The following is a 144,179-nucleotide window of genomic DNA, read 5'->3' as shown; positions in this document are numbered from 1 at the left end:
TCACCAACATTGGACAATAGAAGATCAGAAAAACGTTTCCTGGTCTAATGAATCTGGATTTCTGCTGTGACATTCAGATGGTAGGGTCAGAATTTGGTGTAAAGAACATAAAAGCATGGATCCATTCTGCCTTGTCTCAACGGTTCAGGCTGGTGGTAGTATAATGGTGTGGGGGATATTTTCTTGGCACACTTTGTGCCCCTTAGTATCAATTGGGCATCGTTTAAACACCACAGCCTGTCTGAGTATTGTTTCTGACCATGTCCATCTCTTTATGACTTCAGTGTACCCATCTTCTAATGGCTACTTCCTGCAGGATAATGCGCCATGTCACAAAGCTCGAATCATTTCAAATTGGTTTCTTGAACATGACAATGAGTTCACTGTACTCAGATGGCCTCCACAGTCACCAGATCTCAACCCAATAGAGCAGCTCTGGGATGTGGTGGAACAGGAGATTCGGATCATGGATGTGCAGCTGACAAATCTGCTGCAACTGCGTGATGCTATCATGCTAATATGGACCAAAACCTCTGAGGAATGTGTCCAACACATTGTTGAATCTATGCCACAAAGAATTAAGGCAATTCTGAAGGCAAAAGGGTATCCAAGCCGGTACTAGCTAGGTGTACTTAATAAATTGGTCAGTGAGTATGAGTATATACAGTATACATCATATTTAAGTGTAAAGCAAGATATTGAATGGTAAATATTGTAGAAAGAGACTTGAATGGAGTGTAAAAAATGTCAATTTCTTACCAGATTGGGGCCCGAAAAACAGAAGTTATTCATGACTTTAGTTGGAAAGCAAGCTTTTACAGAAATGGAGAAAGTCAATACATGTTGGTCAAAGAAATTTTTTTTACACCGAAAACATAACATGCACTGATGAATTAGGCATGAACAAAAATCAGCAACGTACATTCAAAAATAAATTAGTTCAGTGTTGCCGCACGCTGCTTTGTATAATATCCAACTAACAGGTAATTAAATCACTGGACAAATTTTAAATCTAATCTAAAAGTCTTTACAAGATTTTTGAATCTAATTTTGGAAATTAATGTCTAGAACATAAAATCTCTTCTGACTGCTGCCATAGTGAATTAAATTGCATGATGTTTTTTACTGTATATGAATAGCTTTATTGACTTCAATAATGGGAAATAAATGAAAACAAACGGACGTTTGTTACTTTTTTATGATCTGAGAGCAAAAACAGGATTTACATTGAGAAACATTGTAGGATGAGACTTGAGTTTATTTGATTGTAATAAAAAGGGCGTTACATTACATTTCAGTTAAAGAACAAAATAACATAGGCCTACTGATGAATCATGCAGAATAAAATCAGCAACATGCATTAACTAAAAAATACATAGGATCAGTGTTAATTTCATGTTGAACGGTTTAAGAATCATTCATATTAAATGCCCTGGATAATAATATCACAGGCAGGCTGAGCCAAGTGTGCTGAAAAATGCCTAATTAACACAGATCCCTCCTGTAGTTTTTCAAACTGCCATCAGATGTAGCATCGCTGGCCCTGCTTCCCCCTCGCAGGGATCATCCCACCCCACAGCGAGGGCCTCTGCATGAGGGGAGCTCCATCCTTTTACCTCAGCGTTCCCCACTACCCCCCTCACTAACGGCTGCTGGAGCTATCCAATCAATCCTCTCTATTACAATACCAGAAAGTATTATTATTACATCAGTCAAATTACACAGAAACAATCCTTTACCATTTCCCCACAGTATGTGAAGGTGATCTTCATATGGCAGAAATGTACAGTAAAATCATGCAGTTAGTTGATGACATGTATTCAAACAAATGGTGAACACGATTAACAGCAATGATTATATGTTGTGATCAAACATTTAGCAAATTTGGTAGATTTGTATGTTGGTTCAGGGTTGTCGTCATCTGATGTCCTCTAAGGGGTTGGCATTCATGCAAGAAGGCATGATTAAAAATCACAGAGGTGAAGCAAGTGAATTGAACAGATCATTTTAAAAATGGCTCATCTAAATTCACATGATCTAATGTAACCAACACAATGTCTTAAATTGTGTAAAGTATAATTTTAAGAGTGGCTTATGTATATTTATTTGTACTTTTAATGTACAGGAAATTCAGATTCGTGCAATGAAGAGACGGACAAAGTTATCCAATGCATGCCATTTTACCGTCATGCAGATAAAGTTGTCAAAGTTAAATTGTGCAAAAACCCCTGGGTGGACTGACCTGAATTATGTTCAGTGAGTTATATTGTTACGCTACCTCCCCTTAACAATACAATTACAGTTTCTTCCAACACATTTACTCTGAGCGCGAAATATTATATTAGGGCAGATTGTTAAAAATGGCGGCCTTCATGGAGAGTGAAAAAGTGACTCTCATTCTTAAAGATGGATGGGAGGCACTTCAATGCTGCTGAGCGCTCTGTTTATTTAAAGCCGTGGGATTGTTGGTGAAGGATAATTCTGGTCAGCAGTCGGTACCCGGTTCGGAGGGAAAGGAGGACCACCGCCAGGCGCCTGACAGTGATGGAGCGCGCAAACACACACGCACACATTCATCTTGTGAGTTGCAGTGAGACTGTGCATGAGAGGAGAACAGTTTGTGACCGCGCACAAACACAGTGTTCAGGACTTACAGTAACTTATAAATGACTGTGTTTTAAATCAAATACGTACTCTATTGTTCAAACATTTTGGGTTGGTAAGATGTTTTTTAAATATATATATATTATTTTTTTTATTTATTTATTTTTGAGTAAAACCAGCTTTACTCTCCCAATCTCATCTCATGCAAAGCATACTGGGAATTTAAACATCCCTTGGCGAGTGTAATTAAATGCAATGAAAATTATATATATGCCTGCTCAATTTACTCCAAATTAACTCAGTAAACTGAGCAGGAACCAAAACAAGCATTTTTTTTTTTTGAATGATTGTTAGAGTGACACAAACCAACAAACATCACAGAATTCATTAAATCCAGTGCTAATACTCACTAATGTCTGTGCTGTTGTTTTCCCTCCAAAATGATGTCATTTCCTGTGCTATGAAGTCAGTGGGAGCTGGCTTTTTTGTTAAAGAGATTTTACGAAAGATGAAGCGTGGTATCTCTTTTACACATTTATGTAAACAGCACACAGTAAAATTGTGAACTTGTGTTCCTTTTAGCCATTTTTTTTTATATATATTTCTTAACAAATTGTTAGTTTTTCATTGTCATGCACCCGGAGACATGATGAAATTTAACATAAGTAGTGAAGTTTAAAATGCACTTCATTGACCTGATTTCCATCTACAAAAAATTGTCCAGTATGTTATTGTCACGTCTCAATCACACATAGCAAGAATGACTGTTTATGTCAATCACTGTGCCTTCATGTAAACACTGCGGTTTCTGGAAAACCATACAGGAGTGAGGCTTTGAATATATGTGTGTGTGTGTGTGTGTGTGCTCTTGTTTTTGTGACATATCAGGACACAACTCTGTATAATGACATGGGTATGACACAGGTATTACAAGGAGAGGGTGACTTATGAGGACATAACCCATGTCCCCATTTTTCAAAACGCTTATAAATCATACAGAATGAGTTTTTTTGAGAAAGTAAAAATGCACAAAGTTTCCTGTGAGGGTTAGGGTTAGGTGTAGGGTTAGTGTAGTGCCATGGAATATACAGTTTGTACAGTATAAAAACCATTACACCTATGGGATGAACCCACTTTTCACAAAAACAAACGTCTCTATGTGTGTGTGTGTGTGTGTGTGTGTGTGTGTGTATTAACCTACGGAAGTTTGTATTTATTTGTGTATTCTAGCTGCCCTCTACTGTTGATTGTCTCAATGGCAAGACAAAGTTTGATGCCAATAGATCTCAGTAGAAAAGTTAGTTGTCTCTCATTAAGCTGCGTGGAGCCAAACACAAGGAATACATTTGTGTCTGCTCACTCCTCCATTCAACTGTGTGCAGCATTCATCTTTTTGAGTAAAAATACCTGTAGAAGGGAGCCCGGAGCTAGTTGTCACAAGATCTATATTTCAGTTAAAAGCCCAATTAAATTTTTCAAATGATTTTGCATGTTGGGTTCTAGTTAATAAATGTCAGGTCAGAGCAAATTGTAAAATGAGTTTTAAATTATGTGATTTTACAATGTATTAATATCTGTCACTAAAAAGAATAGCAAAAATAATTTTTTAATAGCTATTACTGAATGCAGTGTAAGTCACATTAGACAAGGGCATATACTAAATGCATAAATGCAAATTTGCTTTAAAATATGCTTTAAAGCATAATCGCAGGTTTGTATTGTGACAACTTACCCCATTAAGACTTTTAATGGTCAAGATTTTACTCCATGCAAAAACTTAATTCTACCTTGAGAAATCTTCAATGTTGTAAAAGGCATGACAATTATCCCTGTTTTTTTATTTATTTATTTATTTTTTTTTTTGCAGAATTGATTGCAAGGATTTATATGTATATTGTTTCTAGAGTGATTTGTTATGCTGCATTTATATTATGAAAATGTTATTTCTGAGTCTTCTCCGAATGTCCAGATTTGTGTTAAATGTGTTAAAACAATTTTTTTTTTCTTGTTTAGCCTGTACAAACGTTAATGGAACATTCCATTTTATCATTTTGCACAAATTATGGATATGTTAATTTTGAATGTTCTGTGAATGTTATAAAGCAAGTAACGTTTAAAAAATGTTAGATGAACATCCAACTAAAACATTTCAGAAAACAAATTCAATGAACAGACATAAAAATCTAATTTTTGTGCTAACATTTTGTGAACATATTAGACTAGATACCTCTGAACAAATATTCTATTAAGAATGTTTGTTCATAACTGAAGTTACCCGGAATGTTAGCCAAAGTTCTAGGAACATTCCCTGTTAGCTGATGGGATACATCAGACTTCAGGCCTCCGAGTGTCTTTAACTGGCTACATGCTCATCCTTTCTCAAGGAAAATCTTCCTACGTAGCTGGGTTGTTATCATTTACCAAAATTAAAACTATATATATATATATATATATATATATATATATATATATATATATATATATATATATATATATATATATATAATTATGTGAGTTGTAAACAAAAATTGATAGAGACTGCTTCCAATGAAGACACTGTAAAGAAAGAACAAGTTAGATCGGATTACTGGTTCAGTTGGTGGAGTTGGGGTTGGAGGATGGAGTTAATTGCAAGCAGCAATGCGATGGAGAGACACTGAAGAATGAGAATTTAAATAGACCGCATGTGATAGGTGTCAAGACTGGATTGGTACACATCAGGAACAGGTGACTGTCAGCTGATGCAAGCGTGACTAACGTGGCCTGACTGAACTAACGCGATGCTTGATTTCTCATTTTCATGTAATTTAAGTAGTAATATAACACAAGCTAAATAAACTAAAATTAATCAATACTATTTAGACATATTTAAATAATAATAATTATTATTACTAAAACATGAACTTAAATTAAAGTAAAAATAGAAAATATAAGGATAAAATAAAAATAGGTTTTGGAATACATCTTTGAACCATGAGAAATGTGATTGTTGGTGTTTTTTTGTTTTTGTTTTTTTTTTGTCCTCGTCAGGAATGTAAATTTGACCTTAATAGCTGGCATACATCTTTTTCCAAACTTGACAATTACATTAGTATTTCCGTTGCGGCACAGCACAGCACACACAATGAACTTTAATCACGGCCCAGGACGACAAGGACCAGTTCCATATGCTAACTAGGCCAGTGTCTCTGATCCGCCCGCCTCTCTGCGTTTCCAAATCATCAGAATTCAGTTACCTGACATAATAACAGAGATGTGGGGCTCTGATGTGTCAGCTCCATGTATACGTCTGCAGCAAGATCCAGCCACATTCAAAGTCAAGTGGATGTTAATGCCTCCCACACTCAAAGTCAGACTGATTTACCTCACAAAGCTTTGTGGGCTTTAATATGATGTCTCCTCCACACAGAGCCCCTCTTTAAAAAGGAAATTGTGCTTTTTAACCTCAGAATATTATCTTCTTTCTTCTTCTTCTCTTCTCTGTGGGCAAACGCCCAGGAGGTATTTGTCAAGGCCGGAACAGCCCAGACTCTGATAATCCCGGCTCTTTAAGTGCTGATAAGACAAGCAATTTAATGTAATTATAAACCTGGTGGCACAAATGGAACGGCAGTATTTTCGAATGGCGTAATATGCTAAAGTACACTCCACGATTTGAATCGTGCTCAGAACCCGCTCCTCCAATTACCTCCTAGATGACAATACAGCCATAAAAGTAATTTTGCTCAAAATTTGACATTATCAACATAATTGGCTCTTACTGAAGGCTTGCGTGACACATTCATCAAATCGCCGGCTATAAATACAACAGCGCGATGCGTTAAGAGGCTGAGCAAACACAGCTCATCTCTCAAATAAACGTTGTTGACTAACACTATCATTACCTCGCCGCTTAATTACTTTTTGCTTTTTTGATTTAATTGCTTCAATAAAAAGAATCTGTAATGCATTTTTAATTACACTGTCCAAGTGACCTACGTAGAGAGAATTTTACAACAGTGGGCCAATAATTAGCCTGTCATAGCTCAGTTAGTGTGTATTGTGAAGCTGTCCTCTCGCTGCACTGCCTCCGGCGTGACGGGCACACGAGCCTCGCATGCTTTAGCTCTCATTCTTTTTTACAATAGTCTGACAATATGAGCTGTACCAGAGGATGTGGGTTGTCTAATTTGGGTTGTGTCAGCCATTCAGAGGCTCTGGTGCAGTGTAATCTCTTGGGATCAACGGGGACGGCGCAAGCATTCAGATTTAAGATGACCCTCGGTTAACCCTCGGCCTCTCGCAAGTATTACAAAAGCAGCTGCTCTTGTATCATTGGGAAATACAAGAAAAATATCTATTTGTGAATTTCGTCATTTATATCATTTTAGTCTTTTACAAAAAAGTTGAGAAGTTATTAAGCATTAGAAAATTAATGCTTTATTTACCAAATTCTTATTGCATAAGCAAACCTTTGGAAATAAAACCTCTAATTGTGAAATATAGATTAACTAAGAAATAAAGTCACAGAAGTTGTGATTTACAAATAATAATAATAATAAAAATCACTACTTTATGAAATGTAAAGTCAATTATAAAAAAAAAAGTTGCAATTATGAGAAATTAGATTAATTGAGATTGATTCTGAGATAATGTAAACAATGAGATAATGTAAAAAGTGTGTGAGATATGAAATTGCAAAAAAATCATACTGTAAGATCAAGTCATAATGATGGAAAATACATTTGCTATTACATGATAATTATGATAAATCATAATTATGAAATACAATTGCAATTGTGAGATATACAGTCACAACTGTATAAAATGAAATCGCTTAGTCAGATGCAAAGTCACCATATGAAAAACAAGTTTTCGTTACGAGAAATTAAGTTAAGATGAATTATTCTCAGAATTAATTTTGAGACTGTCATAAAAAAAGTTACATTTTAAGATAATCTATGACATAAAACATTACAAGAAAAATGCACACTGTTAGATCAAGTCTATAATATAGTCACATTATGAAAAATGTATATGTCTTAATATGTCTAATTAATATTAACTTCATAATTATGAAATATGGAATTGCAGTTTGGAGATATATTCACAAGTGTAAAAACAAAATCCCTTTGTGAGATATAAAATTACAAAAGTATGAAAAATTAAACTGCTGTTAAAGTTGAGAAATTAAGTTCAGAAAGTAATCCCAGATTTTTTTTTTCTGAGATAAATTTATGTAGAAACCTGTATGATATTGCATACATCACACCTGAAACACTGCTCGATTTTAAAGATGTTGGAGGGTTAAGTGCAAAACTACGCCGCTCGTGGCTTTCTTTCCACTCACTGGGTTTAATATACTTCTGGCCGATTGTGCCTCACAGTTATTCATATTCATGCAAAAAGCACAGAAGCGTTTCTCCAGTTCTCCACCTGCGTCAGTGAACAAACACACAGAGAAACGGCCACACTGGCCCGACCCTCCCAGCTCTTCATTGGCAGGCATTATTTCTGATACGATAAATAAAATAGGAAGGAGACCAGCAGCATCGCCGGGAAACAATATGTGCTGTTTCTCTAGGTACTGACTATTCAACACACTCCAGTCTCAGATCATTGCACACAATCTCTACTGAGCCGATCCGCTGTGTGCAGCCATGTCAGCATGAGGTCCAGGTAGTGTGTGTGTGTGTGTGTGTGTGTGTGTGAAAGTGAGCAGGAAACATGGTGATATCAGTAATATGTCCAGGACAAATGTCTCTTCATTTTAGCCCTGACTGAGGGGAGGTAGCCTCTCAGTTCACGCTTCAATCAAAATCAATCAAAATCCCTAATCAGGATGATTTCATGTGGGAAAACATCGCTGTTGAGACATTAACTGTATCCACAAACCACCTGGACGTTATTCCAAGGGCGTCTGCACCTTGGTCTCAGGATCCTTCAAGCCTCTTCAGAGACGATCATAAATGGAAGTGTAGGACTTTTAATAATGCATATTGTACAAAAATGAAGCAACTCTAAAGTAGCCCAAAAAAAAGAACTCTTCTGAAGTCAGGTTTCTGTGAGAAACGTAATCCAAGATGTAGATGAGTTTGTTTCTTCATCAGATTTGGAGAAATGTAGCATTGCATCACTTGCTCACCAATGGATCCTCTGCAGTGAATGGGTGCCGTCATAATGGGAGTCCAAACTGCTTATAAAAACAACACGATAATCCACACCACTCCAGTCCATCAACTAGTGTCTTGTGAAGTGAAAAATGGTTGTGTGTTTATAATAAACCCTTCAAGACTTATTATATTATACGTCAAACAAGACCTCTATCCATAATAATGCTTTCTCCAATTAAAAAGTCATCGCTCCTGAATCAAGAGTGATAAATGCACAGATCAAGCATCAACAGTTCTGAACAAATATACAGGTGGATTTTGATGTGAGAGGACAACAGGGGATTTACTTTATTACTGAAAGAAGCAACATTATGGATTTAGGACTCATATTTTGGCCAGAAGCAATGGTTTCAAGTTCAAATGTCTTATTGATGGATTTTACTGGAGTGATGTGGATTAGTTGTGGATTATTAGGAAGTTTTTATCTTAAAGGTTCTTCTTGGAACCATCAATCCCAGTAGAGAACCAGTGATGGCTACTGTTATGTCATATTCAGCGGTTATACTGTATTTGTGTACTCGTACTCATTAAATTGCTCCTCCAATACCAAAAACCGAAATCACATTGTGTGTGAACAGAGCTGTGTCCAGACACAGATGCACTGACAACAGAACAAACAGAGAGGAGAAAGGATTTACTAGAGATTAAGGATGTCTATAAAGTACATGTACGTTGAGGTTAAGCTGATGTACATGAACTGATAAGCAAAACATGCTGAGTGGATTGAGAGCGCGGCAACACAGATGCGCTAGCTTGTCGAGCGAATATCCCTTTCACAGACATAAAGGTGCATTCACGCCATATCATAATTACCATTATTACGAAATACCGACTTGTAAAAAGTGTTCACATCCTCGTAGAACTCATAATTACAACTTGTGAACTGGGAATTTTCTACTGACCACCTCTGATTCAATAGATGCTATGGCAATGATAGTACGATAGTCCTGAGTATAAGCAAAACATCACATGTTGTCATCTCGAAACACTAATTATTACATGCAGTGTAAGTCGCAGCACTTTTCAGATGATAAAAATGCGACTTATATTTCAGAAAATACATCAGTTACAAGACATTGGTATAATGAGGACTTGCCTGCATTATTACAGGAAAACGTCTTGTGGTTACATTACTTCTGCATTAGAGCAACTCTATTTTGCTATTAAATTAAAGATGAAATACAATAGAGCAATAAAATTAACAGTGAACGTTACTAAAGCATGTACAATAAACTTTAATGGGGATAATGAGGGAGGTGATAATAAAATTTCCTAGAAATTATTAAGTATTTTGGTTTCTGTACCCAATATTTATTCATTTATTTTAATAACAATTGTTGTGAAATTACAGGTATTGGTATCTGCTAATACCAAAAAATAAAAGTATCGATATAGGTTTCTTCTGGTATCATTGCATCCCTAGTGCATCGTATATTTCTCCTTTTCGGTCAGTGTGAAGTATGGACAACTGCATGAAGAAAAAAAAAAATAGTTTGAGAATTTTTTTAGGGGAGCTACCACTTTAAGACTTATTTTGTTTATCTGTTAGCTTAGTTTGTATCTCAGCCTGTGTATTTATCAGGGGAGGTGTCTTTTCTATTAATGCTGAGACTCAGATATGAATACAAACTGTGCTTGAGAGCGCTTGTCCTTTGGGCAGTGCACAGAGCCACAGCAGCTCTAGTGTGGAAGGGTCTGACCTTCTTATTCTGCTATGGCACTGGCAGGTAGCCATATTGATTGAAGTATTTCTGGACGTCTCTCATGAATCTCCAGGTAGACTTGTGGGCCTCAGTCCCTAAGAACCTCAAACCAAAGCTCTCCGTTTTAAATCTCTCCATCCAATGAGAGAAGGAGGGGTGGGGGGAAAGAAAGAAGGACTTGTGCTGCCTTGGGAACGGTGAAAGGAAGAAGACGAGGGGGGTTTCTGCGTTTGGTGCTGAGCTGCTCAAGCGCTGCTGAGAGCATGGACAATTAGATGAGTCCCCAGTGTCTCTTTGCTCTCTGGCTGCCTGGTGGATTGCTCCGCGGGCTGTGAGCCGAGGGATTGGCGCCTGGATGGGCCTTAGGCTGAGTGCTGGGGGAAACCCATAATCCACTCCCCCCGCCTCCCAGAGCCTCGGGAGGACGGGCGAGATTGAGCTCTATTGGACAAAGACTCTCTCTTTCCTCTAAGACTGTGGATTCTGACACTCGCACACACTGATTGGTGTCATTTCAAGCGGATTTTCCCTTGGCTGGCAGTCAGACGGCTTTTATCCGCACTTGGGAGTTGATTTGGGAAAACGTGTGACTGTTTTCTAAAGTTACTGCAGAAAAATGCACCTTTGTGCGCGTCCATTCAGGGACATTAGGATGTTAATATCAGAGCACTGATTCTCAGCTGGTAGGTTGCAAGCCAAAAATGGTTTGCGTGTCATTCAATGTAAATAACTAGAAATAAAAATTCACACACTAAAAATTAGCAATGTTGTGGTGGATAGATCTTTTGTTTTTGTATTTACATGAACAAACATGTATATCATGATAAAAATATATTTATGGAATTACATGTAGAGAGAGAAAAATTAGCCCAACGACAGTCGACGTGTTGAACACACCAAAGAAAAAGAGCCCAACAGATGCTTGCAGAATGCCGACCATCAGCTTAGTGTGTACCTGCCTTCAGATAGATAGATTAATTCAATAATAAATTGTAAATAATATATTAATTTATATATTTTATTATTATTAATTAGTGCTGCCAAACGATTAATCGCGATTAATCACATCCAAAACAAAATCCTTGTTTACATATGTGTAATTTGTATATATAAATACACACACATACAGTATATTTTTATAAAATATGTTAACATACATTGTAACTACAGTATATGAGGCATGCATGTGTTTGTATTTATATATACATAATATATATACACAGTATACACATTTATTATGTAAACATTTTTTTTTTGATGCGATTAATTGTGTGACAGTACTATTAGTAATATAGATTTACATTTACATGATTTAAACAACTATACATTAAAATGTTTATAATATTGAAAACCACTGAATTAAATGTGGATCAGTATGGAAATTCTCAATGATTTCTTAAAAGTCGTTTTTTTTTCTTTTTTGATGTTTTGCCTTTATCAGTTCTCTAATAACTCATTGCCCGTTTTGAGACTATTGCTTTAAATTGAACGTCTGGTTTTCTAGTCTGAAGAGTAGGTTCGACGTAGTCCTTATTGGCTCCAGAGCCCGTAAAGCTTAAAATGAACTGTGCCCTTATTCCTGCTGGTATTAAGGCAGCGGGTCTCCTTGAAATTCCCACAGCCCATGACATAATTTAGCAGTTCACCATCTTATACCTATAGATAGGTTGTTGTGATATAGAATCAGCGAGTTGAGGAACACAGCACAAATTGCCCCGGCTGAATATGACAACAACTGAAACTAGCGGCCTAATTAGGAGTCTACATGCCTGAGAATGCACAGGCGAACTTAGCGCAAATAGGAAAAAATCCTTTCAGCCAGGCGTAGCCAACCACCGCAGTCCCTTAATGTATTACCACCTGCAACCGCAATCATAGGAGCCAAATTTAAATGCTGATGATTCAGGAGAGATGGGGCGCAGGCCGGCGAAGAGCCATGCGAGAGGTGATTTAAAACATTGGCCCTAATGAGGCTGACCGCTGGCCGTCTGATCTGAATGTGATGGGGGAAATTAGATGAGGGACGAGGTCAGGAATGGCATCAGAAAGGCCACGGCACAAATGAAACACAGAGGACGACGCTACTGTCAGACGCTCTGTTTACTTTATATCAAGAAAACAGCATCTTAGGCCTCCAGCACCATATAGATTAAATAATCAATGTGTTCGTATTAGGGCTGGGAGCGTGGTTTGCCATGATGTGTGCCTGTTTGGGAGTTTGCACCGGCTCATTGTGTCCGGTTGCGAGGCCACAGCAGGTAAAGAATAGATTGCCTCACTTCTTCAGGAACACAGACGCCTCACACACCCACAAAGAGAAAAAACAACCTGTCATCATCAACCGAACAAACATATGCCTCCTTTTATTGACTTGACTCTCAAAAGTTGCACAGCATTGCTGAACCTATGAGCCATCTGGCTGACATCACTGGTGATGACTCGACAATAATACTAGCCATTAGTATCCTGCTAAGCTAATGTCATGATGCTCTAATAATTACCAAAATACAAAGAACACAGAAATACTGTTACAAGTACAACATATGCATTTTTAACTAGAATATTTTTTTTTTCATGAATAAACTAAAGTCCTTAAATGTTTGTATTATTATTATTATTATTATTATTATTATTATTATTATTATTATTATTATTAAAGTAATTATGCATATATACACATAAACACACACACACACACACACACAATTTTAATGCAATATATAATGTAATTTATTTATAACATATATTTACAGTAAAGTATGAAGGTTTTCATATTTATTTTTAAATGTAAATATATTATTATTTAATGTTACAATATATAAAATACTACAAATATAAATTACATAAAATTACAAATATATATAATTGTACATAATTTATATTTTATCTGTACAGTATTTACAATAAAGTACAAAACATTTAATATTTATAAAAGTAAATTTATATTATCATTAAAATGTTATATATTAATAGTTTTTGTAGTATTAAAACATTTATTTTACATATTCTTTTACAATTGTATATAAAGCATTTTACTATATATTTATAATATATTATATGCAAGGAATTTGCAGTAAAGTATAAAACTTAATATTTATCAATGTAAACATATATTATTATAAATAAGTTTTATATTTTATATATTAATAGTATTCATTGTATGAAAGCTTCTATCTACAGCAGTGGCGGCTCCAGACAATTTTGATTGGGGGGGCAATGGGGGGTCCTGGTCATTTCAAGGGGGGTCTCATGAAAACCAATAAAAAATACAGTGCACACGGCTAATAACTGCATATTACTGCTACTAAAAAACAAAAACAACACAGCATATCAACTACTTTGTTTTTAATTAATTAATCAATTGCAGTTTGCAAACAATATACTCAATACTTTAAAGGGTTGGACCTAATCAATAAGTCCACCTTAAATATTGATACAAAATATAAAAAAAACTGATACACTGGAATATAGTGATTCATATTATTATTACTGTTGTAGTTGTTGTTGCCTAAAATCGAACACCTTTGCAATGTAAACAAATGACAGGCTACATTTGTTATTCATATCCTTCACACTGCACTTTGATGTCAGGTATATTATGCATTTTTTTATTGCCATTGATATTTTTACATTTATTTCCAGAGAGATATTATTGGGTTTACAGGCTAAAGTGGTCTTGCTGTTATAAACACTGTTGCTACTGTAGAAAAAAATAATAATATTTGCGTCACATTTAAAATATAATTATATTTTAATTCATTTCTGAATAGTTTTTATTTTTATAATGATAATTCAGAGAATGAGAAAATCTGAATAAGCCTTACCAGTGTTGTGATAATTATTTTTAAGGCACTCTATGTGTTAAAAAATAAATAAGTACTGTAATATAATAATGGTTTAGTCAAATAACATAAAAAAGACCAGACCCCTCGATGTCTGTGAAACTTTTCTCCCTCAAACAGCACGCTAGTGTTACTTCTACACTACAGGCTACACACAGCAATATAAACAACATACCTGCATGTTCTCACATCACATCGTTCTTGTAAAATAATAATAAGTAAATAAACATCAAAATCACTTCGCTGAGAATGAAACACCACTTACCAGCTGCCGCGGTGTTGAAAATATCCTCTAGCAATTAAAAATGCGCGTCTGATGAGGTCCTCCTAAGGTGAAAGGTCATTATGTTGGTCATTTTATTTACGGCTAAATTATTATTAATAAATTGTACTAATATTATGATTGGGCGTGGGCAGGCATTCACAAAAGGGAATGTTATTACAAAAAAAATTTGAGGAAATTTTGCTTTGACAAAAGGGCACTTAAGGGGCAAAGGAGCAGGTGCTCAAGTGAACCGGTTCTTTCGGACAGTTCGATCAAATAAAACTAGTTGGAAAAAAAAACGGTTCACCGGTTCTTTTGCGCTCGATGTAATGTCATTCGCGACGACTGCCCTTCATTCAAGCCTTCAGTTTACCCGCGCTTATAACATTAGCACAGAATCAGTTCAGAATCAATCATCAAAAGAATCAGTTCGGTTCAGACGAGCTGTGAGTCAGTCTGCTTCACACTGAATCACACATGTATCATCGGCACCTCGGTTCTCGAATCGGACGCGTCTGACAGAAACGATTCTCGTTCAGTATACGAATAAATGTCGAAATAATTATTATTTATTATTTTTCTGCGTAGTTTGAAGATTTTTTTTATATTTATCCCGGATATATATATATATATATATATATATATATATATATATATATATATATATATATATATATGTATATAATCAGGAAGAGGGTGGGGGGTCAAATGGGGGGTCAAGGCGTTTTTTGGCAGGGTCTTTAGACCCCCCAGGACCCCCCCTGGCGCCGCCGGTGATCTACAGTATCTATTTATCTATTTACAAACACACACATATGTATGAGAGAGGAGAGCCTCGAATCTGACACAGGGCTTCAGAATGATGGCAACTACCTGATCCCTAGCATTGTGATTGACAGCTCCTGACCACCACTCAACTGGCCCCGATGTCTTCACACCGCTGAGCGCAGCGGGGGCCGCCGAGTCTCGGGGAGCCATGCAATCAACTGGGCCTCACAGAGATAAACAATGCTCACGTATGAGAGCTCCACACCAAAGGCACGTATCGCACAGTTCCATCACACGGTCCAGCAGGGTTCACTGACTCCACTGTTTCAGAAATTGCAGGATGGATTCAAACAGAGGTGTGGACTTCATTCTGCCGGCTGGTAAAAGTGGAGCTAGAAAGCCAGATTCCTGCAACCCTCAGGCCTGGGGTCTAAAAAGAAGAGAAGCTGCATTATTTACAGTGAGAATCAACTTCATATGCCTTTATTTATGAATTTGGATGGTAACTTTTACTAGCAAGCAAACAGGAACGGTCCAATTCAATCAGAATGTGATGGATGTAAATAATACTCTTCTAAAACATGGTATAAACTACCTGCCTGTAATAAGTAAATATGCATAGGTATGTTCTGTGCATACCCTTGTTTAAAAGAAGTGTGGATAATTGTATTAAATGTGCACTTGTAGTGTACTTCCATATGAAAAAAAAAAAAGCATGCTGATGATATAATATTAATTAATTAAAAGGCTACTTAGGTGTGCTTTAAAAAGAAAGAAACTAATTAATTAGACTTTTAAAAAGTGCACTTAGTAATAACGTCAAATTCCTTTTTCAATCATTGTAATAATAATTGTTTGACATGCTTTAAAGAAGTATTTTGACACTTATTTTGATGCTTTGAACTTGTCAGTGTATTCAGTCTAATATATTTTAAAGTCAATAGAGGTAATTAAGAATTTATATGATGCACTTAAATCTTGTTTATGTGGGTCAAAAAAAAATCTTAAGTTCAACTCATTGTATTTAAGATGAATGTGTGAGGACATTTTCAGCAATTTTTAATTCGGGGGTAACTGTCGTTTAAGTATATTATTTTTAAATATATTATTTCCACAATAAGGACTCTTTTTTTAAAAGCATGCTAAAGTGTGCTTCTTTTATGCATTTGCTTTATGGCAAATAAAAACAAAGTAAGTTGCATCTACACAAAAATTGTGCCAAGCACAGCCACTATCGAGTGATGACAGATACAACACACCTTTTGAAAGTTTCTTTAACATATTTTGCCACGTCCCCACATTCATTCTTATTAAAAGACATATAGGAAGATGGCAAAACTCTGTGTCATTTGTCCTTGTCCTTCATTAACATACCAAAAATAGCATTCACAAGCTCAAAACAAACAGTTAAATAAATAAAGAAGCTTGGCATAATGCAGGTTATGTAAATGTCATCTTTATCTGGTAAACATTCCCACGAGCAATGCAAAGAAGCACCCAAGAGCATTTACATCCCTAATTTACCCATCCATTAAAGAGACGGATGCTTTGATACTATTGCCGTGTTTATCGGCCGTCTCCTGGGATTCATTAGGTCTAGCGTTGCCTTCAGAACGTAATCTATTGCTTAATTAAACTTTCCAAATATGAAATTTGAACCCATGAATAAGAAGAGAAGTTATTGCTTTGTTGTTCCCTCATTTACACAATATTTTAATGAACACAAACTCAAGATATATAACCATTTGCATGTAAATAAAGCTTTTCCTCAAGCACTTAAGGCTTTGATTTGACTGTGGCAGGCCGTAAGTCATCTTTTTTATTTCTTTTTTTCTGCTTGATGAATCTCTGAAGGATACGGAGTGAAGCTCATTTACGGCGTTGGGAAATTTCACAGCTAGTGGCTCCATCGCACATCATTGCAAAGTGTGAAATTTTAATCAGAGATGTTGTGAAGAAACAAGAATCGTCTGACGACCATAATTAATGACTTCTGTCATAGAGATTACGCTGGCACATTTGAATGCGCGACTGTTTTAAAGAGCAAGAGAAAACGCATTAACTAAATTGTATAGCATGAAGCGCTGCCACTGTGCCACTCTCTGTGTACACGTCTGTATTCTCTGTTTCATTGGACACCGTTCGTTTGCGGTTCATTTGAACAGCGCTTCCTGATGCACACCTGGATTGGAAACATGAAGTTTTTCTACATACTAGCTACAGATGTGCATTTCTACAGACAAACTGTAACAATTAACATGTCACATGCTTATATTAGCCTACTCTCATTATTAACATACTGTAATGTAGTGTACTATGCTACACATCATCATCTCTTAATGTATATATGTATACATAATAACTTCACTGATAGAAAATGCATATAAAGAACATATCAAGAATCCATACAAGAATACATATCCTACTAAAAACACATATAGCCATAGGCCTATACATGCCAAATGCTGTCTACCCACCTATCCACTTACCCATCCATCCATCTATTACTAAATAATAATAAAAATAGAATAATAAAAAAAATATTTTTTTATTTTAACTACACAATATTTTTTACTGTCATAAATAAATTTTATAAATGTGATATTTATTTTGAATATTTTTTATAATTTGTATAATAATAACAATAATTATTATATTATTATTACTAATATTTTAATGCATATTTAATTTACACGGATAGTACTTTATATTTGTATTTTTTTACAGTATGCAAATTTATATTTTAAGTTTTATAAAAATAAAAAAAAAATAAGCCATACACAGATTTCAAGATATTTACTGAATGGCTGAAAAGGATTGAGATAATTTTTCTCAGCCCTTCTTACCAACATGTTCATTTAGTGCATAATTCAGACCCGAGCTGTTGTTGTTTATCGTCTGTGCATTTCGAGAGCCATTTATTTCTCAGACCTCACCAGCTCATTAACATGCAAATAGCGCATATGTTTTCATTTTCCAGCACAGTAATCTGGCGCTGTTTATCCAATCACCAACTTTTATTTTACGAGGCAGCGCCAGAGAGTGAGAGAAAGAGAGATTGTGCTTCGAAGCATGCATGCATTTTGAAGTGGCCACTAATCACAGATTGCAAACTCAAGTGTAGTCTGGAAGTGCCTGGCCCCATTATGGCTCGCCGCTGCCCTCTCCGAGCCCTGAGTTGTGTTTCTGGACCCAGCCTGACCTGTGGGCTAATTCTGGCAATCAATATTTTAAGTGCTTCCTGATTCACTTCTATCACATCCTGTGGCACAGATTTTGATATGTGATTAAATTAATAGTCAGAGAATCATAACATTTGTAAAACAGACTGATTACTGATTGTTAATTGCTAAGTGTCTTTTAATCTTAAACGGTATGTGGAAAGTGTATTCCAGAATACTTAACATTTATGAATATCATTGCTATGATAAAAAAAAGCTGAAAAATACAACAATAATAAATCGTTGCTGATTTGTGTCTAAGAGGCTCTAATCAAATGCTTGTGAGGTAAAATTAGGAAAATAATTCCTAATAGTTGTCTTTATTGTATGAGGCCTGGTGTTGTATTCAAAACCAGGGATTCTGCTTATAGGTAAATGCAAGACGTTTTAAGACCCAAGTAAAAATTTTATTCAATGCAATATGCAGAGATGTATAGTAACGAAGTAGAACTACTTCACTACTGTACTTAAGTACTAAAAGGCGGTATCTGTACTTTACTAGAGTATTATTTTTTTCTCCTACTTCCACTTTTACTTCGGTACATATTTTCGCTGAGTTTAATACTTTTACTCCGATATTTTTTTTTGTGCTGCATCGTTACTCGTTACAATTATAATAATGTTACGAATCATTCCATTACAAACCACTGCCAGAACTGTAGATGAGAGGTTTGATGACGCTGGCACATCATTGAGCGAATCAAGCGAGACTGCGCGTGTTGACTGAACTGCTGTGAAGAGAGAGATGAACACCGAGCCGAGCCAGATAATGACTCGTTCACGAGTCAACAACCGGTTGCATAGGTTTTCGGATGACCAGTAACGTTAGTTCTTTCTGACAGTTCGATTCAATAAACCAGTTGAAGAAAACAGTTCACCGATTCTTTTGCGCTCGATGCAATGGCGTCATTGGCGTTGACTGCACATTGGCTCATAACATTAACACAGAATCAGTTCAGAATCAATCACCAAAAGAATCAGTTCGGTTCAGACGCTCTGTGTTTCGGTTTGCTTCACGCTAAATCACACATGTGCAGTATCATCAGCTCCTCGGTTCACGAATCGGACGCGTCTGACAGAAACGGTTCTTGACTCGTGAACGAGTCATTATCTGGCTCGGCTCGGTGTTCATCTTCAGTTCTCTCTTCACATCAGTTCAGTCAGTGTACTGTTTGAGTCAATGAATTACTCCGGGATATTGGTTTGTTTTAACTCAGAGGGAGTGTCAGAAACATTAAACAAGTTAACAGCTTAATTCATCTGTGGATTAATGCGCATTGGAGACGCGAACTGTTTAAAACGATTCAGTTCGATTTGGTGGACTGTTTCAAAAAGATCCTGTTACATCAAACGATTCGTTCGCGAACCAGATATCACAAAACTGCTTTGTTTTTAACTGTCTTACAACAGACACGGAAGAGAAGACAATGCTGAATAAAGTCGTAGTTTTTGCTCTTTTTGGACCAAAATGTATTTTCGATGCTTCAAAAAATTCTAAATGACCCTCTGATGTCTTACGGGTTTGAAACAACATGAGGGTAAGTTATTAATGACATCATTTTGCAAATTGGGCTAACTAACCCTAGTAACCATTTTTTGTTTACAAGAAGTTACAGTCAAAGGAATTGTGATTGTCCTTTAGGTTAATCATTTGAAATAGTAAAAACAATATGTTCAAACTTTTGACTACTTTCTTTAAAGGGGGGGTGAAATGCTAGTTCATGCATACTGAGTTTTTTTACACTGCTAAAGAGTTGGATTCCCATGCTAAACATGGACAAAGTTTCAAAAATTAAGTTGTACGTTTGAAGGAGTATTTTTGTTCCAAAAAAACCTCTTCCGGTTTGTCACAAGTTTCGGAAAGTTTTTTTCGAGTATGGCTCTGTGTGACGTTAGATGGAGCGGAATTTCCTTATATGGGTCCTAAGTGCGCGCTCTTCTACCGAGTAACCGAGTTACTTCTATCAAGTAAACAACATTCGATGTTGTCATCAAACTGCAGTTTCCACATGTACAGCTTAAAAAAAAAAAAGACGACAAAGTGGAACTTAGTCATTTTCCAAAACCGCTAAGCAAATATATACAGTTTCAGTACATACCACATAGCATACCGCCTTTGCTGATGCTGCTCTTGTTAAATTTCAGCCTCTGGATCTGTGTCACAGCTTCCACATGCTCTCAACTCAAAAGCCTACTGGCGCTCGTGATTCTTTAGGTCCGCCCACACGTCACGCCTCTAGGCGCTCGTGTTTTTCCGGGAAAAATCAGTACAGACTATCTTTCTCTTATAAATATAATAAAACTAAATACTTTTTGGAGTTATGAAGGATGCAGTACTACTCTATAGGTACTCAAGATTAACAGGATATTGAGTGAAAACGAGCATTTCACCCCCCCTTTAATAGCTACATAACACAATACTTCTACTTTTACTTTCAGTACTTGAGTAGTAAATTTTCAAATAGACTACTTGCAATACTTAAGTACAAAAAATGTTGAATACTTTAGTACTTCTACTTAAGTGTGGTGCTTAAAGAGCACTTCTACTTCTACTCAAGTCACTTTTTTGATAGAGCACTTGTACTTTTACTCAAGTATGGTTCTCTAGTACTTTATACATCTCTGGCAATATGTCAATATGATCTCTAAATGTAAAAGTCTTGTATTAGCAATGCATAAGCTTAAAAATGATATTCATCAGTATTTATTTTTCTTGTTTTCCAGTGCAAACAAATATCTGACAGTGGGCTCAGAAAAACCAGGGAGAACGTTTTCATACCTCACTGACAGATGTCCGTTCTTGTTTTAAACATAAACTGGATTTTGTTCAGTTTCTCATAAAACAAGACTTTATATCTTCAATTTGCATTTTAAATAAATGTATACTGATTTCACGATGTTTAGATATTTGGTTTGGCAATCAAAGCAAAAACATGGAGGATGATATTCAAAAATTCAGTTAAAACATTAAATATTATATAACATTGTGAAATATTATTGCTATTTAAAATATCTGTTTTTAAAATGGCTTGCTTAATTGGGGACACTTCATTTACAGCGATAGCGTTGACTTGATAGCAAATGATTGCACAGATACTGTTTAAACTGAACTGAGCTGAATGATGACATCACTGAATCCAACGATGAACTTTAAACTTTAAAATGCCTTTAACTGTCATTTTGCATTATTGATGCACTGTTTCCTAATTAATATTGTTCAGTTGCTTTGACACAATCTGTTTTGTTTAAAGCGCTATATAAATAAAAGTGACGATGACTTTTCTATGCAAATATGTTTTAAAATTTAGTTTATTTCTGTGATCAAAGCTGAATTTTCAGCATCATTACCCCAGTCTTCAGTGCCACACGATCCTTCAGAAATCATTCTAATATTCTGATTAGCTGCTCAAGAAACATGATGATTATTATCATCATTATCATATGTTTCAAAACTGTTTGTGGAAACCGTGACGTAATGGCTGCTGAAAATTACATTTGAAAATATATTTAAATATAAAAGTTATTTTTTATGATATTCTATGATATTTAACTTTTTAGTGTATTCTTTAAAGAGACTAAAATATTAAATATCTTCCTAAACCAACATTTTTAAATGATAGTTTATTTTGGTTATTTTGCTCTTTATATGCATTGCCCTAACTGCTGCCATAATGTTTTATTTTTTTATTTTATTTTGTGGCCTCTGCATAAACATTTTTTATGTTTTACATTTCAATAGTTATTTTTAAAACTTGATGTTTTTATCAAATACTGTTTTTCTTTCTCAAAAGAAAAATATGAATATAAGCATGTTTTTATTTATCATTTTGATTGATTGTTTGACTACAAAATCACTCTAAATGCTCATATCCCAAACCATAAATGAAACTGCAAATCCGTGAATTCAAAGTCACTAGAGCAGCATGTCTGGCATTTACTTCGACTGCCCCAAAGACTGCAGCTTTTACCAAGAAGTGGAGTTTAAAACCTTCTCCAAGTCATTTTATTCACAGCTGTCACCGTAATGTTGGCAGAACGTTGAGTCTGGCGACGTTCCCAACGCTCACCAGTGTCACACTGTTGTTCTCTGACATGCAAGTTTGTTTCACAAGTCGTCTAATCAATTGGAAGGCAGCCTTTAGAATGGAGTCTGGCATGCAATGCATTCCCCCCATTGTGTAGCGAACACAAATAACACGCATCACTCGAGGTCTTGAAACGGGAGGGACATTAAACAAATTGTACATTATTGTGCTGGGTCTGTCATCTACAGTAGAGCGTGTGGATAAGCACATGTATTTGTGTCCATGCTTAAAACGCTGCCAGGTGGGAACCCCATTGTGTTTGGCTGACAAGTGATGTTAATGAAATCACAGACGACTGTCCGGCAAATAACAGGAAAAGTGCCAGAGATACGCTTTTATACCGAGACACAGTGTGCAGACGCTGATACTAATTTACTCCACACAGAGACGAGAGGGAGAGAGATGCCGTTTATGGGACTGTAGTCATTCATTACCTTCTGATATCGACCCAAAGGATGAAAATGACTGTTTCTTTTCTCCACAGTAAAACCGTAGATAAGCAGGGGGACTGATAGGCCATCACAGACACAACAACAGCGGCCCCGGGATGTTCACACGTTCACACAGACAAATTAAGGCCACATCGGCGCTGGGCAGCATCGTCTCAAGCGTGTCAAGAGATTCATCACTGCCGGTGTTAAAGAGGGAACAAACACATTTATTCACACATACACAAGAGAGGGGTTTTAATGTTCTGGGGGCCCAGAAGTTCAGGATTTAGGAACCTCACATAAACATAACAGGCTTCCTGCAATAATGTACTTTGCAAAATACAAAAAAAAAGTTGAAACAACAGTTAAACGCTTGGTGTAAAGTGATTTGTTTCAACAAAAGGAGCATTTACTGCTTAGTTAGCAGGACTGGTTAGATTCAATCAGAATCTGTTTGTAACTCAGTTGACGAACATGCTTAATATTTAAATGCAATGAGCAAAAATCATTTCATATCCAAAATGTATTTTAAGATCCACAAAAACTATTTTGTTCATTATAACTTCGCTTAAAGGGTTAGTTCACACAAAAATGAAAATTATGTCATTAATAACTCACCCTCATGTCGTTCCAAACCCGTAAGACCTCCGTTCATCTTCAGAACACGGTTTAAGATATTTTAGATTTAGTCCGAGAGCTCTCAGTCCCTCCATTGAAGCTGTGTGTACGGTCTACTGTCCATGTCCAGAAAAGTAATAAAAACATCTTCAAAGTAGTCCATGTGACATCAGAGGGTCAGTTAGAAGTTGTTGAAGCATCAAAAATACATTTTGGTCCAAAAATAACAAAAACTACGACTTTATTCAGCCTTGTCTTCTCTTCCGTGTCTGTTGTGAGTGCATTCAAGTGTAGTGATATCCGGTTCGCAAACGAATCATTCGATTTAACCGGTTCTTCTTGAACCAATTCACCAAATCGAACTGAATCGTTTGAAACGGTTCGCTTCTCCAATAAACATTAATCCACAAATGACTTAAGCTGTTAACTTTTTTAACGTTGACACTCCCTGCATTTCATGATCCACAAAATAGATTTAATATTTGTATGCAAATCTTTTATGCATTCCACTACAAAAAAAAAAAAAAAAAACATACAGTAGATGAAATGTGCATTTTGTAGGGGGAAATGCATTTAGTGACATTTTGTTCACAAAAGGTTTTTTTTTTTTTTTTTTTTTTTTAATACATTCACCCTTACATCCACTAAATACAAATTTATTGTACATAAAAAAAAATTTGTGCACTAAATTAAGTGCTGACTTTTCAATTAAACTGATCAAATGAAACTTTTCATTGTCTTTCTGTGTACATGCATTAAAGTACAGCTGCATTTTTGTGTCACAAAATTATTTTAGTCTACAAAATCAGTTAGACCTGACACCTCATAATTAACAACACCCCTGCACTGCCTGTTCACGTTCTTCAATCTCTGTCCATGGTGCTGATTTGGGTTACATAAACCCTGTCTTTTACTGACCGAAGTGAAGCAGGTTTGACCTTCAGCGTTAACAAACACCTTCTGCGCTGTGCAGCCGTGATCAGGTCGTGATCAGGTCCGCACCTTTGCTAATTACTGGCAGTGGACACGTTGTGCTTCTACTGGTGGGCAGCACACTTCTGCCCTTAACGAGGGGTTTGGGCCTCTGTGTCTAAAAGCAGTTGTAATTGGGATAGAAGAAACAGTATTAATTGGCCCGAGTGTTTCCTGCTTCATTTGCAGCATTAAACTCAATGGAATTGTTTCTTTAAACTTGTATAATACCTTTTATTAGCTGGGACACAATTTCTGATTAGATGACTGTGTGGATCACTTGTTCTGCCATCCAGAATCAAGCTTACCTTTACACCAATTAAAGGCAATAGAAGGCAGGTTTCGCCTCTTTGCAGTCTCACTGCCACTTCTTATCGTTTTCTCTGTAGGAACAACTGTCAGTTTCCTAGTACATGTCACAATTAATTACAACGAAACAGCAAGTAACAGTGAATTAAACATGAAAGATTCAAGTAGAAAAACTAAAATAGTGTTTTCTTTTAATATGCTCCATAAATCTTTGTTTATTACCAAGGTTTTTACAGTGTATATTAGTGAATCTCACAAAAGAACGTCAAAATTCAACCTAAAATCAAAACAAAATAAACAGCAAGAGTCTTACTTTGCCTTGTTTATGAGCATTTTATTTTCATGACAATGAACATATTTCCTTCCCTCCATTACCAAAAATAAATCTTTCTGAATTTTGAAAGTTGTAATGTAGTTTTTTTTTTTTTTAAGTAATATTGTACAAATATTATTACAATTTAAAATAACTGTTTTCTATTTTAATATATGTTAACATTTAATTATATCCCTGTGATCAAACTGAATTTCCAGGATCATTACTACATCATTCTACAGTGTCACATAATTTTTTAGAAAAATAATCTGCTGATTTGCTGCTCAAGGCACTTATTTTTCATTTTCTTTTTTTCTTTTTATTATTATCAATGCGGCTTCATATTTTTGTGGAAACTATAATATAATTTTTCAGAATTCTTCAATGAATAGAAAGTTATAAAGAACAGCGTTTATGTATAATAGAAATCTTCAGTAAGATTATAACTGTCTTTCACCTTTGATCGATTTCATGCTTCCAAACTGAATAAAACATTTATTTAAAAAAATAAAAAAATAAAAGGAACAATCTTACTGACCCCAAATATATATGTGCATTACTTGAATTGCACACACACACACACACACACACACACACACACACACACACACACACACACACACACATATATATATATATATATATATATATATATATATATATATATATATATATATAGATAGATAGATAGATATAAAATATAACCAGGACATCATCTTAGAGATTTTCCTGTAAATTGTGCATTTAGAACTCAATAATAATAATAATAATAATAATAATAATAATAATAATAATAAAGCAGCTGGTTTAAACTAAAAGATGCTCTGAAAGGCAGCAAAGAAATTCCTTCCCAGTAAAAGCGTGGATTCTCCGGTACAGAAATCAAACACTTGACAGGTGAAATGAAGTTCTTTCATCGCCTGGCTGTATATGAAATACATTTATTTGTGGCTTTCAGTGTGAAGTTAACAGACCAGACGGCAGGTCACCTTTGCAACATCTTCATTTGTCCTAAATGTCTCCCAGAATTCTTTGCAGGTCTCCTCACAGACCACTGTTACAATGCACATCCAGCAATTATTAGCACCTATGTAAGTGCACAAACATCCCAGATGTCATCAAGTAATACCAAAAGATAATGCTTCTGTGCATTTCATCAGACCAATTATCTAATGAATGTCATATTCTTGCGGTTTTGTAATGGGATCTGATCCCGGGTGAATATATATATGACGGGTGTATAGTCATGGTCAGCCGGCTCTGCTGTAAATCAACCTCAATGTTCCTACAGAGCGATTTGATTTGGCATAATATTCTCTGCTGCCTGGATTCCAGGAGTCCATCTCATCATGTGAAACAGTAATTATGGGATGTGGATCCAGCACAAACAGAAAAAGGTCTGTTCCCTCTGCCTTATTTGATAAATTTGCTCATATTGCCTTAAATAAATGAGCAAATCAATTCAGTGACTGGCTCTGGACTGGAGCACACACACACACACACACACACACACAGTTATTAGCACTTTAGAGGCTCTGAAAGTTCATGAGCACAGCCAGCTAACATTAATCAACCTACAGCAGAGACTGAGGGAGAGACAGAGGAGATCTGTGTTTGTGTGTGTTTCAGAAAGCAGATGGAAAGGCAGGAGGGCCTCAAGGTTGTGCTCCATTCAGAAAAGAATCAAAAAGTCTTTTAAATTCCTGAATTATAATTGCATTTGAATTGATTTAGCAAACTGAACTGAAGGAAGTAGAAGTAAATAAAGTAATAGAAAATGAAATGTGAAGTCGTACTGCTGTGAGTGTATGGTTTTTAAATATTTTAATTATAATTAATTAATAATGCAACTTTTTGTGTGAACTACATTATCTTATCTTAAATAAATAAATAAATAAAAATATATTTACATTTTATAAGTATGATCAGAATGTTTTTTTATTTTATTTTAATACTTCTGTGGAAACTATGATTTTTTTTTTTATTCTTTGATGAATATAAACTTCAACGAACAGCATTAAATATTATATAAATATTAAATGGAAATATGTATATACAAACACACAACTATCATACACACACACACAAATGGACAATAATATCATATTATTTACAAAATGAAATTAGAAGTAATTTCAGTGCAACTAAATAGCTAAATATGTCTGATTAGATTAGAGAAAAAAAAATAGTGAATAAATATGCGTAATTAGTCAAATTAATCATGTAATTATTTACTTTTTCTTTCAAAACTGAACAGTTCTGTTGTGTAACTTTGCTGAATTTCTTTCTTAACCGTAATTCAAATTCAACTCAAATTCGCACTCGTGAATTGACACTGAGCTGATTCTTCCAGAATGGCCATGTATGTGTGTGTGTGTGTGTGTGTGTGCGCGCAGGAAGAGGCCAGTGTGTGTTTGTGAAGCAGATGGAAAGGCAGGTGTCATGTGAATTGTGTATGTGTCAGACTGAGGAAAAAGAGAGGACTGAAATAAGGAGGAAAGGAGAGAGAATGAGGGAAGAATAGACAGATTGACGGAGCCCCAGGAGTGCGGGGTGGTCCGGCTCTCACCCTGCTCGCGGGCACACGGTTCTCACCAGACATTATTTACCAGCAGCCCCTACAGCACACAACCAATGAGAAGAGAGAGAGAGAGAGAGAGACAGAGATCCTATTTACTTGAGAGTCTTTTCCTGCTCAATCGAGAGAGAGACAGAGAGAGAGAGAGAGAGAGAGAGAGAGAGAGAGAGAGAGAGAGATGGTCAAGCATTTGAGTTTACTCACTGTTTAGAAGATGGACTTCATCTGAAAGGCTTCACGTCCAAATGTGTTCAAAGCTGCTCTCACTGTCAACTCATCTGATGACACAAGATGAGAAATAAGAGGAGCTGAGAAATGCTAGATAAAAATGAAAGGGTAAAAGAAAAACAGAGCCGAGATGAGAAGACAGCGGAGGAGAGAATGAAAGGAGGAAATGAGATGCAAAGGAGGAAAAATTAGGTAAATAGGATTAGATGTGAGAAATTAGAGTAAAGGAATGAAGAGGGTTATGAGGCGAGAAGAGAAGAAAATGCGAGCAGAAAAAAGGGAAAGAAAAAATGAGGAGTGAAGAGAAAAAGAGGAGAAAATGTGAAAAGGAGAGAAGAATTTATACAATAAAATAATAGAATAATGTCTTGATAAATGCCTATTATGTGTGTGTGTGTGTGTGTGGAGTAGTAGTTTTGAATATTGGGGCATACACACACACACACACACACACACACACACACACACACACACACATATATATACATATATAAAGATGAAAATATTATCTTATATATTCATTCTATTTTATGAATGATTTTGCACCTTATTTTAATATTATTTTATTGCTATTTAATGTATTATTGTATATTTATTTTTCTTGTCATTGTTTTGTGTGCTTCTAAACACAATCATGCCAATAAAGAACTTGAGTCAAAATTGAATAGAGAACAGATATAAAAAGGCGAGAGGAGGACAGTCATTTCTGTCTGTCTTTTTATCGCCTGACGCTCCTCGTCTTGTGACGGTCTCACCTCAGAGCGGAAGTGAGAAGCAGACAGATGGACGGAGGCTGTTGAGAGGTAAAAGATTGGAGAAAGAGAGAGTGAGCTAATGACCAGCTCTTATGCATCAGTGCTCGTACTAATGAGCTTCCAGGGAGAGAGAAAGAGCAGGAGCCCGAGGATGTGAAGGTCCGGTCGTCTCTCTCCCGTCGAGCTCGCGGTCTCCTCACTCTCAGGGAACCCCCAACTCCTGCCGCTAATGAGAGAGAGACAGAGACTGAGAGAGAGAGACCAACAGAGACTGAGAGAGAGAGAGAGAGAGAGAGACAGAGACTGGGGGAGAGAGAGAGAGAGAGACGGTGGTTGGGGGGGGGGGGGTCGGCTGCATTCTTCCATTCTTAATCATTTACACAGAATTGATTTCCTCCAGCACTTCCGTCACTCATTCTTTCATATGAAGCGGAATAATGCACATTCCCTGGGAAAAACAGAGATTATGATCCAACAAAGGGACGACTTGTTTCTACTTCGCTCTCACATCCAAACTAGTTGTGTCTAACTTATCCTAACTGAGCTCAGAATTCCCACAGTGAGTCTAAGGGTTTACCACAGATAAATGATTTTGATAGTGGAAATGATAAATGATGGTGTCAGTATGATAAAAAAAATATATATATAATAAAAAAATTGACTGCATTTGTTTGATCACTGAGATGCAAAAAGTATCACCCCCTTGTGTCAGTATTTTGTTGAAGCACCTTTTGCTTGAATTACAGCCTTTAGTCTGTTGGGATTTGTCTCTAGCTTTGCAATATTTGACCACTCTTCTTTGCAGAACTGCTCAAGTTCAGTTCATTTTTGCTGGTGGGCGTTTGTGCACTACAGTCTTCATATCATTCCACAGATTTTCAAGGGTTACTCCAACCCAAAATGAAAATTTTGCCATTAATCATTTACCCCCATGTTATTCCAAACCCGTAAAAGCTTTGTTCGTCTTTATAGGAAATTCGTCTCACAATTTATTTAAAGGGGGGGGGGGGAAATGCTATTTCATGCATACTGAGTTTTTTACACTGTTAAAGAGTTGGATTCCCATGCTAAACATTGACAAAGTTTCAAAAATTAAGTTGTACGTTTGAAGGAGTATTTCTGTTCCAAAAATACTCCTTCCGGTTTGTCACAAGTTTTGTAAAGTTTTTTTCGAGTATGGCTCTGTGTGACGTTAGATGTAGCGGAATTTCCTTATATGGGTCCTGAGGCACTTCTCCTGGAAGAGCGCCAGAGAAGAGACATTCACTGATCAGAGCGAGAGAGCGAAATGTCACCAAAGCACAGCAGACCAAAAAAAAAAAACAGCATTAAGGGACCAGTGGATGGAGTTTATTTTTACAGAGCATCAACGGAGCTGTGCAAGTGTTTTTGTTTGTTCCCCTGCATTTCGAAGATGCTTGTTTTACAAACAAGGCCCAGTTTGACGACGGATTTGCACATCGTTTATTTCTTAAGGATGATGCAATCCCAACGAAAAAGGGTCACGATCGTGTGTTTGAACCGCAGGCGGTGAGTAAAACTGCTTCAAATATCTCTGTGTTGTTAACTTAGCTATCGGCGCGTAAGCACATCAAGTAAACAACATGTGATGTTGTCATCAAACTGCACTTTCCACATTTACAGCTTTTAAAGAAAAAAAAAAGACGACATAAAGTGGAACTTAGTCATTTTCCAAAACCGCTAAGCAAATATATACAGTTTCAGTACATACCACATAGAGACGTCGTTGCTGCTGCTGCTCTTGTTAAATTTCAGCCTCTGGATCTGATTCTGGATCATAAATATACGGCTGAATCTGACTGTTAGCCATGGTTTGTTTTGGATTATGTTTTTTTCCTCACGGTAATGTCACAGCTTCCAAACGCTCTCAATCGCAAAAGCCTACTGGCGCTCGTGATTCTTTAGCTCCGCCCACACGTCACGCCTCCAGGCGCTCGCGTTTTTCCGGGAAAAAACGGTACAGACTTCTTTCTCTTATGAATATAATAAAACTAAAGACTTTTTGGAGTTATGAAGGATGCAGTACTAATCTATAGGTACTCAAGATTAACAGGATATTGAGTGAAAACGAGCATTTCACCCCCCCCTTTAAGATATTTTGGATGCAAACCTGGAGGCTTGAGACTGTCCTTTAGACTGCCAAGTAAATAACAGTGTCAAGTTCCATAAAAGGTATGAAAGTCGTTGTCAGAATACTCCATCTGCCATCAGACGTGCAATCTGGGTTATATGAAGCGACAGGAACACTTTTTGTAAGCAAAGAGAACAAAAATAATGACTTTATTCAATAAATCCTTTGTCAATGGTCTCCTCTGTGTCACTCCATATCACCGTGCTGTGTTTGCTCTTCTGTGTCCTCCTCAAGGATGAGCTGTTTCTACATGTTTTTAGCTTTGATTTGAAATAAAACAGCGCATCCTTGTGGCGCGGAGGACATTTAGCACGGTGATAAGGAGTGACACAGAGGAGATTGTTGACAAAGGAATTATTGAATAAAGTTGTTATTTTTCTTTGCCAACAAAAAGTGTTCCCGTCGCTTCATATAACCCAGATGGCATGTCTGATATCTTAAAAGTATCTTAAATTGTTTTCCGAAGATGAACAAAGCTTTTACGGGTTTGGAATGACATGGGGTAAATTATTAATGACAAAATTTTCATTTTAGGGTGAAGTATCCATTTAAGTCTGGGCTCTAACTAGGCCATGCAAGGACATTCATCTTTTTCTTCTTCACTCTCTGTGTGCTCAGTTCTGCTGTGTGCTTTGGGTCTTTGTCATGTTGGAAGGTAAACCTTCTTATAATATAAATATATATATATATATATATTTCAAATATTCAAGGCTTTAAAATTTACAAATCAACATTAAAACACCAACCATTAAAAAAATAATAAAAAAACGCATAAATAATGAAAATAGAGTTTCACCTATATCTACATATTACAAAACAAGTCCATTTTAAAATTACATTAATCTATCACTAATAAATATTGCAAACATACAGATTCATCTAAATTCCCATAAGGTTAGAACAACAAGTACCTCGAAACTACAAATCCATATTAATATAACTCACAATGGAAATATACATATACAGAAGTACTTAAAATCTACAAATTCATATTAATATCACTCATAAAGAATGTGAATACATAGATTAAAAGTCAGAACAACATTTCAGAACATCAAGTACTTCAAATCTACAAAATTGCATTAATATCACTCATAAAGAATTTCAAATTCAGATCAGCATTTCAGAATAACATCAAAGCCTCATATTTACAAATTTACATTAGCACTATTCAAGAAATATCAAAGTATTATGATTATTTATTATACGCATCCGAAAGAACCGTAGCTAGTTCTAATTACGTTTTCCAAGCGTGTAGGTGTGATATGTGAACTCATATTTTTTGTTTTAATGATGTGCATTTTAACAGTATCAAGTATAGCTATTCCAAAACTAAACAAATCGTGCCTAAAAAGTTCATGCTTCTAGGCTAATGTATAGTTTCATGATGAAGTCATACTAGTGCGCGTGTGAATTAGAGTGCGTTCTTTCACTGCATTATTCGGTGTATTCAAATGCATTTATGAATGCATGATGTGAATGATCACAAAATTCAAGACATGGGGGTTAGAAAATGTATATATTTATATCATTTTATGTAGTTAATCAATATCACACGAAGAGTGCCATTTCAGTTTTTCTCCAAAAATCAGTATGATTAAAATGTGATAATAAGTTACTACAAACAATAATTTAAAATGTTGCAGAATAATGTAATATATGAATGAATAATAGCCTAAAGAACCTTTGTGCCAAAAGGGTTCTTTCTTGTCATTATGGAACCTTTTTAGCATAAAAGGTTCCTTGGAGTTGAGTAAAGAACCCTATGGTTCTGTATAGAACCCCAATGAACCCTTTTTTCTAAGAGTCTGTCTGATCTCTCATTGACATGTCAAGAATCCGATATGTTAATATTTCAGAGGAAATTATTTTTCTCCCCCTGCTGTTTTTCAGATAAAACAGTAAAATATACAGGGGTGGGCTGACCAAAGGAAGCCTATCAAAGGTACGAAAATAACAGGAAGAAAGGAAATGAATAATTTATCCGGCGTCCAGTTTAACCCCTCATCAGATACCAGCCGCAGGAAATTAGTATTCATCCACTGTCAATGTTTCTGATCTGTAAACTCCACATTTTAAATATTCATAAACTCTTTACCTTAGACTGATTTATTATTTAAATGATACTTTGGCATTTTTCTCCCCTGCCAGTCTCTTTTTCCAGAAAAATCCAGATTTCAAATTTTTATAAAATATTACTTTCCAGATTTCCCTGTGGGGTCTGTTCAACTGTTGAGAGAAGAAATTCAACACACTTTATTAGTATATGAGTCTATGAAGAACACCTAAGAAACGCAATGTAACAGCTCCATATAGCCTAACTTTAATTTTGTTTACCAAACACTGCCCCCTTGTGGCAGAAACTAACCATATCAATCTTGTTTTAAGAGCACCAACATTTGTAACTTCGAAGTGCGAGGCTTCCGGTTATTTTACTTGTACAGCAAAGTTTAAAGTACAAATATTAACAAATGCTGTAAAATAATTGTTTGCTAGATCATGAAACCAAATCAAATAACCCAGATTGTTTCTGGAAAAACATTTGCATAAATATTTCCATATTTCCATTAATAAAATGTATTGCACATTATGTAATTGCCCTGTTTGTGGTATCTAAAAAAAAAAATAATAATGAAAAAAAAACATGAACAGTAGGCTAAATAAGCATTATTTTTTTATTTATTTTTCTGATGGATTAAATTTAAATAAATGACCTCATGTCCACAAAATTATATGATCATAAATAGACAAATGACTTCCTGAAATCTACCATCCTATTTCCTACAGAAACGTTCCTTCATACAGGGTTTATATTGAGCAAAAAGGGCATAATGCACTTTCAAGCCTTTATGAAATGCAATTAACCATAAATCATGCATAATTCAGACAGCAAAATAACACAACAGTGAAAGTTGCTTGTTCAATCAGAAACCATGAGCAAAATACTCAAGACAAACAAAAATTATGTACATTTCATGTAATAATATGAATTAAAATCTAATTTTAATGACTTTTTGGTTTAATGATAAGCAACTTGAATGAAGCAAAACCAGCTAAGGTTTGCACTGCTAGATTTTTAATTTACAGGCAGTTCAAGTACAAAATAGGCATCATGAATGAACAAAAAATAATTTGTACTGCATTATATTAATTTATAAATATATTATTTTACATATTCATTCAGGTTTGCTAATTTCTACATTTTAAAATGTTAAAATGTATGAGTACTGATCAAAAGTTTGGGAGTCAGTAGGACTTGTTTTTCTTTTTTTTTCTTTTTTTTAAAGAAATTAAATACTTTTACTCAGCAAAGATTCATATTTTTTTTACATTTTATTTCAAAAGATTTCTATTTTGAATAAACACTGTTCTTTTAAACTTTTAATTACTCAAAGGATCCTGATAAAATGAACACTTTCGTCACAAATATGAAGAAGCACAACTGTTTTTAACATTGATAACAATAGTTTCTTGAATAATGATGTTTCATAATAATGTTCATGTGACACTGAAGACTGGAGTAATGATGCTGAAAATACAGCTTTGAACATAGAAATAAATTTTACAGGAAATGTACATAGAAAACTGTTATTTTAAATTGTAATAATATTTCACAGTATTTATGTTTTACTGTATTTCTGATCAAATAAATTCATCTTTGATGACATAAAAGCCCAGTAGTGCACAAGTTAATTAACCTAGATTTAAATAATGCTTTAAAAGTGCTGTTCATTGCTATTTCATGACACTTAATGAACTGACTAATCTTAACCAATATCATTTTTTGCTTGTTTGTTTTCCTGTCTTTTAATTTAACTTAAAAAGAAAATGTATTTTCTTTCTCTTTTTCCTCTCTCTTTTATATGACCTCCTCTTCCTTTGTCAGCTCTCATATTTATTTTCTAATCTTTTCATCCAACAGCACGCCATGAAGGACTGAGATTAGCATCGTTCTGGTGCTTTTAAAAAAAATGCATATGGAGCCGGCAATAAATATTTAATATATTTATTGTTCAAGCTAATGTAGGCATCCGAAGTCCTCCACATGCTAAATCCATTTCTTGTTTACTACAGAGAACAAACCTAACGCAGACCGGTAATGTCTTGTTTATCTGTTTGCTGATAAAGATCCTGAATGGGTAAAACGAGGAGGATTACGCTGCTTTATGGCTGAAGATTCGACTGTGTTTCCCAGGCAGCTCAGCTAATGACCCTCCACTTCTGCTCCATATTAATTTCAGTTGTGCGACGTCCCTAAAACAACGGTGTAAATTGCCCGAGCAGGACTGTAATTGTTTATGAAGATGTAAATTGTTTTGCAGAGGGAGAAACTAATAGCTTCTGCGGCAGGAAAATGAACTATTCTGTGGGGGAGAATAGTTTTCTTTATGACTGGTATTTTTCTTTTTTATGAAAGGTAATACAGTCACAGGCTTGGTGTAAAACAGTGTGTTTCTGGACAGGATCGTGTTGATATTGGCCCTTCATCCATTCATCAGAAGCCTGTTTCATGACTCCATTGGGTGCAATCATACTACAGGACGGTGATTAGCCTCTCAGTTAGATATGAGCTCATTTTTACTTGTAATATGTCTAGGTAATAATGATATTATCCTGAAACACATCCTAGTTTGACTGTGCTGTGAGATGTGCGTACATTATCATGGACTGATAAGAATTATATGATGTTTTTGATCACTGCAAACATCTGACAACCAAAACCAGAGCTCCAGTTTTACATTTTATGAATTCAATTAAGTTGTATTTACCGGTTCAAAAATTGCTTATTAAATTAGCAGATGCTTTTATCCAAAGCGACTTACAGATGAGGACAGTGGAAGCAATCAAAAGCAACAAAAAGAGCAATGATATATAAGTGCTATAACAAGTCTCAGTTAGGTTAACACAGTACACGTAATAAATAAAAAGAAAACAGGTAGAATAAAAAAAGAATAGAGCAAGCTATGTTAGAGGTTTTTAGACACACACACACACACATATGCATAATAAATTAAAAGATAATAGAATAGAATACAAAAAGATTATAAAGGTATTTAGATTTTTTAAAGAATAGAATTAGAATAGTGAGTGTTAAAGTTCGAGGGTCAAATAAAGATGGAAGAAATGTGTTTTAAGCCGATTCTTGAAGATGGCTAAGGACTCAGCTGCTCGGATTGATTTGGGAAGGTCATTCCACCAGGAGGGAACATTTAATTTAAAAGTCCGTAAAAGTGACTTTGTGCTTCTTTGGGATGGCACAATCAAGCGACGTTCACTTGCAGAACGCAAGCTTCTAAAGGCACATAAGTCTGAAGTAATAAATTTAGGTAAATGGGTGCAGAGCCAGTGGTAGTTTTGTAGGCAAACATCAATGCCTTGAATTTAATGCGAGAAGCTATTGGAAGCCAGTGCAAATTGATAAACAGAGGTGTGACGTGTGTTCTTTTCGGCTCATTAAAAATTAATCTTGCTGCCGTGTTCTGGATTAATTGTAAAGGTTCGATAGAGCTGGCTAGAAGACCTGCCAAGAGGGCATTGCATTAATCCAGCCTGGACAGAACAAGAGCTTGAACAAGGAGTTGTGCAGCATGAAAGAAAGAAAGGGCTTGATCTTCTTGATGTTGAATAAAGCAAATCTGCAGGATCGGACAGTTTTAGCAATGTGGTCTGAGAAAGTCAACTGATCATCAATCATAACTCCAAGGCTTCTAGCTGTTTTTGAAGGAGTTATGGTTGATGTGCCTAACTTGATGGTGAAATTGTGATGAAACGATGGGTTTGCTGGAACCATGTGCAGTTCTGTCTTGGCAAGGTTAAGTTGAAGGTGATGGTCCATCATCCAGCAAGAAATGTCTGTTAGACAAGCTGAGATGCGAATAGCTACCGTCGGATCATCAGGATGGAATGAGAGGAAGAGTTGAGTGTCATCAGCATATTTTATCATTTTTATTTTATATATTTCAGCTAGCATGCATTATAATTAATTATTATTATAATTATGCTTTTAATTTTAGTTTAATTTAACAAACCCTGATGGGGAGTGATGACACTTCAGGGCCATCTTCAAAACACATGTTGCATTATTTTACATACTGAAAATAAAATGAAACAGCAGAGCATAATGGCAGATTGTTAGTGTCTAAATGGGACTACGGAAAATGTCAGGGGTATTAAACATCATCACGTCCAACAGGTAAACTCAGTTTTGGGCATTTTAACATGCTTCAACATGCATTTGAACAGCTATGCAGTTTTGAAACCATTTGAAATGGAGAAGGATTTACAAATGTCTAAGGTGTCTAAAGGATCAACATGATCAAACTTTACTTAAATACCTGTTGCACACAATCTGCATGCCTTCTGTTGTATGATTGATAGCTTTCTTTTTTATTTTATTTTAGCAAGTAAAAGGTCTCGCAGTATACAAACGTCCACCTTCAGCTCGTGCTTCACGTGTCTTTTTGGTGTGAAATCTTTACTGACTTTAATTTACTAAATGTAAGAATAACTTTGTCAGTATATTTTATTTTTTCCAGATGAACACTTACAGGACTGAAGCAGCTTAGCTTTATTACCCAGACATCATTATTTAGAATAATTCTGTTCAAATGTGATCATCAGGTTTTTGAGGGACGTTTATTTGTTTTGCACTGCATTATATGTTTTGATCATAAAACATTATTAAATATAATCTTAATAAGACATATTATTGGCAACATATATCTTTATCATTTATTCTGCTAATACTGTTATAAAGATCTGTATTTCATATACATGTTTGCCTTATTATAATATAAGCATCTGCGCCACATTGCATTTCTCTTTTTCTTTTCTTTTCTTTTCTTTTTTTACTTTAGGTCTGAATAAAACTGAGGTGTTTTTTTCTTCCTCAAGTAGGAGCTCTATATTCCCACTATACTGCATCTTACTGTATAAGCCATAAAAGCCTGATACATCAAATAAGATACAAAACCAGCTTTTTTACAGATCTGTTTTTCAATTTTGTCTAAAGTTTCAATAAACTGTTCCATTTGAAAGACTTTGCTTACTTTAGGTCAGGCTTTACAGGGTTAATGTTATCATGGTAATGAAATGTATTGCATCCCAAATTTCACTAGATGGCAGCAAACACTCAATAAGAGCATCAGGAATCAGTCAAACGCTGGCTGACTGAAAACTTCCTTCAAAAACATGTTGATCTTGGAGAAATCAGTTCTCTATTAATTTTGTGTACAAGACATCCAAAGTGATTTACAAATGACAAATATGCATTTTATCACAATGCTCATCCTGGAGTTAATGTTTTGCATATGAAGGATTCCTCATATAGTGTTTAATTACTGTTTTATTACTCTTTTAATGATTGCATAAACTATTTTTTTTTCTTCAAATTAGGCTCTTTAGACTATAAGTGATTTTATAACCATAATGTAAAATGTAAAATAAACTCTTATTTACTTTATAATTTTGTTCTCATAATCCATATAGCCTTGGTTTTGTTATGTTTCAGACCCATGTCAATAACAGAAACAATGTTGCATACATTCAAAACTATCAGAATACATGCATAGTACTGATTAAATGACTTTTAATCTTCTGAAAGGAGCGCTGAGCAAGTTTACTGTATCATTCTTCTCGTGAAAACAGTCTGTGCCACATTTCACTCAATGAGGTCTAATTATAATTTTCTATTTGAAAGTTGTTGTTTTTTTTAATGTCAGATGACCACTGACTCACAAACTATTAAACCCCCAAACTGAATAAATCTGTGATAAGATCTGGGGTTCCAAAAAATAAGGACAGATGACCTTAGTGAGATCTGAATCCACTTCTAATGCAGAAGACGATTTAAATATAAAGAAAACTTTTTCACTCAAGTGAAAACACCCTTGGAGATGCGTTCCTGGCTTCCTGCCAGACGGGCTGTTGTGGAGACAGACAGACTAAACACAAGCCCTAAACCCTCTGAGGACCAACTAGAGACTAGAGACAGACTGTGTGTGTGTGTGTGTGTGTGTGTGTGTGTGTGTGTGGGTGTGTGTGGGTGTGTCCTCCTTAAAACACCTTGTGATACTGGTTTCATTTTAATCAGTTCCTCTCACTTGGTTTTGCTCTATCAAGTAGCAGGTGAACACCGTACAGCTACTGTACAAACAAAACAAAACAAAAATCCCATGAAGACCTGCATAGGCACAAACAATTGCAAAATCATTAACATGACAGACAGAACAGGAAAATGGACCATTTTAGTCTGTAAACAAAATATCTCTTAAATTTAAAAGTTTTCTTGCTCTCAGCAACCAATAATTAAGTAAATAAATAAATAAATAATCCCACAATCTGGTCATATTTTCTTTGACTTGGGTTTTTTTTTTTTTTTTTTTTTTTTGCACCTGATTTTTGAGGATGAGGGCATAACATAACCTGTGCATAATGGAAAGATTTTGCTTTCGTAAACCTTTGTTTTTCATTTTTTAAATATTATTATTTAATTAGTAGGCTAATACATTTATTATTTCAATAACATTTTAAAATATAAATCAAATATTAAATAAACAAAACTATAAATTAATTAAATAATTTTTTTTAATCAAATAATATTAAATATGCGCACACACAAACAGACATTGCTCTAAGTTATAATGTGAATAATTGTAATAAAATCCATTTTTATAATATTAGTGATATTTTTTAAAAGATATCCATATGAGATACAGATTTGTTATTGCTTAAGTCTTATTGCAAGCTTTTTGGGGTATATAAGAGAGTAAAGGTTGAGAAACACAGATTTAAGGCACAGACATGCTCTCATACACACACTCTCACATCTCAGATGAATGTCAGAATCATTTCATTGTTGAAATGTGACACGTGTGTCTGGGCTGTTTAATTTGTGAGAGTGGTTTGCTGGCCATGCAGTACAGGGTTGAAGATATGGGGGACTTTAGAGGCACAAAGACAATTTGCATTGAGAAAAAGCAGCCTGTGATGGTGCAGGGTGGTTACTATGGTTACATGTGTGCTAGCAGGGGCTGGGTCAGGCACAGATGAGGGTGAGGTAATAAGCCCATTGAGTACACACACACACACACACGGCTCATTGAACTTGCTTTGTGGTTTGAAGCCACCTACTGTAAAAGGGCACTAACCAGCTCAAATACTTCAACATTAAAAGACTAGTTCACATAAAATGGACCTACTGTCTTTCTTTACTGTCTTCATGTCATTCCAAATCCATATCCTGTTAATTTTCTGTAGAACACAAAAAAGAGAAATATTGAATGCACAAACTTTTTACATATCAACAGTTCAGAAGTGTTATTTTAGTATCATTGAAATACTATTATTAATATTTTGGATTTGTTTTTATTTTTTATATTTTCTGTTTTTAATTGCAGTTAAAGTTTTAGTAATTTTGTTGTGTTTTTGAATTTTTTGTTAAATGTCTACATAGATTTTATTTATTTGTATTTATTTTCATATTAGTTTTATTAATATATCAAGTTAAATTAGAAATCTTGCCTTGGCAGCTAGCTGAAATAATAAATTGATATATTTTAGCATTTATTTTATTTAAAGCAACTGAAATGTATTTTTATGGTTTTATTTTTTGTTTCAGATTTAGATTTGATTAATCATAACCCTGGTTCATAGTTATTTTTGTTAATATTTTAAATAAGATATTATTTTTATATTATATTTTCATGTTAACTTTAGTTAACTTTTCATAATTTATTATTTTTTATTGTCTACACAATATTTTTTTATTTGAATTCTTTTATATTAAGTTATTTTAGAAATTCGTTAAACTAAACAAAACTGACAGATGTTGCTGTAGCTGAAACAAACAAACACGCAAACAAAACCTATATGTATATATATATATATATATATATATATATATATATATATATATATATATATATATATATATATATATATATATATATATATATATATATATATATATATATATATCGTAATTGACTTCCGTTAACATTTATTTTATTTTTAAGCAATAACTTTAAGCAGTAATTAAGTAATAAATTTAGTATTGACTTAATAAAATTGACTTAATGCATGTTCCTGGTCTTATTGTGAACAATTTAGTAGTCCACTTTTAATTCTCAGATAAAAATGACTTGCTCTTCTAGAACAATTTTCCTTTCTCACTGATGCCACTTAGACGGTGCAGACTATTGGATAATGTTAATCAATAGCCAAATAGCTACTTAGTCATTGTTTTAGCAAATCACACTCAGTCTGGCACCATTCTGGGAAACAACCACTTTTCCCAATCCAATCTATTCCTGTCCTTAAGCTAAATGAATTTCCTATTTCAGTTGAAAATATGGCATATTAGGTAAAACAGGTTGTGAATGTCAGTATGAAAAGGAACTGACCTGAATTCAAAGCAGGCCTAAATCAAACTCCAGTCACTCAAGAGGGACATTTAATGAGTATAAGTAACAGAGTCAGAGTTCATTGATTTTATTTAACTTTGTGTCTCTAAAACTTTCAGAGCTACCCAGAAAAGATTCAGGCTTCTTCTTCTCAGGTCTAAAAATGTGTCACTTTGTTACGTCCTGTCATGTCATTTTTACTAGGGGTGTAACGGTACGTGTATTCGTACCAGACCCTTTCGGTACAGAGCTTTCGGCGCACCGAATACAATATTTTGTGTGCGGAACATAGGTACATATTCATGTTTCCACACGAACATATTAAGTGGCGGAAGTCTCCGCATTCAGCACAAATCCCGCCCTGCAGCTGTTTCTTTTCAAAAGGCATCACGAACGTCACTACAACTAGGAAAAAAAACCCGTAATTCAAACGCAGCTCCCGTCGGCATTTAAACAGACCTTTGCTCTTAATTCCGATCGGGCCAACAAAATAACGAAATCTGAGCAGGTCTAAAAACTGAAACTGTTGTTGCTGCACTTTACACTTTGGAAAAGTATATATATATATTTATTTTTTATTTATAATTATATGTTATTATTATTAAAAGTGTTTACAAAAAATTGTAAACAAATTGTTAAAAAAAATATAGTAATAAACAACCTTCTTTCCCTTACTGTACCGAAAATGAACCGAACCGTGACTTTAAAACCGAGGTACGTACCAAACCGTGATTTTTGCGTAACGTTACACCCCTAATTTTTACTGTTCTGGGGTCAGTCAAGAGTTTTTGTGTTTTCTCATTTTTGTTTTTTTCTCTCCTGTGCTGCTGTTCTAATAGGAGCTGATTACTGGCACATGGTACTTGTTTGCTGATGACCAACTAACTCTTCATTCACTGGCTCCTCCAGAGAGGAAACCAGCTATAAGGGAGAGAGGAACAGAGAAATTTTGAGTCATCTCCCTCTCCCTCTGTAAGCTAGGTAGTTAAGGAAGCATTTTTTTTTCTGTGTTAGAAAGTTAGATTTTAAAATGGAATAAAATACTGTTTTGTTATTTTGGCTAGGCACCCTCCTGAAGCCTTTTTGCTTGGTTCCTGTTATTCCTTTTATGTAATTAAGTTTTTGTGGATTTTTTAGTGGTTGGCAGTTTTCTTTAGGGCTGGGACTGGGATGAGAGGCTCCATCTGGACTTTCCTTTCATTTAGTTACATATACCTCAATTCCCCTAGACTAATTAAAAAGCAGGAACATAACAGTTTTCATTCATATACTACAGGGATATAAGGGTGTGTATTTGACCTAATTGTGTTGTACACAATCATCAGAGCTAATCCTGCATCTTTATAATCCAGATCCATGATTCCATTCATAGCAGGTGATTCCATTCATCCATGTGTAAATTCCATTCATTTACAATAATCATTTTAAAATGGTGTTAATTAATACAAACTAATAAAAACTATATATTAAAAAGACTTCAAGACAAACTGTGATAATACAGATTGATGGCTGGATGAACAGATGCATTCAATTTATCAAAAGTGAAAATAAAGACATATGTAATAAAGGCTTCCTATTTTAAATAAATGCTGTTCTTTTGAACTTTATATTCATCAAAGAATCCTGAAAAATCTGAATCTGAAGAGCTTTATTACCAAGTATGTTTACACACACAAGGAATTTGACTTGACGACAGGAGCTTCCAGTGTAGAAGAAAGTGGAACATAGTGCAGACATACGTATGAATAACACAGTAGGGTTGTAATATAACATTAATATATAAAAGGAATCAAAAAATTTAATAATGTACTATATATACAGATTAGAAGTATAGGGAAAAAGAGAACTGTTAGATAAATGTACAGGTATGTTATTAGTGTGCAGATATGGTATTTACAAAGTGTGCAGTTTAATATAACATTTTAGATAAAATGCTAGCTGGGATGGATGTTGTAAGATTAATTGTTCAGGCTGAATAAAGCCTGCAGGAAAAAAACTGTTCTTGTGCCTGACTGTTCTCGTGGGCAACGCTCTGTAGCGCTGACCAGAAGACAACATTTGGAAGAGAGAGTGGGCTGGGTGTGAGGGGTCCAAGGTGATTTCTTTAGCCCTTTTCCTCACTCTGGAAATGTAAAGATCTTGGAGGCAGGGCAGAGGGGCACCAATGATCCTTTCAGCAGTCCTGACTCTCGGTTTTAGTCTCTTTATGTCTGATTTGGTAGCTGAATCAAACCAGACAGTTATGGATGAAGACAGGACAGACTCAATGATGGCAGAGAAGAACTGTTTCAGCAGGAACCTGAATGACTCCACTGCAGTCACAGTGCTGTTCATGATGGTGAGTGGGGGGATTGCAGGGAGGTGTCTCCTGAAGTCCACTATCATCTCCACAGGTTTAAAAGTGTTGCGCTACAGGTTTTTAAGACTGCGCCAGAGGACCAGCTTCTCCTGTCTGTAAGCAGATTTGTCTCGGTCCTTAATGAGACTGTAGTGTCATCTGTGAACTTCAGGAGCTTGTCAGAGGGGTCCTTTGAAGTGCAGTCATTTGTGTAGAGAGAGAAGAGCAGTGGGGAGAGAACACACCCCTGGGGAGCGCCAGTTCTGATGGTGATAGTCCTGGATGTGAGATTGCCTATTCTCACTAGCTGCTGCCTGTGTGTCAGGAAGCTGGTGATCCATTGACAGATGGAAGTGGGCATGAAGAGCTGTGTGAATTTGTCAGAGAGAAGTTCAGGCATGATTGTATCAAAGGCCGAACTGAAGTCCACAAATAGGATCCTTGCGTAATTGCCAGGTCTGTCGAAGTGTTGCAGAATGTAATGCAGTCCTATGTTGACTGCATTATCCACAGACCTGTTTGCTCTGTAGGCAAACTGAAGAGGATCCAGTAAGGGTCCAGTGATGTCCTTCAGGTAGGCCAGGACCAGTCTCTCAAGTGATTTCATGACCATAGACATGAGGGTGACAGGTCTGTAGTCGTTAAGATTTTAAACAAGGTAGGTGAAACACCATCTAGGCCTGAAGCTTTTCTAGATTTCTGCTTCCTGAATAACCGGTTCACGTCCTCTACACAGACCTTAAGCACAGGTTGAATGGTGGGGGAAGGAGAGGGGTTGCAGGGGTGGTAAATGAATATGTGAAATGCAGATCAGAGCGGATGGGGGTGGGAAACTATCCTTTTCAAAACTGCAGTAAAACACATTCAGATCGTCAGCCAGTTGTTGACACCGACTGTCTGGGAGGTGTTTTGTACATGGTGATGTTCCTCAGACCAGTCCATACTGATGCTGGATCGTTTGCTGACAGCTCTTTTCTCAGCCTTTCTAAATGTTTTTTTTTTTTTTTTTTTTTGCCACTCTGATCTCCTTTGTTAGTCTGTTCCTGGACTGGTTATACAATATTTTATCCCCACTTCTGAAAGCATCCTCTTTGGCGTAACAAAGCTGTTTGAGTTTCAGAGTAAACCATGGTTTATCATTATTAAATGATAAGAATGATCTAGTAGGAATGCACATATCTTCACAGAAACTGATATATGAAGTTACAGTCTCTGTAAACTCATCCAGATCGGTGGCTGCAGCTTCAAAAACACTCCAATCAGTGAGGTCAAAACAAGATTGCAAATCACTCTCTGCTTTTTTAGTCCATCTTTTAACAGTCATTAATACAGGTTTAGCCATTTTCAGTTTCTGCCTTTAGGTCGGTATACTATGAACCAAACAGTGATCAGAGAGCCCCAAACCTGCCCTTGGGAGAGAGTGATATGCATCCTGTATTGCTGTGTAACAGTGATCATATATATTACTGTCTCTCGTAGGACACCTAATGTGCTTCTTGTATTTTGGCAGGTCGTGGGAGAGATTTGATTTGTTAAAATCTATAAGAATGATTAAAATAGAGTCTGGGTACCTTTGCTCCATTTCAGTTATTTGTTCAGCCAGCTGTTGCATCGTGGCGTCTGGAGGCACGTACACATTCTCGAGAATGAAAGAGTAAAACTCCCGTGGCTAGTAGAAAGGTTTACAGTTTATGATGAGTGCCTCTAAAGTAGGACAGCAAACCTTTTTCAGCGTTGTTACATCTGAACACCAACATTCGTTGATGTAGAAACACAATCCACCACCTCTCGCTTTCCCAGTTAACTCCGCGATGTGATCCGCTCTGAACAGCTGATAGCCCGGCAGATGGAAAGCGTTGTCTGGAATGGCTTCACTCAGCCAGGTTTCAGTGAAGCACAGTGCGGCAGAATTTGAAAAGTCCTTATTGGTGTGAGTGAGGAGAGGAAGTAAATCTGTTTTGTTAGGAAGGGAACGGACATTTGCGAGATGAAATGCTTGGCAGCACAGTAGCCGAAGCTCAGCATCCTGGCTGCAATTTTGCGATGCCACCAGATGTACAAATAACCTCCTAGGCCAACACTGGAGTGAACTCTGGGGCCTGGGCCAACACTGGAGCGATCTCTGGGGCTGGAGCGGGTACTTGAGGGTGCTCTTTGTGGAAGTCGTGGCCTAGTGGTTGGAGAGTTTGACTCCTAACCCTAAGGTTAGCATGACTGAGGTGACCTTGAACAAGGCACCAAACCCCCAACTGCTCCTTGGGCGCCGCAGCATAAATGGCTGCCCACTGCTCTGGGTGTGTGTTCATGGTGTGTGTGTGTGTTCACTGCTGAATTTGTGCACTTTGGATGGGTTAAATGCAGAGCACGAATTATGTATGGGTCACCATACTTGGCTGTATGTCACGTCACATCACTCTGGAGGAGCGGGCACTGGAGGGCACTCTGGAAGATGCTTTTGAGGAGCGAGCACTGGAGGGCTAGGTGGAGCCGTGGATGGCGGCAGGTTTGGGTGAGTCGTGGATGGCTGTGGGCTTTACTTGGGGACAGCCAGCAGAGGGGTTCTGGATCTGGATCGGAGACTCTCCAGACACAGGATAACTGTCTCCTTCCATGTGAGGGCACGTGGCACAAACGCCCTCACATAGATGACCGGGTCAAACTCAGGCATGACATTTACAGCTGACATGAACTCAAAACAGTGAACACTATTTATACACTGAACAGGAAAATAGGAATATGAGACACACCTGGGATCAATAGAAACACATAGGAAACAGCTGGAATGAAATCAATACAAACGGGGAACACCTAGAAAGGACACAATGTGGACAGGAACACACACAAAACATGCAACAGAGTCTGACAATTTTACTGTATTGCTGATTTTATTTTATTTTTTGATCAAATAAATGCAGCCTTGGTGCACTTTTCAAAACCATTTTCAAAATCGTACAGACCACAAACCAGGGTTATATTAAACTTAAACTAAAACCATAAAAATATAATTTGTTTACTTGAAATAAAAAAAATGCTAAGTGAAAAAATTTAATAATTTGATTGAACAATATACTACAATAACTGAAGTGAAATAAAAATGTATAAAAAATAGAAAAATATAAACAAAACAAAAACTAATAAAAATGTCAAAATCACATCAAAATTAAACTTAATACCATTAATAATAGTATTTTAATAAAATAACTCCCCAAATTTGTCAAATTAAATGTATAAAATCTACTTTTTCTAGCTTGAAGTTCAGCTCACTTCTTTGTCAGAAAGGTAGCTGCTGTATTACTTCAGACTAAGAGAAGCTTGTAGTTGAGATGTGTTAAGCATATATGAGACAATCCCAACCTGTAAACTCACACATGATAGTACTGGTATGAAGTGCAGACATATGTTCTCACTCCAGGGGTTGGTTTCTCCAGGAGGGCGGCGCTGGGGCCCTTTCACCAACCCAGATTACTTCATCAGAGAGACCCGCCGTGCAGTGCAGGGCTCTTTCTGGGAATCACAAAGCATTAGAGCGATGGGTGACACAACACACAAAGGAAAATGGACAAGGAGGTATAGGATAAAGAGGTATGGATAAAGAGCTAGAAAAAGTTAACGACAGGCTGTGAGACTATCTGAGGCTGACAGCCGACAAGAGAGAAAATAGAATGAGACAGACAGAGTTTTATGATGTGGTGGCGGCTCTATCAGCACGTGATAGGCTGGATGTGTCTGTTCTTTAGCAAATGTACATTGTGGCCTCTTCCCACAGGGATGCGCGCTCTCCTCGCTAAAGATAGAAACTCTCGCATGGTGAGATACTTATCACCTATCTAAATGAATGGGGAAAAAAGCTTTGTGTTGCATTGTACTAAAAGCACGTCCTGCTTCCTTGACAATACATAGCCTTTGTTTTACTTGCCGCTTGGAAAAATGACCAAATCCAACTTGGTAAATGAAACTATTACATGCAATTTCAGATCAAATTTATAACACACACAGTAGTTGTTAAATGTTTCCATAGCAATTACCCAGATAACAGGGAACATTCTCAAAATGTTCTAACATGGTTCTCTCAAAGTTACAAAGAAACATTCTTCCAGTAACATTAATAGAATTTTCTGGATGTTCTTTTAACATAACTGGAAGAAGTTACCACACAATGCATATATTACTGGCAATATCACACAGATGCAGTGGCGCATGTATAAGGTGTATGTTTATTTATAACGGCTTCTAACGTGGCTCAGCTTATAAGAATCAAGGGCTGGTCTTTAATAATGTTCTCAGAATACATAGAGCATTTCCAATTCATCAGTGCACGTTAATCTTTCATGAAAATGCTTCTTCTGAAACAATTTTGCTTCACCAAGGCTTCACATTTTTCATTCCCACCCACCTTTTCTATCTGACTCAATTATAATTCCCAATTTTCATAATCCAATAAATTCTCAATGTATGAGTTTGAGTCCCACTCTAAAGTTCTTTGAGCTGAATATCATGTTTCATGCCTGACATGTTTAAAACTGTGCAAATAAAAATGAATTTGTTTGTTTTTTTCTTTCATGTATCCTATCATTAAATTACAGCCAACCGTTTTTGAGTGTGAAAACTTGACTGGGCAGAGAAAGAAGGGACAGAAGACAAAGACAGCGATAGAGGGAAAACAAATAAGCCTGCCTTGCTGCTATTGAAAAGGCTGATGGCATTGACCCTAATCATGATGGATGGGAGCGAAGGAGAGAGAGAATGAGAGATGGAAGTGATGGAGAGGGAGAAGCGTCAGAGGCAGTATTATGGGATAGATGGGCTCCTGGCATGAGGGTTGGATTAAGCGCTCATCTCTCCTGCTGCTCACCGATTTCTACTCATTCCTGCAGGTTAAGGGAAAATGCAGGATCCATGGCAGCCTGTCAGAGGGAAACACAGCGACTTTTTGAAACAATCAGGAGCGAAATAGACTAGCATGAGTCTCTTGCTCAGCGAAAATGTTGACTCTATCACTGCAGAGATGCAGATGTTTCTGAAAAAAAGAAAAAAACAACAACAACAACTTACTTCCACAACTTGCATTACCAGAGAGGTTGCTAGGGTAATCAGGGTGGTTGCCAGGGTGTTGCTAGGATATTTTGTGTGATTGCCAAGGCAATGCTAGGTGGTTGCTATTGTATTCAGGGCAGTTGCCAGGACATTGTCTAGGAAATTTTGAGTTGGTAGCTCCGGCATTGCTAAGTAGTTGCTAGGGTAATCAAGGAGGTTGCCAGGATGTTGCTAGGATATTCTGGGTGTTTACCAGTGAGTCACTAGGTGGGTGCTAGGTTATTCGGGGTGGTTGCAATGAGTTGCTAATGTATTCTGGGTGGTAGCCAGTGCATTTCTAGGGTAGTCTGGGTGGTTGCTATGCAGTTACAAAATTTTTCTAAGAAGTCCATTTTACATAAATGTGAAGTTCCTACTAAATAAATATACATTTTTTACCCCTGAAAATTTACCTTCGCAATTATGTGTCAACAAGCAAAATGTGAGACCACTGATTAATTAATAAAAAATAAAAAAAAAGTATGCTTAATACATAAAGATTTAAGAAAAATAAACCCTCGTTGGGAAATTCAATCCTGCAACATGCAGTTATACTTCAGCATTTGGTAATTTGGGCCCTGGACATTCTCTCTGCTACCTGTATAGAAAGGAAGGATTAAACATTAATATTTTGAAGGTTAAAAATGACAGTGCAAGCTAGAGATGTTCCCATTCTGCTTTAGCTTAGTTCAGCCACATACAGATCAATCAAGCTATCTATAGCCTCCAAGACAGGCCTTCTTCTCACAAGGTTTTACTTCAGGACCTGGATTTTTACATTGGAGCTTAAGGCGTAAACCTGTTCATCACACAAAAATTAAACACTGAAATGTATTAATATTACCATGAGCTACACAGGCCCGAAAATATGAACAACTACTGAAAGATGGATAGACAAAATAGGAAAAATGACAAATTTAGCTAATAATTTATCTTGTATTTTGTGGTTTTATGTATTTTCAACTAAATGCAGTGGACTCAAACCATGCTTATCTTCACTTTTCAGGCCAAGAAGACTGCCTGCCACTTTCCCCAGCAACACACATAATTTCTGACATGATTTTAGTCTACATCACAATTTCTCTGGTTTCAGGGCTGTAATTTGATTAAATTTCAGCCATGATGTCATATGCCAATTCTCATTTTCAGAGCATAAAATGCACAAATGCACACAGTTTCTAGGAAATATGGCCATATCAAACACCTGCGGTGTCTAAAATGGTCAATTTCTTTTGAGGTTATTGCTCGTCCAGATGGGGAGCAAAGCATAACATGTCATCTCTCACACTGTGTATCATTTAAATCTCACACGCAGGATTAGTAAAGTCCCCTTCACCCGGCATTACCTCACACCCATGCAGAGTCAACAGCCACGCTGACGAGTGTGTATCATGCAGTTTAGCTCGTATGAACCTTGCCAGTTTATGTACAGCTCAGATATCAGCTGATCACACATGAGAAGATCAAAATCTCAGCAGATGTCAAAAACAAATAGAGGGTATGAAGAAAAGGGGCAGGATTTCAGTGATCCCTGATCGTTTAAGACTGATCTCACAGCATGCACTGTCCAATTTGAAAAGCACTCACACATTCATGCTCTCTCATTCAGAGTAATATTCTTTCATTAGGTAAACTGCAGCCTCTCAGATCTTCAGAGAATTGCAGTGTCTCCTTATGAATGACGGCTCAGCAGATACAGATCTCACATCAGTCAGCGGAAGAAAAGCTATGAATGATCATGGCTCAGAAACTGTCTATACTGTCTGAAACAACCAGAATGGCTTTCATGAACCCTCCATGAGTGATGACAATACAGATCCAGGTTTTTATCATTTTTAATACGTTCAAAAAAATCACAATTTTTTTTTATTTTTTTTATGAATGGATATTAATGTAAATTTTGAATGAATGTTATTTTTTTATATATACTTATACTCTCTCTCTCTCTCTCTCTCTCTCTTTCTCTGTCTATTTATGTGTAGAAAAACATATATGCATATACAATATTTACATTAAATTATATGCAATTTTAGGATGACATGAACAACATTCTAAAAAAAAGCAACAAAAGAAGATCTTTTCATCAAATACTACCATGTATAAATTGTTTTACACAATAAATAAAATATCACTTTGTTTTGCGTTACAGTAATGTGAATGATATTTCCTTGCATGGATGTCATAAAAACAAGCTTATCATACCATCTATGAGCAATTACCAAAAATCTTTTGGCTTGTAGTTGAATCTGTACTTGAAAAAATATGGATTTTAATAGTCACAAAAACTAAGAAATTAAAAACTCTCCCCAAATTAAGGCTTGAACTCCCCAGGATGTCAAAACAAAAGGTTTGGGCGATGGGAGTCTAGCCTTCAGAAAATTACATATTCAGAAATGGGGTTCCTCTGAGGAGGTTACTATAGCAACAGTACACTTTCTGTTTGGATCAGTATCCAGAACCCAGATCACCTCTGTCATCATCACCACTGTGATCTCCACATGCAATTAAACTCACTATCAAAGCTGCACATTAAGTCTTTATCAAAACACTTCCAGTCTGTCTTAATACAAATTCCAACAGTTAGGCTAATTAATTTTTTAAGACGTCTTGTACATTTATGTATTCTATAAATTCATATGGATAGCAATTCCAATAATTTGATTAGAAATGATCACAGCAGGTTGTAATCGCATCTTGGAAAATCTGAGATAACAGTTCGAGATATTATTAAGTTAAATAGAAGTTTAATTACAGCATGGGATAATAAAATAAAAAAGGCATTTTGACTTTTTATCCGACAATTTTATTTTATTCTCGCAAATTTTTTTTATGTCATGAAGTTCTGTGTTTATATCTCACAAATTCTGACTTTTTTCTCAGAATTGCAAGATATGAACAAATGACTGCAATAAACTGACAAAAAAAGTCTGAATTGTGAGATATAAATACACAACTGCAATAAAAAAAAAAGTCATAATTGTGAGTAAAGTCACAATTACCTTTTTCCTTCTGTGGTGAGATATGCTTCTATGAGATACTGAAGAAATTGCAGGAGATTTTTCTCAGGATTCAATCAGAGACGATGTCTCCATTTTCTCTTCATTCTCATTGCTGTCGAGAAAAAAAAATGGGGATAACAGAGATTACATTAACCATTTATAAATCAAAGAAAGACACAAAAACAATTAAATTTGACAAGACATTTTGGAAAAAGAGCTACAGATCCAAAACTAAAGGTTGCAGTTGTTTGCTTTTCAATGCTGTCCATCCTCTTTTTTTTTTTTTCTCAATGGAGCAGATGGGTTTTCAGCCCTCACTGAAATACTGGGACAGATGTTTCAGTAAGACAAGCTCTCCATTCTGCTCTTTCTGTCTCTCTCTATCTTTTTTTTAAGCGCTGTTGAAACCGCACGCCTCCCAAGCTTGGAGATTAGCTTGAAATTGTCAGTAGGCCATATATGGATTAATGAAATGCCCTCAAAGCAGTGGAGAAGCCTATTCAGTAAATCTGCATCATGTTTATAACATTTAGGTATTAAGGGTTCACGAAATAAAGGTCCAGTTAGTCATATAGAGTTCAGGACCATGGACAGGTCATTGCATTACAGCTGTAAAGAAGATTTGAATGAGAATTACAAAACACCTTTCAACTTTCCAAACGTTTGAAAAGGATTTTCTATAGGTTATTTCTGATGTACAATTGGTTCATCTTGTCCAACCAATTTGGTGCTGCTAGCACAGTTAGCAAAATGTCTATTATCTTCAAAACTACTTGTTAAATGAGAAACAATGTCAACACAATGGTATATATATAAGTAAAACAAGTAAAAATGATACAGTTAAGCTAAAAGACAATACACAATACAGTTAATTTAGAAGACAGTTTTATATTGTAAAACTATTTATGTTTGAATTATAGGCGCTGGTACACTGCCTACCTTGCTGAGCACCCACAGAAAAACATGAGCTATTGTCCATTTACTTCCTCATCCTCGCTGATTGGTTGATCTCACATCGCGTCACTTCCGGTCCCCAAATCACCCAGTGAACTCGAAAAAAGCAAGCATCCAAACAGCGTCAAATAGCACACGTACATCACAGAGATGTCTATTTGACGTCTGCATTTAAATCTGTAAGACTTTTTTTTTTTGAGAGTTTGCTTATCTGCAATATATATGAAGTTTCCTGTCACATGTCAAATAGACGTTTAGAAGATGTCTCTAAGTTTTTATGATTTAAAACTGATGTAAAACTGACATCTTAGAGACATCTATCAGATGTTTGTACAAAGCAGATGCTTTCCAGATGAAGCGATATTTAACAGACATCTTGCAGATGTTACGTGTGTTATATGTGTCCACAATAAAATGTAAGTCGTGCAAGACGAACCTCGACAGAAGATTTCAGACATAAATTCTATTTTATAATTCTATTCAGAAATTCTACCTATTTTATGTGCATTTTGGAATATGGCATAAAAAACTGGATGGAAATGCCAAGATGCACAAAGATTCAAAAAATGTGCACTAATAAGAAAAAAAAATGAATGCAAACAATTGTGTGTAATTGTAACTGTGAAATAACCTACCTAACATTGTTCAGGAGGCAGGAACACTCTGTCACTTTAAATCTAGACCCACTTCTTTGACTTGGCTTACACATAAAATACTAACACATTTCTAATATTCAAATCCATTAAAGGATTTTTAGGCTGCATTAATTAGGACAACCAGAAACAGGAACACTTTCCATAATACACAATGTACTAGTTCCATCATTAGAAGAATGGCATCTACAGTAACATTAGTCTGTTTTATTCTTATTTTGAGGTCACCGTAGCCACCAGATCCAGTCTGTATCCAGACCAGATGGTGGATCAGCACCTAGAAACGACCTCTACCGCCCTGAAAGACAGCAGAGACCAGGACAACTAGAGCCCCAGATACAGATCCCCTGTAAAGACCTTGTCTCAGAGGAGCACCAGGACAAGACCACAGGAAACAGATGATTCTTCTGCACAATCTGACTTTGCTGCAGCCTGGAATTGAACTACTGGTTTCGTCTGGCCCCCGATTGAGCCTAGTTTCTCCCAAGGTTTTTTTTTTTTCTCCATTCTGTCGCCTCTGGCTTTCTTAGTTGGGGACACTTAATTTCCAGCGATATAATTGACTTGATTGCATAGATAATATTTAAACTGAACTGAGTGTTTACTATTATCATTTTGCATTACTGACACACTATTTTCCTAATTAATGCTGAACAGTTGCTTTGACACAATCTGTATTGTTAAAAGCGCTATATAAATAATGGCGACTTGACCTGACTTGATTTAGTGATATTTAGGTTTATCAGGAAGTTATGTTGTCCTCTTTGACTCCTTTGATAGAAAATGTGATCAATTCGCAAAAGTTTCATGCGATATTCCAATTTTGCACATTGGATATATTTGCAACTTTGTATGAAAACATAATGACAGCGGAGTTCGCTAGCTAACATTTGCTATGGTTACGTTCTCAGACAAATGAGACTTATTTTCACTATTTAACCAATTATTTCATGCTTCGTGAAAAGAGCAGTGTTGGGGGTAATGCATTTTATGTAATCAGATTACTTTTTTCAAGTAAATAGTAAAGCAATGCATTACTTTTTTTAATTTACAAGAAAATACCTGAGTTACTTTTACAAATAAGTAAGGCCAATTACTTTTTTTTCAAGTACTGACTGACAGCTCTCCTGTCCTCACGATGAGTGAAATCAGGAGTGAGTGCAGAGTCGTTGTAATGCAATAGTAACTTTCCCTAACACTAGAAAAAAGAATGATAAAATAAAGGCGTCTTGTATTTCCTAATAATTTGTCATTGAGAATTTGCTAGTCCATATGATCATCTAAATGCTACTGGCACTGCTCTCATATGTGTCTGTTTGAAGTTATTTGTAAAACATTTTGTACTTCGCACCTTGCATTCATTAGTTTCATAAATCCACGCATCTACTACTTTTTCTCTCTCGAGTCTCGAGCGCTATAACTCAACCCCTTTGACGCACTGTATCATTACGCACTGGGGGTGAGTTTAGTGTCAGCCCGGAGCGCCGGAGCTCAGTTGATGCCCCTAGAGGCGGATCACGACACAGTCTTCCACTCGCCTTCAGCACCACACAGGACTGAACCCGTCTGCGGACAGCGATGCTTCTGCATCCGAATCTCACCCGTCTCTTCCTCTTCACCGATTCCTGTCGGTGTCTGTTTCGGGGGATTCAGCCAAGGTTCCGACACGCGCGTGACAACAACCACCGTATCTGAGTTCACACCGACAAAAGCGCATTGAAAGTAGAGAGATCGGCCGTTCTGTCGGACAAAGAGCCGCTGCTGCGATAACTTTGAGGAGCTTCGAGGGGGTTTTGTTTTGGACGAACAGCTGAAGATTATTATAATCATGCCTGTACGGAGAGGTCATGTGGCTCCTCAGAATACCTTTCTTGGAATAATAATACGGAAATTCGAGGGACAGAGTAAGTGTTGCAAAACAAACACACATGATTCTTTGTCTCCACGTGATTCAGATGATAAATGAAACGCTAATATTAAGATGCGTATACAAATATTCCTAATATATAGCCTTTCTATATTTACACATGCATGCAGCTCGTATGCATTTAAAGAAAGTAAATAGTTTGAGCTTTGTTGAGCGCATCCTATTTTGTGCAATTGGCACTGTTTTTTCCTGTGTTTTAAACCCTAATATCAATAAAAATAAACAATGAGATGACATAACATACAATATCCTATGTTGTATTGCTTTTATAAGGCTTTAGGGCATCAGATTAACGACAGGAACCGACACAAAGGCTTTCAGAGAGACTGGCAGATGACAGTCAGGAGACTTATAGCATTGTGGCTATTTAATGTTTACAATTCGGATGCGTCTGTCAGATGACCGTGTTTATGTACTCAGCAGCTATACCATTGAAATGCATGAATGGAAGCATGATCTGCGTGTATGATCAGAGAAATTATGCTCCCATACTACTGAAGATTACACACACACACACACACACACACACGCACACACATGCACAAAGACGAATTCACATGAACACAGTGAGACTGCTCGAGCTTTTTTACAGGATTTTTATGGCATGCAAGGTTTTTAAGCACTCATTATATAAGCAGTACAGCTGATGAAGTGTTCAAAATCTAAATTTAATGATGCAATTAAGCTATAAAAAAAACATTGCAATTTAATAAAAGTTAAGTAATATAAAATATAATTGATTTGTATTACTTTCATAAAAAAGAAACAATAAAAAATAATACAAAGGAAGGATTAACTTATGAATGTTCATAAATTACCTGTATGTACATATAGAAGTACATTACATTTTTGTTTGTCAATAGTAATAGTACTCTCAAAAATGTTTCTCAACTCTCAGCTACTGTTGTGTTTCCCAAACTTTCTTGGCTTACGTTCCCTCTTCAGTCCCTTCGGTGAGGCTCATAAACAATGTTAACTCATAATATACTGGATACCATTTAACATTATCATAAATATTATAAGCTATAAGTCTATTATTACAATTATTTACTTGCAAACTAAAAACGATCAGTACTGTAGATGAAAAAACAGATTCACTTGAGGTTATTTGTCTTGAGTTTTGTGTTCTAGGTGGAATTAGTGAGGATATTGTTCAGAGAAAGACCTACGGATGCATTTATTTACAGTACAAATATTCAAATCCAATCCATTTTAATTGTAATTTTACAGTCTTTCCAAGTACTCACTGGAGGACACATATCCTTGGTTGGGAATCACTGGTATAAACTTTTTAATGTAACTGTAAGCATAAGAAAGTCAGAACTACATGTTTATATGTGAATAAAAACCACAGATGAGATCTCTTTGATTTCAGCTGCCTCTGAAACGGCAATGAAGGATCAAATGGATCTGCTCTTTTGATTACATGTGTTTCCTTTAGTGTCTGAAGAGATCTCAAACCGTGCTCAGATTTGCCAAGTATTGAAGTGCTAATTTCTCATCAAATGATCATGATGGTTTTGTGTGGTGTTTGATTGTTTACAGATAAGAAGTTCATCATAGCCAATGCCCGGGTCCAGAACTGTGCTATTATTTACTGTAACGATGGATTCTGTGAGATGACCGGATTCTCACGGCCGGATGTCATGCAGAAACCTTGTACATGCGACTTCCTGCATGGCGAGCTAACCAAGAGACACTCGATTGCGCAGGTGGCCCAGGCTCTCATGGGGTCAGAGGATCGGAAAGTGGAGATTACTTACCATCGCAAGGACGGTGAGTCCAACCCCTTTCCTTTTGGGTCAGTGGTTTTGATCTGTATAGAAAAAAAAAGAGAAAGATCAATGGCTCTGTACCAAAACCAATCATCCTTGGTTACATACAGTGAGCAGCTGCCTCTACATGTATTTATGGCCAGTAAATTTTCTGAAGTCACCAGCCATTGGATCATATCTGTGTATTTTTACACTTAGTTTAAGTGCACCTATGACGAGACGACTTAAACACTGTCTAGGAAGATCACTAGGTTTGGAACAGAACAGGAAATGAGAGTGTGGTGTCTCTTTTTCACACACCGTGTCTCTCTTTTGTTTGTGTCGGCTACAGTATCGTAAGCATCTCATTTGGTGGGAAGAAAAACTGATTTCAGCTGAAGTGTGCGATGAAGCAGACTCATTAATGTAATGCGGGCATCCTTACACCCTCCTAGCCCTCGGCCTGTCCAATCCCTTCAAACACACAGGATTAAAGAAAAACACACAAAGCTCAGATCGGCCTCTGCTAGCACTGTTTGAACAGAGACACAGGAAGATGCTTCACTGATGAGCCAGAAACCCAGTCGGTGTGCATTAGATGAGCCGGTCCCTCTGTGTTACCAATTATGCTCCATGATTTTATTTCCATAAGATATTTAGACATAAAATAGACATAATTTTATTGGGGGGAATTAAAATGACTACTTAAAAATAACCCCAAAAAGTTTTTCTGACACATCAAAAAAAAAATTGGTTTGTTTGTTTATCTGGAGGGACTAAATTTTTTGTGATTGTGACAGTCTTATTTCACAATGGAAAATTGTGCGTGTATATATATATACACACACACACACACACACATATACACACACACACATATATATATATATATTTTTTTTTTAACTTATTTATTTATTTACTTATTACTTATAAAATTTCTTAAATAATATTCGTTTGAAATATCTTCTTTCTGTTCCAAATCCTGATATAAAATGGCTCCAAATACATAAAAGTTTAAGTTTTTTTTTTTTTTTTTTTTTACTGTCTGTGAAAACAGTTAAAATAAAATCTGAAAATAAAAAGTAAATTCCACAATGGAAAATCTAAAAAGAAATCATGAATATACATATGAATCTGTCCACTAACTTGGAAGGACAATAAAAAAGCAAAAAATCTAGAGACCAGAATCCCATAGAGTGGTAAGCTTCTTCTTTTTTTTTTTTTTTTTGGCCACTGAGCAAGCATCCAGAACACCCTAGCAACCGGATCAAATTCACAACTCCATGGCAACTACCATGACACTCTTAGCACAGTGGCTTTGAGATTTACACAAGCAAGCATCCCGATAGTATTATAAACACTTCAAAGTAAATAACTAAACCATTCATTAAAATGTATTATCATATATAACATTTAAATGCAAAATTAAAATTAAAATGATTCAATATTTTATTGACCTGCATGTCATGTGACTATCAACCAAACCATAAACATGCAATAATGTACTATGGTTCTATGTACCATAACGAGATGTTGACTGTAATTACAAATGGTAAACAGTCTTTCTGATATCTATTGAACATAACAGCATATCCCTGTAATAGTTCATGTGCATAACACTGACATGGCATCTAGAAATTATTAGATATATATATTTAAGCTATTGTTTAATCACTCGCCTTAGCAGTTTGAGCTGAATACTGCAATTTAATAGCACTTGGTGTTGGCCGATTTCAACAGCCATTCCCCTGTACTTAGATATTGATAAGCAGCGGTTTAACTTACATAAAAGTAGGACTAAAATGCAGACTGAGGCTCATTAAGGAATCATTAGAGGTTCGGTTAAAGAGTGCGATCAAGCTGAGAGTGAAATACAACACGCTGTACACACGGACTAACAGTACATCACACCAGAGCAGCGCAGCTCACCTGAGACCCAGGGCTTCTGCCAGCCTTCAGCCAAAGATATGAATTATAAAGAAGGAGTAATTAAATTTGAGATGGATAAAGCAGCTCAATGTAGATGTTTAGGAGCAGAAGCACCTCTAAAAAATGAGGTAATCCGGATCTGATAATACTTTTGTTGATGTTTAATATATTTATTTATTTATGTGTGTGTGTGTGTGTGTGTGTGTGTGTAACTGTTAAAGTTTGGGTCAGCAGTTTAAATAAATAAATTAATAAATAAATATTTAATTTATTCAATAAGAAATAATAAAAATGTAATTAAAAAACATTCATTAGAATTATTAACTAAATTATTCTGAATACTATCAGCAAGGACGTATTAAATTGATCAAAAGTGACAGTAAAGATATTTATAATGTTACAAAAAAAATCATATTGCAAATAAATACTGTTCTTTAAAAATTTCTATTAATCGAAGAACCCTGAAAAAAAAAAAAAAAAAAAAAAAAAATATATATATATATATATATATATATATATATATATATATATATATATATATATATATATATCGTATTTTTCGGACCATAAGTCACACCTGAGTATAAGTCGCATCAGTCCAAAAATACGTCATGATGAGGAAAAAAAACATATATAAGTCGCATTTATTTAGAAACAAGAACCAAGAGAAAACATTACCATCTACAGCCGCCAGAGGGCGCTCTATGTCTTCAGTGTAGACTACAGGAGCACTGAGCAGCATAGAGCGCCCTCTGGCGGCTGTAGATGGTAATGTTTTCTATTGGTTCATTTCTCTTGGTTCATGACATATTAATTTTGATAAATAGGTCGCACCTGACTATAAGTCGCAGGACCAGCCAAACTATGAAAAAACGATAATATATTCAAATGGAACACAGTTATTATAAAGTGTAATAATATTTCACAAAATTTATGTTTTTTTACTGTATTTTTAATCAAATAAATGCAGATTTGGTGAGCAGAAGAGACTTCTTTCAAAAACATAAAAAAAATCTTACGGATCCCAAACCTTTGAATACTAGTATATATTCAAAAATTCAATTAAAATATGCGTGCTGCATAAATAACCATATGGTGATGACTATGTTTTGGATAATCAAGTAAATACTTCACAAATAAAAGGAACCCACCTCATTTAAGTTTTTCTTTTTGTTACGTAATGTGAAGCAAAAAGAGCTTTAGATTATATAACACTTGAGTTTAAAACAAAATAAACTAATTTAATAAAAAGGCAAAGTCCTGCTTAAAAAAACATTATAATGTCCACCCTTGATCTACTAAAGTACCTGATGAGAATCTGAAAAGCGGTTTCTTGTAAGCGACACCTACACCTGCTGTTTCAGACAGTTTTAACAAGGTTATAAATAACGGAGAATGAATTGATTCGCTGTCCCACGAGTCGCTGTGAAACTAAATCAATGCGTGTGTGCAGCCTACGACACAGATCAGGCCACAAAGCTGTCACGACCCCTGCTAAACAGAGTTTGTTCAGTACTTCCAGGGATGAAGAGGTTTGTGGGTAATGGGCTCTGGTGTCACATCAGTGTTGTAGAGCATATGGAGATGTCAGCTCGTGTGTGGTCTTAATGGAGTCGTTACAGCGGTGCATCTGACACCTCGCTCCTGGCTCATGATGGATTACAGCGCTCATGCAAATCTGATGAGCCATCTAGGTGTATATTTATTTAGATACACTTGCTTGTAGTGTTGTTCCTGAACAGAATCTGCTGTTTGAATTAGTTTGGAACAAAGCTTTACTGATGAGTCAATGAGGTCTCTGTATCACTGTATGACACAAATTGTGTTCAAATGATTAAATATTTAACTTACATTAGATATCATGACACAAAACAGATCTAATAACAAATACAAAAAATAATAATTAGTGGGAATAAAATATTTTTAAAGTCATGTCCACAATGGCAAAATAGTACAGAAAAACATTTATCTGAAACATTATCAATATGTCCACTAAACACATGGGAGTATAAGGGGATCAAAACTATTTTGTGAAAGTCAATTCAGCAATGGGACAAACATATTTTTTTTAACAAGTTTTTTTTTTTTTTTTAATGCAATTTAAACAGGTATACAGGATAAATTAAATAAATACATTAAAAATATTAAGACACACACAAAAAAATTTCAATATTATTTTTATAGGATTTTTTTGTTGTTGCTGTTTAATTTAGGGGCTTAATTCTGTGTAAAGTCAATTCCATTATGGAAAATATTTTAATTATTATTTAAAAAGATACAATCTATACTCATGGGAGGACAATAAAACAAGCACAAATTTTTGACATAAGAAAGCTCCAATAAAAAAATAAATAAATAAAATAAATAAATAAATATATATAATAAAATGCAAAAATAACAAAATTGTGAAAGTAAATTCCGCAATAGAAAAATATTTTTCTGAAACATTATACATTTTTCCACTAAGTTGATTAATGATTATTTTAATGAAATTGAATTTATACATTAAGGAGGGCAATAAAACATTTAATAATCTAGAGAACACAATATCATAGAGTGGACTGAGCTTTTAAGCCACTTAGCAACCATCCAGAACATCCTAGCAACCGCAGCAAGATACAACGATACATTATTTTTGGACAAATTGTAAGACAGGATTAGATGCATCCCTCACAGAAGATGCAATATCATGATGCATTGCAACAGACTGTGTAAAACAAAAACCAACAAATTCAAGGATGTGGATGAAACGAAAGACATGCTAATTACAAATATAATTAATTTATTATCAAACTCAATAAATAATACACTTAGCCCTTTCTATTCTATTGCTGTCTGTGTAGAGCGTTCCAAATCGATCACTTAAGGTGCCGTTAAGCTGGGATTCAGACTGAACTCATCATCACACTTAAAGACTGTTCGCATCCACCGGAGCAGATTCTAGTCTCCGACAGTCAGAGAGGAGCAAACCAAAAAATGATTAATTATAATAAAAATCAATCAATCAGTCGATCAATCAATAACTTAACGTGCGTCGAAGACTGTTTTTTTTTTTCTTTGAGCACGAAATGTATTCTCAAATAGCTTCATAAATACACTAGAGTTTATTGCATGGCAAATGAGTATCTGAGCTTCTCTACCCCTTGAAAAAAACATGTAAGATTGGATATAATGAAGCTTGTTCTATGCAGATCACAGGCAGAAACATATGTGACCCGTGACCACAAAACCATGCCTTAAGAGTCAATTGTTCAAAATACAAATGAATAATTCCATTGACGTATGGTTTGTTAGGATTGGACAATATTTGGTTGAGATACAACTATTTGAAAATCTGGACTCTGAGGGTGAACAAAAAAAAATCTAAATATTGAGAAAATCGCTTTTGAATTTGTACTTTACTAATTTACTAATCAAAAATTAAGTTTTGACATATTTACGGTAGGAAATTTACAAAATATCTTCATGGACCATGATCTTTATCCTTATGATTTTTGGCATAAAATAAAAATGATAACTTTGACCCTTACAATTTTCTTTTTCTTTTTTTTTTGCTAAAAATATACCTCACTGACTTAAGACGGGTTTTGTGCTCCAAGGTCACATCTGATATTACTTAGTTTCTTAGTTTATCAAGAATACAAAAATAAAAACTTAAATGGAAAGTTTGTGTTTTTAGTTTGTAGTTTTAGTTATTATTATAATTAATTTAACGTCACACATGAGCAGCCTCTGTTTTTGTTCTCCACATTATTGACAATCATTAGACCCAGTGTTATTTTAGTATCATTGATATACTATTATAGTTTTTGTTTATATTACAGTATACTTGAAATAGATTTTATTTGTCTATTTTCACTTTAATTTTAGTTGAAGTTTTAGTAAATTGGCTGTGTTTTTGCCACTACATACTCTACATATTTAGCATTTATTTTGTATATATATGAGAACGAAATGAGAAATATTGCCTTGGCAGCTAGCTGAAAAAAGTTTAACTTAAAGTCATTTAGTGTTTATTTTATTTCAAGAGACTGTGTGCATTTCGGAATTTCCTCTTTCCTACTACTACTATTATTATTATTATTATTATTATTATTATTTTTTTTTTTTACTCAAAAAAATGCTCACTTGGGATCAACACTGAGGATCAGTTTGTCCATTTTTAATGGTGGGTGAATTGAGATCTTTTATCAGCCATAAATATATCTCATCGGGCATGAAAATGTATTTTTCTTTTGTCATTTTCATTGAATGGTGTAGAGGCGGCAGGAATTGAATGAGAAAAGCATCGGTGTGATGGGGAAATGGTGAGAGAAGATTCAAACTCGGGTCACCAGCACACAAACACTATTGCGCAACACGTCAGAGCACATTTAATAACCGCTGAGCCATGTCTCTGACATTTTGCATTATTTTTTATAGAAACTGTATTTTAGTCCCTGTGACAATGTCATTGCATATTTGTGACAGACAGCGCAGGTCATGTTGTCACTCGCAGTGTCTGTGTCTCTCTGTGAAACTGTCATAGAAATGTGAAAACACATCGTCATTTAGTTCCTTTAGTTAGATTTTTATGGGTGCAATTCTGGAGGAAACGAACCTAGATTTGAAGATGGTACATTTGCAGCAGATGTTTTCTTTAGTAGATGCTCTGATTGGAATCATGTACATCACTAACATTCATCGAATGAAACCATGAAGCTTCAACCAGTTGCAGTCATGATGCAATAATTGTTTTATTTAATTGCCAAAAACATTGCATTTGATGCTTGGTGAGTGACAATTAAAGACCCTACATGTGCTATAAAAATAATACATAATACAATTGAAAAATGTATTAAATTGATAGAAAATTGATAGACTGATATATTTTTAGTTTTATGAAATGCTTCAGTAATCTTTTACGTTTCTCAATAGTATCTCAGATTTTCTCAACTTTATTATTTTTAACTAAAGCTATTAAAACATTTTTGTTAATTGAAATAAAGCTGAAATAAAACAATATGTAAATATTGGATGAGAATATAAAATTTAAATACCCAAAATAATAAATATTGCCTTTTCAACTGACTGAAATAAGTTGAAATGCAAAATTTACTAATAAATAAATAAGGATTATTACATTTGACACAAACTGAAACTGAAAATAATATTAAAAGCATAAAAAAATGTTGTGACTTGAAATAAACTGTTAACTAAAATCAAATGTTTCAGATAAAAAATAAAAAAAATAAAAATAAAAAAAAAAAATATATATATATATATATATATATATATATATATATATATATATAATATTATATTATATATTTATATATTATATAACTTATTTCAGCCAGTTGTAGTTGTACTAAATCAACTTTAACTAAAATAAAAATTATATATATATATATATATATATATATATATATATATATATATATATATATATATATATATATATATATATATATATACACAACAACAACACTAAATAATATTCCTGAAACTTTAACAAAAATGAAAATGGAAAATATAAAAACTGATTAAAAATATTAATAACAACTATAGTATTATCTAAATGAAACTAAAATGACCATGAAATGGAATAAAAATAAATTAAACAAACAGAAATATAATAATAATAAAAAAATGACATAAGCACTTAACAAAATTGCTAGAAATTAAACATACAATTGCTTTCAATACAATGAAAGCAATGTATGAATAAAATCTATTTACAAAAATTAATAAAAGCTATAATAGCATACAAAATTATAAAAATAACACTGGTGTGAGTCAGAAACCTCAAACATTTCTTATCAAACACTAATTAATTAACCTATTAATTATTAAGCAAGTTGAGAAAAAACGTCTCGTAATTGATGCACGTCTAAAATATGAGATGAAATATGAGATGACAGAGCAGTAAAACTGTTTCCAAACAAACACTTGTGCTGTGCATATGTCAGAGGGGTTTCGTTTGACAATCAGTCATTGCTTCTTTATGGTGAGGTTGCTCCTCGGTGAACGTCAAAGCATGTGTTTGTTGGATCTGTCAGAGTAGCTGCTCACGAGCATCCTGTCCTTTAAAGAACAAAAGTTGGCACCGATCAAGCGTGCCGGAGCTAAAGAGATAATGAGACGGTCGCTGCAGGACCGGAGCCATGTGGCGAGCAAAGGTGTCGGGTTTCAGCTGCTCGATCTCCTCGGCGAAGGGCTTTTTCCTGGTCTTTCTGAAGGCTGCAGGGGATGGAGGGCTCTGGAGGTACAGTGCAACAGCAGGTGAAGCATGACTGCTCTAGAAAGGGCAGCATGCATTATTAAAGGACTGCCACCTCTTTGGTTACCCTTGCATCTGTTATGAAACAGTGGCATGTGTTTGGCTGGTCAGATGCATGCGTGTCTGGCAGAGAGAGAGTGAGAGCGGTTGGCCAATCAAAATAAAGACCTTTCAAAACATATCACCTTTAGTTTGAGGTCAGGGGTCATCAGAATGTTCTTTAAAACAGCGACTGTTATGGATAAAGTAGTTGATATCATAGGAAAGTAGCTTATTATTGTTGTTGTTGTGGTTGTACAAATGTAGATATTTACTATAGGGTTATTATCGTTTACTAAAATGAAAACTAAAACTATAAAAAATATATATATCGATCTATATAGACAATAAAAAAAATTAAATGAAAAAAACAACAAAATTACTTTAAACAAAATTAAAATGAAAAATATAAAAATAAAAACTAATTCAAAACAGTAATAAAATACTGTAGTATATTAATGATACTTAAATGGCAGTGGTTTTCAAAGCATTAAAAGACACGTTTATTAAAAAATGTCAATATTTTTATAATTTATCTGCGCTTATGTAATTTCAACCTCTATTATACATTTTTTTCACAAAGCATAACATGTTGGGTTGAAAAGCTCATTTCCATACAACCAAAGTAGATGATTTGCCAATCTAAAAAAAATTAATAATAAATAATAAAAAAACTGCCATATAATATAATACATTTATGATTTTTTTTAACCTTGTCCATGTCTTATGGAATCATATGATAACTTTATATAAGGAGTAGGACTGAAATTTAAGCTGATATTCACTCATAATTGCCAATCTGCCAGAAACGAATTCAAAAGAAAGAATTTTACATGCTTTTTATATTATATGTTGCATAAAGAAACTTATTTTTTCATTGTAACATTGTTTTTATTATACAATGATTGTTTTTTTTTTAAAGCATTAAAGTAGCTCAAAAACAAATACTACATGATATACAATTACTTCACAGTTTAAATAAAATATATATATTTTAACTTACAGTAATTAGAATAATTTCCCCTTGCATTGTTATAATGGGAATTGGGAACAAAATAAATCTTACATTTATATTATACATTTATAGTTCACCAAAAAATAATGACAGAAAAAAGTCCATAGAAATTCCTAAAATAGAGACAAGTTTGGATATACATTGAAGGTATAGATCTAAAAATGAATGATGACTTGATGAAATAAAATTCAGGCTGCTTCTATCTTGGCAAACGCTCTCCATGCACAGCTTTCAAGGAGAAACAATTGAGATATCTCATGCATGATTTTTCTCTGAACCCTTGTGTTTAAGATTCATGGCGCATGTTCATAAGCAGGTCTGACCAGCATCAGCAGATGGCCAGTGCATTATAAAGGGCATACAGTATGTCTGTCCAACACATCAGGACCACTTCTAATGAAACAGATCTCCTCAGCTAAGGCAAGCCTTTTTGAAAGCCATCCAGAGGCAAACTAAACCATCTGCTCCTCTGCTGCTGCCAGCATCGCCTAGCGCTCCTTCTGTTCTCCACTGTAACGCAGCGAGATCGAATCTGGCTCGCACGGACGAATGCAATAGAGGTGAAACAGAGATCATGGTGATTCCATTGTGAAATCCTTATTTTTGAACAAAAGCTTTCAGAGTGGTGACTGAATTCATAAACATCGATTTGGATTGCATTATCATTATCATATACCAGCGACCAGTTAGTCAATGATTTACCAGACAGCGGTTTTGTGTCAAAATGCCTTCTAAAGATCTTTTCGGATGGGCGTAGTTTTCTAAACCACGTTTGAGTTTCGATTCTTACCACATGACGTCTGCGTGCATTGCATATAGTCATTCGGATTGATTACCATTAGTATTATTACACAATAAATACTAAATACTAAATGGCTAGTATAGCAGAATCATGTTAATGTGTGGTTTCTTTAGTTTAAAGCTGCAGTAGGTAGCTTTTGTAAAAATGTATTTTTTACATATTTGTTAAACCTGTCATTATGTCCTGACAGTAGAATATGAGACAGATAATCTGTGAAAAAACCAAGCTCCTCTGGCTCCTCCCGGTGCTCCTATTGTCATTTGCAGAAATGCATCGCTCCCGGTAAAAAATCAACCAATCAGAGCTGCGGTCCGTAACTTTGTTTGTGTTCAAAATGTAGAAAAATGTATATAATAAGCGAGTACACCATGAATCCATTTTCCAAACCGTGTTTTTAGCTTGTCCTGAATCACTAGGGTACACCTATAATAAGTGTTTATATTCGGACTATTTTAGATTGCTTCGGGGATACCGCGGCGGAGTAACCCAGTACCTTTGTGATTCTTCATAGACATAAACAGAGAGAAGTAGTTCCGGCTACAATGTTCTTCCGCAAGACGCAAGCAGTTCTGTTTATTAACCGCTAGAGCGTCAAAAGTTACCGACTGCAGCTTTAACCTGTTTTCCTTTTTTGTTTGTTTGTTTTTTTGTTTTTTTGTAGTAGGCTAAACCCATGTTTAATTTTCATATAGGTACATCTGTTAATAAAACATTATGTAATTGAGTGCATAAATGAACTTGAATCATCTAACCTGATGCTGATATTACAATTGTCAGTATTAACAGTTTACGTGGTCTGGCTCTTGATTTTATTATTTACATTTTTTTATTATTATTATTTCTTTGCCGGGAAGCAAATATATCAAACATGCGCACGGTAAGAGCATCTACAGTAATTCACGTTGGCCAAAACACAAGGAAACACATTGTGAAATAAAATATCACCGGCAATCACAGACATTCGCATTCGGACAGGATTAGTTTTCTTAGAGGATCACTGGGTTTTCTGAAAAACAGTAGGTAATTTGCTCTGGAATTATCACAGAGGTTGTGTGAGAAAAACACAGACGTGGCAGATTCAGACGGGATTAAAATCACCAAGTACATCTGTGAAACACAGATTTTTCTAACGACCCCCTGTAAAACTAGTCCCGTCCAAATAGGCCTCAAGACCTCAAGACATCACGTCTGATGATCTGGAACTACTTTGAGTGAGCTTTAGACTAGATAACCAAACAACTACTGAAAGCAGTAGTCTGTTATTTACTCATCCTCATGTTGTTCCAAACCACATGCTGTTATTTGAAAATCACAGAAAATTCAGTTTTTAAAAATACAATTACGTTTAATAGTTATGGAGTTGCACACATGAAAAGCGAGGTGGAAAAAAAAATACCGTGACCACAAATTGGGAAATCTTTCCATGAACTATTAATTAATTCCCTTGTTCCCTCATTTAGGGCCAAATTTGACTAATTTATTCCCTCGTTTAGGAACTAATTGGTACACTGTAAAAATAAAACATGAAAAAAACACAACATGTACATAAAACAAAAATAATAGGAGTATGTTTTACTAGGAAATACTAATTTAGCTTTTCTGCTTGAGAATGTTATTTTTAAATCAATGTGTCTCTTGCTGTTTCTTTGTAATCATTTGTTAAATGTACCATCAAATTCTGAGTGAAATGGAAATTTTTCAACCAATTTTTTCTGTAAATAAATACAACACAATAAATTAAAGTTATATATAGTTAAATATAATATAATTAAACTAAAATTAACAAACAAAAATGCTAGAAATTGACATTAAAATAAAATATTAACTTTAAATATTAAATAATTTATTAATAATATGTAATATTCACATTTTAATATTAACATTTTATTATTATTTTATTGATATGTAATAATGTAATTTTTGATATTTAATATTAAAAACTTATTTCAGATACATGCCAAGGAAACATTTCTCTTTTTTTAGACTGACTTACTAAAATAACTAAAATTTAAATAATGATATATATATATATATATATATATATATATATATATATATATATATATATATATATAATTACAAAAACACTCGAAATATAAATATATAAAATATTAAAATATTACAAATATCAAATATAAAACCTATTTAAACTATTAATAAAATCTTCAATAGTTATACTAAAATAACACTGCTTAAGGTCTAAGACAATGGATCCAGATAAGTCTTGGCTCCTTTATACCTCCATATACTGCTTGCCAAGCCAGCGTTTTTCATGTTTCACCACAGCCATAGACATCCAGAGCTCTCTTTCAGACCTAAGGCTGATTTCTCATGATATAACCCAATGGATCATGCTGCTGTAAGACACAGATGAGGAACAAAATATGACAAATGCCTCTCGACCATTTCAGAACATGACAGTGGGGAAAATCATCACTGGTGGTTGAGCGAAAACCTGCTCGAATGTAATAGCCAATCATTTCTGCTCATGGAGTGGGCATGAGGCTCATCAGTCTGGAGGACAACTTCAAGCAGAGCTGATTAGAAATGAAAGTAGGCTCACAGCAGCCCCAGTAAGACCAGAGCAAAAAAGCCATCAGACCGCAAAAAAAGAGAGAAAAAACCAAGGAGTTAGTAGCTCTCCTAGTACCCCTCCTCCATTGCTTGTCCCTGATTGGTGGGTTCCCAAACCAGTTGTGCATTAACTACAGCAAAACAGCCCCGCGACACCACTGCTGTCACAGCGCATTAGACACAAACGCAGAGGAAAGAGGAACTTTCTATGTTTTTCTCATGGTCATTTATGATTTAAAAAAAAAATTTAAATACAAAGAAAATTCAAGTTAATGCTGTTCTTTTGAATTCTCTGTTCATCAGAGAATCCTGAAAAAAAAATGTAATGTTTGCACAAAATATGAAGCGCTACAAATATTTTCGACGTTGATAATAATCAGAAATGTTTCTTGAGCAGCAAATGATTTCTGAAAGATCATGTGACACTGAAGACTGGAGTTATGATGCTGAAAATACAGCTTTGATCACAGGAATAAATTACACTTTAAAATAGAAAACAGTAATTTTAAATAATAATATTTCACAATATCATTGGTATTTACTGTATTTTGATCTGTCTTGATGAACATAAGAAACTGCTTTGAAATACATAAGAAGTAAAGTTTAAATAAAATAAATAAAGTGTAAAGAGTTTATATCTCGATTCTGATTATTTTTCAATTCTGAGTTTATAGTGTGCAAGTATTACTTTTGTTTTTAAGTGTTTACATTCTTACAATTTGGACTTTTCCCCTCTAAATTATTTTTAATTGTATATTTTTATTTTTGTATATAAATTTTAATTCTGACCTTTTTTTAATTTTGAGTTTCTCACCAATTATTATTTATTTTTTATTTTGAATTTACATTTACATTTAGCAATTTACAATTCACATCTAGCAATTTTTTCATCACATTTCTGAGTCTGAGTAAACATTTTACAGCTTTGATTTTTTCCTCTGAATTGTAAGTTTACATCTCACAGTTTAGACAGTTTAAACTCAAATATGAGGAAAATAATACAAATATAATATTACTCCATGTTGGAAATGATCCTCAATAGAAATAGGTTTAGTGGGCCACCATTGCACATAAAATGGATATTGCACCCTCTGTCATAATTGTCTATAATGCAGAATAATGCAACACAGATTAACAGTTTCATTTATGATTGCATGGATAGGAAACAATGTTACAATTTCGGAAATATTGCCTCAATAGTAATTCAGTACATTTTAGATATAGCACACATAGTTCTGTCATTTTTAAAATAAAGCTGACAGTCTTTGAAAGTCCTGCAGGCAAGTCACTGGTTTTCTACAAAATGATTTTTTTTTTGTTTTTGTCTCTAAGCTGGTCATGTGTTTTCTCCTGAGTAATGTTCAGCGACACTAGATTAAAACAGGCAACTGTGGGAGATTACCCAAACATACGCTGTAATCTGATTCCCTCTCACATGTTCATTCAGAACTTGATTGCCTGGACTCCAGACTGTCTTGTTCGTTTTGCTCAACATTAATGGAGGGGCGCCGCTGTATGATTGAGCTGTTGCCTCTAAATTGCATTATGCCTAAAAACACACCAGTGAAAGACAATGCTGCAACCTTTCACCTGGGCTCTTCAGACTTTGATGGCTTGTCTCGTGAATGAAAAGCCTCTCGTTTGTGGGAGTTATAGAGTGAAACCTATCCCTCCGCTCAGTAATGATTTAACACAGTCTTTCCTGAAGGTATGACCATTACGGACCTATTTTTAGCCTTCAAAAGCCGCCCAGTGAATGAAACCAAATCTGTTCTCCCTTGGGATGGAGGAGCTCAACTGCTTGAGTCTGAGATGAAATTATAAAGAAAAAAAGTGAAGATTACTGAAATGTTTTATTTTACATGCTCCAATTTTTTGATGTTGGTGCTCTAGTAAATTGCCTTGTCACGTTGTAATGCATTCACACTGAATAAGCTAGTAAAATAATGCTTAAATGATGAGGATTTGGCAGGTTTTATGATACCCTACTTGATAATGAAGCACAGCTTTCTATTGAAGATCATCATGTCAGGACTTGCCAGTCACATCTGATCAGAAAGAGAAAAAAGTTCTGTTATATACCATTATTAATATCTGTTATTAAACACTGAAATAATGCATGTTTTCTCAAAGCGCCAGTACTCATACTGTATGATGCATGTATCATAAATCAATATCAACAGGGCCTTAGCTACCAAATGCATCACAGCTTGATCTCAGAAATGTTACGTACAAATGGTAACAGATTCTTATGTAAAATTATGTGCATATGTAAAGTACTATATGGCTGTATCAACAGCATGTTAAATGCAAAAGTACTTATATAATTACTGCAAAAATGCCAAACATAATTCTCTGCCATACTTGTTATAACTGAATCAGTATATATGTTAATTTAAGTTATATAAATATGTATGTATTGTTTTCCATATTTAATTCCAATTATTTCCAAAAAATGCAATGAAATATTTCCCTTTGTGTCGATTTATCCTTGCAGCTGGACCTCATAAATGCTAAACATTATTATATTCATATAATAAAATATGCATAATAAAAAATAATATGCAATATAAAAATATTTGCACGGGTACAATTTAGAATTTCTGAACTTTCTTATATGAAAACTGCATGCGTTTTAGATGCTGTCAGTATGTTAATAACGTATGTTTAAGTGTTTTTGCAAATGTACAAAAATGTTTGTGTACCAGAATCATACTTTCTGTCCAAATGTTTAATGAGATTTTGTCTGACTGTGAGCCTTAATAGATTACATAGAATGGATTATTACATTCCAGATTGTTAGTTGATCCAGCTGTAGGTTATAAGCATGCTATTATTATTATTATTATTATTTATTTATTTTTTTTTTGGAAAAGCAAAATACGTTCTGTATTATACTTTTAGGTATAGGCAAGATCTCAAGTGCCAATGAAAAAAAAAAAAAATGCTGATATAAAAATAGCTTACAATTGCTTACAAACTTAATGGCCAATAAAATGTGTGTGTGTGTGTGTGTGTGCGTGCGTGTGTGTGTGTGTGTGTGACTTGTACATTTTCAAACAGTACATTTTGCTCTGGGTGTAAGTCTTCATTCACAAGGTCGTCAGTGAAATGCATACTTGTATTTTGATGACTGCTATTGTTTTAATTATTGATGGTGGAAATAGGAATCTAATGAAATTTCCATCATCTTGAAAGGGGAACTGCATTTAGATCAAGAGCCATTTATGTGCAGGCAAGTGCAGCAGATGCCGAGTCTATAATATACTGTCATTAGCTTCACTTTGTTCGTTGCTTCGCTCTCAGTATCACAGCGAGAGCGATTAGCGTTAGTTTTCCTCAAGAACATGCAGCTCAAAGAGCACTGACAATTTAAAAATGAAAGGAATTGATAGATAAACACATGCTGGTCCCAATGCAGTAAACTGGGAGGAACTGGTAGCTAATCTTCTTATGTTGACATTGGTGAAGCTGTTTGGGAAGCTGAGAGGAAGTTTGGTGACAGATTGTCATTTTAATTAGTGACAGATTAATGTATCAGACAATATATGGCCAATCTGAGATTATACTGCCATTGGCTGGTAATCCTATGGTTTTTGTTGATTAGAAGTGTTCATTCTGTCCCAAAAATCTTCTGACACTCTTGTTAATGGATAATTGTGTACAGTAAGTGTTCATTTGATTTCAGCAATCTTACATCAGTGTTGTTATTAACGAAAACTAAAGCTAATAAAAGTTGATATTAAATTCCAGTATAAATAATTAAAACATATAAAACTTACAAAACGTAAACATTTGAAATGTTCAAATATTTTTAAATAAGTAAAAAAAAAATGTAAGTTCAAAATAAGTACTATATTTTAATATAACTACTATAAGCAAGTTTATAAATAAATAAGTACTATTATTATTATAAATAAGTAGGCCACTCAATTATTAACTCAAATAAAAATAAAGCTAAATAGAAATACTTAAAAAATTACAAAAGCGCATAACAAAATTACTAAAACTAAAATTTAAAAAGTCAAATACTATAATAGTATTTATATAATAGTAAAAATAACATGCAGATACATTATAAGATCCCTTTGCTAAATGGACGTTCCTTCTAACTGCATTAGCTGTACCATCCTGTCAAAAGGAAAATGCATTATTATTATGATTTGTTTAAAGAAGTAGAATTTGTTATATTATTATTGGATATCTGATTAATTGAAACAAACGTAAACAGTTTTATAGATAAACAGGAGCTGTATTTGCATGCCTGTAGAGGTGAAAACAGCTGCTCAAGGACAAAGCCAATCTTTTATGTCTCATTTATCATTAATTAGTTGTATTATATCATCCATCCTGCTCTTTTGTAATGGCAGATAACCTTTTGAAAAGCACATATCCATCAACTGCTAATCACAACCAGAGTTTTACATTTTCTGAAGAAAACGTAAGTGCTATACTCATCTTGTTCTGTGCTGTTCAATGCTGAAACCCAGGAGGAAGTACAGTGAGCTGGAAAAACAGTAAATCCATAAGGTGTCTAAGACAGTTTGTCAGGAGTTTTGGTTCCTTGCCACTGTCACCTTTGGCTTGCTATGTTGGGGTTTAAAAGATAGTTCATATTCAGTAATAATATTGATTTAACTGCACTGACACGATCAGATGAGAACAAAGCTTGAAGAGAATTGAGCTGGGAAATGAAACTTTGCAACATCAACACTAGCTATTTTTTCATCTTAAATTGTGAATTTAACCCAGGTGCAATCATTGGATTTATTGCATAAAGCTTTTCTGAATAATGCAGTGTTTCCATCCCATGCGCTCAAGATAATAAAATCTCAAGGCTGTTCAGTGCAATGCTGTAAGCCAGAGCGCACAGACAAAACAATGTTATCTTGAACTGGGATACCTGATTTTTGCGTTACTGGACATTCCCACAATGCATCATCAGTGACCGCTGGTGACAGCCAAATCTCCTTAAAAATAAAAAGACTTTTGGTCACTATACGTATGCCAGATTCTTTAGAATAGAGGTGCCTTTCAGCATGGTACAGGACGTAAGACATCTTCATTAAACTCGCGCAGACGCACAGCCATTCCACCCAGACATGGTCCAACCCACAGTGCAACCCAAAAATAAATAAAACATTATATGATAGCCGTTAGAATCATAAAAAATCATGTATTTGAAGGTGAAGAGTGCAATTTCTGTGCATCAAGCGGAAACGCTGCAAACAGGCTTTTTTTTTTATTCCATTTTATGACACTAGTGCTGCTGAAATCAGGGTTATATATATATATATATATATATATATATATATATATATATATATATATATATATATATATATATATATATATAAGATTGTTGGCTCTTTTTTGCATAGAAAAGAGCATTGCGTTAGCAGTGCAAAAGGTTGTGGGTTCGATTCCCATGGAACACCTTATGTAAAAAAATGAATGCACTGTAAGTCCCTTTGGATAAAAGGGTCTGCTAAATGCATAAATGTAAAAAAAAAAACACTTGTCAGGATCTCAGACTGTTCCTCTTGACCTCTCTCCCTCATCTTTACCTGCATCAAGACACCAGATCTTTGTGTATCACATCTCTGTTACGTGTCTTTTATCAGTGAAACAGCGTCTGCGGTGTCTTTATCTGTGTCTCCGTCAGGCCGTGAGATACCACAGACCAATTACACCACTTTACTGTGTGAAGCATCATCAACTTAATGGCACTAAACATACGAGAGACCTAGTTCAGTAACGTTTAGCGTATCATTATCTTTAACTGTTGCTGATGAATCGTGTGAAAACACAGTCTGGATATTGTTTTTATTCAGTTGATGTAGTAAAAAAAACTGATGTAAAATGTATAAAACTATAGAGACATAATAAAAATCTAATAAATAAAATAAAAAAGAACAAAAAGCTAAACCTTAAAATTAAAATGATAAGAACAGATACTAAAATCAATCAATAAATATTAAAATAACACACAACTTGACTAGATCATATTTGTGAATGTCTGGTGTATAATTATATGCAAATGCTTCAAATGTTTCTGCACAACAGGGATAACTCAGTTTCTTTAGTTAGTGTGTTAAAGTTGTATTACTAGTTGTAAAGCAGCGATACAAGACCTGACTGACCTGCAGCGGTGCCAAGAACTGTCAAACAGACGGACTGGAAAGCAGATACTCCATCTTTTCCATAATTAATTCGAGAAAGAGGCATCATAGTGTCATTAGCGAGTGGAAATGTTGTGAAACACAAATGTCATGATTTTAACACTGTAAATAATTCATTTGTCAAGACCTCATTTGTAAATTAGCATTTAAATTAGAAAGAATCTGTCTGGATGTGACACGATCTCTTGAACAGAGGTGTCAATGTCAGGTATTAAATGATTTTAATATAGTATTAGTGCACTTTTAAAAATGACCTAATGTTTGCATAAAATTAAACATATTGCATTACCTCATTGACTTAAATATACTCTGTTCATTTAGATGAATATGAAGTATATATTTTAGGTGAGTTGACAAAAATAAATTTAATAACAGCTTTTTTAACTGAAAAAAGTTATAAAAAAAATATATGTATATATATATATATATATATATATATATATATATATATATATAGCAGATTGATATGGTTTTTGTCTAGTATAGCAACTTTAATATTTTCATATTTATAGCACTTTTTAAGATGCACTTTTATTTTTGACACTCATACTAGACACGTATGCAAGCCATGTCCTAAAGTTTTCATAAAATTAAATGAATTTCGTAGAAAGACTGAAAAAATCTAACTGCTCTGCTCTGAACGGTGCTGTTAAAGCTTGCTGCCAACAGTTATATTTAGTTGGACAGCCAGCATGCTGCTAATGAAGACTAGCGATGGTTTCCTCCAGACAGAGGAGCGAGAGATGTTTGAACATGTGTCTGCGAGCCTGAACAGACACTGCATTTGCCTGTTACACAGTGAGAATCTCTTGATCCGTGTGCAAATGGCACATCAGGTGTCCTCGCTGAAAAAGCAAGCGAAAGGGTTTGGTCGAGACAGATGTCTTTGGGAACACACATTCTTCATAAGAGCTCAGATACTGAGGGGGGAAATCAGTGTGATGAATTACGGTCCTGGCAAAGAATGCAATCTGGCATATTTACAGAGAAAGTGTGTGTGTTGTGCTGAAAAGAATGAAAAAATTACTTAATTTATCTAACAAATACAGTGCTTTACCAGAAACACTATATGAAAAAGCTAAAATTTTATTTTAATGTTATTTATTTTATTTAAATGTACATTTAATACGAACATTTAAAAAATCTTAATATTTATAGTCAAATGTTCATTTTCTAGATTTATATATATATATATATATATATATATATATATGATTAAGGGTTTGTGCTGTATAAATGTGCTTCATGTGCCAACATCTAAATGAACTGGTTTTATTCAAGTCAGAACCAACTTCAGAACAGTAGAGATAACAAAAAAAAAATTTTCAGATAGATAGATAGAATTGGACCATTTTTATAATTTCAGCAGCATTTGTGTCACCAAGTGAAATCCCGATATATTTCTTCTTTTCAAGAATGTGTCTTTTTGTAACTTTTCATTATCTAGAAACCACTGTACGTGCACAATTTCTTATCCAGTTATCACAACTGAACGGAAAAAAGAAAAGAAAAAAGCATGGAAATTCATTGGTTGAATTTGCTACCAAATTTGCCCATCTGTCCATTGCCTAAACCACACATAAACACCACTTTCTAAAATTGTGTGCAGTGTAAAACAGGCCGAATGCTTCACTTCAATAAGCTGCACATTCAGTTTTACATTCAGGCTATCTATTGACAGTTCGACATGGCTGAAATCATTTTGTGATTGTATCTTCTCATTGACAGGACGTGATGTTCTTCATGTTCAGAGGATTTTCCTGAGCTATTTCCCCTCTGCATCCTCATCAGGTTTATACTGAACATGTAGATTCAATTACGTTTGAGCAGAGTTGCTGCAGAATATTCCACACCTCATTTGATCCATTTTTCTTACCGGTGTTGTTTTAGAAGTATTAATGATACCTGCTGGTGCTGGAGACGTTGATGTACTGCTCAGGATGCGGGAAATGCTTATTGCAGCATGTTTAAGACGATCCCCAGACGATCCCCTGCTTGTGTCCTGTATGAGCTTCAGCTCATTGTTGGACTCCTTCTGGCTCTGACTGTGAGCACGAGGAGGGTCTGCAAGATTAGAAAGAATACATTAACATTCAAAACAGAGTGTAAAGTCTTTTATAATGTTACTAAATATTTCTATTTAAAATAAATTCTGTTCTTTTAATAATTTTTTTATTCATAAAAGAGCCCTGAAACAAAACACAGTTTGCACAAAAACATACGAAGCAGGAAATAATCCAAAATGTGTCTTAAGCAGCAAATCACTATTAGAATGATTTTTGAATGATCATGTGACACTGAAGAGTCATGATGATGAAAATTCAACTTTGATCACGGGAATAAATGACATTTTACAAGATATTCAAATAGAAAACAGCTATTTTAAATTGCAATCATATTTTCCAATATTACTGATCTTACTGTATTTCTAATCAAATGAATGCAGCCTTGCAGAGCAAGAGCAAAAACACTTCTTTCAAAAACATTGAAAAGAAATAAAAAATTGGTTGTGTATGGTTCGGTTCATAAAAAAACATGTTTCACCTTTTGCAATATTTTTTGTAAACACGCAGACTGACATTTTTACCCATTGTGTTCATGTCTCTGCCATAAACAGTGCCATAAACCGTTTTTAAGGCATCATGTCAATGTCTCCATCAGCATCCAGAACCGATACTATCTGTATATCATGTCAGTCACGATCTTTCATACAAACACCCAAACATTTTAATAATCCATCAGTGCAGCAGATATGAGGAGCCTGAGCATTTCTGTGTCCTTTCATTGCTAAAGGGGCTTTGGGAGCGAACTCAATGAGCAGGAGATAAGGATTGGACTAAAAAAGAAAAAAAGATAAGAGGAGAACATTGGCGTCCATGTAGACAGATTCATTGTGCTGTAGTGCCTGTCACAGGAGCTGCAGAATAAGGGCAGCTAAACAGGGCTAAGCCTACAGAGAGAAGCACAGGCTGTGACCTCTGACCTCCACTGCATTTATCCATGATCACAGCCTCCAGCTCAGGACACGGCCGCTGTCTCTCTCTCTTTTCACTGGTGTTGTCTCACTGGATGTCAGTGCTACAGTTGGTTTTTCAATAATACTAAACTAGCACGAGTTTCATACAGTTAATGTAACTTGCACATCATTTTAAGTCATGCCAATTTAAACATTCAAGCTGTTTTAACCCATAAAGTACTCACACACTCTCTGAGAGATGACCTTCAATGCAAAACTGAAAAGGTGGCTCCAAACTGAACCCTGAACCGTGGCAGTGGTGTATCACACAAGGGAATATTTTCAGGGAATAACAGCTTAAATTTGTCTCTCATCCTCTTGATTTGTCAGTTTAAAATCCTTAGTTGTCTTCTGTTTCCTTCGCAGCTCTCAGTATGATCGACTGTGACATGTATCTTCATTATCAAGTTAGATGTGTAACGAGGAGTGGAAACTCAACCAAATTAACAAAATCAAACTAGTGTTTGTGAAAACTAAATATGTTCCTCTTGTAGGTTCAGACTTCCAGTGCAAAACTCACATCATCCCAGTGAAGAACCAGGAAGGAGTTGTGATGATGTTCATCTTGAACTTCGATTATGTTCTAGACGAGGAGAACAGCGACTCTTTGGAGAGACTGAAACTCATGCCGCCTGCCAATTCTGAAATTAGTGAGTGCAAATTGAGTTTATTAATATTCTTTTTATGTATGCATTTTTATTATTTGTATTTATTTATTTTATTGTAATGCAAGATTTCTTACATAGAATTTTCCCTGCTAGCTGCTCTTTCTGCAAATATTTATTTTGTCTGTTTCTGCATGTTTAAAAATCCTTCAATCAAGAGTTTAAAACCATGATCCAAACCAACCAGCCCTAAAACTGTGATATGAGGAATAAAGTATTTAAAAACATTGAGGTAAAAAGTATAACATCTACAAACCCGATTCCAAAAAAGTTGGGACACTGTACAAATTGTGAATAAAAACAGAATGCAATGATGTGGAAGTTAAGTCAAATTTCAATATTTTATTAAAACTGAGAAAATGTATCATTTTAAGGGAAAAATAAGTTGATTTTAAATTTCATGACATCAACACATCTCAAAAAAGTTGGGACAGGGCCATGTTTACCACTGTGTGGCATTTCCTCTTCTTTTTATAACAGTCTGCAAACGTCTGAGGACTGAGGAGACAAGTTGCTCAAGTTTAGGAATAGGAATGTAGTCCCATTCTTGTCTAATACAGGCTTCTAGTTGCTCAACTGTCTTAGGTCTTCTTTGTCGCATCTTCCTCTTTATGATGCAGCAAATGTTTTCTATGTGTGAAAGATCTGGACTGCAGGCTGGCCTTTTTAGTACCCGGATCCTTCTTCTACTCAGCCATGAAGTTGTAATTTATGATGGATGTGGTCTGGTATTGTCATGTTGGAAAATGCAAGATCTTCCCTGAAAAAGACGACGTCTGGATGGGAGCATATGTTGTTCTAGAACTTGGATATATACCTTTCAGCATTGATGGTGGCTTTCCAGAAGTGTAAGCTGCCCATGCCACACACACTCATGCAACCCCATACCATCAGAGATGCAGGCTTCTTAACTGAGCGCTGATAACAACTTGGGTTGTTCTTGTCCTCTTTAGTCTGGATGATATGGAGTCCCAGTTTTCCAAAAATAACTTCAAATTTTGATTTGTCTGACTACAGAACAGTTTTCCACATTGCAACATTTTAAATGAGCCTTGGCCCAGAGAAAATTACCTGCGCTTCTGCATCATGTTTAGATATGGCTTCTTTTTTGACCTATAGAGTTTGGATTGTGTTCACCAACAATGTTTTCTGGAAGTATGCCTGAGCCCATGTTGTGATTTCCATTACAGTATCATTCCTGTATGTGATGCAGAGCTGTCTAAGGGCCTGAAGATCACAGGCATCCAGTATGGTTTTCTGGCCTTGACCCTTACGCACAGAGATTGTTCCAGATTCTCTGAATCTTTGGATATTATGCACTGTAGATGATGATAACTTCAAACTCTTTGCAATTTTTTCACTAAGAAACTCCTTTCTGACATCGTTCCACTATTTTTCGCCGCAGCATTGGGTGAATTGGTGATCCTCTGCCCATCTTGACTTCTGAGAGACACTGCCACTCTGAGAGGCTCTTTTTATACCCAATCATGTTGCCAATTGACCTAATAATTCGCAAATTGGTCCTCCAACTGTTCTTTATATGTACATTTAACCTCTTATTGCATCCTGTACCAACTTTTTTGGAATGTGTAGCTCATGCCAAATATATTTGGCATGACATTTCAAAATGTCGCACTTTCAACATTTCATATGTTATCTATATTCTATTGTTAATAAAATATAAGTTTATGAGATTTGTAAATTATTCCATTCCTTTTTTACTCACAATTTGTACAGTGTCCCAACTTTTTCGGGTTTGTATTATGAATTAAGTTTATTCACTCATAATAATGTAAGAAAAAATTGTAATATTGCAAAATAGTAATGTAATAAAATAATGAATATAAGTAATAACTAAAAAAATCTAATTGAGCCTATACTAATTGAGCTACAATTTTGTCTAAATTAACTTGATTTCTTAAATATTACATTTAAGGGCCTAATTATTTTGTTATAATTAAAACAGTTACAATGTTTGTGTTTAAATTATAATAAATTATAGCTGATTATAAAACACTCTGATTATACATTTAAAAAAAAACTAATGTCAGCTGTTTTAATTGCTATAGATTAATTTTAAACATATACAGGTGTCAACATATATCTCAATAAATTAGAATGTAGTGGAAAAGTTCATTTAAGTAACTCAACGCTAATTGTGAAACACGTGGATTAAATAAATTCATTGCACACAGACTGAAGTAGTTTGATGATTTTGGCTCAATTCAATCTCAACAAATTAGAGTATGATGACATGCTAATCAACTCAAAACAACTGCAAAGGTTTCCTGAGCCTTCAAAATTGGTCTCTCAGTTTTGTTCACTAGGCTACACAATCATGGGGTAGACTTGAATTTGGCTACAGTTTTCGTATTCCTCTTGTTAAGCCACTCCTGAACCACAGACAACTTCAGAGGCGTCTTACCTGGGCTAAGGAAAGGGCTAAGGAAAATATGAACAGGACTGTTGCCCAGTGGACCAAAGTCCAAAGAGTGGAGAAGCTCATAGCCCAAGTTGCTTGAAGTCCAGTTTTATGTTTCCTCGGTCTGTGATGATTTGGGGTGCAATGTCATCTGCTGGTGTTGGTCCATTGTGTTTTTTGAAAACCAAAGTCACTGCACCAGTTTACCAAGAAATCTTGGAGCACTTCATGCTTCCTTCTGCTGACCAGCTTTTTGAAGATGCTGATTTCATTTTCCAGCAATATTTGGCACCTACCCACACTGCCAAAAGCACCAAAAGTTGGTTAAATGACCATTGTGTTGTTGTACTTGACTGGCCAGCAAACTCACCAGACCTGAACCCCAGGGAGAATCTATGAGCTATTGTCAAGAGGAAGATGAGAAACAAGAGACCAAACAATGCAGATGAGCTGAAGTCCACTGTCAAAGAAACCTGGGAAACCAGACCTCAGCAGTGCCACAAACTGATCACCTCCATGTCACGCATATATATACACATATATAATGTTTTGCCGCTTGCTTGAACAGCTTATTATACAATCCTAGAAGTCAAATGCATGAATAATATGTTTTTTTTATTCATTAAGTTTAAACTAATGTCTATGACTATGAAAGATTGTTACTGTACTGTGATGAAAGTCACAATGCTGAAAATGATAATTTTTTTTACATGATTTGAAACATAAAATAATTAATAAATGTTGTGTTTGTGGACTAAACAGCCACAGATCAGTAACAGACTGCAAACGCGTCCTGTGTGAAAGCACAATGAGTCATACGCACTGTAGACAGAGTATGTGTGAAACAGGCATGCATCTTGTTGAGGTTTCCGTTGGGAAACTTCAGCTGCATCCATGTTAGCACGTCATGTTTGATATGGTAATTTCACAGTAGGCTTTCTACGATACAAATCATTGCAAAGCAACTTGCAGAAAATTAAGTTTCCACTATATTTAGTAGTAGCTTATCAGTGGTGACTGTCAGTTCATGTACATATGGCAGATTTTTTTGGAAAAATCAATTAAATGACTATGAGACTGTGAAAGCTATCAGCAGCAATTATTATATGATGCAATCAAACTTACAGCTAAATTTGTTAGTTCTGTATGTTGTTGCAGGGTTAGCATCATCTGAGGTCTTCTGAGGGGTTGGCATCATCTCTTCTCAGGTGTTCTGGATCCAGACTGGAGCTTGCCCCATATCTATGGGATTTAAATCCCGTGGCAAAACAGAGAAACAAATAGACACATAATTAGCATAGCAGCTGTTCCAACCAATTCAAATGAATTAGTTTCAGATACAGAACTGTAGTCCAAAATTATGAGATTTATTATTTGAATGCTTGGTGAAAGAGATGTGTTTTTAGTCTAGATTTAAACAGAGAGAGTCTCTCTGAACCCCAAACATTATCAGGAAGGCTATTCCAGAGTTTCGGAGCCAAATGTGAAAAAACTCGACCTTCTTTAGTGCACTTTGCTATCCTTGGTTCTACCAAAAGTCCAGCATATGGATTGTAGCATGAAGGCTAGTTAGGCAGAAGCTAAACCATTAAGGGCCTTGCAAATTGCAAATTGTAATCCAAGAGATTATGTGTACTGTTTTTTGGTTCAATAAGTAACATCTCTGATTTTACTCTTATAACTCTGATTAACTTTTTCTGATTTAATAGGAGAAAATTATTGGTCATCCAATCTTTTAAGGTTTTAATTATCTTAGATAATTTAGAAGTTTCATCTGGTCTCGTTGAGATAAAGTTGAGTATCATCAGCGTAACAGTGGAAACTAATGCCGTATTTTCTAATAATATTACCAAGGGGCAACATGTATATTAAAAATAGCTGAGAACCTAGGACAGATCCTTGTGGCACTCAATATTTTACTGGTGATGAATGAGATGACTCCCCATTTAAATAAAACAAAGTTGTAGCGATCGGACAGGTAGAATCTAAACCATCTTAAAGCCTGTCCTTGAATACCTGTATAGTTTTGTAATCTATCTATGAGTATGTCATGATCTATGGTGTCAAACGCAGCACTAAGATCAATATTATATATATATATATATATATATATATATATATATATATATATATATATATATTAGGGCTTGCACAGACTAGTCGAGTAGTCGAGTGATTTTGTGTGATTAAACCTTAAAAAAAAAAGTTTGATTTTTTTTAGTAGTAGGCTATGTACATTCTGCTGAACAATAGAAATACATCTCTGGCAAATACTTGTCTAAAACAGGACTTTTATTTCTTGGGCTTCTATACTCTTTGGTTTTACTCAAACGGTCATGATGTGACTGTCAGAGCAGTTCTGGAGATGTTGTTCATGTGTTCTCGTCTTATTTAGCGAGACAGCAGACGCTGAAATTACCGCGAGCGTCACGTGCGCTTCAGTGTGTGTTAATAAAGGAAGTCACGCTTCTGCTCCATTCATTGAAAGAGACACGCAGAACATGCAGGATTCATATTTAAATAGACTGTCCCGGCTTAATATTTACAGATATTAGTCCATCACGTGAGATCACGTGGTTGGCTGGCTGCTCTTATCAAGTACTGTACGACGTTGTATCCGAATGCAGATACAAAAAAAAATGTGATTGTTACAGACACAAATACAAATACTGGCTGTTTCATGAAAATTTAAATATGTACTGTCATAATAGTTTTGACAATTTATATATGTAATTGTTGCATAAGGCTATGAATTAATAAGCATTTATTGAAAAAAAAATTGTGCTCATTTACATTAGCATGAGTAATCAAGTATTTTTTAAATAAAAAAATCTACTAGTAGAAATCAGTAGTCGTGCACCCCTTAAAAAAAAAAAAAAAAAAATATATATATATATATATATATATATATATATATATATATATATATATATATATATATTATAACAACTAAAAACAATCATCTCTATTGAGTTTAAATTCCAGAACCCAGTTGTTGTGGTTGTGTTAGTTAATGCATTAGCAACAAAACTGAAGCTTTCAACAACCACTATTATGACTTACTTAATATTACAACATTATTATTATTTGTGTAAATAGTGAGCAATAATTTCTCTGATGATCTCTGATTGACTGAACTTAAGTCAGGCAGGAATCATTTTGTAACTTACATTAGAGCTGCTTCCTGGTGACTCTTTCACAACCCCACCTCTGCTGTGCTAAACCATCTATTCTAATCAGTCGTGTTCAACAGGAAGCGCTTTAACTTACCAGCGCAGTGAGGAGTTACTCAACAGAGCGTGCTAATTAGACAGGAGCTTCTTGCTGAGACTGCTCAGATTCAGGTGGGACGCTGGCATCTTCTGCTCTTGCCTCAGATGAGGGACGCTTTCAGAACTGGCTTCACATCAAGGCTTTAACACGCTCATCAGCAGGTGCAGATTTAGTTTTACTAGCCAGCACAATGATCCAATAATCTTCTTTTTGGCACCTTTGATAATTTGATTGGCACATAAAGTGACCAATAACATTTAGTGTTTTTGCATATATGTATTTGTTTTATTTATAAACATTTGTTCTTTCATTGTTTTTTTTTTATTTATACACACACACACACACACACATATATATATATATATAAAACCAATGAAAGAACAAATGTTTATAAATAAAATAATACATAATTTTACATTTAAATGTAAAAATATGGGAAATAAGCATGCACAATTAAATACAGATCAATAAAAAACTAATTCTCTATTATTGGTCAATTACTAACAAAACTTTGTGGTTTTGTGTACAATATCCATCAGACAGACAGTGAACTGCTGTGACTAATATTAACCGGGTCATATAAGAAAGAGCATCAGTGAGGACGAGAACGGAAGCAGATTATATTAATGCATTTATCATCTCCATCGTCTCCATAACTTCCTGTTCCTGTGGGCTGGTTTGTGGATCGTGGCAGGATTACACATCTGTGAGTGACGTGTGCTCATTTACAGCTCGGGCCTCAGGTCCGCCTCAGCGTCTCTACATCCTCACTTAGCAAACACATCACTTTAGGTGAGGGTTATTTATAGTGGAGAATGTTGCGTTGCAGAGTGTTTGGAGAGTGTGTGTGTGTGTGTGTGTGTGTGTGTGTGTTCAGCCTCTGGGTGTCATGGAGAGTCTGTGTCAACAAGGACTCACTGCTGAACCCTGATTGTGATGTGTTACAGTGAGACCCAAACCTAGTCATGACTTAAATACACATACTCATATCGAAAGTTTCTGATCATGAAGTACCACACTATTTTGTCTAAATAAATAAAAACACTAAAAACTAAAGACAGTTGTTATAAATGCTACAAATGAATTTAGGCATCACAAAATCTTAATATTAAAATTCAGGCATCACATCATAATGTGTAGCAATAAAAAGAGAAGATCTATATATATATATATATATATATATATATATATATATATATATATTTGGATCTTCTCTTTTTAATTTTATATATATATATATATATATATATATATATATATATATATATATAATACGAATGAGAAGAATGTGTTGTTCAGAAAAATTACACTGGGCCCGGTTCCCCGATAACGCTCACTCTTAGCGCGCTAAGAAGACCTCGAAAGATATATCTTACCAAAGTTGTTTATGTTTCTAAGTGTGTTCCCCGAAGTGTCCCTTAGGAAGCTTCTTAGCACGTTGCCTCTTATGTTCGACGTAACAAGAGCGCTGTCCAAAGTGAAGGTGCTGAATTAGTTGGCATCGATTGCTCAGGAATCGATTTTCCACTTCACGCGAAGGTGCAATACAGCGTTAAGAAAGACAACATGTTCTATGCAAATGAAACATTCCTCAATTTATTACTGCAACATTTATTTTAACATAGTTTAAGTTATCAGTAGAATATAGACTATAAATGTAATTATCAAATGGTCAGTAATATGTTCACACGATATGTTGTGACGGTTAGATTAACCGGGTATCCCTCGCTAATCATCCACCCTCCTTATCCCATTGTGCCACTTGTGCCGCTTCTTGACATGGGTTTAACGACTTATAAAATTATATAATACACTTTTATATTAATGGTAAGGTACTTTACAATCAGAATTGATTGGCAAGCAGCTGCAGTTATTTCTGTTTAATGCGGTACTGATTGCCATTGATTAATGTTTTTAATAAAAAGCAACCTATCTACAATGAACAGAGAGAGAGAGTTAGATACAGAATATGATGGGGAAGCAATGTAAAAAAGCGCACCAAGTCTCTCGTCAGAGGAAGTTGAAGTTTTGCTGGACCTTGCCACCAGGTCAGAGATCACACTCCTATGGTCCACTATAACCTGCACGTTTATGGCCGCATATCCCTTTCGCGATAAGTAGCCTACACCTGATCAATCACTGATGAATTGGCGATAGGGATGAGTGTGCCATCCACCAGGATGTAATCCCCGGCATGGCGCAGAAGGGCGTTGGTGACAGTGTGGACGCACCTCCACACAGAGGTCTTGATTAGGCCGTAGCCCTCTCCCACGACCTCGATGAATCTCTATGTAGCAAAAAACAAAACAAAAAGCGCAGCGCTGCAAGAAGCTGGACTTCAGGGCTTAAAGCAAAATTGCGCCTCGTTAGCCTGGCAAGCGCAGGTCTGAGAAGGTCCAGCAGCTCCATAATGAGCTGTCTTGGGAGGCACATTTTTTTTTATATAGCCACGTCAGGCAAAATGTCAAAAGGGCTTAAGTTTTGCAGAATAAAAAAATTGACATGGACTAAACGGCTCCGCGTCCAGCTCTGTCTTTGATTCAATACAAGGACACGTTGGATCGCTGCCATAGTTGGTCGCTTACTGGACACCACCATGCTTACCCATTTATAGATCTTAGCCATTTAGAGCCAAATTGTTTGCCAGATTTTAATTATCAAAAGTGATTGCCAATTCGCTTTAATTAAATTACGAAAAAGCCTAGGCTAATTACCACCATATTAGTTCTGATACCACATAAAGTCAACTTCATAAATAGGCCTGTATCCATTGCGAACATAATTTATTATGAGTCTTAAAATGTCCATATCATAAAATCATTGTTGAGCCACAATATTGTCAACATACCATGGTTTGCCTTGTACTGAGCTGCGCTGATTTCTAAAGACTGCTTCACAGTGGCGGAGACTAGCGTCTTGAGCTCAAACAACACTAAGAGAGAGCTAACGAATGGTCCAGACCAACCTTACGAAAGTGTGACTTACAGAAGATATACTTAGCGTACGAACGTGTCGGGAATCGTGCCATAAGGTTAAGAGAGAGGTTAAGGAATAGGTTAAGAACTACTTAGCGATAAGAACGTTTTGGGGAACCGGGCCCTGGTCATTTAGTTTTATGGTGAGATGCCTGCATTGATCTTTGAATCTTGTTGCACTAAATTAATGCATCTAGAGTAATCAAACTGAAATCCATCATTAAGAAATTTTGACTTCAGCTAAATATGAGTCTTCTAACAATAATAACGTTTCCCCCAGTGAAAAAGTCCATCCCCTGTTGTCCTCCCATATCAAAACACACACACATATTTGTTTAGAGCAGTTTTGGACTGTTTTTGCTTGTAGATGTTTGCATATTTCTCTTCTGATTCAGAAAAGACACATTTTTCACTGAAGAAAGCAGTATTATGAATAGTGGACTTTACATACTGTACATTAGCAACAATTTGAAGTTAACAAAATCTTGATGATGGCTTTGTTGCATACAAACACATAGCCTTTGGCTTCACCAGATGATAACTGATGGAATGTATAGTAGTGATGTAGATTGCTTGTGGATTATTGTGATGTTTTTATCAACTGTTTGGACTCTCATTCTGACGGCACCCATTCACTGCAGAGGATCCATTGCTCAGCGCAAGTGATGCTATATTTCTCCAAATTTGATGAACAAACAAACTCATCTATACTTTGGATGGCCTGAGGCTGACTTACATTTTCAGCAATTTTATAATTTGTGGTGAACTATTCCTTTAACATGCAAAACAACATACCATCAGATCACATATTTAAAATACTTCACCACATATATGTGCAGAATTCCTGTGACACATTCATATTTAGAATGAGGTGACTTTTGGGGCTAACAAGAAACTAATTATGCATGAACTTGCCAGTATCATAGCAACAAATGGAAGTGCTGGAATCATGGGATGGAATCACCAGGTTCTAGTGTATTCTGAAATAGAAGCTTTATCAGCCTGAATGAGAATGTCACATGCTTAGACTGCACACTCCTCTGCTATGATTAGAAAACAGCAAATGCAATGAAATTTACATGCTAATTTATATTAGAATCATGTTACCCAAACCACACATGACCTTCAAATCAAGCAATCTACATATGCACTGTGACTGTTAGCACACAAACACACACACACACACACACACACATACATATATAGAGGTTAGGATAGAGCCTTTTGTAATGTTCCATATATCTGTGCTATAATGGAATAAACTATCAGTGTTCACGCCTGTATGGGCCATTTCATTTTCTGTTCAAACCAATTTATGCATCTGAATTAAGTCTTAGTAGGAGCAAATGAAAACTAGATATTAAATGTGCACTAGTAGCCTAAACCAGTTATGGTATAATAATGTATCAGTCATATACAATATAAAAGATATTGGATCATCTCAAAATAAAACAATAATTATTAGTGTGTGTGTGTGTGTGTGTGTGTGTGTATATAAATGTATATATATTAAGATACATAAAAATATATTTTTGTTATGATTTAATCCGATTTCTTATTCCTTCAAGATGGGGCAATATTTTTGTTTGTAAAGTATGTACTACATTCTCTCTCTCACACACACACACACACACACAATATTAAAATACAAGTAAAAATATAATTTGAAAAATGTTTACTTCAATAGTTAAATTTGATATATTTTGTTATATTTGATATATTATTGTATAATATATATATATATATTAAGTGTTCAAGAATCTCTCTAGAACCTCTATTGAATTACAATTTTCTATAGTAATTCAAATATAGCTTCATACAATATATAAAATATGTTTCATTTGGCAACTATCAGAAATAAAATGTTGAAGAACTAAAATTAGTAAAAAATAATTGAGTGAAATATTAATATTTGCCTTCGTAGGCACCAATAATACCATAATTTAGATAAAAATGACAGAGTAATGACAGAGTTTAAGCAAAGTAATTAGGGAGGATATTGTTTATTTATCTATTGTAACCTTTAAACAGCTGTTGTTTAACTGTGAAACACACACACACACACACACACACACGTCATATTCCCAAACACTGGCTCACTTTCAAACTGCCATTGTGATTGAGCATCTGAAACAGCCCTCCTGAGGAGTGCTTACAGTCCTGAACACAACACTGAGATCCTCCTCCTCCTCAGCATCAGCCAGGGGGTTAAACACCTGCCTCTGTTTCGCAGGTGCTCCTCTTTAAACCCTACTGAGCTGAATGAGGAACACTGACGGCCGGGAGAAGAAACGCTCTTCACTGTACACCTGCATACTGTAATGCATGACACATAGCCTACTGTAATGTCTCAGTATTGAGCTGCTTAAAGGTCTTTAGATTATTAGCTGCAGGTTTTTGAGCACGTTTCATCCATTGTTCAAAAAGCAAAATTGGAGAGAAACTCAGCATTAAATGTGCAGTGAAAATAGACTTAAAGCATGTGGATTTACTAGAGATGAACTGAAATTTTAAACTTAGTATTGTTTAATTGTGCATCTTCCTTTTAAATCTGAAGAATAAGACCTAGTAACACCCTTACTGTGTATATTTATAAGTCATATATAAGGGAGAAATGTAGCATTTGTACCTCAAAAACTAATATAGAAATAATAAAAACTATAAAAAAAAATACATTCGTGATCATTTAAATAACTAAACCATTTGCACAGATAAAAATAGTAGCATAAATAATAATATGTTACAGAGTTATTATTGTAAACAAAAGGTATTGAACTTCTTTTTTTTTTTTTTTTTACGTAGATAAACTGAAATAAACTACAATTGAAACTACTGAAATTAAAAATACTGCCTTGGCAAATAACTGAAAATTAACAGAAGTACTACAATTGCTCAAATAAATAAATAAAATTATATATATATATATATATATATATATATATATATATATATATATATATATACCAAAAGCCCAAAAGAAAATGACCAAAAATTTAACTACAATGAAAATATAATTAAAACTAAATTATACAAATATCTGTCAAGTGAGAAATGTTGCATTTGTAACATACAAATTAATATAAAATCTAATTAAATGTGTATAATTTAGATAGTTAAATAACCTTTTCTTTACTATATTGACCACATAAATTTGTTACAGTTGTGTTGTGTTGTTGTGTTTATTTGAAACTAAATAAAAAAATAAATAAAAAAAAATAGGTGACTTTTGGTAATTTAAATAAACTAGAATATAAATATTAGATGAAAAATCTTAAACAAATTGCTTTTCAACCAACTGAAATTTATTTAAGTTGAAGTACTAAAATAAAACATAATTAAAGATGTATAAATATTAAAATATATTTTACAGCCATTCACTCTCAAGTGAAAAATATAGAGTTTGTAGCTTAAAAATACAAATAAATTTAATAAAATACATCTGTGATCATTTAGATACCTAAACTACTTTGCATGGATACATACTGTATATGAAATACTAATAATCTGTTACAATTTGTTAATTAAAAATGTTTATCAGTATTTGAAATAAAGCTGAATTAAATTACTGTAAAAATTAGACGAAACATGGAAATGGAAATTAAAAACATTGCCTTGGTAACTAACTGAAATAAATAAGATGAAGTACTGAATACTAAAGTACTAAAATAAACGCTTAATTAAATATATTTAGGGATTTTAATAATAATATAAAAAGGACAAGCACATAACATAATTACTTAAACTTGAACTACAATGAAAATAAAATGAAAACTGAAATTATAAGAATGAAGCCAATGCAAAATATTAATAAATAATGAATTATGAAATTGAATGAAAATGAATGAAAGTGGATGCAAGTTCTAGTCTGGTGCAGTCGAATAAGCTTTCTCTTGAAGAAGACCTTATTTATTAGAAAGAGTGTAATGCAATTTACTCTTCAAAGTGCTGATGCGCTGGAGACGAAACACTGAATTCCACTGGGAAACGCTGGATTTGTTTGATCACATCCTGTTTTAAAAGAAGAAGAAAAAAAAAGTTAAGAGGCTGCTTATTAAAGCAGTGGTGATCTGTATCCGTATGAGGGATGAATTCAGACCAAAGGCCGGTGGGATAATTAAAGGCATGTCTGAACATATGAGCCATATGTCAGACTGTTGTTCTCCTGGGGGAGATGCATTGTGGGAATGAATGTTGACCGCTCAAGCTGCATGTCTAATACGCATGTTCTTATAATAATGCTGCCGACGGTGCTGCTAATTCATTTCAGTGCATTCATTGGTCACTTCTGAAACTCTATAATAGTTATTCTAGAAAAGGGTAAGAGTCAGAGTTGAAAATCTCACTGATAAGAATTAAGAATGAATAAATAAATATTTTTCTTTAAGAGTGTCTATTTTGATTCTGCCCCAAATAATAATATTCAGGGAAAATAAACAGGGCTGCGTTTCCCAAAAGCTTCGTAAACCTAAGAAGTTCGTAAAAACAATCGTACGACTGATCTTAATATTATGGTCTGTTTCCAAAAAGCATCGTAAATTAAGTAGCACTTGAAAATCATCGATAGATCTACGGGTGCTCTGGGGTAACCGTAAATCCCTAAGTGCATCGTAAGAAGACATATTTACTCGGTCACCTGCAGGACAATCAGCAGATTACATCTTTGACTTGATTCAAGTGCAATGTGATTATAATATAAGGATTTGATTGTGCTTTATTGTACACTTTATGACTCGTTTTCTTATTTTTTATTAATTTAAATAATTAAATAATTAAAAAGGGCAGAACAAATAGAAATCCATATCTAAATTAACTGACTGAAAAATATGACTCGCTGAAGCGCACGAAAACCAGCTATGTATTCGACCCACAAAATAACATCTCTCTCTCTCTCTCTCTCTCTCTCTCTCTCTCTATACTGTATATTATATATAATTATGTAAAGTATAATACACAATAATATAATATTGTATTGTATTATAGTTATTATATCCAAGTTGGAACGCAGCATTAGGTTAACGTCAATAAACGATCGTGTACTACAATTAAGAGGGATTCTATAAGGTGACATTTCAGCACTTGAAATACGGATAGCGACTCCTAAGTAGCTCTTAAAGCCCAGCTATGTGCGATTGGTTTAAGTGCATTTTTAGGAAACGATACAATAACTAACAATCGTAAAACTACTTGTAGAAAACGTTCTTTAGCGCTTTGATCAATTGTTATTGGGAAACCCGCCCCAGATCATTTAGGTTTGACAAATAAAATAAAAGGCTGTTTTACTTTAATTTGTTAATTATATTTATTGGAATATTTATCTTTAACATACAGTATATAAGTTATAATGAAAGCCTTAAAAAAATTAAATAAAATTGAGAAATTGAATTTGTTAATAACATAGGATATCTGTTATTAGCTACTAAAATAACATAGAAACAGCCTTCAAGTATTCCTCAGTTTGTCATATATGCAGATGAGATCAACTAATGTTTTTGGAGGGTTGCAGCTGTCAGATATTAGTAGGAAGTTTGTCTTCAGCACATCTGGGGTCACTGGACATCACTGGACATCACCCTGTTTGCTGCTGAACTGGCGGGCAATTCCAGCTGCAGTGCTAAAGCAATTCCCACTTGAGAGTTTCTGGATTAAACTGTCCTCTTGTGCATAGGCTTAGCCTTCCCCTGGCCATGAAGACTTGGGGCAAAAATGTCACTTAATTAGACAAAAATGCCCCTGCACAAATAAATTAAATCTACTACATCTCTTGCTATGTGAAAATGAACAGACAGTGTCGATAGTGGCATCGAATTAAGATCTGCTCATGTTGCAACGCATTTCATTTTAGCCGTTTTTTTTTTACAGTGTTGCGCATTTTAACCAATCACACGCAATTCTGTTGAGCTTAGGAATCCAGTGACCAATCATAGGCGTTCAGTTTTGAGTAAAATGGCACATCATAAACAACAAAGCACAGATGCACGTACAATAAATAAGAGGTTAATTTCACAGTGTATACAGCTTCAGTGACTATAACTATAGTTTTTTTTAGAGTTCTTAAACTCGCAATAGATCAAAATTAGTGATATTGTCACTTCCTATAGATAATGTATTCGATGTTCGAATAACTGTGAAAAGGTAATGTTACATAGCCTTTTTTTTACATTCCAATGTTTTTATTAAATTGTAATCACGTTAAATACAAATTCAGCCCCATTAAACATACTTTATTAGCCTACATGACACCCATGTCTGTTTGTTGGCTATAAAGACGGGTTTATGATGTTTAATACATTTGGCTGCTTTTAGCCTTACCCTTTAGTTGGTTCGCCCTCCGCCTATGCTCTTGTGTATTTGTTTTATGTGGACAATCAGCCTTTTTATGGGACTTTAATAAATTTGTATCATTTTAAAGATGAAATATTCTAGAAATCACAGTTTTGGGACCAAAGTGTCATTCTTTTGGCCTTCATCTGGACAATTTCCTGGCGCAGGATTTCAGTCACGTCAGAGCAGCCCGCCGTCTTACAATCTCAGAGAAAATTAGAGTAATAAGACTCAAAAAAAATATAGGTCTGTCATATTAATTAGAGAAATTAACACCATGTGCCAGATTAACACCGATAACTTCGAGGTATGTGTAAGCGATATCTAATTTTGATCAGAGATCTTTTTCATATATCTAACCTAGGTTTTTTTTTATACTGTGCTTCTATACTGTGCTACTGTGCTTTATACTGTGATATATCTACATTAATTTTGTAATTGTTTTTCAAATACCTCTAGGAAAAGGAAGATTCTTCCACTTCCGTCTGCCAGCCTTGAAGCTGTTGGGAACCAGCAAGCAGTCTCTTCCGCAGGACGACCCAGACTCAGTGATGGTGGACTCGCCCAGGGCCAGTGATGACTCTGTGGCCGTGATGGACGTCCAATCTCCTACCAAGGATGGTTCCAGTCCAGTAGATGCCAACGACACACGGGCGCTCATCAGCTCCAGCCTTCACTCCTCCCTGGTCAGCACGTCCGTACCCCTGGACCACTCATCGCCCAAACAGCCCTGGGACCTGCCCAGTCCGTCTCAAGCACAGTCCACCACCTGCCTGGCCCAGGCCAAATCTAGAGACAGCATGTTCAGCAGGAGACGTGCCTCCTCCGTGCACGACATCGAAGGCCTGAGCACAAACTCCAAACGCATGTTTACAGACAGACACACAAGTGAAGGTGAGGACTATAACTTGTGTTCAGCTTCTTGTATTTTTGTGAGATGTTTGACTGAAATTGGAGAGAAGATTCTGAAGTAATTCAGCATGGCACTATGCCAAAGACATTAGTTTGACATGGACCAAGTAGCACATGTAATGATAAATACATTTTTATTTTTATTTTTACTGGTTCTGAAATATTCAATAACAGGATCTCTGAAGCCAATTTCCTTACCCCGACGTAAACCTTGTCTTTCATAAAAATAAATAATTAAATATAATAATAATTGTCTGTATCACAGTGCATTTAAGCTATGCAGTTGATTAACTCAATTGTCATAATGCGTATTAGTTTTTGCATTGTTTGCACAATTAACAGTAATGTTTAATTTTCCAGTGTAGTGATTTAATTCCTTTTACTGATGATAATCACATCTAACAGCAAGAAATTTTCAATTTAGAGCAATTTTAATGGACCAAATATGAAATTATCCATCGTTGCCACAAAGCAGCATGTGTGCTTTCATTTTTCACAAGAATTCTCTTAATTAAAAGTTTTCTTCAAAGAACTTGGGCACATTTCCTCATTTTCTTTTTCTCATCTATGTACTCCTCAATGTCAGACCATGGACGCGGTTTGAAAGGTAACGCTGTATTCTGTGGGAATGCATAATAACTGTCTCTGGCTGCTTGCTGCATGCTTAAAACTGCACAGTAGCTTCACCATCATTTCCTATTATTGTCTACTTACAGCCAGTTTAATCCGGAACAGAGGTATAAAAAACACAATTCAGTCCAGTTCAACCTGTTAGATGATTTGAGAAAAATTATTATTAAACAATGCAAAAATATATATATATAAATATTAAAATAAAACAAAACTGTGTTTTTATATAAAATGACACTGTAAAAAATAACTGTTCGAAGTTGTAAGTAAAACAAAGAATATGCTGGAGTATGTTTTACAAGAAAATACTAATTTTGCATTTAATCAATTGTGTTATTGCCATTTTTGTAATTACGTGTAAACAAATGGTGTATAATATATTGATAATTTATAATTTTGAGATTTATGATTTGTTAAAAGCAATGATGTGTAATACATACAGGTACAAAAACAAATGTAATGTTTATCAGTGTTATTTTAGTATTAAGATATGTTTTTGTTAAATAAAATTTATTTATTTATTTTTTTTTTTTTATGTTTTAATTTCATTTTCATTTCAAATTATTTAATAAAAATTAGCTAGTAACTTTGCTGTGTTTTTACAATTGTATAATTTTTTTGTAAAATATATATTTTTTGTTTTAGGTTAGTTATTTTAAAACTTTTACTTAAACTGCACATAAATAAGGAAATAGCTGAAATAAAATAATTCTTTATTTCAATTAATGTTTATTTCAAGTTACAAAAATGGATGTTTTAGTTAACTATAACATTAATGTTAGCCCATTAAAATATAATAAGTCTTTGCTTTCTAAATTTGAGGGAGAAGGCGGTCTGTAAATGTAAACATGTTTATTAATACTGATTTTATTATTAATTTATCTTATATGGAAACAGCCTCTTTAGAAGAATGTGTTTTCTGCATGCATTTTCCATAAATACCCCAAGCTTTAACAAATAACAATAGTTGTCAGCTTAAAATAAAGTTTGACACCCCTGTTGTAATTAGAATCTAAACTGATTAAATCAAGATACCTAAAAAAATCTGATAAAAGCTGTTATCTTTCCTCAAAAGTGCATTCAGGCTACAGATCAGAGCATCATCAAAGTGCCCAGGACATCATGCCGTTTCGTGATTATCAATTTTCAGCCTGATTTCTCCTCTCAGCTGTTATTGATGTCTTGATTAGATCATGCAGAACATTTGCTGCTATTTCAGTAAAGCTCTAGTCTGGACTGTCCTGCATTGAGATGGATTAGAACGGCTCGGCTGTGATTCAGACTTGTACAGGCAGTTCCTCTTCACATCTCATTGAACGGGACTGATGCATCGGGACAGCAGATCAATGCTACATGCTGAATGACTTCCATCAGCTGTTAACCAGCACAGACTCTTTAAGTTTTGCAGGACTTTTATCTAATCAGAGTTTGATTTAAAGCTGTATGCCAAGACAGACCGTGCATCACAGTTATTTATCATCCTTCTTTTACATTGCACATGATTTTAATGGATTGCTAATGGATGCTTACAGAACTGCATATGTTTGCTTCAAGCATGGATGATGTTGTTTATGGCAAGCCTGAAATGTAATAACAATCCTATTTCTTTCAGTAAAATCAAACATCTGCAGTTTAGATGATGGTATTTTAATTAAACTGTAACACATTCAAATGGTTCATTATGCTGAGAAAACAAAATGTATTCAAATATTCAAGGCAAGATCATGGCAGGGTGATTTAAATAATTTTCTGAGAAATGACTTAAATATTTAAGTTTTTAAATTGAACATAAAAAGAACATTTAGATGTATTTTAATGAAAATATTTTAAATATTATTTTCTTGTAATAATATTTTTATATTATTTTTTAAATATTTATTTAATTTTGCAAACAATATGTATTCAAATATTATAAGGCAAGATCATGGCAGGGTGATGTAAATAATTTTTTAACTATATTTTCTTGAAGTATTTTCCCTGAAATGACTTAATTTTTAAGTTTTTTAATTGATTTTTTTTTATGTATTTTAATGTAAATGTATTATTAATTTTAAAATAATTATTTAATTTTGCAATTAATATGTATTCAAATAATCAAAGCAAGATCAAATCTGGTGATATAACTAATATATTATACATTTTTGATTATATTCTTCTTATGATATTTAAGTAATTTAGTTTTTTTAATTGAACAATTTAATTACTTATTTTACATTTTAAATGCATTGCATTTAAAAATTGCATTTTTAATATAAATATTTTATTTAATATATTTAATATATTTATTTAATATATATTTAATAATATATTTTTATTAAAATAATGTAATAATAATGATGATGATTGATTAATATTTAAATTGTATTGTTCTAAAATAATGAAATAAAGGCTATACATACAGCATATAATTTTTTTAAAAAACATTTAAAAATATATAATGTTGCTAAATCACCCAGCCTTGTGCTAGACGAACAAGAATAAATAAAACATTTAGAGGCTCTTCTTTACTCTTTACCTTCAGGTCCGTTTAACCATCTGAAGTCCAGTCTGCTGGGATCCACCTCAGACTCCAACCTGAACAAATACAGCACTATCAACAAGATCCCACTCATCGCACTCAACTTCTCTGAATCCAACGATAAGAAAGTGCCTTCCCCTCCGTCCTCGGAGAAAACCATCATAGCACCAAAGGTCAAGGACAGAACGCACAACGTCACAGAGAAGGTCACACAGGTAAGACCGTTTGAAGTCAACATGCATGCAAAACTCACTATATTAGATTAAAAAAAAACATATTTAGTTTCATTATACACACTTCTGGTCTCACTGTGACCGATTACTCCAAAGAAAAGAATACTAAGATTGCATTTTTTATTAAAAATACAGTAAAAACTGTTATTACAATTTAAAATAGATGTTTTCTTTTTTAATAAATTATAAAATGATATTTATTTATTTGATCAAAACTGTATTTTAAGCATCATAACTCCAGTCTTCAGTGTCACATGATCTTCAGAAATCATTCTAATATGCTGATTTGCTGCTCAAGAAACATTTCTGATTAGTATCAATGTTTAAAACACTTGTGCTGCTTCATATTTTTTCGGAAATGGTGATACATTATTTTCAGGATTCTTCAAAAGAACAGCATTTATTTGAAATTGAGAAAATCGAAACATTATAAATGTCTTTACTGTCACTCTGTGACAAAAAAAAAAAATCGTAAATTTTTTATTTAATAACTGCACGTTTATACATTTACGTCAGTTGCTGGTTTATTATAGTTAACTAAAATTAAAACCATAAATAAAATAGTACTTGAATTAAAACAAACATTGACATTTAACAAATTTAAACTTAAACTTGAACCAGTATAAAAATGAGAACAGATAACCTTAAAATAAAAACAATTTCATACATTATGCTTAATATGTGTGGAAACTGTGAATAGATAGTTTCGAAAGAACAACATTTACTTGAAATAGAAATCTTTTGACACATTATAACTCTCTTTACTGTCACTTTTGATCAACTGAATACATCCTTGATTTAAAAAATAATAATAAAATAAAATATTTTTCAATCAATTTAATGCATCCTGGCTAAATTAAGTGAATACATTTTTAAAATGTAATTAATAAAATCTACTGTAGCTGACTCCAAACATTTTGGAGAGTAGCGTATTTATTAACATCACTAGCATTTCTATTGCTCTGTCCACCGTGTTCCATGCATTTACTTTTAGATTTATCCTTGAAAAACACATGCATGCATTGCTGACAGAAAGTAGTGTCTCCTTTAGAAACATGCCTTTAAATGCTGTCTATTTAGGTGGCTTGCTAGTCTTTGGAACAGAGCTAGTGTGCAAACACACATCTAGCTTCATGGATTAAAGGAGAAAATTCAATTTACACTCGAGTCTCTCACACAGAAACTGCCGCAGTGCTACTGAATTGTGTTCTGGCAATATTTGGAGATCCATTTCCCAGAGGTGGTAGAAAATCCATCTTCACGCTCGGATGCTCTTTTGATGCATTTCTGTGTCAGAAAAAGACGCTAAATATGGTTGAGGTAAGAAAGGAGATCGTAGAGAGGATGTGACACGCAGACTCTGAATAATTACTGCTGCTTGCCCTGTATTCTTGCTCTCATCTTAATATCCCTGAGGTTAAGTAGTATCATCATTAGCATTTATTTGCATACACTTGTCTGTTAGCATTATTTAATCTTGGCTATATTGTGGAATTATGCAGGAGAATTTGTTACAGCTTGTTTGTGTTCGTCCTCAAGACTATTGGATTTCTAATCGAATCAGGAAGCATTTGACGCGTGCAGTGTTTCAAACACATTACACTCGCGACACATCGATTAACTCAAACTCCACGGAGGAGAAATAGAGCAGAAGCACATCCTCACCTGAGGGTCTTACTGAGAAACATGAGGGAAAAATACAGATTTTACTCTGTTAAATCAATATGAAACGAGTCTTTAATATCTATCTGTTAGCATTCACATTCATTCATTTCACGCTTTTAAGAGCCCTTTGAAAATAGTGGAATAAGTACATATAGTATATTATAACAAATTATTTGTGATTTATACACTACCATTCAAAAGTCCACTATGTTTCTTCTAATCGTTTTATTCAGCTAGGACACATTCAACTGATCGAAAGTGACAGTGAAGACATAAATAATGTTACAGAAGATTTCTATTTCAAATAAACGCTGTTCTTTTGAACTTTTATTCAGCAAAGATTCCTGAAAAATAAAACGTCTTGCAGTTTCCACAAAAAGAAAAAAATTAACCAGTACAACTGTTTTCAACTGATAAATATATTATTGTTTCTTGAGCAGCATATCAGCATATTTCTGAAGGATCGTTTGACTGGAGTAATGATGCTGAAAATTCAACTTTGCATCACTGGAATAAATCCCATTTTAACATGACTTCAAAAAGAAAACAGCTATTTTAAGTTGTAATAACATTTCACAATATGACAGTTGTTTGTTGTATTTTAATTGTATTTTCTTAAATAAATGCAGTCTTGGAGACTCAAAAATTGTCAAATTGTATGTGCATTTCATGCTTGGAGCTTAACAGCATGCTAATGTCAAAATCAAATGATACATTTGCATGCTGTGCTACTTGGCCAGCTGCCTTTAAATCAGTCACTTATTAGGTGCCCTTTCAGTTAGGATGCTGTGATGTAGGGTAGTCGCCTACGTGGGCAGTGCTTGAATGTTAGAGACTCCTCTAAATGTCCTTCAGTGAAAGTCAAAGTAACACACAGTTCTGGGTCAGACCTTGTATCATCGGGTCTGTCTTTTGAGCAGCCGTGACAGAAGTCGATGACACGAGTCCTCGCTTCGGAGTCGTCCAACTCGTTCACTGCGGTCAATTGATTTGTAACGTCTGAGCGATTCTCACATTACCTTCCTGGACATCTAAGAGCCTGCGAGAGAAAAAGATACATAATTCGTCACTTTCTTAGAAGAGAAAGAGTTAGAATAATCGACTGGGGCAACTTATTACTGCTGCCGCCATCATGATTTCTAATGAAGTATTTATTAGAAATAGACGCCTCATTTGCTGACTGTCAAAGGTTGTTAAATCCTGCAGAAAGGTGTGTGTGTGTGTGTGTTCATTCAGAGCTCGATTACACATACACAATGCTGGATTACAGACTATTATCATCCTAATGCTTTTACTTCTGCTGTTCTATGGCTTTGCAAAATAGTGAAATGAATCCGTGTTTGAGTCGTTTGTAGTGGAAAGGAAAGCCGCGTGTTGTTGCTTATCGTGCAGATCTTTCTTTTCATGCTATTCAAGCTCTGAGAGTTGCGGACAATATTTGCTGTATGAAATCCAATACTTGATTTTTTTAGATATTTTGAGTTGCTGGTTCCAAAAATAGTGCCTGTTTTACACAAGCAAGTCAGTTTCTCACAAAATGTGATGCATTTCATAACATTTTTGCTTTCACAAGCCATTCGTAGGGTGAAGAAGTCTTGTATTCTCCCTTAATCAGCAGAAAAACTGCCACAGTAACATGATTCTGATGTTTTCCTATGAGTCAGGTTTTTTGTAATTTAAAAAATCTTGATTCTTATGTAATCTTTTGTAATAATTCCTATGTAACTTATCAAAACTTGAACAAAACTGCATAAGATAAAAGAAAATACGACACAAACTATATTAAATAAAAGTATGTTTTGTTGGTGTGAGAATCAAAATGTAGATTCTGAACTCTCTGTTTCATGAATTGCATAAAGGCAAAGGACACCCAGTTACATGAATAGCATATTTCATAAAGTATGTTCAGAATGTTAAAAACAAGATTTTGTGAAGTATTGTGCAGCATTTTGTCCTTGAGCAGAGTGCTCTGATAACTTCAGAAACAACCTGAGAAACATGACAACTAGACTTTATCATCCAAAAAGCTGTATGTAATGTGAGTGTTTCTGACAGCAGAGAGGGCTGGTACTGTGCAACTATAGAGAAATAAAGGAATATTTATGCCATGCTCTGAGGCTCCCTGACATGCTACGCTGATCAAATGTGAAGAACTCCGTTGTGCTGGTACTTTCCATGAAATATTGCATCAGGCAGAAAAAGAAATAAATGACAACTGTGGGGAAATATGTGTGGCACAGTGAAACTGTCACATACTGCATTATGATGATGGGCCTGTGGATATGTGACTGACAGCTGTCAACCAATGCAATATAAACTATTATTAGGAGAGATTTGTAATAAGCCAGCTATGTTTGGACCTCAGTTTGAAAATGCACAATTCAGCATTTTATTTTATTATTTTTAAAACAGCATCAATTTCAGATTTTTATTTTTACCACCAACAGTACCCTGCTTACTGAAACCAAACTGAAGAATTACAGCACTTTTATATTTATGTAGTACTATTTAAATTGTATATTTTTTTTTACATAGGAAATGTTGGAATGAATGACTGAATGACTGAATGAATGCCTGAATGAATGAATGACTGAATGACTGAATGAATGACTGAATGAATGAATGACTGAATGACTGAATGACTGAATGAATGAATGAATGAATGAATGAATGAATGAATGAATGAATGACTGAATGACTGAATTAATGACTGAATGACTGCATGACTGAATGAATGACTGAATGACTGAATGATTGAATGAATGACTGAATGAATGACTGAATGAATGAATGAATGAATGAATGAATGAATGACTGAATTAATGACTGAATGACTGCATGACTGAATGACTGAATGAATGAATGAATGAATGACTGAATGAATGACTGAATGACTGAATTAATGACTGAATGAATGACTGAATGAATGAATGAATGAATGACTGAATGACTGAATGACTGCATGAATGAATGAATAACTGAATGAATTACTGAATGACTGCATGACTGAATGACTGAATGAATGAATGCCTGAATGACTGAATGACTGAATGAATGACTGAATGAATGACTGAATGACTGAATGAATGACTGAATGAATTACTGAATTACTGAATGACTGAATGACTGAATGAATGACTGGATGACTGAATGACTGAATGACTGAATGAATGACTGAATGAATGAATGCCTGAATGAATGACTGAATGAATGACTGACTGAATGAATGACTGAAAGATTGACTGGATGACTGAATGAATGAATGCCTGAATGAATGAATGACTGAATGAATGACTGAATGAATGACTGAATGACTGAATGACTGAATGAATGACTGAATGAATGACTGAATGAATTACTGAATTACTGAATGACTGAATGACTGAATGAATGACTGGATGACTGAATGACTGAATGACTGAATGACTGAATGATTGACTGGATGACTGAATGAATGAATGCCTGAATGAATGACTGAATGAATGACTGACTGAATGAATGACTGAACGATTGACTGGATGACTGAATGAATGAATGCCTGAATGAATGAATGAATGAATGAATGACTGAATGAATGACTGACTGAATGAATGACTGAATGATTGACTGGATGACTGAATGAATGAATGCCTGAATGAATGACTGAATGAATGACTGAACGATTGACTGGATGACTGAATGAATGAATGCCTGAATGAATGAATGACTGAATGAATGACTGAATGAATGACTGAATGACTGAATGACTGAATGAATGACTGAATGACTGAATGAATGACTGAATGAATTACTGAATTACTGAATGACTGAATGAATGACTGGATGACTGAATGACTGAATGAATGACTGAATGAATGAATGCCTGAATGAATGACTGAATTAATGACTGAATGAATGAATGCCTGAATGAATGAATGACTGAATGAATGAATGAATGAATGAATGAATGAATGAATGATTGACTGAATGACTGAATGAATGACTGAATGAATGAATGAATGACTGATTGAATGAATGAATGATTGACTGAATGACTGAATGAATGAATGAATGAATGACTGAATGACTGAATGAATGACTGAATGACTGAATGAATGACTGAATGAATTACTGAATTACTGAATGACTGAATGAATGACTGGATGACTGAATGACTGAATGAATGACTGAATGAATGAATGCCTGAATGAATGACTGAATTAATGACTGAATGAATGAATGCCTGAATGAATGAATGACTGAATGAATGAATGAATGAATGAATGATTGACTGAATGACTGAATGAATGACTGAATGAATGAATGAATGACTGATTGAATGAATGAATGATTGACTGAATGACTGAATGAATGAATGAATGAATGACTGAATGACTGAATGAATGACTGAATGACTGACTGAATGAATGACTGATTGACTGAATGAATGCATGAATGAATGAAAGACTGCATGACTGAATGAATGAATGAATGATTGCATGACTGAATGAATGACTGCATTACTGAATGACTGACTGTAAGACTTTATGAATGACTGAATTAATGACTATATGAATGACTGACTGAATGAATGAATGACTGAATGACTAAATGATTACAGTGAAAATTAAACATTGCACATCTTTATCTGTTAAACTGTCAAATAAAACAAATAATAAACTATAGCAAATTATACATTACCTCTTTCTATTATTATTATAACTGTAAAAAGAAAGAAATAAACCCTTAAAAATCCTACATTTTAAACTTAATCTGTTAAAACTGTAAAAATAAACAATAAACTGTTTAAAATTATACATTACTCAACTTTGTTATTATTAGTATACAATAATAATAATAATAATTGTGCACATGTGAAAATAGTTTATCATCTAATGCAGATAGAATAGAGTTTATAATAATAAAACTAAATATGAATCATGCATATTTTACTAATAAAAATAAAGTAATTGTTCTAAAAAAACTTCACGTCATCTACATTAGATGCTCAATTGATTCTCCTCTAGTTTGGCACGTGTTTTATTTTTTCAGACGGTTTCTACCAGGACAGACCTGTGATCATGCACCATGCAACACTCACGTTTGTCCCCTTCTTCTCCCATTCCAGGTGTTGTCGCTGGGCGCCGATGTGCTTCCAGAATACAAGCTCCAGACGCCACGCATGGATAAGTTCACCATCCTGCACTACAGCCCGTTCAAAGCGGTGTGGGACTGGCTTATCCTCCTGCTGGTGATTTACACAGCCATTCTCACCCCATACTCTGCTGCTTTCCTGCTCAACGACAGCGAGGAGCATAAGAGACGGGAATGTGGCTATTCCTGCAGCCCACTGAACCTCGTGGACTTAATGGTGGACATCATGTTCATCATCGACATCCTCATAAACTTTCGCACCACCTACGTGAACTTGAACGAGGAGGTGGTGAGCCATCCAGGGAAGATCGCCATCCATTACTTCAAGGGCTGGTTCCTTATAGACATGGTGGCGGCCATTCCCTTCGACCTGCTCATATTTGGATCAGGATCAGATGATGTAAGTAACGCCAGAACTTAATCTGTTTCCTTCTGTACTTGGCTGCCAGTCTAAACTAGGGATCTCAAACTCAAATTACCACTTGCGAGGTGGTGTTCTCCTTAGTTGGCACAATTATGGGGTTATTGCACACATGCATCCAAATTTTGCAATGGATATGAGCAAGCAGGCTTGCATTGTTTTGTCAATGAGACTGTAATTATACTTGCATTTGTGGCTTAATCCAAAAGTTTGGGGTTGGTAAGATTTTTTGTTATTGTTTTTGAAAAAAGTATCAAGGCTGCATTTATTTGATTAAGAATACAGTAAAAAAAACTGTAATATTGTGGACAATTATTACAATTAAAAAAAGCTGTTTTCTATTCAAATATATTTTTTAATGTAATTTATGTCAGTGATGCAAAGCTGAATTTTCAGCATCATTACTCCAGTTTTCAGTGTCACATGATCTTAAGGAAATCATTCCAATATGCTGATTTGCTACTAAGGAAACATTTCGGATTATGATCAATGTTGAAAACAGTTATGCTGCTCAGTATTTCTGTGTACACCTTGATAAATTGATTTCAGTAATCTTAGAATGTTCAAAAGAACAATATTTATTTGAAATAAATCTAAATCTTGAAATAAATACAAATCTTTTATAAATGTATTTACCTTTACTTGTGATTCATCCTTGATAAACAAAAGTATTAATTTCTTAAAAAACGAATCTTTCCAAACTCTTAAATGGCAGTACTTGCATTTGGGAGATGCTTTTATCCAAAACAACTCACAATGCATTTAAAATACAGTATCTGGAATTGTATCATTATGCATGTTCACTAGAAATCAACAAGTTACAGTTAGCATCAGATGAGCCATATAAACATTTGGAAATGAAGTAACTACAACTTAGGTTATATGTTAAGAAAGCAACTAACAACATAAAAAATAAAAATAAAAGATTTGTGGGCCATATTTAGGGATAAACATTCAAAGGAATAGTTTAGCTAAAAATGAAAATTTGGTAAAATTTACTCAACCCCAGGCCATCCAATATGTACATGAGTTTGTTTCTTTATGGGAACAGATTTGCAGAAATGTAGCATTGTATCACTTGCTCAGCAATGGATGCTCTGCAGTGAATGGGTGCCGTCAGAACGAGAGTCCAAACCTCTTATAAAAACATCACAATAATCCACACCACTCCAGTCCAACAGTTAACATCTTGTAATGTGAAAAGTTGTGTGTTAGTAAGAAACAAATCCATCATTAAGGTATTTTAACATTAAAGTGTCACTTCTAGCCAAAATACGAGTCCATAATACATAATAATGCTTCCTCCAGTGAAAAAGTCCATCCCTGTTGTTTCTCACATGAAAATCCAGCCGGTTTGGACTGTTTTCACTTGTAAACCATGCTTGATCTGTTCATATTTCTCTCCTGATTCAAACAAAACATCTTTTCACTGAAGGAAGCAATATCATGGATAGAGGACTCGTATTTTAGTCAGAAGTAATGACTTAAAGTTACAGTGTCTCAATGTATGTTATAAACATGCAGCTTTTGGCTTTACCAGATGTTAATTGATGGACTGGAGTGCTGTGGTTAATTGTGATGTTTTTATCAGCTGTTTGGACTCTCATTCTGACGGCACCCATTCACTGCAGAGCATCCACTGGTGAGCAAGTGATGGAATGCTTAATTTCTCCAAATCTGTTCATCTACTGTACATCCTGAATGGCCTGGGAGTAAATCTTCAGCAACTTTTCATTTTGAATGAGCTAGTCCTTTAACACCTGTGGGTCTTCATAAAACCTATTTATTTGAGACCTATTTATTTAGCAATTTATTATTTGTTTGTGCCGTGTCCATTATACAGATCAGATCTAGCACTATGCAGAGGACAGAAAAGGAATTAGGGATTACAGTATCAGAATATACTGTATGTTTTTTTTGAATGGCTTTAATTTCTGAATCCATTTATTTGGATTAACAGCTTAACAGAGTCAATGATTACGATGAGAGAGAGAGGAAAGAGAAAACTGATGTTTGAACAGTTTACAGGCTTTTACTATCCCTGGCACGCCGGTTGGCTCCTCTCCTCTCTTGTTTGTGTGGGCACGTCTGTCAGTGGCCTATCATGAGCTCTTGGTACATTGGAGCATATGGTTTCACTGCTTTGTGGTCTGTTCCAGTGACAGCTACACTGTCAGAGCCATTTACAACCTAAGAACAAAAAAAAAAAAAAAACACACAATGGCTTTTAAAATATTAAAGAATTATAGATTAAGTCCTACTGGAAATGTCAGCATGTCATTATTTGATGGCATGCAGTGTATATTTTTAGACTGTGGAGGGGTTTTGCTGCTTGGTTTTATATAAGTATATTGCTTTTGTTCAGGGTATGTTTTCCCAGAGGTTTCACATTCACTGTTTTGTCTGAAAAGTGTTGTAGAGCTCCAGCCATCACCCCGTTAACAAAGCTCACGCTCTCTGCATCTGCACTTGTTTTTACTGCAGGCGTTCACACATCTGTCTCTGGTCACAACTAGAGCTGTGAGAAAGAGCTAAAAACAAAAACTTGATATTTATGTAGATTTGCTCTGAAATGTATGAAAAGTGTGATTTCTTTGCAGTCAGAGGAATTATAATTTATCATTTTTAAAAAACAAAACATTCAGTGTAGTAGATTTAAAATGTTTAATAAAGATAAAACAGCTGACTTCAGCACATCTGGGGCCACTGGACATCACAGTTTCACTGCTGTGATCTTGGTCCGCTCTCTTCCATAGTTGGGTGACTGTAGTGGATTTCTTAGCCTTAACTTTGTCCCAACTTTCCAGAGATTTTCAGTTGGGTTTAGATCAGGACTCAGGGCTACTCATTTAATTATTTCAGTGTTATTGGCTTCGAGGAACTGATTTACTAGTTTTGCAGTGTGAAGGGGACATTGTCTTACATAAAAAATTTCAGGCTGATTGGGTGAAGCTTGCAGGGAAGGAACCACTCAATGCTGAAAGAGCTTCTGATAAACATGTATCTGTATAAGAGAACTAAACACCCCCCAAACCATTCACTGACTTCTTCACACTCTCTGGGTTCAGTCTTAACCCAGTTTGGGGGACTTAATGTCCATGTAAATCTGCAGTATTTGAGAAATTACCAGCTTCTCTTACAAAGTGGCTGTGAACATTTTTCAATTGTAATGCAAATAAATCACTGATTAAAATGAATTAGAACTGAATCACACATTGAAACCAAACTCACCAGCTCGTCTCATGTATTTGATTTCTCACATTCAATAATTGGAATTTAAATGAATTTCAGTTTGGTTAAGTTGTGGTTCCTTATATTGAAAATAACTGACAGAACCGATGCAGACCAAACACAAGATTGGGTTCAGTAAGCAATATATATATACTGTATATATATATATATATATATATATATATATATATATATATATATATATATATATATATATATATATATATATATATATATATACTGTATATATTATTATTATTTATTTTTTTATTTTTTTGAAGGACGACTCTTATGCTCACCAATTTAAAGTCATTTTTTTATGTTAATATTTTGTAAAAAAAAAAAAAAAAATCCTGTGATCAAAACTTTTTAAAAAAATTTTCAGCATCATTACTCCAGTCTTCAGTGTCACATGATCTTCAGAAATCATTCAAATTTGCTGATTTGCTGCTCAAGTAACATTTCTGATCATTAATGTTGAAAACAATTTAATTCATCCTTGCTAAATAAAAGTAATATCTTAAAGGGGGGGTGAAATGCTCGTTTTCACTCAATATCCTGTTAATCTTGAGTACCTATAGAGTAGTACTGCATCCTTCATAACTCCAAAAAGTCTTTAGTTTTATTATATTCATAAGAGAAAGATAGTCTGTACCGATTTTTCCCGGAAAAACACGACCGGCTGGAGGCGTGACGTGTGGGCGGAGCTAAAGAATCACGAGCGCCAGTAGGCTTTTGCGTTGAGAGCGTTTGGAAGTTGTGACATTACCATGAGGAAAAAAACATCATCCAAAACAAACCATGGCTAACAGTCAGATCCAGCCGTTTATTTATGATCCAGAATCAGATCCCGAGGCTGAAACTGAACGAGAGCAGCAGCAGCAACGACTCGCTCCGAGCAGGGCTCGAACCCGGGTCTCCGGCATGGGAGGGGACACACTAACAAGGAGGCAGAGATATTTGAAGCAGTTTTACTCACCGCCTGCGGTTCCAACCCACGATCGTGACCCTTTTTCGTTGGGATTGCATCATCCTTAAGAAATAAACGATGTGCAAATCCGTCGTCAAACTGGGCCATGTTTGTAAAACAAGCATCTTCGAAATGCAGGGAACGAACAAAAACACTTGCACAACTCCGTTGATGCTCTGTAAAAATAAACTCCATCCACTGGTCCCTTAATGCTGTTTTTTTTTTTTTTTTTGGTAATCTGTGCAGGGTTGTCTTGCCCTGGCAACCAAAAACACACTTCTTTTGTGACATTTGGCGACGCTCTCGCTCTGATCAGTGAAGTCTGTTGTCTTCTCATTGCTCTGCTATACGGGAGCGCGCGCTCTTCCGGCAGACGTGCCCTTAGGACCCATATAAGGAAATTCCGCTCCATCTAACGTCACACAGAGCCATACTCGAAAAAAACTTTCCGAAACTTGTGACAAACCGGAAGGAGTATTTTTGGAACAGAAATACTCCTTCAAACGTACAACTTAATTTTTGAAACTTTGTCCATGTTTAGCATGGGAATCCAACTCTTTAACAGTGTAAAAAACTCAGTATGCATGAAATAGCATTTAACCCCCCCCCCCCCCCCCCTTTTTAAAAGAAAAAAAAACATCTTACTGACCCCGAACGTCATGCATATATATCAAGGCACAAATAAATATAATTTGGGCTATATTTCCCCATCATGAATAGTGCTCTGACAAGAAACCATCACTCACCATCTAATAATACATCCTTTCATTCTGCAACTAAAAGGCTTTTGTCTTCATTAAGATTCTGACATTCTGCATTACACAAATGCAGCACCACTGAGCGAGCTTTATACTCAGCTGATGCCTCTGTGGTCAGACAGATGGATGTGATCTGTGGTCAGTGGTCAGAACGTGATCTGTGTGTGTGTGTGTGTGTGTACTACTTGGGGAATGAGCTGAGGCAGACAGATGGCAGGTGGCTACAGGATGCATTTCATTTACAGCATTCAGATGAAGGGCTCAAACACACTGGCGATGAACACCGTTCAAACGAGGCCCTTGAATCATACTGGACAGGCTTTTATGACACATCTGTACTTATCAACACTTATATAGTCTCACACTTTTAATGTCAAACAGTATTTACCATCCGCGGTGTTGGACATAACATGTTAGCAAGATGCTAAAACACGTTACATTAACAATAACATTTTATTGACCTTCACTGAGTAAAATGTTCTTAAGCTTTCTCAACCAACATCAAATTTTGTGTTCAAACTTAACTTACTGTATCTAGTGCTAAACACTGAATTTAAAGTATAGGCCAGTCATGTGAGGTCAGGCTTGATGAACCATCAGTATAATTGAGCGTCCATCCTATTGTTATGTCCAGCTATAACTCAAAAGCGTGATTCGTTGCAAATAGTATCTGCTAATGAGTTTTTAATGGGCCACTCATGACAGATGCAGCAGGGCCTGTGTCCGCACTTCTCAACGTGAGAGTACAAAAAAACCCACGTGCTTCGCTCCACATGCTAGCTCACTAACTCACTGTCAGCGCTAGTATGCATGCTAAACATTGCTGTCAGATGCATCTATTAAGACATATTCTAAAAATACCCAACGCGGGTCCTGACCTCGCTTTGTGAGGCCACTGAATAATTGCCAGCTAAACAAATGATCTCCCACCAGGGGACGAGTGAAGATGTTGAAGGAGTCGTTTCGGATGAGACTGTGCTCGCTGTCGGCTCGCAGGGACCTTGTCTTCATCTAGTGAACTGACTTCACCTGCAAATGAGGATTTATCTCTTTTCTCCTCAGTTTTGTAACACGAGAGCTGGACGAGATACAGAGATAAACTCATTAGCCGCATCTCTCATGTCGGGTGTTTATTTTATCCTCGCGGTGTGAAATGAATGTTAGCAGGGCACAAGCGTTAGCAGGCACAGGCAATGTGTAATGGGCTAAAATTAAACATGGTTATCAAAATATTAATTGGCGAGGTAGACGTGCACAGACATTACAGATACAGTATGAGCTTTGGGTATGTTTGGATACAGTGTGTTTCAGCTCTTCTGTTACAGTTAACTGTGGATAATTAAAGCTATAAAAGACCACGGCAGTGTTTCAAACCCTAGTGAGCTGACTACACTTATTTATAAATGACAGAAAGTGCATGGGATACTTGACTCATAATTGATTTCAGTTTTAAATTAGCATGTTACTAATTTAATGATCGAATGTGCTAATAAGCATAAAATGATTTTATTTAATTTTATTTATTTATTTGTTTTTGTTTTTTGGGGGGGGGGTGTTTGTAACATGCATTTTTGTTTACTTTTACATTTCTGTCTAATGTATAAATCTAATGAAAATGCATAGTACACAAAAATGTTTAATACATAGTCAATTTTGAGTTATATTAAACTCTTTTAATCAGTATTTTCTTTATTGTATGAATATTTATTATTGAAATTTATTTTTCATTTGCAACAGAAATATGCATTTTGCACAAATTCTAAAGCATTTATCCTTCTTGAAAAAACAAAACAAAACAAAAAAACAATCCCATTAAGCTTTGCTATAGGTGCTGAGAGAAAAAATCCACCCACAAATTATTTTGGAATTTAATTCAAAATTGACTATTTAATTAAATATTTTTGTGTGCTATGCATTTTTATTTATATAATGCATTTATATTTGTAAGATTTTTAATTAATATTTATATTTGTATATTTTTTCATTATTGTATGAAATTAGCTAAATGAAAAAATCTATCCAAAAAGCCCGTGTTTTTGTTTTGTTTTTTTTGTACATAAAAAAATGTACAAAAAAATTATTGTGCTAAATGCATGAATGCATGGTACTCAAACTATTTAATATAAAAGTCAATGCTTTATTAAACTGTTGTAAAGATTTTTTTTTTTTTTTTTGTATTGTATAAAATTAGTATATCGATGGATGGATTTTTCCCTCTTAGCCGACTCCAATGCATTATGGGATGGTTTCTAAGCAGGATAGACAGAAAATAAAGGAAATATCTTTCTGTTGCAAACAAAATAGAAACTTCAATGATAAATATTTCATACAATAATGAAAATACTGACAGAAAATACAGATAAAAACATATTAATCACATTTTAAAATAACTTTTATTATTGTGTACTATGCGTTTTTATGTGCTTATTAGAGTATTGGGTGGTTTTATGCATGCACCTAAATTCTGGGACGGCCTTTGTTTTGGGTCTTAACATGCAGTTCACTAGGTTTTGGTGTCTATGAGAAAGCAACAAAATGAGTCTAATGAGTATTAAGCCAGTTTTTCTCGGTAAAACCAAAATTGTTTGCAATGTAACTAATGCGCACATTCTCTCTTTCTCAAGACGACCACTCTGATTGGCCTGTTGAAGACGGCGAGGCTCCTTCGACTGGTTCGTGTTGCCAGGAAACTGGACCGTTACTCTGAATACGGCGCAGCGGTGCTCATGCTCCTCATGTGTATATTTGCTCTGATCGCCCATTGGCTGGCCTGCATCTGGTACGCCATTGGAAACGTGGAGAAACCGTACCTGGAGCATAAGATTGGCTGGCTCGACAATCTTGAGGTGTCCCTCGGGAAGAGATGCAACTCTACTGAGCACTGCTCTGGGCCAACCATAAAGGACAAATACGTGACCGCGCTGTACTTCACGTTCAGCTCGCTAACCAGCGTGGGTTTTGGAAACGTGTCTCCGAACACCAACTCAGAGAAGATCTTCTCTATCTGCGTCATGCTCATTGGATGTAAGTCTGAAAAACATGTTCTGTATTTACGTAATTAGCTTAAAGGGATCGATCGTTCCAAAACTGACAATCCCATCACCATTATTCCCATGCATGATGTCCCAAACCAATATGTTGTTATTTTTCATGAGAAACACAAAAGGAGAAAGTTTCCATGGAAAAACAACAACATTATGGTGAGTAAATAATGACAAAAGTGTATTGTTTGGATGAAAATGTACACAACCATCCAAAAGTTTGGTTTGGTGTTCAGCAAGGATGCAGTTTGATCAAAAGTTACAGGAAAGACAGTTATAATGTTACAAAAAGATTTCCATTTCAAATCAATTCTGAACATTCTATTTATCAAAGAATCCTGAAAAATGCATCGCACTTTTTCAGCTGTTTTCAACATAGAAAAATAATAAATCTTTCTTGAACAGAAAACTTGGGTATAATTAATAGTTTTATGAATTTGAGAGGTAAATTCAGTTGAGATGCATGGCTTCAGATGACCGCAATCAATCAGAAATGACCCAGACATCTGTAAACTATTGATCCTGATATAACTAACCTCTGTTTCCATCTAGCAGATTAATTCTAATGCTTAGAAACAATGCTGAAAATCAATGTTTATTGTCTTTTCCATTAAAAGACAGTATTACATCATCTTTAATCCATGTCTGTTGGTCTTTAGCCCAGCTAGCGTACTGTTGAATGCTGAAAAAATAGATATAACACACAAATATATTTAATAAAACAGCAACTTTTGAATTACAAAATACATAAATAAACATCCATTTTGAATCTAATTCAGAATTGGCTATTTTATTATGTTGTGCTCTATACTGTACATTTTTATTTTCTGCTATTTATGCATAATTGTAATTTAAAATGCATATCAATTTTGAATCATATTTACATTCTAATTGCATAAATGTCAATAAAAAGGCATCATACACAAAAATACTTAGTCAATACTGAATTAGACAGACAGACAGACAGACAGACAGACCTCATACATAATATTAATAATAATATACAAAGCAAACAGAGCTAATTTGATCTAAATTGGCCTCCACAGACAAAATGTACCTGGCATTAGCTTTCATCTGTGTGCCCCTGTCCTTTCCTCTCCAGCTTTGATGTACGCCAGCATTTTTGGGAACGTTTCTGCCATCATCCAGCGGCTGTATTCGGGAACGGCGCGGTACCACATGCAGATGCTCCGCGTGAAAGAGTTCATCCGTTTCCACCAGATCCCGAACCCGCTCAGACAGAGACTGGAGGAGTATTTCCAGCACTCGTGGACCTACACCAACGGTATCGACTTGAACATGGTGCGTCCGAGGCGTCCCGCTCTAGTTATTCAACCATTTTAGCCATGTTTTTACCGTTTTAACCATTATTGCTGCATGTGTTTTCAAATCTTTATGTTATCTGAATTGATCCTTCGCTAAGATAGGGTTGGTCAATGATGTTTTAAGGCAGTGCATAGCATAAGGTCAGTTCACCAGATCATAAATCAAAAACAAGCTAAGCCAGCGTTTCCCAAACTGGGGTTCATTAAAAAGCCAATTAAAGAGCAAATGCAATTATTATTATTATTTTTTTAAATAAAAACACTTATAATAAATGTCAGTTACATCTTAAACTTTTAAAAAAGATAAAATATTGTATTTGTTTACTTGCATGTCATTAGACAACCAAGTAAAAATCTCTATGGGTTGGCTAACATTAAAGTTTGGGAATCCCTGTTCTAAGTTATGTTTGTTGGAATAATTCAGCCCAAAATCAATCAATCAATCAATCAATCAATTAATCAATCAATATTTATTTCTTTCCATTATTTACTTACTCTAATGTTGTTGTAAACTCACATGCTGTTATTTTTCTGTGGAATGCAAGAGAAATTTAATCTGTAAAAAAACACCACAAAATAATGATTATCAATAAAATGATCTCATACATCCAAGGTTATTATAATTATTAAAATAATTATAAAAAAATTCTCTAAAATAAAATATAAAATTAAAAAACACACAAAAGAATTGGAATAAAATACATTTTATCTTTAATCAAATGAAAAAAATAAAATAATTGTTTTTATTTCGTGTAACTAAAACCTACTTTTTATTTAAATAAAACTATACACAGTCTTTAAAAATTTAAAATGTAAATAAAAAATTATTTAAAATATTCAAAATACTAACAACTGTGATAGTATCTTAATGATGCTAAAAAGAAACATTGAATGCAACTAATGCACTGTATTCCAAATCTTCTGAAGCAATATGATAGTTTTACTTCCCCCAGAAAATAACCAAAATGAAAGTTTTTATTCACATTTCTGGCTGAAATATTCCTCTCAGTGATCTCTGAAATGCTGTCTGCACTTGCCATCACATCAGTGTAAATGTGTGAGTGTTTTTACTGAACGCAACACCTTTTTCTCTCCATATCTGCCTCATATGAAATGGAACGACGCCGTCGCCCTGGAAAGAGCAGGAGGTATTTATCTACAGTCAGGACTCAGCTCTAGACACTCTCTCATTCACATCAGCTTTCCCTCTGCTCATCTCAGTTACACAGTGCATCTTTAGCACTCTCCTTCAAGGTCTCCTAGCAGGAAATGCTAAATGGGCTGGGAAATATAACTTAAGTTATAATAAATATTTTTTTTTTTTCAGCCATTTGATGCATATCTTTAGATTTATTCTTGTTATACTGTCTTTAAAAAATATAATACAATTTTAAGAAATAAATAAGTAAATAAGTAAATAAATTAATTAAAATTTCATTAGAATTAGAATCTTTTTTTATTTTATTTTTTTATTTTTTTTACAAACATTTATTGATATTTGATAAAAAAGTGTCAACATTATCACAATTCACAAATAAACATTTTTGGGCTGGGTGAAGTATCCCTTTGGATGATATTTGATGCATATCACAATACATATTTATCTTACAATTAATTTTTGTGGTACTGTCTTTAAGAAACAACAACAACAACAATAATAATAATAATAATAATAATAATAATAATAATAATAATGAAATAATAATGAAATAATAATGAAATAATTACCAAATAAAAAGTCTTTTTTTTTTTTTTTTTTTTTTTTGAGTTGGGCAATATAACTTATTTTATATTAAAACATTTTTTTTTTTTTTTTTTTTTTATTCAGCCTGTTTATGATGTTTGATGCATATATTAGTATTTAAAATGAATAATAATAATAAATAATGAAATAACGACCAGACCACATTTATATCCTAATACTTATAACCAGGTGTTTCCAGCACAATCAAGTCAATATATTGCAAATGTCTAGTATATTGCCCAGCTGTATATCACCAAGCTAGCATGAATTAGCACACATTAGATGTGGGTTTATGGCAGCCAATCTGATTTAGATGAGACTCAAAGATTAAAAATTGCTCTTGTTAAAGCCAGTCTGCTGTTACTAAGAAACTGAATCTTCTCTGTTAGCCATTATTTCATCCCTTTTTACTGATGATTGTGCCACTAATACGAGCACAGTAATTGGCACATGGAACATTAGCCTTTCTAGTTTAAACTCTCTTTCTTGCCACTTTAACCGCATGAATAAATTGGCAGAAATATCATAATGCAAACTAATTTCATTAGCCTTGGAAAAACACTCTCAGCAACAGGACTCTGTTCCAAAACCGAGTGAATTGTCGCTTTTAAAGCATCACAAAAATAAAGGCAGTTAAAAAAGCCAGATGCTTCTTCTTTTGGCCACATTTTAAGGCAGCATCATGTTGCCAAGGCCATAATGCACTGCAAAAAGCTGAGTGAAAAAGTATTTATATTTATAAAAGAATCTTGTTTCCACAAAAAATTAAGCATCACAACTGTTTTCAACATTGATAATAATCAGAAATATTTCTTGAGCAGCAAATCAGCATATTAGAATTATTTCTGAAGATCATGTGACACTGAAGACTGGAGGAATGATCACAAGATTATATAAAATTTTTAAATTATTATTATTATTATTATTATTATTATTATTAATAATAAATTATTATTCGAGTTTTTTAATGTTCTATTTATTTTTAGTTTCACATGCTGAACAGTAAGGCATCGCTCTATGGTTTGGAACGGAGCCCATAACATTACAGAACAACATAGAGTGTAATTGTAGATGATGTGTGCACTAATGAAGGCACTTGCTGTAATCACCTCACTCTGGCATCTCTCTCTGCAGGTCCTAAAAGGCTTTCCTGAGTGTTTACAGGCAGATATCTGTCTCCATCTGAACCACAGTCTGCTTCAGGGGTGTAAAGCTTTCAGAGGTGCAACTCAAGGATGTCTGCGCGCTCTCGCCATGCGCTTCAAAACCACCCATGTTCCTCCTGGAGATACACTCATGCACTGCGGGGACGTCCTCACCGCGCTCTACTTCCTGTCTGGAGGATCCATCGAGATCCTCAAGGACGACATAGTGGTGGCCATTCTGGGTAAGAGAACATGAGCTTGTTTTAAAAGAAGCACAAGGAAAATGACATTATATCAAATCCATAATCCATGACTAAGAATGCAAGACGTCATATAGTATTTTGTCATTAAAAAAAGGACATTTAGAAACTCCTAAAGGACATCAAAGTACCAAATGATATAAGGAGCCGATATAAGCACATATGAAAGAAAAAAAATGCAAAAAAAAAAAATAATAATAATATTTGTATATAGTATGTGTACTGTGCAACAGCAAAGGGCTATGTGCGTGGTTGTGTGTTTAGGGGGCGTGGCTTTGGAGAGTGATTTGCAGGAGGGGTGAGATCTTATGCTCTCAAAGCTAGCTTGCTATTGCTAGCCTTTCCAGAATCCTTCAAATGAATATTCCTGCCATAGATATTAAATTAAGGAGTCAATTTTTCTCTTATAAATGACTTTTTTAATCAAAGGTAGACTATTTTTAAAAGCATGCATAATTTCTTTCATTGTCTCGTTATCTCTCACTGTGCTCTTTGTATCTTGAGATGGATGTTTGCTGGATGTTTTAGTAAAAGACTTTTGTTTACCGATGCAGCGGTTAGAAACGCGAGCCTGCCTCCTGCAACCCATACATTACTGCTCTCTCTTCTACAAATAAGCCTGGGTTTCTGCATTGTGTCTCGAACCCGTGTCTGGTAAGAAGGGGTTTCTGACATTTCTTTTAAGTGGCTCCTGCTGGATGTGTTTGGCATCTTCAAAGCACTCACTGCACAGGCTCAAAGCTGGACGGGGCTTTTTATAGCCACACGTCTATAGATTTCAACTGAACATTAGAGAATATGAAAGAACAAGAGAAAACACTGTAGATTGTGGCAGATCTGAATGGACTGGATACTAGATTACTAGCAGTGGTCGACCATATGGGTTTTTAAATGGCAGATGCTAATACTGATAATTAGATTCTGGCTAATATATGCAATACAGGATTATACAATTTAAATAAAACAAATCAAATACACAAATTTACACAGGTTTGTGGTCAGTACTTTTTGTACACAAAAATTAAAAGATTAAAAGTTATTTTGTTCATATATATATATTTATATAATGCTAGTTTTAGTTATAATTTTCCATTTTACTTTTAAAGTTGTAGTGGTTTTGTTGCATTTTTGTAATTTTTTATCAATTTCTTTCTTTAAGTAAAATATCCTTTTGTATTTATTAAAAAAATAAATAAAAAAAAAACAACAAAAAAAAAAAAATATATATATATATATATATATATATATATATATATATATATATATATATATATATATATATATATGTATGTTATCATTTAAATGAATGCATTTATATAAATCAGCAAAATTTATGTTGAAATGACTTTTATTTAGGGGTGGCAGAAGGGGTGGTTCTTTTCAGTACCCGACCCCTAACAGTAACATAAACATTTTTAAAAATCATACTAACCACAAACCTTTGAACAGCAGTGTACATACATTTAATTTACATTATTTGTACGTTATACACAATAAAATATTTGAAATCAGAAATCATGCATTAATCAGTCTATCACTATTTACTACATCATAAACATAGCACAGTGTAAAATTATTCAATTTAGAAATGTAAACTTTTGCCGGTCAAATAAAATAATGCATCAAAATAGAAATGTTAAAATCACAGCTAATGAAAATGGAAGGTTAAGTCATGAGCATTGCATTGTGGGATAGGGTATTAGTAGTAGTAGAAAAATACCTTAAAGCAATTCAGGTCACTCTGTGCAAATCTTGGGAATGACCTCGGTGGCTTTTTCAGTCATATTTCCATCTGCTTAAATGGGGAATGATGAAAATCAATCAAATTTCACAATAATATCATAAATGGTGGGCTAAAGGCAGCTTTAGATCATGTAGAGGACTTCAGATAGTCTGCAGAGTACGTTGTATGTTATTCCCAATACAATCTTCCAGTGGTTTGTTTGTGTGTGTAAAACAGCAGCCGTACGAGCTTAACTTGAGCAGTTAATGGCAACAGTAATTAGCCAGCACTGATTGTCAGAGAGTAGCATGTGTCTGCCAGGTGTTTCTGAGCTCCAGCGCCGTTTAAAAGCAATGTTTTCTCATCAGATGAATATCTGCTGGCTGATCCGGTGACATAACAGGGTCAAAACAAAGAACAGCGCAGACGGCCAGGGGGAAAAAGGTCTCAAACCTCACAAAGTGACTGTGCTGAAATGCTGTTGAACTCACGTTGAACCTTGAATGATCGTTTAATAATGTTCTTGGGATCCATTAAAGGGAGAAAGTGCTACTCCTCATCTCTCGTCTCCCCACAATGCTTTGTGTCTGCTTCTTCACGGTGAGCTATAGAGAGGTGTCAGATCCCTCATGAACAGCTGTGTCATGCGTTTTAGCCGATTGAGTTGAATGTCACCTGCAGCTCGGTCACGTCGCTCTTATTTAAAGCAGGATCGCTCCGAGGGCCTGACATTTAGCCGGAAAACGTCCCAGCTGAGAACCCGCTGATTTTGAGATAGTTTTTAACTTGACTGAACTTTGGTGCACTATTTTGGTGAAGTTATTGCCATTTTATTATATATGACAGTTAAAAAAATGTAAAAAATAAAAATAAAAATGTTTGCATTTACTGAAAGAAATAGTGAAGGTTGAGGCGCGCAAACACACACACACACACACACACACACACACATACATACATATGCATATGTACATATATACATATATATATATATATATATATATATATATATATATATATATACATATATATATATATATATATATATATATATATATATATATATATATATATATATATGCAGCTTATATTTATATATGTCGATATACTTTTTATTCATTTTTATCTCAGTTTGAATTGTAGTACAATCAGATCAACTACAGTAAATGAAACCTTTTTTTATTTTATTTTTTATTTTTTATTTTTTTGGTGCATGCAACATTTAATGTCATGACTTTATGAATGCAAGACTTTCTGCTAGGATTTAAGAATTTTTTTAAGGCCTTGATTTGTGAAAGGGTGAATAAAGATGTTTTAAGATCTTTTTATGTCCAGCAGAAACCCTGACAATGCATCCTTTAAAGAAATGCAAGAGAACAACTAGTTGTTATTCAATGAGAGGTTGAGAAGAGAGCATATACTGTGGCTGACATCATCTGATTCATAATCTCTGCAGAGAGAGCGAGCGATGATAATCCAGCGTGCACGACCTAAACTGACCCCGTTTGCACAGACAAGCTTAGAGACACAACCGTCATCTGAAATCTCATGCAGACGTATACAGACGCATGCTATCATATGCAATACAGAGCGACCTCTGAGGAGCACAGCGTGATTGCATTTATGTGCAAATGATAAGTGATATGTCCAAACATATCATGCATCTGTAAACATGATATGCCAAACCTGAATGTGTCTGAATGTGTTCTCCAGGTAAGAATGACATATTTGGCGAGATGATCCATCTGTACGCGAAGCCTGGGAAGTCGAACGCAGATGTGCGAGCGCTCAGCTACTGCGACCTGCACACCATCCAGAGAGAGGAGCTCCTGGTGGTTTTGGACATGTATCCAGAGTTTGCAGACTATTTCCTCACCAATCTGGAGCTGACCTTTAACCTACGGGACGAGAATTCAAAGGTACTTCCCATAAACAGTTAGAAAATATGCATAAAAATAGATTAAATGAATGCCTGCGGTTGTTGGGATCTTCTGCTCAGGCCACATATTCACCAGCCAGTGATTCAGACGGAGAGGAGACCAAGAGCCAAAGGAAGATCTCCTTTAAGCGTAAACCATCCAAAGGTGAATATGATCTATTTATTAATTACAGTATATTACATCATGACATTTTTGCAGAAACGTGAGGGTCAAATGGTTACAATTTCTAGTTTCAGTTCCTATTAGTAGATAACACTCATTACAAAATACACCACAATGTAAAATTTGAAGAAATGTAAGTACAATTTTTTTTCCAATTTATTGATTGACAGCTCTCCATGTTGAGAGAAAATGTTACTGTACTTCTAAAATAAATATAAATATGCATTAATTAATCTCACGCACAAAAAAAATCTACAATAATTAAATGTTAAACAACATAAATATTATGTATTTAATCCCATTCTCTAAACCAGTGTCTTTGCTTTTGACCCTCAACGGTCCAGTTCAACCATACTAATAAGCAAAAATTATTCTAGACAAATAGTTGTGTGTCTTTTTTATTGCTGAGGTTTGTTGAAATTCTTCTGCATTGTACCGTACGGACGTAAATTTACTTTCCCTTCAGCCTGAGGCGTATACATTTCACTTTTGGTGTGAAAAGTCTTTTATATTTGCCAAAAAATAACTTTTTTATTTTAAAAACAAACAAGCAAGCCCTGTCCAGATTTAAAAAGTAGCGAGAGAGAGAGAGAGAGAGAGAGAGACTTTAAACCTTGATTATAAATCATGACTAAGATATTTAGGGCTCAGAGAAAGTTTCTATGATCAGTGAGGTATAAAAACGAAATGGTGTTTCCAGTCACTGTCTCAGTACATTAAGCAGCGTTAAGCTGTTTGCTTATAATCGACGTCTGTGAGGTCAAAAATGCTTCACATCAAATTTATTGTCTTTCTCCTTGGAATAGAAAAAAATTGGATTATTTTTATGACCATAAATTTGCTTTTCTCGGTCGTTGTAGTTGTGCCTTTAAAGCCATGCTTAGTGTTTTTCCACGTAAAGCATTTTAAAAACGCCTCAAAGTGTTTTAAGAGCTCACTAGATATAGATGTTCATTATGATTATAGCTGTAAAAAAAAGATTGCTGAAGGATTGCTTATTCAAACAAACTATTCAACTAATATATTTATATATATATATATATATATATATATTCTGAAGTAAGTAAGGCTTTTATTCATCAAGGACACTGAATTGATCAAAAGTATTGAACAGCAGTGTTTGGAATAACGTGTTTGGAATAGGTAACAACGTAATTTTTTTTGTAACGGGGCAATCTAACTAATTACTTTCCCCGCCGTTATAACGCCGTTAAAATTACTGGACGTTAAATGCGGTGCGTTACTTTGCAATGATTTAATAAACTATGTAATCCGAACGCACCCCTGGCTCACACAGCGAGTGAGGAGGCGGGTTAATAACGAGATAAGTGATTATGATTGGCTAAGGCAGAGTCATGTGTTTCATGGTAGCCAATCAGAGCCATTGTTTTTACGCCAGCGGCGTAAAACACACACACACGCACGCAAGATTCGCAGCAGAGATGGCGAGTCCGGAGCAATCCGATAAAAAGCTGCCATTTTCAAGGTGGAGATATAAGCACTACTTCAAATTCATTGTGGTTAAAGGCAAGAACGTGCATGTAATGTGTACATGTAATGTGTGACACGCATCTACAAAGCTAGTGACCCAAAACACTTTTCTTACAAAGATAATACTTGGAAAATAAAACTCTTGCTGTCTCTTGATGTGCAATAAAGATTGAAAGTTATCAATATTTCTTTAAAGAATTCTTTGACATATAGCAACTTTTTTTATTTTTTTATATAACAGTAACGCAAATAGTTACGTTCCCTGGTAACGAGTTACTTTTATTATAGAGTAATTCAGTTACTAACTCAGTTACTTTTTGGAACAAGTAGTGAGTAACTATAACTAATTACTTTTTTAAAGTAACGTTCCCAACAGTGTTGAACAGTAATGACATTTATAAAGTTAAAAAGGTCTCTATTTCAAATAAACACTGTTCTTTAAAATTATCGATTCATCAAAGAATCTTGAAAATTCACAGTATTGGGGACAGTTACTTTTAAAAGTAATGTATTACAATACTGCGTTATTACATTAAAAAAAATGTCTGGAGCTCATTCTAATTAAAAAAGTGTTGGGAGACTGTTTTGTGTTTTACCATGCAGTCTGTCCCAGAACTGATCTCAAGCATGTTTTGTACCTCTGATCGTCCCGTAGGAGGAAGCCTGAAGGAAACAGACAGAGAGTCTCGTCTCAGCTCGAAGAGAAGCTCAGAGGACCGTCACACCTCTAGAGAGGAACACCAAAGGCTTCTGGGAGCAGAAATGATAGAGTATCCATTAGTGCAGAGTTACACCTCCACACCGGCCTGCAGTCCACCTGCTGAAGACATGGAAAAAACTGCGTATGATGGTGAGGATCCAGTGCTAGTTCATCTTAACTCTGTCCTTGTTGTTGGTTTCTGTGGCATAATGCTGACAAATGCACACAGTCTAAAATCGCTCAAATAAAGTGCATTCTGTTTCTTTCTAAAATAAGTCCAATTTGGCCAGATGCACATGGCTGGGAATTGGAGTCAAAGTCAGTCAAAAACAGTGAGTGTAATCAAGTCTATAGGAACACTGTGTTCATTATGTGGTCTCCTGTCTGTTCCCAAAAGCCCATTTTGCTTAATAAAGGTTTCAGTCGATCTCATCTAGTCTGACTTTTCAACCACTTCAGTCAAACAGAAGAAGTTCCCTCAACTATCACAAACATCTTCCATTCACAAACATGGCTTGTGACTAATGAGTCACTGAGACTGATTTGTGTATCTGTTGCAGAGACTCGTTGAAAAGATTGGAAAGATCAGTTAAGGGAGGCGCAGCTATGTTTGGTTTTCCTGACAAGAATGGCGTTTATTTAGACCGAACATCTCTGCGACCACATCAAACGTGAGACTTTTCAGATGTGCAATCCTTCACCCTCAGTGCCAGGCGTTAGTTAAAGGTGCACGGAAGAGATCCAAGTGACAGGGAGCTTCAGAAGAAACAACAGTGAACTGCAGTCAGATGAGATGTTGTCAGGCCATATGTCAGTAAAAGCCATTATATTGTGCTCAAAGCACATGCTCTTTAACTGCACACACAAATTAGGGCTGTTAAAAAACTATTTTAATTTTGAATACTCAGAATTTAAAATAAAAACCATGTTTGAATGCAAAAACATTGCATTAGAATTTTAGGTGTGCGTTAAGGAGGCAGCCTTATCAGTGTTGCACAAGATGTGATGACTGTAAGTCAAATTGCATTTGAATGTTTTTGTTAGCCTATGCAGTTGAAGCCACTAGATGCGGCGCTGCTGTGTCGTGGATTTCAGATATTGGCAGAAAAGAGAGAACAACAATGAGGAGATCTTGTTTACATCAAAAAACTGAAACCAAGCCATTCAGACAGAACATATATTTCATGCCTTTTCCAGAGGGACATCTTCTATCACCGTTGCACAAGCATCTGGCACAAAAGAGCCACGTGTTTAGAAAGCCATGTAAAATTAATGCATGTTAAACTTTGAAAAAAAAAAACATATCTTGAGTCTTTATGGTTGGCTTTTTACTCTGTGTGATTTGTTTGTGGCCCTTCGTATTAAACTCTGCATACAGTACATGATGCATGTAATTGTTTAAGCAACTGAAGTATAATTGGTTTATAAACATTATTTGTAACATTTTGCACTTTTTTCACAGATAGTCATGTTATCTTATGCTTTGAATAAACGTGCATTGGTAATATTTTGCTCAAGAAGCCAAAAGCTTTTTTTAAACCTAACTGAAATTATGCTTTTTAAATTTGAATATAATTTTCATTTTTATAATATTTAAGTAAAATATTAAAATGTAGTTTTGCAGCCATTTTAACAGCCATAACACAAATGCAGTGGAACACACTGTATCATTTCATACTTAAGCGCAAAATAAACTATGAGCATGCAATGTTGTAGTTATTTCATCAGTTAAGTCATTGTTGTTATGATTAAAGCTGCCTTAAAACTGTACATAATGTAAGCAGCTCATCAGCTCATTAGCAGAGACTTTAAGACCTGACACAGGCCAGAAAAGGTAAAGAGTTATGAGAAAATACGATGTGTGTCAGATCTGCGTCATGTTCAGCAACCGCAGCTCTAAAAGCATCCAAAATAAGCTCTTAACCAGCTGCTGTGATGTAGGTAGCTAAATATGACATTTATTATAATGGGTTTATAATAAATGAAGATTGTTCCAAGTTCATTTCAATTAGTTGTTATTTTTTATGTCTAATAAATGTTCAAATTGATAGCTCTCAATTATACTGTAATATTGAGTGGCTACAGTCAATGGTGAAATATTAAAAGAAGAAAAAGAAACAATTTCATAGAGACATCAGTAGTATCTATATCAGAAATACCGGCCTTCAGTCATAAAAAAGAGATGTCATTAAACAAATATAAAAAAATATACTGTCTTTATGTTTTGTCTACATTAACTGAAGATTGAATGTGAAATTATTGCAGTTTAAAAATATATTTAAAAACTTTAATGTTAGGTGTGACTAATCACGATTAATTTCAGAAAAATGTGCGATTAACTAGTTAATATTTTTTAATTAATCGACAGCACATATATACTTCATGGCATATTTAATAGCCAACTTATACTTTTTTTTCTTTTTTTTTTTTCTAACTGGATATTTTCTATCGTCAATTTTAACGTTTTATTTGATCTTTTATTTTACCTGGAAATTATGAATTATTTTCACTTGTCTGTTGCTTTTTGATGTCATGTGTGTCTAGAGATGCCCTTGATAAATGTACTTACCGTAATCCCTCAAGAACAATATCGGACAAAAAAAATAGTATTATGTAAAAAAAAAAAAAAAAAAAAAAGTGATTCGACCCTCAAATATTTTAAAAGACTTCTATTTTGTGCTTTCAGCTTGATAGATGACTTCAAAACAAACAAACCATTGTACATTCGTCCTAAACTTTTCAGTTAGTCTTTGAAACAATGCTTGACAGGGTATAAAAGGGAAGCAGAGTGCAGACACTTAAACAAGTATTGATCGAATCGGTCTGTTCCTAAATCCAGGCTGAAGCAGCATGATGAGCGAGAGAGAGAGAGAGAGAGAGAGAGAGAGAGAGAGAAGTAGAAGCTTAAGGCTCAGTGTGGCCTGTTTTACAGGATTTTGGAAAATCCTCTGGGCAGCAGCTCTTCCCTAACTCTCCTGAATGAGCACAAAGTGTTCCCTCCTGTGCTATACAGCCAAGCAAACCAATGCAAAATGACCTCCACATGCACAAATACACTCAACTCAACGTGATTGTCATGTCATTGAAATATTAAAGGAATAGTTCATGCAAATATTTCCCTTCATGCCCTCCAGAACTCGGGATGCTCTTTTCCATATGAATGAGGAACGAGACTGTCAAAGTGTCAAAAAGGACAAAAATAAATAAAAATATTTAGGAGTGATCTATACCAATAATATGCTATATTTGAAATGTTTTCTAAAAGTCATATGATTGCTTTGTGTCAGGAAAAGACAATTTTTTTCCTTACTCACTTAAAAAAACCCTTCCTTCATAATGTGGAGGCATCAAATTAAAAAGCTGTTCCTGGAAATGTAAAAGGCAATTACAGTTGTGCTCATAAGTTTGTACACTTATAGTCCGAAAAATACGGTGCAATACTTCAGGCGTATATTTATGGACAACGAACACAGGTGCATTTTGTTGATAGCATTTTGAATGCACAGAGATATGCACAGAGATACCGTGATGAGATCCTAAGGCCCATTGTTGTGCCATTCATCCATGACCATCACCTCATGTTGCAGCATGATAATGCATGGCATTATGTTGCAAGGATCTGTTGACAATTCCTGGAAGCTGAAAACATCCCAGTTCTTGCATGGCCAGCATACTCACCAGATGTCACACCAGACACTGACTGGTTTTCAGACCCCCCCAATACAGTAAAACTGCAGATTTTAGAGTGGTCTTTTATTGTGGCCAGCCTAAGGCACACCTGTGCATTAATCAAGCTGTCTTGAAATGCCACACCTGTGAGGTGGATGGATTATCTCGGCATAGGAGAAGTGCTCACTAACACAGATTTAGACAGATTTGTGAACAATATTTGAGAGAAATAGGCCTTTTTTTGCACATAGTAAATGTCTTATATCTTTGATTTCAGCTCATGAAAAATGGGGGCAAAACCAAAAGTGTTGCATTTATAATTTTGTTCAGTGTATATAATAGTATCTCAATGATAAAATAACACTGGTGCAGACGCAACTGTAAGGAAGGCTGCTTTTTGTAGATTACAAATGCTGAGGTGCTTTAACCCTTGTGCATCCTTGAGGAAATTTTTGGCTTTTTCAGTTTAGTTTTTTTGATAACTTTGCCTGTGTTAATGCTAACTGCATAAAATTTGCCACAGGTGTGTATTTTTATTGGAATTTTAATATTTCACCTTCATTTCCTTTAAAAAATCTATTTTCTACTAGGTACACAAAATACTTCCTCTCAGGACCTTTTGGACAAAAATGTCCCCATTGAAACCCATTAAAACTGCAATTTTTAATCCCGGTGCCATTCAACTATAAAATGATGCAATCTTTGTAAACAGGCTTTCATTCTGTTGGCAAGGCTTCAAAATTTAAATTTTTACTATTTTTTACCAGATGGTGCCATTTTTTCAGGTATGGCATAAAAAGCAAATTATCGCTTTATTGTTGTTTTCTGCTGTTTTCGCTTATGCATATTATAGAGCCAATTAGATATATTATGAAGCTATAATTGTGTGGGTGTGTTGGTATGGATGTCAGAGTGTGGTTTGTATGTTTGTACTGAAAATGTAATGTGTGTGTGTGTGAACAGTTTGAATGAAAAATATATATATTGTACTGGAAATCACAAATCCCACCCCATGTAAATTAGTCATACAGAGTTACAGACCCTGTCATGTGAAAACTGAATAAGGTCAAAAAGTTACTGAGCTTTGAAGATTTTTTTCATTCAAACACATTTCTTATTACTTGTTTGCACTTTTTCATTTGTTATTGTTTTTGTTCAAAGAAAAAAGGTGAGCTTGATTTTGATTTAGTAGTTCAGAAGCCCCTCAAAACCTTGTTTTTGTTTTCACCTCGAGAAAATGGCGATTGCTTTGTCTGGTAGATTTTAGTTGAGACGGGTCCTTCACAGCCAAACCTATAAATATCAGTGGCTTGAGGGCCTTGTCATGTCATAGTTCGCAAGATGAAGAGACGTTTCACAGCAAGGAAAGCTCTGGATCTAGTTGTGGCCACCAGCAGTGAGCACCCGGGTACATGTGTAAGTGAGGATGAAGATTTGACTTCAGAAGATGAAGTCGAGTTTGCATTAGAGTCTGACTCCGATAGCTCTTGTTCCTCTGATGACAGCACTGAAAGTGAGGACACAGAAGAGACTGTAGACCTTCAGTGGAATTAAAAAAATGGGCAGATTCTCTGGTCTTCCACTCACACTGAGACACTGTGCTACAATCCTGCAAAGGGTATGACCCCGGGTCCCACACACTATGCAACTGCCCGCATCACAACTTTGCAGTCCTGCTTTGACCTCTTCATCACCGAAGAAATCATTCAGCTTCTTCTGGAGAACACTAATTTACACGGGAGGCGTTTTGTGACGGATTGGCTTGATTTCGATTCCATTGACATTCAGGCATACATCGGGCTGCTGATTCTGGCCGGCGTGTATAAGTCCCAAAATGAATCAACAAGAAGCCTGTGGGATGTGGAAAACGGACGTTTGATTTTCCGAGCCACCATGTCCCACCGTAAATTCAAGCTCCTGAGCTTCCACCCTGAGGTTCGATTTCAAAGGCCGATGCAGATTTCGCCAGTACATGCCCAGCAAGCCTGCCAAGTATGGCATAAAAATTTGGGTCACCTGTGATGTCACCACATCCTATGCATAGGAGTTGCAAATTTACACGGGGAAGTCTCCTGGAAGTCCTGCGGAGGTGAACCAAGGAAAAAGGGTAATTCTGGAAATGACGGAGGGGCTCCAGGGGAACACTGTGACCTGTGATGATTTTTTCATCTCCTATGGACTGGCGGAGGAGCTTCTAAAGAGGAAGATGGCTCTAGTTGGCACAATTCGCAGAAACAAGCCAGAGCTTCCCCCACAGATGCTGCAAATAAAGCATGGAGCACTTCTGTCCTCCCTCTTTGCTTTTACTAAGACGCACACAGCTGTGTCTAACGTACTCACGTTTTTGTCCTTTTGGACCTGAGTGGTAGTTTTTATTTTAAATCTGATACTACATAAAAATATGAAAGCATAAAAATTAATGTTGTTGTTAACCATTGACATATCCAAGGATGTAATATTTAAAGAAAAAAAAAACTGGTTAGCATTTAGTATATGGAAATGTTTTATTATTATTACAATTTTTATCAAAATCAACAGTGGCATTATGTAAAGAAACCGGCGTTTAAGGTGTTAAATTTCTGAAAATTAATGAATGTTTGGTTATTATGATTAGAACTGATGCTGGAAAAAAAATCTAAGTCAGTGAAAGTGGAAAAAAATATTAATCTATAATATTTTTATGACACTTTTTTGACAAGGACATTTTTGTCCTTTATGGGCCTGAGTGGTAGTTTTATTTTTAAGCTGACACTGCAAAAATAATATAAATGCATCCAAATTAATATTGTTGTTAATAATTAACATATCAAAGACTGTAATAATCAAAGAAAAAAAATCTGCTTAGCATTCACTATATGGAAACAATAATAATTATTATTATTTTTATTTAAAACAAAAGTGGCATTATGTAAAGAAACCAGCATTTAAAGGGTTAAAATTCTGAAAATTGATGAATGTTTGGTAATTATGAATAGAACTGATGCTAGTAAAAAATTTAAGTCAGTGAAAGTGGAGAAAAATTTTAATCTATAATATTTTAATGACACTTTTTCGACATGGACATTTTTGTCCTTTATGGACCTGAGAGGTAGCTTTATTTTTAATCTGATACTGCATAAAAAATATGAATGCATAAAAATTTATGTTGTTGTTAATCATTGACATATCCAAGGCTGTAATAATCAAAGAAAAAATAATCTGCTTAGAATTTAGTAAATTGAAAATAATTACAATATTTATTTTTTTCATAAAAAAACAACAGTGGCATTGTGTAAACAAACCAGCATTTAAAGGGTTAAAATTCAGAAAATTAATGAATGTTTGGCCATTATGATTAGAGATTATTCTGGTTAAAAAATGGCGTCAGTGAAAGTGGAAAAAAAATATTAATCTATAATATTTTTATGACACTTTTTGGACATGGACATTTTTGTCCCCTATGAACCTATGTGTAACTTTTTTTAATTGATGCACAAGGGTTAAACATTTTAAGCTTATCTATATGCTATTATGCATTTTAAAATAAGTTTTAGCAGATTTATTCACATTTAAAAGGTCTCTTCTAGGACGGTAAACCAATACAATTTATGCTACGTAGCTTCAAGGCTTTAAAAATGCCCCAACCTTCCATTTCAATCTGCACTTTTCATGGTGCTTTTAAAGAAAAGCCTTGCCCATCGCCCTGTTCTGGTCTCGTCAGGCATCTCATCCATCTCCGACCATCCATGAAGGTGATTTGGTACCGGAGGAATCTAATTTCACAACACTGCTCATCTCTGGTTCCTCCACAGCCTCTGATCAGACAGAAATTGGCCGGAGCCGCTGTGATCAGCGTGTGCTTCAGTCCTGGCTCTGGTAGGAGCAGGTGTGTCTGAGAGATAACCATTGGCTTTAGTGTTTCTATCAGCCTTGAGTCTCGCTGATAGGAAAGTCACAGCAATATAACACCAATACAAGCGCTAACACAGAGACAGTGGCCCTTTACACGCATCTGAGACACCAACAATTTCTCGGTTTTCCTATGGGCCACAGGTGTGTTCTGTGGATCACAAACAACAGAGAGAATCAATGCTAACTGAAATTAAGAAATGCAATACTATAAATCACTAAGATAAACAGAATAACCTACACTTTGGCTCAATAAAGCCTATGTATCATATCTGATACCTAATTTCTGAGACCTGTAAATGATCAAAACTGCACACAATCTACTACACTACTACCAATGCTGTGCTAGTTACTAAGAAATAGTTACTAGTTATAGTTACTAGTTACTTCATTCAAAAAGTAATTAAATTACTACTCAGTTAACTCAATTAGTAATGCATTACTGTTTAAAGTAACTTTTTAGTTACTTTTTTAAAGAACTTTCTTTAATGCTCCCATTAATGCGCTTTTATGCGTTATGGTCTATACAAACACAAAGTAAAACAGAAAGTTATTTTTAAACATTATTTTATTTAAGTCAGACCAGCACAAACTGAATATTGTATATCACAAGGATTTCTGAAATAAATAACAAAACACCTGAATAATATATTCAGAATCAAAAACTAAAGTGGCTTCTGCATCATAAAAGCTGTTGTGTTGAGCCCTTAACAATGTTTCTTTCACAGCTTAAGTATGAAAACTATCAATAATGGACAACATAACACAAAATATATTGAAATAAATAAATGAAAGCAATCTGAATTATTCAGAATCAATTTTGAGAAACTCAGCGCCAAAAAACTGCGTTTTTTGACAACCATAAATTATAAGACACTTTGCTGTAGACCCATTCCACATAATAATATTCATTAAAACTGTATGTTAATATGTAGGAGCTTGCTGCATGAATCTGTGAGTAGACTACAGTTTACAAATCCGAGGGAACGGATTGCGAAAGTGTGCTCGCAGATTATGAATTCGTGGGTACGGATTCAAAAACCGAGGGTACGGTTTACAAAATCTGAGCGCACGGATTGGAAATTTGTGGGCTAGGATAGGACATTCGAACCAGAAAGACACAACTTACATTTGACTAAAAGGTTTTTGTCTTTATGCACAACTAAAGTGAAATAATGAGCATATTTCCACTTTGAGAAACTCGTGTTGCTCTCGCCTTGACTCGCCATGACTGCCGCACATACTGGAATAAACAGAAACACGCCCACAGTGCGTCTTCGTGTTTACAGACAATGCACCTTATGGTAACTGTAACAGAGTTAATTTATTTTAAAAGTAATGCGTTACAATATTAGTTACTGTCAAAAGTAACTGCATTACAGTAACGCGTTACTAACACTGACTACTACTACAAAAGCCTTTCTTTTTTTTTTTTTTACACATCTTCTGTCACCTGATATGATCGTCAAGTGCTTGAAGATTTATTTGTTCATCTGTCAATCATTGTTTTGCATTGCATTGTTTTGAAAATAAAACTAAACGCATTAAAATGTCATCTTACCAAGGCATCGTTGGAGATATAGAGTGAATTAATTATATAATTTTATATACATTTAATGACTTTATAAGGCTTTTCTGCATAAAAGCCAGATGCATCAAATATACAAAAAGAGTGAAAATGAAATAATGAAAAGTGAAGTATTATGTTGCAACACTTGGATCTGAACACAAATGCATGTGTGTATTTAAATAGCTGTTTTAGATATCCAGACTGATGGATGGTTAGCTGCCAGTGTGAAAGCAGACATGGACACGGCTGCGCAGGAGCAGCACGCAGCTGAAGATGATGATCTGGACTGTGACGTCACGTATGGAGAAGTGGAGCAGAGACTAGACCAACTGCAGGAACACCTGAGCAGGTAAAACCCAGATCAGGCTTCATTAGGAAACAGCTCTGGTAGAGCCATACTGAACTGAAAATGATTCCAAACAAACTTGTGATTGCACATTCTATATTAATGTTTATGGTTGATATTCTTTAAAATGGGAAGAGAATGGCTGGAAAAGTGGCCATTGCATACCAGGGCTGAGGCAAATCAATGACAAGGAAAAGGAACAGAAATCTGTGGCATCAGCTGAAAAAGAAAGTTTCATAGGTGGAGCATCATTTAAGTTCATTTTGATTAAACTATAAATTGAATTACAGTGAGTATCATGCACAGTGTGTGTGTGCACTATTAATTAATAAGACTTTTGAAATAAGTACATATATCTTCACCATTACAACATGAATGTAATCATTTAAAAAATACATTAAAATAATGTAATAGAGTACAGGATAATAATATAATATTTTTATGCATTTGAAAATATTAAATGTAACAATTTTATTAAACTAATAAAATATATAAAACAATTATTTAAACAAATTTAAAATGACTTTCAATTCAAGTTGCATTGCTGTGCAGCATTAAATATCATTAAATATTATTGCTATCAAGCGCAAGGTTGGGGGTTCGATTCCCCGGGAACACATGATAGGTAAATATTGATAGCCTGAATGCATCGTAAGTCGTTTTGGATAAAAGTGTCTGCTAAATGCATACATTTAATTTAATTTAAATAAATTATTAGTGTCCCTTCAGTCACATAAGTATATTTAAGAAACATCTGAAATACTGTCTCCATCTGTGAGAGCTTTGTGAGTCCAGGGGATCCGTACACTACAACAAATTACACTAACCACATGCACGCCTGCAATAAACATTACTAAACAAAACACTGCTTGTGGTTATCATTCACATGCACATGAAAATTAGCCTCAGCTGACAAAACAAATTTAGATAACAGCAGTTAACGCAAACACACACACACACACACACAGTGGAGCAGCAGGGTGAGCAGAATCACAGCAGGTGGTATTTTTAGCTACAGTGTAACACTGGCTTTTACAGAGAAAGATGCACCAGCAGCAAAAATCCTGCATCCGCTGAGCTCCACATTGTATATCTTCAGAATCAGACGACAAGCTGACAAGCTCAAGTACAGATCATTATTACACACACACATAGATAAATAGACGGACGGACGGATGGATGGATGGACGGTCATCCGTCTATCTATCTATCTATCTATCTATCTATCTACAGAAACAAGAATCAATGATATAGGGCTGCACAATAATATTACAGTAGAGTTCTGTTTCTCTACAGACATTTAAACAGTGGCACATTATGCGGGTTCGCGAATCATTTGAGTCAGTTCGGGAGTTCGGAGCGGGATCGCGAATCATTTGAGTCAGTTTGTGGATCGCGAATCATTTGAATCAGTTCGGGAGTTCGGAGCGGGATCGCGAATCATTTGAATCAGTTCGGGAGTTCGGAGCGGGATCGCGAATCATTTGAGTCAGTTTGTGGATCGCGAATCATTTGAATCAGTTCGGGAGTTCGGAGCGGGATCGCGAATCATTTGAGTCAGTTTGTGGATCGCGAGTCATTTGAATCAGTTCGGGAGTTCGGAGCGGGATCGCGAATCATTTGAATCAGTTCGGGAGTTTGGAGCGGGATCGCGAATCATTTGAGTCAGTTTGTGGATCGCGAATCATTTGTATCAGTTCGGGAGGTCGTAGTGGGTTCGCGAATCATTTGAGTCATTTCAGGAGTTCAAAGCGGGTCCGCGAATCATTTGAGTCAGTTTGGGGTTCGCGAATCATAGCTGTATATGCCAATTTATTGAATTTCCTAAGTTTTCAGATTTCTTAAAGGGGTCATATGATGCGATTTCAAGTTTTCCTTTCTCTTTGGAGTGTTCCAAGCTCTTGGTGCATAAAGAAGATCTGTAAAGTTGCAAAGACTAAAGTTTCAAATCCAAAGAGATATTCTTTATAAAGTTTAAGGCTCGTCCACACCCCCCTAAAACAGCTTGTTCTTACATGCCCCCCACATCTCTACGTCACTATGTGGGAAGATTCGCAAAACGGCGTCCAAATGTTCATGAAAAAAATGATAGAGGCTTAGAGGAGAAACAACAATGTGCATTGTGTGGAAAAGAATGTTTTTTTAACCTTATAAACCGTATAAACACATTCCATTAAACCAAATGCACAAAAAAAAATTATTTTTAGCAACATCACACGACCCCTTTAAGTTATTCTGCATGCTTAAAGAGGGGGTACAATGGTGTTTTGTGTATTCGGAGTTGTTCACAGTGTTAAAGAGATGGATTGTCATGCTAAACATAGCCAAGGTTTAAAAAAATAATTTAGAAGAATGACATTCTGTGCCGAAAATCTTACTTCCGGGTTGGTACAAGTTTCGGCTGGGTTTTTTTTTTCGTTCGTGGATCTAATGACGTAGACGTATATGAGCATTTCTCCCGGAAAAGTGCGTCCGCACACACATTGACCAGAGGAGAGCGAGACCACGCACACCAACGTGCTTCAAAATCGTAAGCAGCGCTGCATAGGATTTGTTTGAGAATGCCTCCAAATAAGTGAATTTTTGGATGTTAGGGAAAGTGTACGGTGTTCGGCTTCCCCAAGTACCCAGCGTTACATGAACAGTGGATACAGTTTGTTTTTCCGGGTCAGCAACGGAGTCTATCAAGTGTGTTTGTGTGTTCTGGTCATTTGAGTGATGAATGTTTTATAAAACAAGACCCAAGTCGACGCTGGATTTACACATCGTTCGCTATTAAAACATGGAACCGTCCCTGTGATAAAAGACCCCATTCATGTAAGTACAATTGCATCAGATTTCTGTCTTTTGTTGGAAATCAGCACATAAGTGAAGATATGTTAATGGAAACAACACGAAACATCAGTATTATAGCTCAGCTAACCCTAACCCTAAAGGGCGTCGCACACCGGACGAGAAGCGCAGCGCCGCGTCGCGCCACGTCTTTAAAATTCGAACACATTATTCTCTATGGGTGTACACACACCGGCGGCGCCATTCGGCGTCTGTCCGCGGCGCCCAGCTACGACTCAGAACGCTGCTCAAATTTCTGCCGCGCCACAGAGCGCCATCTGCATAGTTTTATATTAAAAAACCCAGATGTTATAAACTGAAACTGAAATTAAAATACAGTACACTTGTTTCATTCAAATAAAACATTACAAAGTGTTTGGTTACGTTTTCAGCTGCACAGTTGCCTAGACAACAGATATAACAAAACAATAACAGACTTATTATAACACAGATTATTTTCATTAATTAACGTTCAAAACTCAGCTTTTATCAATTAAATATCATTTTGATATATATATGTATAGTCATGAACTTGGAATAGAATCAGTCTGTGTTTCCTACATTTAATCCATGCTGTGTATTTCTGCACAAAAGATTACAGCTTCAGTTCCATTCGGAAAAGCTCAGGAAATCATTTTGAGTCGGAGTGTTTTTGGACTGCGTGAGCATGAGATACAGAAGGAGCACTGCCAGCCTGAAGACTCCAAGAAAGAAGGGATCGTCTTATTCCTTTGTTTTCGGAGAGCTGCAGTTAATGACTCTCTGTTTTAATGACTAGGTGTGTTTTACACACAGATTAAACACTTCTAATGATCTCACCGCTGAACTAGAGATCATACTCCCTCCGCACACTGGATGGAAAAACTTCATGTGTCAGTTTCTTAGGATTGTTAATGAAAGTGGCTGCTCCTGAAATGTTCATGGTTTCTATCGAGTATTTATTCTTGAAGCCTCGCCATTGCAGAAATGGTCTTGTATTGCGGTCATCCCTTTCTCTGCTCTGTCCTACAATCGAGGTCATTAATAACTTCATCATGAAAGTTTAGCAGGTAAAGCGATGAAAAAGGAATAAGTATTCAGATGTCAGATCAGTGCAAGGACTCCCCCTGCTGTACAACAACAGTCAACACCCATCAACTGTGGACATTGTCAAATATACATCCGTTCATTGAACTGCTAAATAAAGACCTTACCCAATTAAAGATATTTACTGCAATTATTCTTTGTGAAGTACTTTAAAAGTAGCATTTTGGAAGAATTCATTTGCAGCCTTCAAGATTTTTTAAATGTTTTGAAAAAAGTCTTCTGCTCACCAAGGCTGCATTTTTTAATTGAAAAATAAAATAAAAACAGAAATATTATCAAATATTATTACAAATTAAAATAACTGTTTTTAATGTTAATATATATTTTACTATAATTTATTTCTGCAATCAAAGCTGCATTTTCAGCATCATAACTTCAGTCTTCAGTGTCACATGATCTTCATAAATCATTTTAATATGCTGATTTGCTGCTAGAAAGAAACATTGTGAATAGACAGTTCAAAAGAACAGCATTTATTTTAAAAAAATAGTCATTTTTGATCAATTTAATGCATCCATTCTGAAAAAAAAAATGCATGAATGATTTTCATTCAGTCACACAGAAGTATGTTCTAGGAGTTTTCTCACAGTGCTCTGGTTCCTGTCTCACCAGGTTAGAGTCTCAGATGACGTCAGACATTCAGAGAATCCTCCAGCTTCTGCAGAGACAGACGTGTTTGGGACCTCCGGCCTACAGCAGCCTCGCAGCTGGTCCCGAAAACAGGAGACCACCCATCAGAGCGAAACCTGTCACTTCTGTTCCCAGCAACCCACAGCACTGCACAGAACAGGTACCTTACACAAACCTAAAGATGACAGACATGGTTACAGCACATACAGTACCTCAGGTTTCCATGGAGTTTCTTCACTTATGAACAATTGCTTTTGGCATTATATATATATATATATATATATATATATATATATATATATATATATATATATATATATATATATATATATATATATATATTAAATAATATTTGAATTATTCAAATGCATACCTTAGATGAAGTGAAATATGTTGGTTAATGCCAAAAGCAATTGTTCATACAGTAAGTGAAGAAACTCCATATATATATATATTTATATATATGTATATATATACACACATATATATATATACACACATATATATATATATATATATGGAGTTTCTTCACTTACTGTATATATATATATATTTGCATCTATATATGGTGTAAGAAGCTATAAAGAATGTGAAAACTGCATATTTTACATCCTGATTCTCTTAAGAGCACTGAGAACTGTTTACTGGCACATCCATATGTGTTCTATCCCGAAACTCTGTGAGATCACATGATCAGATCAGATTATTTTTCATACATTTAGCACCATCCTAAAAATACAGTGGGTGTACATGGGGATTTTTTCATTTATATATTTATTTTATTTATTTATTTTGACATTACTTGACATGTTATGAAATGTTTTCTCATTTTCATTTAGTTTAACCTAATGTTGTAAAACCAAAATTATAAAAACTATATAAAAAAAAAAATCAAGATTTATTTTTACAAATAAACACATACAGACACACAAAAATACTAAAACTGAACCAATTATAAAAAATAAAAACTTTAATATATACAAATAAAAAACTAATTTGAAATATTAATAAAATAAAATATTTATAGTAGTGATACTATCAAACACACATTATATATATATATATATATATATATATATATATATATATATATATATATAAATAAATATATATATATATATATATATATAAATAAATATATATATATATATATATATAAATAAATATATATATATATATATATATATAAATAAATATATATATATATATATATATATATATATATATATATATATATATATATATATATCCTTAATAGAGTGATTTCCTTTTTTTTTCTGGTGCTAAAGACAAAAAATAGTTGCTGTTTTGATTACATCAGGATATATTGGTTACTTTAGAGACTAGATGTTTATGATGCACAACACCGAAGAACACATCCAAAATGGTCAATATCACCAATAAATAATTTAATAATCCCTCTTTTACAGAACGCTGACTTTTTGGCCATGACAAACATCCATCATAACCCCAAAGAATCTCTGTCAGGTCTGGCCCTTATGGACTCCAAGCCAAAGCAGAGCCACGGGACACAGTCCTCACAGGACCCTAGCGTCACGTATCGCTTCACGAACAGCCAGACTCTTCCTCTGACGCGCCAGCAGTCCAGATCCCTGCTTCCAGTCCAGCACACCACAGCAGCTCTGGAGCTCCACAGACCACCGTCTGATCCAGGACTGTACTGACCCTCTCATCTACTGCAGGGAAAGTCCAGGACGTCCCACAGCTCTTCCAGACCTACTTGGAAGAAGCAGGCACTGGGCAAAACTTTAACACGAATGCCCACCACTGGCTCTTGCCTGTACATTTGCTTCATCCTTCTCCTCCTGCGTTACGCTCCTTGATGCTGTCGAGGAAGATTTGGAACGGATTCCTGGTCAACACTTCCATTTTCAGGAAGTCAATCTCTTAAAGACATTTCCACATATTCTGTGTTCTGAACACTTTTACACTGGTGTAAGACTCAGGACATTGATGATGGTTAATTTATCAAACTGGCAGAATCTCTTCCCTGTTTTATCATTATGATTCTAAATTATCATAATCATATTTTACACTTCAATTTGCAGAACCCTGTGGAATTCTATACAGTGTGGTCCACTACTTTATTTTATTCATTATTTTCTAATTTAATACAATGTTTTTCACTACAGTTAAACAGTATGCTATACAAAATATTTTGAATATACTTTTTTAAAAATAAAAAAAAATATATTCACTTGACAAAAATAGCATTTCAGTTGATATTATAAAAAAAACTACAAGCATGTCAAACTGCAACAAACCAAAATTGCCAGAGAGAAGATAAAAAAATGCATATTAATATTAATATTTATTATTTTTTATAAATACAGTGCATTACGAAATAAATTAATTTAATATTAAAGTTTCATGTTTTTTTTTTTTTTTTTTTTTTTTTTTACATTTTCAATGTGCTTTTGGTTTTGGATCCCACTACTGAAAATTATTTTTTACATTTATATGTATCTTATTATAATTATAAATTATAATATTTTTTTCTTTTTGCATTATTTTCTTATTTAGCAAATTTTTTCACTAGAATTAAACATCATGTTAGACAAAACAATTTGGGGAAAAAGTTAAATTGCAACATACATATAAATGTGAATTTTTATTCACTTATTCATGAAATCATTTTACGTCATAAAATTTCATATTTAAATAAAACAAAAGGTTTTCTCAGAGTTTTGGACCACACTGCAGCAGAATATTGGTTTGTTTGCAATTTTTATTGATTTTATTATTATTATTATTATTTATCCTGATCAGCTGCCATGTACATACATGATACCCCTCTATGAAATGAAAAGAGATGCATGGCTGAAGGTTTTACATGTTGCATGTTTACTGCAACATACTGGGAAGCAGGTTTACTGTATGTCAGCATGTTTCAGAGCTAATCACTGAATGCACTCCTCTCTAATCGACTAGGTTTATTTGCACATAATCATGCTAGCTTGAACCAAACCCTGCAAGGCATAAAACACTGACACTGATCAGCTTCTCTGCAAGCGCTGCCGTACAAGACAGACGTGTAATAATAATAACATGGAATACAAACATACTTTTTAATGCAGCTAAACTGTATTTACACTGGAGTCACAACTGTGGGAAATAATGGATCATAGACACTCAAAACTATCAACTATCATTCAAACAGATGCACAGAAAATATTGTAGCACAACACAAGGATTCGTGTATGATGTCACTGCTCAGTTTGACAATACGCCACTGTTTGCAAAGCACACGTTAGTCTCATATGTAGCAATGAATATATATATATATATGCATAACAAAATATTTCTCATTACATCTCATACATGTGTCAACTTCTGGTTGAAAGCTACAATAATGCTGGCTTCATTCAAAATCTTCTTACAACAAAATCACTTTGTTTTCCAAATATTTAATCTGTCACACATCCTGCTAGCAATAATGAAAAACACTGGATCTTTACACTCATGACTCTCCTCTAAAGGTTGATTTGCTGAGTTGTGTTGAAAAGATTGTAATATTCACTGCCTAACATCATAACCTGAGGGGAAATTTTTGCATCCATTTAATTTTGTCTTTAAAGGTAGTTTATACTTTAAAATATATATTTATACCCAGTAATATATACTGGAGGTATTTATGTGCAATAACTTATCTTTTCAAGATTTTGCATCTTGATTTCAAAGTTACAGCTTTGATTTGAGCTATTTAATTTATGTTTATACGTCCCTATAAATCACTGTATTTTGGATTTCAACTAATCTAGTGAATTGAATCATCATCGCATCCAAACAAATATCAAATCTGCAGATAAATGCATTAAATCTCACTGGAGTTTAATTCATTTCTGCATAAAGGGATGATATCTGCACTTTATTTTAAAGACTCCATGCCCTTATAATAAATATTACCAACTTTGCATGAATGTGAGTGTGTATGTATGGGTCCGTCTTTAACTTATATGTGGCATGTTTTGCTGCATAAAAATAATATATTTAAGACCACCAGAAGCAGAGGTGGCATCTTTATTTGGACATATATTTAAAACATATATTTCAAACTGTTGATAACACTGCAAACGTTTGCACGTAACACTTTCACTTTTTATCCCAGTGTTTCCACTTTTTTTAATAGTTTGCACTGTATAGTTTATACACCGCAGTACTCTACGGGTGTTTTGAATGTCTCTTATTTAAAGATTTATTTATTCTATATATATATTTGATGCATTTGCTTTTGGTAATTAGTTTTGACTAACTGTATAAAGAAGTATATGAATAAAAGGAATGCATATCAATTTTGCGCTTAATGTTGTTCCTGTGGCTGTTGGATTGACTCAAAATGTATATTTTTAAGAAAAAAAGCACTTAAACATAAAATGAATAATCATTGGTAAAACATTTGCTTGTCACTGGTGCAAAATAAACCTAACAAAAATAACAGCACTTCTATAAACACCAGCTTGTCCATATGCAGCTATTTCTATTTATTCATATTTATACTTTTTTTATATATATATATATTTTTTTTTTTCTTTCAGTTTAAGTATTTTTATGTGCCTTTGACATTTTATTAGATTTTTCGTTTTAGTACTACAATACAAACTTACTTTATTTCAGATATTTGTCAAGACAACATTGCCTTGATCCGTAAGGACATTTGATTTTAAATTTGATTAAATTATTACAAATAAAATTGAAAATCCCTGCTTAGTCTAATTGCCTTCAACCCCTTCACACAGAAATAAAAAGATATGGTGTAGAAACAATTATCACTCATATTGTTAGCAAATTTAACAAATGATTACAACTAAACAGCAAAAGTAAAACATAACACAATAATATTTTTGTTTATGCCTTTGGAAAAAAAACATTTATTACAGCATAGTGTACTTTAAAAAAAACGAAACATTTCTTACTATTCCAGACTCAATCAAATTAAAATAAAATATTATATTAATATCAATTATTATTATCATTATTAAATAAAGCGTCTAAGCTCACACAGACCATATTTCTGAACACATCCATTTATTGAAATGAAATTAAATTGAACTTGAAATGTTGAAGTAGAAAGAATAATATTGTATTTTCTTGTCAAATGTATGCCAATAATTGTGTCAACATTTTTACAATGTAAAAAAAATTTATGACATTTTCTGCATTACATAATCGACCTATATATATATTACCGGTTTATTATATAGTTTTTATATTATATCATCTTATATATATACCGGTTTGGCATAATGTAGGCTATTCTGTCTCCATCTAGTGTTTATTTGTTATTTGGAAAAGTTTTTATATATTTTATATGGCCGCACATGCAGCTGACCTAGGCCTAGTAAATATATTCCGATAAAAATGTTCTTCATTTATTTGGATCTAGGCTATATAATATTGACAATGTTAGCAAGAAAGATATGTCAACATACAGTATCTGACAGATTACGTTTGAAAACCAAGACGAGAAACGAAACCGAGAGTAAAAAAAAAGTCCGGGGAAATTGACTCGGTGTCTTATAAACAGCGCTCGGTGAACTCCGGCGGATCTTCCCAGAGATATCTT

At 34.8% G+C, this 144,179-nt stretch overlaps 1 protein-coding gene across 2 annotated transcripts; it reads left to right on the top strand.

The window, feature by feature from the left end:
- Positions 1-54,736: 54,736 nt before the first annotated feature.
- On the top strand, positions 54,737-140,510 carry kcnh7 (potassium voltage-gated channel subfamily H member 7). Of its 2 annotated transcripts, XM_026217419.1 has the most exons (16): positions 54,737-55,320; positions 56,889-57,119; positions 79,411-79,566; positions 95,032-95,466; positions 96,071-96,091; positions 98,636-98,847; positions 105,638-106,063; positions 113,668-114,067; positions 115,187-115,387; positions 118,286-118,540; positions 121,995-122,200; positions 122,281-122,365; positions 124,530-124,724; positions 133,885-134,050; positions 138,578-138,755; positions 140,026-140,510. In XM_026217419.1, the coding sequence occupies exons 1-16, from the start codon at positions 55,245-55,247 to the stop codon at positions 140,278-140,280; spliced, it is 3,498 nt and encodes a 1,165-aa protein (XP_026073204.1). In that variant the 5' UTR covers positions 54,737-55,244; the 3' UTR covers positions 140,281-140,510. The 2 variants fall into 2 exon arrangements, with proteins under 2 accessions (XP_026073204.1, XP_026073205.1); XM_026217420.1 differs by lacking the exon at positions 96,071-96,091.
- Positions 140,511-144,179: the final 3,669 nt, after the last annotated feature.

Source organism: Carassius auratus, chromosome 34, assembly GCF_003368295.1.
Source record: "Carassius auratus strain Wakin chromosome 34, ASM336829v1, whole genome shotgun sequence".
In the NCBI taxonomy this organism is placed as follows: Eukaryota; Metazoa; Chordata; class Actinopteri; order Cypriniformes; family Cyprinidae; genus Carassius; species Carassius auratus.
The sequence above is the reverse complement of the archived record's forward strand: the minus strand, read 5'-3'. Positions and strand labels throughout refer to the sequence as shown.

Bases quoted from the DNA above. Each gene is read 5' to 3' on its own strand.
- kcnh7 (XM_026217419.1), top strand. From the start codon at position 55,245: ATGCCTGTACGGAGAGGTCATGTGGCTCCTCAGAATACCTTTCTTGGA. The intron at 118,541-121,994 runs GTAAGAGAACAT...TGTGTTCTCCAG, and splicing joins CATAGTGGTGGCCATTCTGG to GTAAGAATGACATATTTGGC. The intron at 138,756-140,025 runs GTACCTTACACA...CCTCTTTTACAG, and splicing joins CACAGCACTGCACAGAACAG to AACGCTGACTTTTTGGCCAT.